Source organism: Mastigoproctus giganteus, chromosome 11, assembly GCF_048544385.1.
Source record: "Mastigoproctus giganteus isolate SK-2022 chromosome 11, ASM4854438v1, whole genome shotgun sequence".
In the NCBI taxonomy this organism is placed as follows: Eukaryota; Metazoa; Arthropoda; class Arachnida; order Uropygi; family Thelyphonidae; genus Mastigoproctus; species Mastigoproctus giganteus.
Window position 1 is genome coordinate 1,290,499 of NC_143585.1, and position 144,179 is coordinate 1,434,677.

Genomic DNA, 144,179 nt, shown 5'->3' on the forward strand with positions numbered 1-144,179 from the left:
GTGACAAAGAGGCCAGAAACAACTAAACAACACAACAACACACACACTGCACGAACATAACATTACACACATTTCTGGCCTTTTACAGAGTTCTGTATTCAACACAGAGCACAAAGGCAGAGTTCAACTGACATTCAGGAGCCGTCCTACATCACATACCATTCCTTTAAAGTTTCACAATTTGTTGGTAACATCATCAACTGTTTGCTCCTGGCAAACGCACTTTGTTTCTGGTCCAGGTTTTTTTTTTTTTTTTTTGCAAAACGTTACACGTTTCCCTGACAGTACATTGTCCCAAGAAAATGTCCTTCGACCAGAGCGGTAAGGACTTCACTTTTCTGTTCCGATACTTCCGTATTTAGGACGAGCACTCTACAAACAAATTTCAGAACAAATTTTTAAATATCTCTTCGGCAGTAGAGATATTTCAAAGTATTTTCAGTAGAAAAAAAGAAATTATATTTGCAAAAACGTAGAAATGAAGTATCCACAACAGAAAAACCTAGAAATGAATATTCTCGGCTAAGCCCACATATATAGTGGTTACAATGAAAAATAAACCCCTAAATATAGATTTGGAAATCATACGAAGGGAAACAACTGGAAAGGGTGAATGAAACAAGTTTCTTGGAATCTGGCTTGATGATAAGCTGAGTTGGGATAAACAGATGATCACCTTACGAAAAAAAGACTTCGTCACCAGCTGGAATTCTCATCCGAGCCCCTGCCTGATCTTTCCCTTCTCACACTAGTATTCCTTTCCTTAACTGAGCCTCCGTTACCTATGGAATCATCTCATGGGGCACCACCTCCCATGAAAACCTTGCGAGAATCAACTCCATTCTCAATCGATGCGTTCGTTCAATTTTAGGCCTACCCTGGAATGCATCGGTCAGTTAGAGATATAAAGAAGCGAGTATCTTAAGGATCTACCGACTGCTACAGAAAGCTGAGGTGGTCTTTGTCTACAATGCTCTGAAAACACCAAACTTTCCCCCTCTTCAAATCCTTCGTCGTAACAATAGACGAACAACAACAGCAAAGCCACAGGACAGAAAAATATAAAATACAGAGGCGCAGAAACCTGGAATAATCTTCATTAAAATAAGAAAAATGCCACTTCACTAAACTGGTTCAAGAAACTACTAACTGAATACATCACCCACCAGGGATGTCTGGTTCGAATCACCTTCCGTTCAACTGTTGAACTTTTAAAACATAGAGGAAATACATTACCAATTTGGAAATTATGTAAATAAATTAAAGGAATTGTTATTATTATTATTATTATTATTATTATTATTATTATTAGTCATATGGTATAAGGAAGCCTAAGGCTTTTGCTGCCCCAGCCAAAAAAAAAAAAAAAAAAAAAATTCTGAATTATCCTGAGAGAGGTAGAAGGGAATCACCAAGAAAGAGAAGAATGACGATATCCAGCTGAGGATCCTGGGTGTGCCAAGCCCATACTCACCAGATGTGAGCCCCTGGTTGTCAAAAGAGCTTGTAATACTCTAACGCAATCATTGCGTAATTTTTGATGTTGTAATTGTAAAAGTGTTCGCAATGTAATCATAAGTACTATTGTTACCACTTGACGCATCTGGTTGGTTTTCGAACGTCTTCATAATGTAATTACAACCACGTCCGATATATTTATCTATAAAATAATACCTGTACAATTTTATCTTTTTATTATTATTCATATCTATTTGAGAGGGAACACCCCCCCCCCTAAAAAGCCTTTGGCTTATGTGTTCTCCTTCCCTCTTTGCTGTCATCTCCCAACAAGTGTAACATAAAATAGGGATAAATAAATTATCTCTCTATATATTAAAAAAATTTTCCTCCTCGTGATATTCATTCCAGCCAATGGGAGAAGAGAGCGAGGCAATTACGTCACTACAAATGCAATTAATTATTGGCAACTGCCTCCATAACGTTCACCAACCTCGTGCACGTGTTTCACTATCTAACGTTTGATGTTAAATAGTGAATAACGTTTTTTGTATATTAATGAATATTGTATATTTGTGAATACAGTAATTTATATTTTATAAATATTTTAAATATTTGTGTAGTTTGTAAATATTTCAGTTAAATATTTTAGTCCTGCTATTTGAGATGCATTATTCCTCATGCATTATGGGAACCCGAAGCAAAAGACCTTTACCTAAGTGACCTATGTAAACGCAGTTAAATAATTATTGGTGATTGAAAACCGAGCACTAGAAATGCACAGATAAATAATTACACAGATTATTTCCTGATTAGATATCGATCATAGTGTTTTTTGTCTGGCGGCACCGGGGAGCCTCCCCCAAATCTGCGTTTTTACTCTGGGTAGAATACAATACTCTTCATAAATCCATGGTGTGTGTTAGTGTGTGTTTTGTGAAGTATTAGTGTGGGTTGTGTTGTTTCTCTTAGCCTGGGGGCCTGTGGAGAGCCACTAACACCCGCAGTTTTCATCTCCGCCCTGGGGAAGTGGGCCAGAACACATTAGGAGAGAAGAAAGCTCTGGCATGGTGAACCCTGGTGCAGCCTACGCATCTAAGGAGAGCCAAAAAAAAATTATTTTTATTGAAAAGGAGATAATGGGGAGATAGGAAGAGGGTGGGATGAAAGGGGCAGAGAAAGAGGGGGACAGTAGTTGAGACACTCCCCTGATTTCAAAGGGGAGACAGTAAGGGGTCCCCCTGGTACAGGATATGCCATTCTTGTCCAGAGGGTGGGAGTTGAAAATGGGTGGTGGGGAGCCACCACATAAAAGGGGGTAGGAGACACCCAGGGTGGTAGGAATAAAAGAACATAGGGAAAGAGATTCCTATGGTGGAGTGTGCTTTTTGCAGCTCTGTCCCACACTGGCCTGGGGGTTACCCTAATGGCCAGTGTCAGCTCGTTATTTGGTTTTTAGGAGCATTAGCAACTAAGGCCATATTGCTCCGGGATATGCGGTGGTCATTCCTTGACCTTTCCGCATACTCCGTATTTGGTGGTGACGGGCTCGAACCCCGGTCTAATCAAGAAGCATGTGCTACGCACTGCTGCTCCTTCCCACCTGGCTACGGAGGCGCCCCGGCCAGTGTCAGCATCCCACACCATACAGCTAGGAAAAGCTACAGCATGGTGTCAGCTTGGATAACCATGAGTTCCCTGAGGGCCTGCATAGACATCAGTCTGTCCGGTGAAGAGGCTAAGATAGAACATTCAATCAATAATAACTTTCATTCACTCAACATTTATGCAATTTTACTTTTTATAGTTTTTTCTTACACTTTCTGTTTTCTTTTATATATTAGATTAGATATCGATCAGTGCGTTTCGAGAGGTGTGTCTTTTACGTAGAAAAGATTTGACTTACTCCGTCATACCTCTACATATTACATAGAAAAGCATGCGCGGGGGGTTGGCGATCAAAGCGAGCAGGGGACGCAGTCTCCTAGTCATTATAAATTATGTTTTTACGAAATAAATGTCGTATGACTATGTTTTTATTTTTTCCAAATTTAATTTCATAAAAACGTATTGTGCATACATGTACTTAAAATTATTAATGTAAAAGAACAAATGGCTTATGTTATGTCTGTTATGGCAACTAAGGCCATATTGCTCCGGGGATATGCGGTGGTCATTCCCTGACCTTTCCGCGTCCTCCGTATTTGGTGGTCAAGGGCTCGAACCCCGGTTTAATCAAGAAGAGTGTGCTGCTCCTGCTCACCTGGTGCCACTTATGTTATGAAGTAATGAATTGAAACAAATGAAATGAAAAGATCGTCGTTGTTTAAAATATTCGCGAATAAACATCGGACTGTATTTCCCGTAGTCAGTCCGCTACTTGAGAAAAAAACAATTTCTTTTCGTAAAAGAAACCCCGATACGAGATGTATTGTGAAAGTGGGTCGTTCACGCATTATCCATTAATCATTTTAAATAATCAATTCGACCCAAACCGAGTGTTTCTCCGATTGCCTGTTTGCGAAATATTGGTCACAATTAGCGGTGTGGTAGTTACGAAATCTGTCGCGTTTAATTAAATATTTCTCCATTTTATTTTAATCCGCATTTTTCTAATTTATCAACGCGGACGTGCAAATAGAAAAGAGGAAGAAGCTTCAGATTGGAAAGCAAAGTTTGTTTTTTGTATTTTTGCCAAAAGTTTTAATACTTTCCCGAATGCCTGTTTAGAAATAAACGGCGAAAATAAGACGAGAAGGAACAATCTTCGAGAGCCATATTTGGTCGATGATCGATAACTCGTGGTACTCGACAAACTGGGCCATTCTTACGAGGGTCTTTGTAAGACAGCACTTTGCACTTGTCCATTGTCTTCGTACATTATTCAACTTTTCCCGAAGATTGTAGAAAGGTAACAGTAATCGAGTTGCGGGATTTATTGAGTTCATTTAATAAGAATTTTACACCTTTCGCTGTCGGGATATTTGGCAGCTCTTTTGCATCGAACAGAAGAGCCCCCAACGGCAATCCCTGGGAACTCTTAATTAAGAAAAGAAAAATGTACATCCACTTTAAATTATCCGATGTGAGAGCGATGATTGAAGTAGCCGCGCAACCAATCCAACGGTGGCCTACAAATGCCATTTGTGTTTTCATAAAATGAGCCAGAAAGTTTTTTCGTTTTAACAAATAATGAATAAATAAATAATCTTTATCACTACTAAATGTCCATATTATTGGTTACAATGCAGTACTTGTAGATGCTCGTCATAGCAGCAGGGCTTTATATTTTGATTGTAGCCGGTTCCGTTTTGCTATTATTTGGGAACTTGATCTCAGAGACTGCATAGGGACCTACCACTCACATATTTCCCAAATATTTGAGACATTTATCTGACCCGTTAGCATTTTTATCACCATCTTCGTACGCTTCGTTGTGATGAGCTTTTGCAACCTCTGGGCGTTCAACTTTTGTTCCATATCCGTGGTCCTAGTCTAAGGTGACCCAGATTTGTGCGGTATACGTACAGAATTGCGGGATATAATGAGGTCTGCATGTATCTGCTGACGAGACAATCTTGATGCCAAGACTGTCTCGAATGCTTTAGACAGATCCGTATAAATCACATAAACACATAATCACATAAACCTTGCTGCCATGATCAATTTAGATGGTGGCAAATTGTCAAAACGCAACCCAGTTAAACGTAGTAGTAGTAGTAGTAGTAGTAGTAGTAGTAGTAGTGGCACATGATGCAAGAAAGCAAGTGTAGGAGCTTATGCAGCATCAGCCAAAAAAAAAAAAAAAAAAAATCACACCATTCCCTCCAAATGCCTGTCCAGTTCCTCCTTAAATTTATTTAACCTATCAACTTCTACAACGACAGATGGAAGTTTGTTCCAGCAATTAACCACCCGCTGGCTAAAGGCAAATTTCCGCACATCTATTCTACATCTGTCCTTTCTTAATTTGAACTTATGTCCCCGTAGGTTGGTAATCTGAACAAGTGGAAGGATCCCATCAGAATTCAGCGTGCTCAACCCATTCAAGGCCTTATAGACCTCAATCAGATCACCGCGCAGGTGCCTAGTCTCCAGCCACTGCAATTTGCAGAACTTAAGCCTCTCTTGGTAAGAGAATCCCTTCATTCCCCTCACCAATCGTGTTGCTCTTCTCTGTACACGCTCAAGCAAATCTACATCCTTCCTAAAATGAGGCCTCCAGACCTGTACGCAGTACTCAAGGCGTGGCCTGACCATTGCCTTATACAGAGGGACAATCACCTCCTTTTCCCTGCTAGCAAAATTCCTATATATCATTGACAAAACCCCATGACCCGCCCTAGCAGCCTGTCTGCACTGCTCAGAAAACTTCATATCTGACTGCACAATTACTCCCAGGTCTTTTTCATTTTCTACCACCTTAAGTGTAGTACCACACAGTTGGTACGTTTCTCTGGGGTTATTTCTACCCATATGCAGTACTTTGCATTTGTCAAGGTTGAACTTCAGTTGCCACTTCTTAGCCCATCTGCCCAAATTATCTAGATCCTGTTGCAGTAGCACACTGCCATTACTGTCATTAACAACCCTGCCAACCTTTGTGTCATCTGCAAACTTCGACATTAAGCCTGATATACCTTCATCAATATCATTGATAAATACACAAAACAACAGTGGACCCAACACCGAACCCTGTGGGACTCCACTAATAACATTAGTCCACGAAGAGCAGCACCCATTGATTACCACCCTCTGTCTTCTCCCACTTAACCATCCTTTTATCCATTGTAGCAACTTACCCTTAATACCATTCTGCTCCAATTTGTACAGTAGTCTTCCATGCGCAACAGTGTCAAAAGCTTTCCTGAAATCCAAGTATATGATATCAAAATTATTTTTTGCATCCAGTTCCTTTGTGACCACATCATAATAACCAATCAAATTTGTCAGACAAGACTTTCCCTTAACAAACCCATGCTGTGTTTGAGTTATCGCTGCAGTCTTGTCTAGATGATCCTGCAATGCATCTTTAACCAGCGACTCCATTATTTTACCCGGAACAGAAGTTAAACTAACTGGTCTGTAATTACTCGTGTCACCCTTCGATCCACCTTTGTGAATTGGGGACACATTTGCACATCTCCAGTCCGTGGGAACCTCCCCTGAGTCCAAGGATGCTCTCATAATTATGGCTAAGGGTTTGCTTAGTTGCTTTGCCGCCTCCTTTAAAATAACTGGATAGATCCCATCCACCCCGGGTGCCTTTCTTATGTTTAACTTCAACAATTTCTCCTCCACTTTGCTCTCAGTTATTACAAAATCATTAAGCACACTGCTACAATTTGATAACCTTCTTCCATTTTCAAATTGTAATAATTCCTCACGTGTGAATGTAGATGCAAAATACTCATTCAGTTTGTTTGCTATCTGAGCAGGATCATCAACAGTCGAACCATCGATGTCAAGTGGTCCAATCATATTCATCCCCTTCCTGAACAGTGTCATTGAGGTCACATGAACAGTGACCTCAATGGGACTCGTGTCCACGTTCCACGTGTAAACCACACGGAGAGAGAGGGGGGGAGGAAATATAAGGACCCCTTTAGATATTAGAATATAACGTAAAAGTAACTTATTGCTCGGTGTCATCTTTTTAATCCACTTGTTCTTCTGCTTTGGAAATTTGCTCGCATCCAGCAAATCCCTACAAAAGGGTAACAATTCGTCCTGTCCAATTATCGTTCCGATGCACTTCCATTCTTTTAAAGTAATGAGGAAATCCATTAACCGCCAACTCCTAAACTATCTACAAATCTTCCATCTGTTCAGTGATGGCCAATATGGATTCGGTGATTGTTAGTCCATTAGTGATATTTTGACTTATGTTACCAATCCGTGAACAAATTAATGGAGAAGTTTGGTGAAATTGAAGCAGTTGTTCTTTACATTTCTGACGTTTTTAATGCCGAATGTCTAAGATTTTTTCTACACAATTAATGCACATTACTGCTCAATGATTACTGGCTACAAATTTAGAGCCTGTTTCGTGTACTACTGTTACGTAAGCTTATTTATTTATTTATGATTATTATTATTTTGAAATAGCTGGGTTAAACACCTCCTTTAAGGAATTTGTTAAAGATGCGCAGTAATGGAGGTTATAGATTGTTGTAACACAGTGTCAACTTAAAGTGATGTACTCGGAAGAAAGAAACTTTCCATTGACAGATTCTGCGCTGATGCAAGTTTACCATTTTGTTTATGCAACTGCCTTTACTTTAATAATAACAATAATAAATGCACTTCGCAAAAAATTCCTCTAACATCATCAATGTGAATAATGAATAAATAATTATGTAAATATTTAAGTGCAGTTCCAGGTCAGCTTGCGCACATGAACAGTGACCTCAATGGGGCTCGTGTCCACGTTCCACGTGTAAACCACACGGAGAGAGAGGGGGGGAGGAAATATAAGGACCCCTTTAGATATTAGAATATAACCCCAGTGCAGCCTTGGTGCCAAGTGTCGGATAGTGTGCGCGAGTTGCCTATGCGTGTCAGCATGCGATCGAGCACTAATCGACTGTTGCCCCTTGCAGGTACCTGTACACCGACAGCTTGCACCTGACCTCCCTGGACGAAGCCGTGGACACGTTTCATGCGGCCAAGAAGTACCGGATCCCGTACCTGGAGAAATACTGCGAGGGTTACATCAAGGGCAACACCGACGTCCTGCCGGAAACCGCTTGCAAACTGTACGAATTCGCCATCTCCCGCGACTTGAACGAGGCCATCTACAGATGTCTTCGAACGTTCGACGAACACACGGAAGCAGTGCTCGCCTCGGAATGCTTTCTTACGGCCCAGTTGCGGACAGTGCAAGTGATCGCGAAGAGAGAGACCCTGAACATCAGTTCCGAGTGCCGCCTGTTCGACGCAGTGTTGCAGTGGGCCAAGTGCGCGTGCGAAAAGAAGGGCGTCCAGCCGAGCAGGGACGGAGTCATGGAGGTGATGGCCAGCATACTGCCGCACGTCCGCTTCTACACCATGATCCCATGGGAGTTCGTGTCGGTGATGGAGAGCGGAATATTCACGATGGACGAGGCCGGACCGGTCTTGTGCAAGCTCATCAAGCACGACACTGCGGTGACAGCTACCTTGCTCCAGTTCTCGCCGGAAACGGAGAAGCGACACTTCGTCCCGTACCACACCCTTGACCTGCCCATCTGTCCCTTCACCGACTCGCAGCGGGAGAAGAGGCGAAACACCCTCGCTACCCTGGCCTTCTCGAGCTGCGACTTCCACTTTTTGGTGGAAGTGGAGGTGGGCTCCATCTATTTCGTAGGGGTCAAACTGACGGCTTCCAGTGATGGCGGCCGCTGTCCGAGCGACACCAGGGCGAAGCTGAAAGCGTTGAATATCGACACGAAGTACAAAAGCGAAGGGTACAGCGTGAGGGAGGAGAACAAGGAGTGCGAGATCCTTCTTAACGTGCCCGTGTTCGTGAGCGAAGGGCAGAAAGCGAGAGTGAGCGTGGAGATCCCTACCGCCAAGGAGCCCTTTCCCTGGTTCTTCCAAGACGGGGACCCTGAAGAGAGCTTCTCGAAGGAATTTTTATCGTTCCGAGTGAAGGCCGAGTTACCTGCCGGAACCGACCGCGAGTTCGTTATTAAGTCGGTCTTGTTCTTCTACTGACGGCGCTCATCTGAGCTACGACAATCAAAAGTTTGTCGCCAAAATTTTGTCCGCGATGTGCAGTCGGACGACGGATCGATGCTTTTTGTATTGGCAATAAAATTCTCTCCTTCGGGTGTGTTTGTGTTGAATCTGTTCTGCTCCCCCTTCTAACAAAGACACAATAGCCCTCAATGGCAAGCAGTCATCTGGATGACCTTTGCCTCCTAGTCGTTGAGAGTAGCTTGGAATGAAACAAAATATCCTTTTTTTTTTTATTGACAGAATTATATTTTTATTAGACACTGGACAGTGGGAGGCAGTACATTTGATGATGCTTCCTCTGAAGATGCCCCAGCACATTTTCACTTGATAACTGCAAACACTGAACACCAGACTGTCCACAGTAGACAGTCTGCCCGGTAGCACAATGGTATCGTCACCATCCTCCCCACACCGGGTGGAAAAGGCCCGTCGATGACGCGAGGAACTTTAATGGGCTTTTTTCACTCCGTGGCTGAGTTAGTCGGTTTCAGGCAAGGTGTTTTCCGCAGAACTGGAGTTTTTTCGTCCAGCAAACAGGCAAATCGACCAGAGAACGCACGCAATTTATGGTCATAATACATATACGGTATACGTAAGAGATTATGGATGACCCTAATATAATAATAAATCTTTATCGTGAAGTAAAGTTACAGCACAATATCCCTTCATCGCGACGAGCGTCAGGGGTTCACATGTAGCAGTTACAGAAAAGCAGAATAAGTACAGCGTGCAAATACAAAAGGCTACAAAATACAGCGAACGCATACAAAAGGCTACAAAATACAGATTACAAATGCAAAAAAGAAATAAAAATGCAGCATAAAAACACAGAGCTAACCACAAATACAGAAAACAAATACAACTTGGCAATATCGGGGTTCAAGGGCTTTGATAAAGTTGTGTCTGTCCTCGTTACTTATTATGTTACTTAGGACTTTACTGCGCGTGCGCGTACCGGCGGTGAACGTGTGCTGGAAGGTGCTCCCGAAATTGATCAGTTCTGTAAAGGTAATCAATGGTGATTTTTCGTCTCCCAGGGACTAAACTCACAGAGGATCTTTAGATCTGGACACGCTGCATCAGGTTCACAGAATCAAGGTATTTTTTTATAATTTTTATCGTTGTTTCCACCTCTGACAAAGAAAGTCATTCTCGCCAGTTTCAGTTGCGGACAAGGTCAGCGCAACCCCACGTCGATTGTCTCTTACTCCTACTTAATGCTAGCCGCCCCAGGGCACACTTTCCAAGTGACCTTCCCATAGTTCACTCGGTTTAACGTAAAAACGCGGAAGATATTTTAATCTTTCACCGACATTGTTAAGCTCGCTTTGACATTACATTTCAGTTTATTCAGCATGGGCGAAAATTTGGTGTGTACCGGATGTCTCAAGCAAGCAGATTTTCTACTTGTATGTTCTTCCTGTAAGCAGGTATGTCTCTGCGAACCTTGTAGCTCATATTCGGATGTAAAAAAGCTTGCAAAGAAAATTAAACTTGCGTGGAAATGTGATGTCTGCAAAATGATCAATAATGACAGCGATAAAGTTGACACAGCGCATCCCACCTTTGACAGAAAACATTCGGAACAGACTGATCCCATTGGCTGTGATGAGCTGAGAGTCCTTGTGAACTCGATTCAAGTCGCCATTACGGAATTGGTATCCGGACTAGATCAGTTAAAAGATTCTCACATGCGTCAGACAGAGAATGTAGTTCCAAAACTCGAACATCGGCATAAAATGACAACGGAAGGTAATTCCACCGTCATGGAAGCTTTCGTCAGCAGTTCCGAAATTGTGATGTCAAGAGTCAACTTCATGGAAAACGAGCTAAGGAACCTCCAGGAGACCTCATCCGACGTCATTTCGAAAATGGAATTCGGCTTCAGTATGATGAAAGCGAACCTCGCGGAACTTCATGATAACGTCACATTTCTGCACCGATGTAACAAGGACATCAACCTCATTCTTCTAGACATCTACAATAAAATCGAACTGAATAAGTCCGAGGATTCTAGAGAGCTTGTCAACCTTCTCAACGCGCAGGACCTTATTAAGATTTATAAAAATTATGAAAAGACCAATATCGTGTTAATTTGTCCTGAGTGTAAAACGAAATCTAGTCACGTTCCTTCCGCTACAAATCCTAGAAGAAGCGACTCCGCTGAGGCCTCGATCAATATCCCTTATCAGGCCGAATCCACTGGTCTCCAACAGCCCCCTTCAGAAGGCAAGAACAAATAGTGTTCTTCCCAAGGAAAATATCATTTTCGATCACAGGAAAAGACAACTGATGAATATCATCCCCCACTCAGGATCAATACCAAGCCATTCAAAGAACAAACATTAGGAGCGAATAAGAGTTTTCAACGCAGTGAACGATTTCCCCCTCCTGGAGGACCAGCGTCTGAACTCCAAACCTCCTCTAACCTCTCCTCACATAAATAACAGAAGGACAGCACCACCCATTTTCTCCCGTCTGGGGTACAAAACTATTCCGTCCAAGATTCAGAAGTACACCGATGTGCTACATTTGCAGATGTCCTTAAATCTAATCATTCAACCGTCCAGACACCTTGGAACAATGCCCCCAGCTTACAGGTCAGGCCGCACGCACCGGAGGAAGAGGAGCAACCAGTTCCCGGCGTGTAAAGTCTACAATCTGAGGCACCGGAGCCTCTCTATCAACCAAATCGCACCCGGAAATTTCTGCACAACAGCAAATCATCCCGAAGTTATTCATCCCGCTGCCACATCGAAGGAAAAAACCAAACCAAGACACCCAAAATTTCCTAAGAAGATTAAAAAGTGCAAAGGGAAGCAGAAATACACAAAAAACCAAGTAACTGCACCAGAAAAGCCAAACTACAACATGAAGCTAACAGGGGTCTGCTAACTCAACGAAAACACATGCAGTTGCGCTAAAAATCTCTTCACATGAAAAATCAATTTTTGTCTCCAGGCTTTCTCCACAGACAACTGTTGGACAGATGCGGTCTTATTTGAATGAAGACTTAGGTATAGACACAGAATTTACCAGGCTCACGACCAAATAACCATACAAAAAAAAACTATGCATCATTCAAAATCACTACAGCAGAATCAAACTACAAACAACTCAGCCTTGCATTATCTTGGCCTGCAGGGGCACTAGTGAAACACTTCTACCGCATCCAGGTAGAGGTACAAAGCGTACCTCTACATGGATGCGGTATCCCCAACGGATCGAAACCACAAATAATGAAAGGAAAACCTGACTCAGACCCGCCATTAAGTCTAAGTTTGGGGAGGAACATTCCGGTTGTACTCAACAGGACCTTCTTAAAGGTTCAAACACTCTCCAGCAGCTTGCCAGCGACATGATCACCCCACCACAAACGCCTGAGGGGAGACATGAAGATTGAGGTGAGAACTACCTCCAGAACGAACCATAGACGATTGATGAAGGCCATCAGACCTCCAACAAGGACATATATTTAAACTTTTTTAATGTGCACAATTTTCTATCAAAATACTAGAAGTCTGAGAAATAAACTTCAGACAATGGAAATTCTTCTCTTGTCAAGGTTGTATGACATCATTTGTATCACAGAGACATGGCTGTCCCCCAATGAAGAAGAATTCACATTCTCTCAACATGCTTGCTTCTCGGGCATTTTTGCCTCCAGGGAACGGACGACTGGTGGTGGCGTAAGCATTCTCTTCAACACACAAAAGTTCTCACTGACTAGCTCAGCCACTCTAAAAACAGAACTATTTGAAGCTGCAAGAGCCTCACTCAGCATTCAAGGCCACAGACTTGACGTGTGCACAGTCTACATCCCCCTCCCATAGTAAAGAACACTTTACAAGAGATCTCCAACTGGATCATTAATCAATGTCACCCCAAACCAACCTTACTTGTGTGTGGAGACTTTAATATTAGCTCAGACCAACACAGTCTTCGCAGATTGTTATCTTCTAATCTGGCTGCAGTAGGTCTGACCCTCCAGAATTTTTCTCCTACCAGAGCCGCTAACCTGTTAAACCTAATATTTGCAACAGGCACCCTCACAGTTGACAGCCAACCTGAAACAGCCTTCATGTCAGACCATCTACCAGTAGCCCTCATTCTTCCAATCACTTCCAGGATATCCTGGCAACATCAGGCCACAGTTAAGAAGACAGTGATTAGCCGTTCACTCCTCAATCCAGAGAGATGCTGCTTCGCAGCATCCATTTTTCCTTGGGAAGCCCTAAACCAATGTCATCCACAGCTCGAACTGCCCTTTCTTACCTGCTGGCTGCAGTCTATTGCTGAAACTGCAGCGTCAAAAACGCTGCAGTTTTTGACGCTGCAGCGTTTTTGACGCTGTCGAAGCAAAGCATGGTGGACCCAAGATCGCAGCCTTAAATTTCAGAATAAACAAACATTACATGCAAAATCAGACCGACTAGACAGGATTGCGTACTCAAGAGCCAGTGCCCAGTTCAATAGAAGCAAACGTGAAGCCATTAAAGCCTACATACACCAAACAATCATGATCGGGAAGGCACCGTTTAAGGCAAGGCATAATGAATTCCCTCAACAACTTAATCCAATCGAATGGCTAGACTACATCACAAGATTTAAGCCAAAGTCAGCATCAGACCTTAAGAACATTCACAACAGTTGTCAGCGAGATATCCTCGCTTCCATCATCATCCCAAAAGATAGCTTATCCAGGCCATCAATGATATTTCACCAACGTTTTGCACTGGATATGATGGGGGTCCCACAATTCATTCTTAAGAGCGTTAGTGTTTTCATCATTGATGCACTCCTAGGAATCTTTAATGGAATCTTCACAATGCAAAGTTTCCCAACAGTCTGGAATCAATATATTGTCCGACCAATCCCCAAAACACAAGGAGCGACTTTAATTTCACAATTCAGGCCAATAACGAAAGCCTCCTGTCTCCTCAAAGTCATGGAGAAGTGCCTTCTTCCCATCCTTACCAGCTCAGGTTCTGCCATGTGAATCACCATACATTCACTATGCCTTGAAATGCAGGTCCACCATTACCAACCTACTGCAAACCACCAACACCATTCTGGGGGCTCTACAAGATAGGGCTGAGATGGCAATTGTTTATCTGGATATCCAGTCTGCATTCGACAGCATAGACATCCAGCCCCTCCTGCAACTTTTGTGAGGATGGATATCAGATAAAAGGCAATATACTGGAAAGTCGCTACTTACGACCAGGGTCCTTCACCTGATTGTGAATAAAAATCTTTCACAAGGAAAGTTTGTGTAGGTGTTCCCCAGGGCGAAGGTCTTTTCAGGGCTGCCCTTTATGTCTGCCATCCACCCATTCCTGTGCCAGCAATCAGAATTTATCAGTTATGCAGACGATTGAAGCTTCTCTATCGGATCAACGGGACCGCCCGACCTAATTCTGTTTCTGAAACCATTATCAACAGCCTTAAGAATCTGATTACACAGTTCTCTCTTAAGATCAATCCAAACAAATCTGCCCAAATGGTATTTTCACTCAAATAAAACTGAACGCAATTAAACCTGGAAATCCACGGAACCCCCATCACTCCAGTTACCAAGCACAAAGATCTCGGCGTTATATTCCACCCTAAATTCAGTTTCAAACACCATGTTGCAGACATTCACAACAAGGTCTGCAGAGCAAGATGGCTTGCCAAACAACACCTCCTTCATGTCACAGAGCCTGAGTACACGCTCCAATACATATACCTGTTTCTGTAGCCAGTCCTCACGTACGGGTGTCACGTACGGAAATCTGGGCGTCGGCAACGAAAACCACGCTAAAAACCATTGCATCTGATGAGTCCTGGCTTCTTCGGTGGGTCCACTTCAAGCATAAACTTCCACCACTCATACATACTTCAGATATCACCCAACTTCTAAATTACAGAAAAGTCTCCAAACGGATATTCGCCCTCCACTTGCTTGTGTCAATTAAAATGAAAGCGGGTGAAGTCAATACGCCAAATTTTTGGCAGATGTGCAATTGGAGGATAACCTCGAAACCCTTAAGAGCCCTCCCCGCTCTGCAGTCTGTGGCGTGGAGGCTCAGGACAGGGGATAGATTCCTGCCCACGGAGTTGCTCTACAACGTCCAGGAGATGGATATGGACTACAAAAATTTATAGAGAACAAATCGTACAGAAGACGCATCAACAGGGACCAGCTTTCGTCTTCAACCGAGTGACTGCCATCGTCTTTTCATCGCTTTTCATGTATCTTCATTTCCCACGTTAATATCAATTTTAAATGTAAAATATGTCATTATACGTTTTAAGTAATTTTTCCTGTATAAGTTATTTAATGTTAAACCCCTAGCATTGTCGCTGTTGTGGTGTTATTGCATCAGACAATCATGTAACCAATCACTGCCTGTAATAAAGATATTAACAAATTTTTCTGTCAATGTCGGCGTCCACACGGTTGAGGTCAGCGAGTATCTGCTTGGGAAGAAATCTCTCAGTCAGTACAAGCCTGTTGTGGTGAGCCGCAATTGCTGGTACCGACCTTTGTCTTGGCTGTGGGATCCTCCAGGAGCAAGCGTTATAAATATTTGGAGATAATATCTGGCCTGTGAAGAGTTTGGCTGTGAAGACCAGCCTCTTTTCCAATATTATTATTATTATTATTATCTTTATTTTCTCCTAAGAGACACCCGCTTACAGCTATTAACCAGGGGGTGCACATTCATATATGCAAATATAATTTATATACATAAATAATCTTCTATATTAATTTTATTTGAAACTATCGCTTAGTACAATACTGTATATAGAAGTTGCTCAAAGCCTATCTAACCCCGTTTCTGAATGCTAGAAGAACAAGGTCAAAGGTGTGCCTAATACGCTAATTCCCAAGAGTAACCTGCTAAAGGGTAGTAAAGTTAATCATTGCCGAAAACTTTACAAAACATTCCCTTGGTTGAACATTTTTGATCACGCAGTTTGTGGAAACTGAACTTAAAGCTGTGGAAAGAGAATACTCAACGAAAAAATGCCAAATAATCAATTCAACTGCGCTATCTGTAAGGTGGTGAAATCAGCTGTATTTCTGAGCTGTCTTTCGTGCAAGAGGGCATTTTGTAAGCCGTGCACTCCCACAGTGTTATGGAAACTGAATAAAGAACGGCGAAAGGTGTGGACATGTGATATTTGTAACAGAACGAGCGAAATCAACAGAGAGAATGAAACCGTAAACCCACGGAAAGCAGACAGCAGCATCCTAGACACTGACCTCGACAATTTCACATCACTGACATCATTACCGCCTGCCGAACCTTCTGACTGTCTTGTTACTAACGAAAACGGAACAGAGATTGTTTGTAATGGTTCCAACACAAAAACTATTATGCCTGAAAGCCCGATGGCCAATACTGACCAAGTAATCACCAACGATTTCATTAGTAGAAGCCTTACAGAAATCATCACTGAACACACGAGAACTATCACAGCCCTACAAACAGATAATGCAAGGATTACGTTAGACAAGATGGAAAGAATTTTTGAATGCGTCGCTGATCTCTTCACTGAAAACCAGTTTCTGCGGGCTCAAAACTTAGAAATCCTGCAGGAAGTATCTCATCTGAAGAGCCAACTTGAAGAACTTAAGAGCATGACTATGAATAGTTTCACTTCGAAGCCTGGCCAAGGTGCAGGATTCCCATTCACCTCTTCTATACTCACCAATGGGATGACACATAACGAGAATGATGCAACAGCATACAATCAGACTTCCGCACTGAAAAAGAACCCAATGCGGAATCAAAAAGAAACCTATGAGGTATCAACTTATGAAAGTAACGCTGCATGTGTAGATCCCCTAGCTCTCTTTATAGCAGGCCGAACGTGCACACCTCACCAGCTTGACGCACCGAATCAAATTTTGGATAGATCCATGATTACAAATACCATTCATCCCAATTCTGTTAGTAGACACTGTCAGGAAACTCCTACAGAAACTCACCTTGGCCCCCACTCGTGGGGTGAGGTTGTCGCCGGGCCGTCCCCTCATGTATCCAAAGGAAACACAACGAAGGAAAAGCGCCAAACGGCAAGGATGGTACCTGAGACACGAAGAAACAAGAGATCGAGAAGATCATGTATAACTGGGACAGCCCCAACTACTTGGCTCAAGACTAGTGGCAACGTAGCACACATCGACCAACAACCCACTCGCAAAAGCCTATTCATCTCACGATTGGCTCCACACACAACCTCTGAACAAGTTAAAAATGGCATAAGTGATAATTTGAATATATCCGTTGATGTATACCAACTACCCACAAAATGGCCTTCTTATTCATCTTTCAGATTAGACTGCAACAGTACCCAATATAAAATCCTGTGTCAGCCATCCACTTGGCCTCAAGGGCTCCTCATCAGGCCCTACTTTCAATCTTCGCCCCCCACCAGACTTCAGAGGCACAGCCAGTCAAGACACGATCACATTCAGGGTCCAGTAAACCCCACTAGCTGACTCACTACCGAAATCATGAATGGAAGCCAATTCACAATAATTCCTGTTAGGATATCTGAAAGAAACACCTTAAAAAAAGAGAGAAAAAGACCGCAGAGGGTACTAAGGAATATCCCCAGACAAAATAGCATCTCTATATTCTATCGGAATGCCCGTAGCATCCGTAACAAGCTTGAAACTGTAGAAGAACTTCTACTTTCGCACAAGTTTGATGTGCTTTGCTTAACAGAAACCTGGCTTGGCCGAAATGAGGAGCATTTTCCATATGCAGTGTCGGCTGGATATAATGTGATTCTCTGTTCCCGACAAGACAAAAGGGGAGGTGGAGTGGGACTCTTCTACAAAACACCGCACATACTTGTTACTAAGAATTATAAAAGTCAGTCCACTAAGTTCGAAGGGCTAATTGCGTCATGCGAATTTAAATCTGCTCGCATTGATTTTGCAGTTATATACACCCCTCCAGGACCCGATGCTGAAACCGTCGACGAGATAACTAATTGGCTCATTCATGGGCTCCATCACTCAGCAAGGCATGTTATCTGTGGAGACTTTAACTTTTCCCCTCAACTTGTTCATCTTCAGTCCAGATTGCTAAATAACCTTCACCCATTAGGAATCCATCTGATTAATAATCTCCCGACCAGAGGTGATCACCATCTTGATCTTGTGCTATCATCGAGCAATTGTGAACTTGATTCTACAACAGAAATAGCTTTTCAATCTGATCACATGCCAATTTTAATTAACTTATATTTTCCGACTCCAAATTACAACGTCTCGACTCAGGTCCACACCAAGATAATAACGAGCCCAAAATTACTCAACATTACTAAATGTCTAGAAGCAGCCACTGCAATTCCTTGGAATGCACTTGAGCAATGTGATAATCAACTTGCCTTAGACCTTTTAACTCGCTGGCTCATCACAATTTCTAATTATGCAGCCTCAAAGAAAATAAGGATCTCTGAACGTACGAGAGGATGGTGGACTCCTGAGCTGAGTAACAGTTTTAAGCTTAAACAGGAACTGTACAAACAGTGGAAAATGACAGGACTAGCTCCGGATCGAATTGCGTACTCCAAAGGACGAGCAAGCTTCAACCGCCTTAAGTCTCAAGCCATAAAACATCACATTGAAACCACACTTCATAAGGGCTGTCCGTCATTCCGACAGAAATACTGTGAACTCCCTCCACAGTTTGATCCTGAAAGGTGGATGGACTTTATTGCACGAGTTCAGCAAAACCAACTTGAGCCCAGTGATATTCCCATGTTTGATGATGATGTGCCCAGAGATGCACTTGAAACCATTCAATTAACAAGACAAGCCCTTTTATCTGCGATTAATAAGTTGCCTGCAACTGGTACAGCGGGAATCGACAAAGTACCACAATTTATCATTAAATGTTTGAGCCCATTTCTAAGTGATCCGCTCCTAATAATTTTCAATAGCATATTAAAAGGAGAATTTTTCCCTCCAATATGGAATTTATATTCTGTTAGGCCACTCCCAAAAGTTTCCCAGCCAACTGAAGCCAGGCACTTTAGACCCATCTCTCGTTCCTCGTGTCTATTGAAATTACTTGAAAAAACAGTACTGAAAACACTTACCACGCACATTCTCCCGCACAGGCCCCAGCAAATTCATTATTCGTTGCAAAACAGATCAACAGTTAGTAACCTGATTATGACTACTAATGCAATCCTTGGATCATTTGAGGAGAAAGAAGAAATGGCAATCACATATCTTGATTTACAAGCTGCGTTCGATAGTGTTCACATCCCAGCCTTGCTCAAACTCCTTCGAAATTACTATCACATCACAGGCCCAGTATTGAAGTTTCTGACATCCTTTCTTCAGAATAGAATCATCCAAATGTACACAGGAAAACAAAGGTATACTAGACAAATACATGCAGGCGTTCCACAAGGAGGAGTCCTGTCCGGAATTCTTTTCACTGCTATCATCTACCCACTAATACACAATAGAACAGATATGATATCATATGCAGATGATTTAAAGATCTTCACAAAAATAAATTTGACCGATGAAGCCAAAAACGCCACAGTAACCATCAACAAGACCTTATCAGAAGTACAGCAGTACCTCAAGAATTTTGACCTGCAAGTGAACCCTGAGAAATCTGCCATCATGGTATTCTCTCTTAAACCCATACCAACCATAATTCAGCCTGCGATTGACGGAGTCCCGATCCCCTGCGTTGAAAAGCAAAGAGATCTGGGTGTAATCTTCGACAGAAAATTACGATTCCATCACCATATAGAAGAACTCTGTGCTAAATTCAACAAGAAACGGTGGGTTGCCAAGCAGCACTTGCTACACATTCACAACAGCAACCTGATAAAAATGTACATCAGGATGATGATTTTTGGAAGTGTACTGTATGGAGTAGAGTTGTGGGGCTCAGCTGCAGACACCACAATTAAACCATTAAAAGCCGCTGAATACTGGCTCCTGAAGTGGGCAACCTGGAAGTGTCATCTCCCACCACAGCAGCGCACAACACCGATGGCCAACGCGCTGAATTTAACCAGGTTTTCAGCATTAATGCACGAGAGAAGACTCATCTTCACCGTAAAAATGATTGCCGGGAGAGTCTCAGCACCCAACGTTTGGGACACCGTGTGCTGGCGGATTCCCCAACCAGGTCTCCGCTCCACTCCCAAGCTTCTTGCTCTTCCTTCGAGACTACATTTGAAAGATCGGTTCCTGCCTTATCAGAAGCTCCACCTGGTTCAATCCCTGGATGCTGACTTATTTAAAATCATAGATGATAAAAAGTAAAGACGGATCATCCTAGATCTGCACGTGGTCTCCAGAACTACCAACTGATCTCAGATCGTTATGGCGGGGCAAGAGACTCTCAGAAAACTGGACTTGAGGAAAAGCTTTTGTTATCACAATTTGTTATTTTTGTTATTTTGTATTAGTTTTCCTTTCAAGTCAATGTTATCTGCTATGAGTACTTTTTTTTTTTTTTTATTATATAATTTGCTTAATCTTTACAATTCCTTTATTATCTCTGCTGTTTGTTAACCCCTGGCATGGTGCCGTGAAGGGTATTGTATGGTCGTGGTACCTGCGTGTACCGGTGAACTGTACAATAAAGATCTTATTTATAATTATCTATTTATAATTTATACAAATCAGTCTTTATAAATTATACAAATTATACAATGTCTAAATTATACATTTTCTAAATCATACATTGTCTAATTAATTATATTATACACATCATTGCCTTATTTTACATGACAGGCAGATAGAAAGAGAGCACAAGCATAATTTACAATTTTACAAGGAATTAGAGAATGTTCACATCTACACCACTATTGACAGCGAGTTCACAGAAAGACAAGACGACCAATATAAACATAACAGGAGTAAAAACAGTCCCGACCAGTTCGTTCTTCATTTCCTGCATTCTCTTTTGTTTCCCTCTGTCGGCATCACTCAACATTTATAGGTGGAGTAATGCCTTTTGAAACACTTCGGTCCTGTATCTCTTCTCTGCGCAAAGCCTTTCTGGGTCTGCTTGAAGATCGTTGAACATCTTAATGGTGTTCAAAGGAAAAAATCGCCGAAGGCTTTCCAGCTGTGTGAGCGCGCTACTGATTGGAAGGGATGTTGTTCTATTCTCCAACCTTTGCGTCATGCGGGGCCGAGTCAGCAGGTGGTCAGTTTTCGGCGAGTCGACTCTCCCGGTCAGTAGTTTTGCAAGCGTGAGGATGTTCTTGGTGACAATAATGTGAGACCAAGGCGTGACATCCAAGTTGGCATATAAAATGGTTCTTGAGATTGTAAATGGCTGCGTAGTGATCCTGTTTAACCATCTCAGCATCCAGTACTCTAAACCCAGGAAAGCCTTGATGGTAGCATCTGGGGCAGAAGACCAAATCTGAGATGCGTAGAGAGGGATAGGGATGACGCATCTTAAAATATATTGTTTAACAAGGTCAAGGTTCCTGATACCTACTAGTTCTTGTCTGGAGGTCCATAGCGCTGCGTAAGTTTTCTTCTTTACATGTCCGAAATGGGGTGTGAAGTTTAGGTTTTCATCCCATTTCAGACCAAGATCAATATGTGTCCTGACTTTTTTGACCACACTGCCATTTACGCGTATTGATATGTGATTTTTAAATACCTTGTTGGTGAAAACCATTTGTGCTGTCTTGTGTTCATTTAGTCGACGCCCCATGCAATTAAGGTATTCTTGCAACTCGGCGATTTTGGAGTTTGCTTCGTTGTTGCATTGTAAAGATGTATTTTGGTCATTCGAGGTGACGAAATATTTCAAGTCGTCTGCATATACGACAAATTGCTTTTGATTTTGGGTCAGGAAGGGATGCAGTGCTGTTGCGAAGAGAGTAGCAGAGAGGACACCACCTTGTGGGACTCCCCTGTTGACTTGGAAGGTCTCTTTGGAAGTTCCATTTATGGCAGTGATGTGTGTCTCCCTCAAAGAACTCGTTATTATAGCTAATACGTGCCCAGTTATATGGAAATATTCCTCCAAGATGATAGTAATAGCCGAGATGGATATACTGTCGAAAGCGGATGCAACGTCTAAGAAGACAATGTCTAATTGCTGTCTGAAGTTAAGGGCGTGTTGGATTCGAAATAGAGTCTCCATGAGATTGGTGGTAGTAGATCTTTGTGGAATCACTGAATGAAGGTACTCCGGTCTATGCCCGAAGCAGTGATGGTTGATGGTATTTAAAATGGATTTCTCAAATATTTTTTGAAACGAACTTCCAATTGCAATAGGCCTGTAGTCTTTGGCGGATTTGGGATTGTTATTTTTGGGAACAGGTTTAACGAAATATGTATTCCATATCTTCGGAAAGTGGTTTTCACTTAAAATTTTGTGGAAAATGTGAAAGAGCAGATCTATGATGTATACACTGCTGATCTTAATCATGAAGAGCGGGAATTTATCAGGCCCAATTGTGGCTTTATTCCTGAGGCTATTCACAGCGGCTTTAATGTCATCTCTAGAGACACTGATTTGAGACAGTTCAGGATAGACCTCTGTCTTCAGTTTGCTGATTGCTTCACGGATTTTCTCTGTGTTGACTTCACTTTGAACTTGATTTTCTGCCAGAGGAGTTCCAAAGGTGGCTTGGGTCCATTCTGAGAAGATGTGCTCGGGCATTATATCCGTACGCCTTTTCTTATTGTATATCCTGCTTCCTTTCTTTAAATGTGATCGCACCATGTCATAGTGAGCTTGACATTTCAATCGAATGAACCGCGCTCTAGCTTCTTTATATCGAATATAATCAGGTGGGTGTTCAGTTTTTTTCCATTTTCCGAAGAGTTTTTGCTTCTTTTTAAAAGCATATTTTACTTGTGGACTAAACCAGGAATTTGCTCGATGGGAAATTTTTATGCGTTTTGATGCACCCTCAAGAGCAATAAAGTGAAAGGTATCAGAAAGTGCTTCTAAGGCATCGTCTACGGGGAGTTGGAAGAGATTTTGCCAGTTGAAATTCACGAGCCGTTTCAAGATTACATCTGGTTTTATATACTTGGTTGAGAAGATAACATCAGCGTTGTTTTCCCTCTTCCAGTTCTCTTTTTGTCTACAAGCTTGACTTCTCAGGTTGACTTGGATTGAGAGAGGGATGTGATCCGAAGCGAAGCGAGTCGTACTGTCAGTTAATGTGATGTCTAGAGCATTATAGTATACCAGGTCAAGGCGCTGTGTGCCTCTTGTGAGGGGCGTTTCAAGTTGTTTCATCGAGAGGGTTTCCATAGTATCATCCAATTCGCTCTTTGCATCTTTGTACTTAGGAAGAGGCATGTTCAAATCTGCCATCACAATAGGTTCTACATTTGGGTTCAAGTTTGCGACGAGCCAAGTAAGGAGTTCATTTCTGGCTTCGCTATCATGGTTGGGTGGAAGGTATATAATATAAATTTGTACATTCTTTGTACCTTCTCTGAAGGTTGCTGAGACGGCTTCAAAATTTTCGGAGTGTGACTCTTGGTTTTTAGTTACAGAGAAATTATTCTTATAGAGTATCATTACTCCTCCCTCTCTTTTGTTTTCTCTTCCTCTTGTAACGCATTTATAGCCAAAATTCTCAGCCAGAGCATCTAGCTGTCTATTATTTTGAAGCCAGGTTTCTGTCAGGCAGATGAATTCATATTCGGAGCTTAATAGAAGGTTCTGCAAAGTGTGAAGTTTATTGGCTATGCTGCGCACATTTTGAAGGTAAAGAGAAACTCGCATATTTTCTTTCGAGTCTGATGAGGAATTCCTTAATTGCTACTGAGCAACCCTGGTTGAGGGCCTCGAAGCACGTTCCCTGAAGCGTTTAACCAGGGTGCCAGTGGGCCAAATGGTTTTGTCTAGTAATCGTGCTTCACAATTAATAGGGCATGAGATAGTGAAGGAGGAATATGCTGGATGTCTTGTTCGTACTTGTCGTACTTCCACGTCAATACCCATCCCCTCTACGCACATTTCTTTAATGACGCTCGGTGTGATACTGGGTTCAATCCGCGAGACAAATAGCTTTCCTCTTGTTTGAACTGAGGTGATGCTGTATCTTTCTGCAAGACAAGGGTGATAATCAGATGGCTGGAGTGTTGGAGGATGATCAGTAGGATCGCCATTTGTCCGTATGGCATGTTGTTGCTGATGGGCATTTAGGTGAGGGGGGTCCTTTTTAGTGGAATTTTGAGGGGCCGATTTTGTCGGCAGAGAAACAACCTGAGCAAAAGTAGGTTTCTGATTCATGTTTGGCTCCGATGGAGGGGTTGATTTCTTTTTATTGCGATCTTGGTTTGCAGAAGAAGTAGAGCTGGGGATAGCGGTCGCTGGACCGTTTTCCGACCTGTGCATTTGTGCATACCTTTTATTGGAGGATTGGTTTTTTGAATTATCAAAATTTTGAGGAGGTGGCTGCCCTTTGCAGGGATCAGCATCTTGCAACTCTGCCCTACATTTGAGGGTAGTCGTCCGTTGTGATTTAATGTGCGGGTTCTCCATCTGTTTCCCTCTTGCAACTTTCGAGGTGCCAGCTGGGCAAGCCTGTGGGTTTTCGAGTATCGGGATATTTCGTCCGATTGTTCCATTAATTGCACGTAGTTGAGTTAGGACTGTGTCTAATTTATCATCAATTAGTTTCTGTTTAGCTATTAAAGTTCTATTCTGTTCATGCAGTTCATGGTTTTCTTCTTTGATTCCTTGCAGAGTTTTGTGGAATGGAAGAAGGAGTTCCTCGATTAACTCTTTTAGCATTTGAGACTCATACTTAAAGTAATCCTGACCTGTTTTTCTTTCTTGATCATTCCGAGCCCCACTACAGCCTATTTCTTTAATGTAGTCAAGAGTATCATTTCCATCTTCATATGTTTTCTTGTGCACGCAGTCGTCTGGGCATGCGTCACAACCTAAGATATCAATTAATGAGCCACTGAGGTTCCCGTTCAGCTCCGTTGCCGTGAGGTTGTCGGAAACATGTGAGGGAGGTTCCTCAGTTTCTGAGTCGCCGCTGTCCATGACGCAAGATTCTGCTGCATTTATTTCTTCCCGTTGTTCTGCGCTATTGTTCTCGTTGTGTGACCTGCATTTTGAGCAAAGGAACTTCTTTCGTCTGCTTTGATTTAAGCGCACGATGTCAACTTGGGAACAGCAGCTCCCAATGACGCTGCCACATCGCGAGCATTTAATGGCGTATTTATTTACAACGTTACAAATGCCGCATACTTGCTCTATCATATCAGATGGTTTCTTTTCCATATTTGTAACGTAGAAGCGTTACTTATATGTTTTACTTAAATCTGGAGCGTTGGCCAGATATTTCACTTATTTCTCGATGAAAGGTGCGGTAGTGGGGAGAGCTATACACCCCACTCCACACCCAGTTACGGTTTAATTGGAGCCTTTAATGTAAGGAGCGACCTTGAGAGAGGATTAGTGGTGGGGAAAGCTGAGTAGTTGAACTTTCCGCAGACAAGAAAACTTATCTATAGCTGTACCACATATAGCATGCATGAGACCAAAAAACAATAATCATAATTTACCTGACTGTGCATTTCTTCCTTAGTTGGTATATTTAGATAGAGGCACTTCTGAACTTTCGATTAATACTAAATATAGCTAGTCCATGACTCATAATTAAACTGAAAATATCAAAAAATACGGAGCACGATAATCACACTGTTGTCTTCTCCGCCACCTAGCGGTTTCTATTCCATATCAGGAACTTCATCCTCGGGATGTCATGCTTGTGCCACATGGTGGTTGTGGTAGCGGGAGGTAGACGAAGCTTGTTATTGCCCAATTCAGTAACCAGTATTCAGCGGTGTTCACCCGCTTGAGGTTTGTATGTGCAGCAGAGGCCTGGATTTTTGCAGGTAGATCGTGGAGGTGATGAACTTTTTAACAGTGAGAGGATGTTGGACGTGTAGCAGCTGCTGCTTTGAGATCTACTGTAGATGAGAAAATTTGGCATTTATTTTGTCGATCCGGTTGAGAAAGAACATCTTTTGGTCAAACAGAACGCCAAGGTCTGTGTGCGAGGGGTGCATTTGGTATTCCTACCCTGTGAGTGACACGTTGAGTACTGTTGGCATGGATTTAAGGGAAGATATAACCTGAGCAGACTTCAGTGGGTTGATTTTTTGATTAAAGTTTGCCAGGCACAATTCAACATCCTTAAGTTGAGAATTGATCCTGTTGCTGAGCTGAACGGGGTTGTCGCCAGGGTTAATTCGAGTCAGCAGTTTGAGGTCATCGGCATAGCATAGGAGACCATTCTTTCAGGCAATAATGGGCACGATGATAGCTGTGAACAGGAGACCAGATAGGACCCCCTCCCGCTGCGGTACTCCAGCAGTAATGTCGCAGGATAGGGTGTGCCGATGGAGAATAAGTATTCTGTGACAGAGAAGAGATTCCAAAAAGCATATTACCTCGAATGTGAAATTTTTCCTTAAGTACGAGGAGCAAGGCCTGGATCGACATGTCATCAAAGGCTGCGCTTATGTCGAGATATGTGGTTGCTAGCTCGGCTCTTTGTTCGAATGCTGAGAGGATGCGTTTTGTGGTGGCTGCCAAGTTAGTGATTGATGATTTTCCTGCGATGGCATAGTGGATTTCAGTTGGTTTCATCTGGCGGATTTGGAGTGTAATTGTGGGTAGCAAAGCCTTTTCGAGAGTGTTGAACAGACAAGAGGCAACTGATATGGGTCTGAATTGGCTGTCGTTTGTGGTAAATTGTTTATTAGGGATGGGGTACACTCTGTACCTGTTCCATTGGGGTGAGAAATAATGCTCAGCGAGGCATCTGTTGTAGATCGAGAGAAGAGGGTCTACGATGAATGTGCTCAAGCATTTAATCATAAATTTCGGAATTTCATCCTCCCCAACAGTGGCTGTTGTAGGAAGGGAATTGTTGGCACGTATGAGCTCCTGTTTCTTGATCTGGATAGTCCCTAGGACATCTGAAGGGTTTTCATAGTCAGGCTGGACAACTGTAGATGGGACTGTTGTTTTATTTGAAAACCTGGCGAGGTGTTTGAGCCATTCTTGAGGATCAAGCATATGATTGAATCCACCATGTGGGGCATAGTGACATAGTGACATAGTGTTTTTTGACAAGCGGCACCGGTGCTTTCGCACAACTCCGCATTTGAATCTCTTGTGAAGTAAGACAGTACAGTACTGTCAAGGCCAGATATCATATGTTAGTGTATGTTCATGTTTGCTTAGTGCGGGTTATGTTGTTCATCTGGCCGCTTAGCCTAGGGTCTGTGGAACACCACAGACTGCTAGTTACCGTCACTGGCACTGGGAGCCGGACCAGGTATGTGGAAAGAGAACTCTGGCTGGCCGACCCTGGGGTTAGCCTGAGCTTCCCAGGGAGGGCCGAAAAAAAAAAAATTAAATAAATAAATAAATAAAAAAAAAAAAATAAATAAATAAATAAAAAAAAAAATAATAAATAAATAAATAAAAAAAAATAATAATAATAAAAAAAAAATAAAAAATAAAAAAATAATAATAATAAAATAAAATAAAAAAATAAATAAATAAAAATAAATAATAAATAATATAAAATAAATAAAAAAATAATAATAATAATAAAAATAAAAATAATTAATAAAAAAATTAATAATAAAAAAATAAATAAATAAATAAAAAAATAAAAAAATAATAAAATAAAATAAATAAATAAAAAATAAATAAATAAAAATAAAAAATTAATAAATAAAAAAATATATATTTTTTTTTTTATTGAGGGATTGAGAGATTGAGGAATTGAGGAGAAGAAAGAAGGTAAGCAGAAGAGAGAGGGTGAGGTAGGGTGGGCTCCCCCAGGGGGGAGCCCACCCTACCTCAGGAAGAAGAGAAAAGGTTGTGAGGTCAAGTGACCCACAAAGTCAGATTGCCTAATAGCATGATCCTGCATTTGATAAGTCAAATGCCAGTCCCACTCCCAGAGGAGTATTTATATGAGTTCCTGCACAAGTAAGAAAATCAGATATCATCATACACCTTGAAGAGAAGAGGTGCCAGCAAGTGAGTGGGTCCCACAATGGGCACGGGGCCCAGTGTCAAGCAATTTAATCTTCTTCATCCAAGGGTGACTTGTAGGCAATGAGCAGTGTCCCACACTGGGACTTGGATAATCTTCTCTTAGGGGATGAGAGGAGGCACATGGATTCATGAAGCTCAAGGATTGCTTGGAGTTCTTGTGGCTATTGTAGAAAAGTCCTTTTTGGGTTCGTGGGTTTGTCAGATAGCTACCTTTGTGAACGTCGAGAGATTCCTGTTAGGTCATGACAAAGATCAATATTCTATTTGTGTTTTCTTTGATTCCATTCAGGATATGTTCTGTGAATTGAGTTTTGGGTTCATTATAAGATGGGGGTGCGTTGAACAGTTTGCTGTAGGTGAATTTGACGCATTTCAAATACAGTCTGGGCAAAAGTAGTGAAGGCTTTGTAGTTGGTTTCGTCAATTATGTAGAGGTGTTCCTGCCCACTGGGTATATTTCCAGTTTTGGTGATTAGGAGACTTCTGGGTAAATCATAAAGAGGGCAATTATACATGAGGTGAACCATGTGGGGCAGCATAGAATGGCATTCCTTTCCTCAGAGTGCGTTAAGATTTACTTGGATTTCAGCAGCTTTCTTCCGATTAAAGTGGGCCCTGTCGCAGGAAAAGGCGATTCTGTCTTGACTGCCATTTGTAAGCTTTCATTTTTTTTATGTAGGACTTGTTTCATTTTGAAGCTGTTGTTGAGGTCGGCAGTCCACCACGATCTGGAACTGGGAGTCACTGTTACTCGTTTGGAGGCAGCATAACCGGTGACGGATTTAATCCAGTTGGACAAGAGTGTCACTGCGACCTGAGGTCGCAGTCAATGAGGACATCCCAAGGAATGCAGGATGCTGCTTCTGCACAGAGTTGAGGATTAAGGTATTTAGGTGCTGAAACGTATTTGGCTATTTTGTTGTCAGGGATGTTGAAGTTTGGTACCTCCAATGACCATGCCAAAACTATAGGCTGGTGATTGGACAGGAAGAATGCGATGAGATCATACTCAGATGTGCATGGTGTTGAAGCAAAAGCGAGATCCAGTAGGTTCAATCCCCTGGTGGGGTTCTGATTGACCCGTGTCATGTCGATGGATTTGAATAACTCACAGAGCCTGATAAAGAGGTGATGGCGGTTTTGAGGCAGGTTAAAATCGCCGCAAACAAGGTGTTGTGCAGATAGACGAAGATGGTTTAAGAGCCAGTTCCCTAGATCTTCAATAATTTCAATTGTAGGCCCTGGGAGAATATACACGGATGGAGATATCAATGTGGCTGGAGTGGAAGCATAGAGAGACTATAATGGCTACTCCACCGGCTTTTGATTTCTCCCTGGAGGCAGACAGCATGTGGTAACCAGCAATAGCTGAGTAGAAGAGTGTGTCTTGATTACGTTGAAGCCACGTTTCTGCGAGGCAGACCACGTCAGCGACCTGGGAGAGGAAGATCTGTTCTGCTGAATCTAGTTTGTTCCTAATGGACCTGATATTTTGGAAGTACACCCTGATGACAGGTGTTTGACGAACTTCCGTCCTGATTGGAGGTGTCCTGAGTTGGTATGTTCGCGAGCGAACGGCACGACTTTCTAACGAAAGATGAACCGGTATTTTAGGTGGACCATCACATAGGGGACTCAGGATGCTCTTATCATGGTTGGGTAATGGCTTCGGATTGGCACATCGACTCCAAACTGCAGCCTTCCCACACATCTCCCAGACGGCAGAAGTCCAGATCCTCTAGTGGACTTTCCATATCTCATTTAGCCCCAAATACCATGGGCTTGACAGAGCAGTGGTATGAAAGGAGAACTGCTAAGATCGTTGGAAGTTGTCTGGGAATGAGTCGAGTCAGCTGTGGGTGGTGATGTTGCAGACTTAGTTTTGGTGTAGTGGTGGAGGTCGGGGAAGGTGACTGGTTCTCCTATAATAGAAGGGTCGAATAATGGTGCCAATAGGCCAGATAAATCCAGTTCAACCCTGACCGATGCGCAGCGGGGGTTTCTGGTGTGAAGTTGCTGCACCTTTAATCGAAGGTTTACTTGATCACGTAGAACCTCAGCCACATGATTTGTCATGGTATTTGGGGCTAAATGAGATATCAAAAGTCAACTAGAGGATCTGGACTTCTGCCGTCTGGGAGGTGTGTGGGAAGGCTGCAGTTTGGAGTTGGTGTCGATGTGCCAATCCAAAGCCATTCACGTGAAGCTGTACTTGTTTGTTGGCTCACTCTGAAGGTCATACGTGTACTTTCTTCTGATTGCATGGGATAGGATGGATTTGCAGTGGCATGAACTGGGAGTGGAAATTGTAGTGTGGAAGAATCCGCTGTTTCTAATATTGAATTCGCTCCGACACTGAGTCCCAGGCCTTGTGAAGGTGAGAAGTGTGAGTGAGGTATGACAGGACAAGCACTGCGAGAAATGTGAGAAGTTGGGTGTGATGGTGGAAATAATGACATTTGCGTCATTGGATATAGGTAGAGAATTCGTTATTGCAAATAACAGAGTTTCTACATGCGGAGGCATTGACCATTGGTGGAGCCTGCTTCTGTAATTGTGGAAACCTCTCTTTCATTGAGTGGTGATTAAAATCAGTTGCCCTTTTCAGGTTCTTCTTGAGCGTGTGTGAATGATGGGCTTTTTCTGGTGGATTTTGCCCTTTCCTGTCCGTTTTTAGAAGCTGGCTAGAGCGAGGAGATGACGTTCAACGATATCCAGTGTTTGGCCGTTTTTCAGGTTCGTTCCTACATGGAGCTTCTGACAGAGGACACTGGGGCTTGAGTTTTTGGTACATTCGGGGCAGACTAACACCGTAATGGCCTTTCGGTAATTTTTTATAATCTACAAAGATCGTCTGAGTTCAGAAGATTAGTGAGTTTACTCAGATCTGCTAGCTTACTCTTACTGTCAATCTTATTGTAGATATCTAGGAGTATAAATTTCAACTCCTTGTTTTCTTTTTTTTTTATGTAAATCCCAAATACGAGAGTTATTAGAACCAACAGTATTTGTACCGAGCTTGGGTTGGAGGTTGAGAAGAAGAAAGCAGATATTTGTTGACATTGGACTTGAACTTCTATAGACTGTAATTTTCAGGAAATACGTATGAAGGAAGGTTGTTCAAGAAAACGGCAGTTGAATGAATAAATGAGGAAGATAATATGAAAAGTTGGTTCTGTGGGGTTGAAGTTGGACAGTAAATGGATGTTGGCTTCGGACTGTTTTGAAAGAGAGAGCGTGAATTATAGAAGCAAATTCAGAAGAACAGTGCCCATGGAAGTATCTGTAGAAGAGGCATGCAGCAGAAACAGTGCGTCTATGAGAAAGCGATTAGAGAGACTCTGTTAGAGATGAATCATTAACCTAACTGCCCTCTTCTGAATGGAATCAAGAAGCCTAAGCGAGGTATTGGGGGCCCAAACCCAGATGTGGAAACAATATTCCATGGCAGGGAGGATTTGGGATTTATACAGAGTGAGAGAACAGCTGTTTGGAAGAAAAGCAACGACTAGAGCGAAAGAGAAAACCAAGTTTTTTAGATGCAGAGGAAGCAATATTTGTAATGTGCTTGTGCCAAGAGAGATTAGAAGTCAGGGTAATCCCCAAAAGAGATATATCATTTTGCCTAGAAATCGGAGTGTCATTACAGATAAGCATAGGAGCAGAAGAATCCTTTTTGAGAAGAATCCTTTTTTGCATCAGGTCCTGATGATTGAGCAGGGCAAGGTTTCTCAAAATGGAAGGTGGAAGAAGCTATCATTGGCTAAACTATGGATTTCCAGTCAGTGGAATAAAGTGATTCATATACAAGAGGAAAAGAACTGAACCTTGGGGGATACCGGCATTAGTGGAGAAGTTAGAAGACAGGGAGCCGTCTACCATCACCCTCAGTGATCGATCAGAGAAAACACTGTATAACCAATTACTAAAAACAGTTGGCAAACCATAAGATGGAAGCTTGTTTAGAAGACCTTTATGCCAAACACAATCAAAAGCCTTTGAGATGTCAAGAGCAACTACTTGTGTTTCACCGAACCTTTCCTTTGAATTAGTCCATAAATGGGTAAAATAAGCCAGTGGATCGACACTGACGGAATACATACTGGCGATCGTTGAACAGACGGAAGGTTTCTAGGTAGTTTAAGAGTTGGCGGTTAATTGATTTCTCCATTACTTTAGAAAGAGTAGAAGTAATTGGAATGGGACAATAATTGGATGGGAGGGATTTGGCTGGATATGAGCAAATTTCGAAGCTGAAGGAAATACACTTTTGGGATAAGAAAGTGAAAAAGGCGGTAAAGAACAGGAGTAAGTTCAGGAGCACGGGTTTTGAGAACAAGTGGAGAAATACCATCAGGATCTGAAACTTTCTTAACATTCAGATTCGTCAAAATCCTTCTGACATCCTTTTGATGGAAGACAACAGGAGGCATTGAATGGAGCGTGTTGGGAATGGTGGGAGGTGTTTTACCAAGATCATTAATACATGAAAGAAAAATGGGGTTTCTAGCAGGTCAGCTTTATCTTTGGCTGAAGTGAAAACATAACCACCTGGTTTTCACAGAGGTGAGAGCAGAGATGGGCAAAAGTTGGGTCCAATAGCTTTGGCAAGAGACCAGATTAATCGGCCACCATTAGGGAAAGAAGCAAGTTTTCGACTCTTAGCCTGTTCAAACTCTAATTTGGACTGATTAATAACAGTTTTATGATTGTTGCGAGCTTTGGTCTAGGTAGAAAATGAAACTGAAGAACTGGAAACAAGCCAATTACGATATGCAATGTTCTTCTCTGGAACGGCCTTAGCACATTTATTGGAAAACCAAGATTTAGATAAAGGACGAGATTTTAAAGTGAAGTGTGGGATAAAGGATTCCATTTCTGCAAGAATAATTTCACTGACACGATCTGAGCAAACGTTGACACTAGAACGCTTGAAACAGTAATCCGACCAAGGAAAAGGTGCAAAGAAATTTCGCAGTTTATCCCATTTTGCATTCTTATAATGCCAAACAACACGAGGTTGGGAATAGCCATGAGATAAAGGCTCCATTGGAGAAGAGACAACCACCAAGTTGTGATCTGAGGGGCCTAAAGAACCATTCACTTCGACCGGGTACTTAGAAGGGTTGTTTGTGAGAAAAAGCTCAAGCGTGTTGGCTGTATGGTTAGGATTGTCCGGTATTCTTGTAGGTAAATGAACAATCTGTGCAAGGTCATTAGTAATTGCAAAAGCCTCAGCATCTCGACCAGCTTGGTCGGTGTGACTAGAAAACGGAAGCCAACTGGAGTTGTGAACATTAAAATCACCAAGGAAAATTACCTCACTGTTAGGAAAGTTGGACTGGAGAAAGTCAAGTTGCAAAGAGAGGAAGTCAAAGAGCTCGAAGTGATTATTGGAGTTGGAAGAATGGTAAAGACAACAGATGAATTTGTCACAATGAGGTAGAGAGATTTTAAACCAGAGAAGATCAAAGAGAGGAGATTCCAAATTGCCACGTCTCTGACAGGGAATATCAGAACGGACATTTTGTACAAGTACCACCTTTGAGGCGAAAGGAATCATACAGCGAATAATTTGGGCATCAGAGATGCAGTTGTTGAATCAACCGATAATTGAGATTCTTTCAGAAAAAGTACATGGGGTTTGGAAGACTGCAAGTGGAAATGGACATCGTTGAGATTAGAATTGAGACCATGTATATTTGTGAAATGAATTAGGAAGTGCTTGAGAGGTTTAGATCTTTTCGCAGATAAGCTTGCTCTATTAGTTTGACAATTCATGGTGTATTGAATAGTAAGAAAAAGTGAGTGGAACATGCTGTACGAAGTAATTAAATTTTTGGATATGGCGTACACATGGTAAGAATATATCCAGATGCTTGACATAACGTGGCCTCGAGAATGCTCCCCGGATACACACTACTCGGATCCCTCCAGTCACTATCTGGCAGAGTAGAGGTAGCAAGATTATACACTAGCTGATCCGGAAGCCTCCTAGAGGGTTACCAATAGGTTCGGTGCGGTGTACTAACTAGCAGCTGGCCTGCGAACACCGTTTTGAGCTGTATCCTCGAAATGTTTCGAAGATTGGATCTCGCCACGATGTTCATCATATCCTCAAAAGTCCTCAATCATACTGCATGATGCAAGAGATGGGGAAGGGTTGACCGGAACTTACATGGGTTCCAAGACTTCAAGCCTCCAATAAGCAAAGTGGTGGTATTGCACCGGTTGATGAGAGTCATCTACCACCTAATACTGCCTGGTAACATAGAGGGGCGGCATTCCTCCGTGTGGTGTGGGCGCCACACCTTGACCCCTGCTTACGTTGGTTCTCACCTGGGTGGTAACCCACCATGTGCTTGGGCATGGAGGTTATACCCAGGATTACTAACAGTTCCACCATCGTGAAGGTGCAAGCAGAGGATTTGGCTGTCACAAACCATCCGGACTTCGCCGAAATTGGGTCCACTTGACTTGAGTGTCACCCGAATATCAGTTCCATCGGCGTTTTAGACTGCCAGGTAGCAAGTACAGCTTATCTAGCATATCTGAGGGAATGTCTGTGACAACCTCAAGGACCTCAAGGACATTGTGTAGCACTGTGATGTCGTCTTGTAGCTATGCCAGTTGTGCTTTGGAGATTTCATTTCCATGATCTATTTTCGCTATTGCTTCTGATGAGGGTGTCCTGAACTTTAATAATTCATTTTCAAGCTGATTAATTCTGGATATCAACCGCTGGGTACTCTCAACAAGTGCGTCCGTGGTTCCTGAATTTGACACACCAGGTTCAGGTATCCTCTGTTCTAGAAGTTCATCAGGTTTGTCACCTGTGATGATAGTTCTCTGTTGCTCTGAGTCCTTTAACTGTGTAAACTCAGTAGAAAGTTGAGAGATTGCGGTCTGAATTTTGTTTACAGAATCACTTAGCTGAATAAAATCACGGCGGGATACGCACTCCGGATCAGTTTGTGAATTAGGTGGAGTGTCATCAACACACCTCGAGTCATTTTCTGCTTGTTTGCAAAGTTGACATTTCCAAGAATTTTTAATTTTCTTTGCGAGTCTTTTCAGGTTAGCGTATGGTCTACATGGCCTCAGAGGCGAACGGCTTGCACACGAGGATATAGTTAACTTGATAAGAACACCCTTTGCAAGAAGTAGGTTCGCTCATGTATAAATCGTAGGTATTTGCGATTTAAAGGATTAGCAGCGTCCTTGAAGACAGCGAAAAACTGAACGGCGAATACAGAATACGTGGAAAGTCGCTGAAGGCACCGTCAGTGAGTGAGGAGTGAGTGGGTCAATGGTCCCTTTGGCGTAAATTCCAGAAATATTACGGACAAGCTTAGTGTCGGCAGCTCGTGCAGGCAGGGAGTTCTAGATGTCGTCATACAGTACGGAAAAGCAATGGACAGATTGCCTTTATCACTGAGAACAAAGTAATATTCAAAAATATTCAAAATTAACCCGACTCGAATTAAGAGCTGCTTGTAGTTATAGGTATAAGTGCACTTTACTGTCACAGAAAGTTAGGGCTCTCTTTCAGCGCGGGTTTAGCACTGATGGGGGCACCCTCCATAGTCAACTCCACAGTGGACAGTTTGGTGATAAACTGTTCCACTGTGGACTTTGGTGTCAAACACAAACAGATAAAAATAGTTTATATTTTAAATTATTTTTATGTACATTTTTATTATTTTTTTTTTTTTTGAGCTATTTTATTTTTATTTTTATTTGTATTTCGAGCTATTTATATCAACGCTATTTTACACGTTTCAGTTTTTATTTATATTAGCAATTGCTCAGTTGGAAGTTTAAAGTTTTATTAGTGTTAGTATTAGTAATGGCCGCATGGTGCAAAAAAGCCTATGACTTATGCTGCACCGGCCAAAAAAAAATAAATAAATAAAAATAAATAAATAAATCCGAACAAAACAATGATAAAAACAAAAAAATATATAAATAAAATAATAATAATTAATTAACAAAAAGTAAATTAAACCTATCCTCCTATGCGCTTCCCTTACCCGAAGGTACTATCCAGATGACCTTTGAATTTCCCCAAGCTGTCAGCCTATACCACCTCAGTAATTTATAACTCGCTGGCTAAAATAAAATTTCCTGCAGTCCAATCTAAACATTTCCCCCCCGTAACTTGAATTTATGCCCCCTACTTCTAGCATCATTTATAATCTTGAAAATTTCGTCCTCATTCATTTTACTGATGCCTCTCAGAGCCTTAAACACCTCAATCAAATCTCCTCTAAGGTGTCTAGTTTCCAAACTCTGCAACCCACATATTCCAAGTCTTTCTTCATAAGGACGCCCTTTTGCCAATCTCACCAGGCGAGTTACCCTTCTTTGCACCCTTTCAAGAAGCTCGATGTCTTTCTTCAGGTGCGGTCTCCATACTTGAACACAGTATTCCAAGTGTGGTCTAACATAAGCCTTATATAATGGAATTATCACGTCCCTATCTCTACTTGCAAAAGTTCGATAGATCATCGATAGGACACCATGGGCCTTCCTTGCAACCTGTTTACAATGCTCAGAAAATTTCATGTCTGACTGTATCGTAACACCCAAGTCCCTTTCCTCCAGTACTGGGTTTAGTTGAACTCCACCAAGTGAATAAGTTATTTTGGGATTACTGTTTCCCAGGTGTAATACCTTACACTTTGTTGGATTAAAGCATAGCTGCCATTTTCTGACCATTCCTCAAGTCTCTCTAGGTCTCTCTGAACAAGCCCAGCTTAACAGTGATCATTAACTACTCTACCAATTTTAATATCATCTGCAAATTTAGACATCACGCCCTCTATCCCTTCATCAATGTCGTTTATGAAAATTAAAAACAACAGTGGTCCTAATACTGATCCTTGGGGAACCCCACTTCTTACATCAACCCAATCTGAGGAATAGACATTTATCACAACCCTCTGCCTCCTGCCCTGAAGCCATCCTTCTATCCATCTAAGGATTTTCCCAGTGATTCCAACCTGTTCCAGCTTGTAAAGCAACCGCTCATGTGGGACTGGGTCAAAAGCTTTGCTGAAATCTAAATAAATAATGTCGAAATTATTCCCTAAATCCAGTTCGCGAGTGACCCTTTCGAAATAGCGAACCAGATTTGTTAAACATGATTTTCCCTTTACAAAATCATGCTGAGTATCCTTGAGAATTTCAATTCGATCCAAATAATCCTGAATTCCACCCTTGATCATTGCCTGCATGATTTTCCCTACTACTGAAGTCAGACTGACAGGTCGATAATTTCCAACTTCACTTTTAGAGCCACCCTTATGTATGGGAGATACATTTGCACTTTTCCAATCCAAGGGAATCTCCCCACAGTCTAGTGATGCTCGCATAATTAGCCTCAATGGTTCAATGCACTCGCTTGCCGCCTCTTAAGATTATAGGGTATATTCCATCAACTCCAGGAGCCTTACTGGTCTGTAGGCTCGAAAGTTTTTTTCATTAAATAATCTTGCGAAATTTCAATATCATTAATTACATATTTTTTAACTTCGCTCCCACAATCTCCCATTGCCACAAAAGGCTTTTCATTTGTAAATATCGATGCAAAATAACTGTTGAGTTCATCTGCAACGGCAGCTGGTGTATTTATTACTATCCCATTTCCCTTACGTAAAGGTCCGATCTGGTTTGTCCTGCTCTTCTTGGCATTTATATATGTGAAGAATTCTTTATCCCCCCTCTTTGCTGTTTGCTAGTGATTTCTCATTAACTGCCTTTGCCTGTCGAATCTTTTCTGTGGCTCTATTACACATCACCTTGTAGCTGTTATAGGCTTCAGTATTTTTTATTTCTCTGTAACCTTTCCATGCCACCTTTTTCTTCTCAAGTAATGTGGCAACTTCACTATTCATCCAACTTGGAACCCTCATCGTGGAGTATTTTTTAATGGTATATACGCATTCAAGGCATCTGTGATTAATGTTTTAAAAGATTAATATTTTAATGTTTTATGTCAGTTCAGTTTGTAAGGAAGGATTTTTGCGATGCAACGAATGTTTTAATTTATTTGTTCCTGGACGGTGGCGACCCCCCTTTTTGTACTTCGAAGAAGTGTATTTAAATTCACTCAATTGAACCATGATTCATTCACCTCATCCAAAAGGCACTCCATAACTATTCTAACCCACTATTTATGCTTCTCATTTTCGTTCTATTAGAATTTTTAATTAAGAATTATTAATTCTTTACGTCGGTTAATTAACGCAAAGTAATTGAATTAACGATTCGTTTCTTGCCGACACTCACTGGACAGGAAACTTAGCCGAAACATTTAAAACATTCAAATAAAATCACCCGTACGGGAAAAGAATAACGGGGAAACTCCGACAACGGGTCGTTTTGTTTCTGGTTTCGGGCCCTTTCCAGAGGGGAAGTGACCGGAAGAAGATTTTCAATTGAAAACTGCGGATCTCAAGGAAGACAAGATGTCACCTTCACAGGAAAAAGCTGTCCCAAATCGAAATAAAATTTTATTTCGATGGTTTTGTCGAAACATCGACGCAAAGATTCGATGATCAAAGAGTGCAATGATTCTTATTGTCCTACTCGCTGTGTCATGCGTACATAACTTTCTCTATTCTTTCCACATTCTTTTCTGCGTACTTTACTATTGTAAAGCAGTTATTAATCAGTCCAAACTAGAGTTTGAACAGGCTAAGAGTAGAAAACGTGCTTCTTGCCCTAATGGTAGCCGAACATTCTAGTCTCTTGCCAAAGCTATTGGCCGCAACTTTTGCCCATCTCTGCTCCCTCCTCTGTCCAAACCAGATGGTTCTTGGATGGTTGGACACTTGGATCTTCTCTGCATCATGGAAACGTGGTTGAAACGCGGCCAGGAATGTATTGCAATCACTGTCTCAGGAGGATATGTTTCCTCCTTTACATCAAGAGATAACGGGAGAGTAGGAGGTACCGCCACCTTTTATAAACGAACCCTGTTTACACCGATCTCTAGAATTTCAAGTGAATCGCAAGATTTTGAAGCCATCACTGTCAAATTCAAGAATTAACTACCATACTCCAAGTAGTTATAGTTTGTGTCCCCCATCACTATCTCTAGACTTCATCCTTGAAGTAGCTAATTGGATCTTGGACCTGCTTCAACTATCAATGTCAACATCATATGCGGCAACTTTAATCTGCCTCTTCAACTTAACCATCTAAAGCAGCAGGTCCTTTCTACCGCAGACCACTGCTTTGTCAGCGAACTCCTAACTCGTAGGTCATTCAAGGTCCTTATGCACCTGCGCGCATGACCACTCAGCTACGTCTGAGTCCAACCAACATGACCTAATCCTAGTTTCCACACCCTGCACCATATGCCACCGACCGATTGCCATCTTCTCAATAGCTCAACCAAAACCATGTCTCATGTCAGCCCAAAGTTCCTCGACATACCGAGATGCATCGAGCCAGCCTCGCTTATCCCACGGTCGATCCTCGATTCATGCGATGTCGAGCTAGCTGTCACCCTGCTTACCAAATTAATTGTCTCTGTGACAAGAAAGGTCACAATTTCCCCACTCTCTAAAGCATGCTGGCCCATGACTTGAAGAAGCACTTCGACCTTAAGCAACACTTGTACAAATTGTGGAAGCAGAGAATTTTGTACAAATCGTGCCTGCTCGAGAGCTCGAGCCAAGTTTAACTGCCAGAAGTCCAAAGTGATCAAATCGTACCTTGACAGGACCATACGCACCGAGAGAGTTCCATATGAGGATACGCATTCAGGTTTCCCCACAACTTGATCCCAAAACTGGCTTGATCACATCACCAGGTTTACCACCATTGTCAACCAAGATGATCAGCTCCAGCTTCCAACATCTGACACTAACTTTGATCCACTGACCTCCATATTAATATCGAGACAAGAGCTGATTACTGCCATAACCTCAATCCAGAAACTTTTATTACTGGACCTAATGGGATCCTGCAATTTATGCTTAAGAGCTCAAGTCCTTACATCCTACAAGTGCTCTCAGAACACTTCTTTCCATACAAATGAAAGGAATACCTAGTAAAGCCAAGGCCAAAAATCCGAAATCCATCACAGGTGAAACACTACAGGCCGATCTCAAACTCATCCTGCATGTTGAAGCTGCTAGAAAAAGTACTGCTGCCGACCCTCAGCAAGAAGATCCTACCAAATAACCCCACACAATTCACTATGCACTTCCACAAAGATCAACTGTGAGCAACCTTGTAGCAACAACTAACAATCCTCACAGCCTTTGAGAACAGAGAAGAACTGTCAGCCAACTATTTAGACATCGAATCTGCATTTGACGCCGTGCACATCCCACCTCTCCGAAAGCTACTAGAGAACTACTATGAGATAGGAAGTGGCATCTTAGCTTTCTTCATATCTCTGCTGTATAACCGCATAGTGAAACTGTCTGTAGATAACTCCCAATATTGCAAAGTAATCTCAGTGTTGGAGTCCCGCAAGGAACAGTACTATCTGGCCTCCTCTTCACCGCCCCTTCACCATAACTTGTAGTTATGGAGCTGAATACTCACGCCAATTAAGGCAAACCAAGACCCTCACCGAATCTCAGAAGAACTAACATCCACTCTTTCAGCAATATCTACCTACCTCAAGAAATTTGATCTACACATGAATCCTGAGAAATCAGAAACCATGGTTTTCTCGCTAAAACGAAACCAAAGAAAATTCTATCCAGCTCTTAATGGAGTTTCCATCCTGATTGTTCAAAATCACACTGACCTAGGGATCAGATTCGACCCAAAGCTTCTATTCAGCCAACGTGTAGACACACTTCTCACAGAGGCCGCTAGACTAAGATGGTTATGCAAGCAACATCTGCAACAGGTAACAAACAAATCCACCAATCAGATACATTTCAAAAATTGTTTATCCCCCACTTCTCTATGCTGCAGAGATCTGGGCATCCGCGTCTCCCTCTACTACCAACCCAGTGTTTCCGAGTACTGGCTCCGCACAGCTCCACTACTGCTTTGGCCAACATACTCGACATTCGAAGGCTGACGGGGATCATTGATGAAAGGAGACTCGTCATTACGGTCAAAGTCATGACTGGTCTCATCTCCTCCCCCCTCCTTCTGGGATAACTGTTCGTGGAGGATCCCGGTGGCCCATCTGCGAGCAAATCCACAGCCATGCCCTCTTCAAAAGCGCTTTCACCTGTCGGACCGGTTCCTTCCTCAACAGATGCTATCACACGTCCAAGATCTAGATGTCGACTTCAACAAGTTTAGTCAGGGTCGACAGTAGAGAAAATTCTCAGGATATAATTGTGGTGGCCTTGGCCACAACTATTATAACCTGAGTCCCAATCAATGTATTCTCTTACTCAATTCAATTCGATGTACAGTATAGTCTTATGTCATGTATTTTGTGACCAATGTTCTGTACACTCACGTAATGTTTAGTGCATGTACAGAACTTCACTCACCAAGTTCAATCAATTCTGAACTTCAACTGCCACAACGCATCTGAGACGGATTTTTGCGGGCGAATTTTGGCTATTGAAGTTGGCCATATGGAAATTTCGGCTTCTCCCTGCACCAAGGACCACCCAGATGGTGGCAGCTCTAAACATCAGATGTCTTCTTGCCATTATTCATGAGAGAAGGCTCGTATTTACTGTAAAAATGATGATTGACATTATTTCGGCCCAGACTTTTGGGCTAATTGCGGTTGTAGGATCCCGGTCCCAAGCCTTCTGGCCAATCCAGTCCTTCAGGCCACCCCAAACCGGTTAAAGTTATCCGATCGGTTCTTACCCGTATAAATGCTGCAGTACGTATACTCCTTGGATGGCGACCTCTACAAGTTTCACATTGGATAAAAAATACCGGCAGAACTTACTCCATCGACTTCCTTCTTAGGGTCAAAGGACATCAGAACCTGCTCCCGAGGTCTGTCCATCACTGCCATGGATCCCTCACTACATTGTTCCAACTTTCTGCGCCTACTCAGATGATTCAAGCACTGTAAAAGGACTGCCCCCTGGAGAAGAATTTAACATGATAACACGCTGTTATCATGAAAAATTTACATATGTTCATATGTAAATTCTTCATTTGTTTTCCAATGTTTAATCCTACACTTGTATAATTAGTAATAATATTGGTTTGTTTTTCCTGTCTTATTCCTCGATTGTATTAGCCTTTACTATCTATCATGTATTAGCCTATACTACAAGCCTTCTCTGGCTTGTAGCCGTGAAGGGTATTGTGTACGGGTGTGCCTTTTGTACGCAATAAACAGTTCTTCTAATTGATTCGTCGAATACTTTATTTAACTTTTCATTGTTATTTTATTTTATTTTTTTGGGTTTTTTCGGGCAACTTTGCGTTTACGTGACTTGGTAACCTCTGGCCACTGTGCCGTGACGGCAATTGCAACTGCACCACGATGTGCATCGCTATCCCTGTGTCGCAATAAAGATCTTAAAATATTCATCGGTGAACCCTCTTTAAAAACGTCTCCCTCGAAAATTAAACTGGTGCACGACTTTACAAACGTGCGCGCATTCATTTACTTCTCATCGCGCATTACAGCTTGACCCTCTCCCGACGTGTGACATTCGATACGAACATTAATACGTAAATACGCGCGCGAATACAAATATCGAAACCGAAATACAAATACACAAACACAAATTCACAAACAGAAACATAAATACACAAACACAAAACGCAAACCCAAATGATTTTAAAAGATATATTCACCGAGCAAGGAACTGGAATTTACGGCAAAAATATTTAAAAACATTCGTAACGGTCGCGAATATTTAATAAAATTATTAATTAACGAAAAATGATTAATTAATGAAAAATAACGAAGTGAGTGACGTCATGGGACTAATGAATATCAGCGAAGCGAATAAATGAAATAAAAAGATGGCAAAATATCGAATGTATAAAGATGAGACTGCGTTTCCCGTGGTCGGTCCGATTCGTGACAAAACTCGATTTCTTTTTGGAATTGAAAACACGAGTCCGATACGAGATGCGTCGCAAAAGTTGCGAAATAAAAATCATTTATTTTGAAATTTCAGCCGAAGTTGCTTCTTCCTCCACCGCAGCTCTTTTTAACTGACATTTTATTAAATATTGGTCACAATTAGATATCTCCCATTTTAATGCGCATTTTTTTTTTTTTTTTTTGACTTATTGGGTCAACTTTGGACCCATAATCGCCAAAGAACACTCGCAAATTCCAGTAGAGGAAGTACCGGGGTGACGAATAAAACTGTTCTTGCTTTCGAGAATAATACGTTGCTTCGTGTGAAGTTCGAGTGCGGTTTCAATTTTCGAATGTGTTTTTGTATTTCGCATTTGGTCGTCAAGGGAGGAGATCGATATCAGAACGCCACTACTGAGCCCTGTGGGAAACAAGTTCTCGTCTTACACAGGGCGTGTGTGTGTGTGTGTGTGTGTGTGTGTGTGTGTGTGTGTGTGTGTGTGTGTGTGTGTGTGTGTGTGTGTGTGTGCACTTTCGTTCCAAAAAGTGGTCGCATGGACTGACCTTTTGTCTTTTAAAGGGCAGGTAAACAGCGCGGATGTCCGATCGGGTGAAGGTCATTTCTCCGGACGTAATCAGCTGTTTGCGAGTGGAGGGTATTCCAGCAGAGCAGACAGAAGGGGATGATAATAATATAACGTCCCTCGGTTTTATCTGCCGGCTTAGGTCAGAGTTTCTCGGTGTTGTTTCAAAGCGAATTCACTTCGTCTTCGAAAGAGGAGCGAAATAATTGAGCTTAAGTGTTTCCCTCGGGGTTGAACAGCTTTCGCAACTGAAGGTCCGTCTGTTCCGTACAGTGATGATGACGTCGACCGCCACGGGTAAGAGAATACAGATTCCTCCAATGGCCAGTAATCCTCGCAATGAACCCGCAACTGCGCTCAGCGATTGAAATGGCGCGTTAATCGACCCCCCACCAAAACGATTGATTTCTGTCCGGTGGAGGAGTTCTTTGTACAAAAGTGTTTCCGCGCGATATAAAAGAGTAACTCGGAGGTATCGAATTCGGAATGCACGCGGTGGGTGCCAGGTACGTGGATCAATTTCACGCCACTTTAAGCGGAGAAACTTCCATTCCGTTTATTTACACACAATTTTATGTACGTTCTCGAGATTTATTTATATACAGTTTTATACACATTGTCGTAATGTATATAGCCGTTCTGATATAACAGCGATCAAGGTACTGTGCGTGGTGTGTATGTGTGTGTGTGTGTGTTCTCCTACCGGGTTGGCCCCTAGACGTTAGCCCATCTCCACCTTTCTGCTCTATTATGGTGCCGAAACTGCAAATTCGCCTGAAAAAGTGTAAGTGTGTTGTATTGTTTGTGTCAGGCCACTTTGCCACCAGGGTTCAGCCAACGCATGGGCAGCTGCTGCCTGGTGTCCACCCCAGCACCACCCGGTTAACTGTCACCCTGGGTCTGGGTCAACTGTCATCCTGCACCGGTGTAATTACCACCGAAAATCTCGCACCCGCCAGAGGTAGTGCAATACCGGCGGATGCCTGCAATCCCGCTCCCAGGTTGCCCTTACCTGGGAGCCAGCAAAAAAAAAAAAAAACCTAGTGGTTATATACATTTTTTTAAATTAAATAAATCTTTATTGTGGTTGAGTTTCTTGAGCAAACACTCCTGTTCTTAGAAGATATGTAATTTTAGTCCCTAGTGACCAGGACCAACCACTCCAAGGCTAGGAGGATGTTCTGGCAAAACAATTGTAACAATTATATTAACACGATTTCCTAAGGTCTTTGTCTTTTTTACCACAGTCGAAATGTTCTCAGTACATTTTCTTATTTTCAAATGAAGTTACAAGTGAAACTGTCCAGTTTTATTTAATTCAAGAAAGAAGTCAGTTCCAGTTGTCATCTCCGTTCTGTGCTGGAGATGACAACTGGAGATGACAACAAATCTACATGCCAATTAAGACCACACAGGGTCACTAGGTATAACTGTATAAGTTTCAGAAGCAGTTATGCTTTTAAACTATGTTTCCATTCAGTTCCTTAGCTTTTAGTTTCAAGTATCAAACCCCAGAACCAATCACCATTCTTCAGCGGATCTTGTTAACACCCGAGGGTCCCTGTAAGCGGTATAGTTGTACATTACATCACTGTTTACCCAATTTATAAGAATTGCAGTCCTCATCCTGGGACAGCTCCAAGCACCAAAACACATTAACTTGTATGTAGCGTACTTATAAAGGGAAATTTCCGAAATTTTAGTAGAGTATGAAATGTATAAATAACCACGTTATTTGGCACAACTAGTTGAATAATCTGTTGAATGATCATTGAATAATGATCACGTCAGAAGTTCTTAAAATTACATTTACAGCACTCAATAAATCATTTATAAACATTTATAGTCCTTTCGCAATTTGTGGACTACTCATCCAGTCTCCAGCAAATTGAAAGCATTTTAAAATTTTCTAAAAGAGTTCTATGGTTCCTAAAAAATAGCCAGGTAGCGTTAAATTTCTGAAATAAGTATTTGTATTTTAAAGAGCTCAACAGGATCTATAGCAGCCAAGATACAGCCTCCTGAAATGTAGTCAGAAAATAGACCAGCATACAGCCAAATAGGGTGCTAAGAATCTCTGGGTACGACCAGGCTGCCATGCACGGAAATTGAACTTGGCCTGTTATAACGTACGATCACTCATCGGTAAAGACAGGATATTAGAGCTGGAAAAGGAATTAGAAAATGTGAATTGGAATATCATCGGTTTGGCTGAAACAAGAAGAAGAAATGATTCACTTATAAGTTTATCAAGTGCAAATCTGCTGTACACCAATGGAAACAGTGAAAGGAGTGAAGGTGGAGTTGGGGTTCTGGTCCATAAAGATTTTAAAAACAACATTTTGGAATTCAAAAGTACATCACCAAGGGTGTCAAGACTAATACTCAAGATTTCTAAGAGGTACAAGCTAAAGATTATAATGATTTATGCACCAACATCGAGCCATGATGATGAAGAGGTTGAAGAAATGTACACTGAAATTGAGAGTCTTCTAGATGAGCAGAAAACCCACTACACTATTATTATGGGGGACTTCAATGCTAAGGTTGGAAAAAGGCAAAACAGCGCAGAAAGAGGAACTATAGGAAATTTTGGAATTGGTGAAAGAAATAAAAGAGGTGAAAGACTTGTGGAATTTGCAGAATCTCAAGGAATGTCAGTAATGAACACTTTTTTCAAGAAAAGGGTGAACAGAAAGTGGACATGGAAGAGTCCAAATGGATTAACAACTAATGAAATCGACTTCATCCTCACTAACAGAAGATATATTGTGAATGATGTTACCGTCCTGAATAAGGTAAACGTTGGAAGTGATCACAGAATGGTAAGATGTACACTTGATATAGATGTAGGAAAGGAAAGGAAAAAACTAACTCGAGTAAATAATACAAAGGTCTTTGAGATAACAGAAGAGGAGAAAAAGCAGTATGTACCGGAACTTAAGAACAAGTTTGAGCTTCTGAAGACTGCTCAGGACCAAGATATCGACGAGGAATATTACAACTTTCTGAAAGTGATAAAGCCCAAGAAACCTATAGGGAAACAGAAATCCAAAGAAGAAAAAATTAGTCAAGAAACACTTGTCATGATGAACCAAAGACGACAAATGAAGAGCAAGAAAAACACTGACAGAGAGAAAATTGAGTATACTGAGTTATGCAAAGCCATTAGAAAGAGACTCAGAGAGGACATAAGAAGATTTAAAACAAGAAAAGTAGAACATGCATTAAGGGAAAACAAAGGATTTAAATCAGCAGCCATGAGCAGTAATACAGAAAGACAAATGATACTGAAACTGAAGAATAGCGATGGTGTACTTATAAACAGCAGAGAAGGCATAATTCAAATAGCAGAAGACTACTATAGAGAATTATACAAGGAGCGAGGGAATGATGTCAGCAGTGGGGAAGATGGATTGCAAAGTAGCAACACATACGACATACCCGATATTCTTCCTGATGAGATAGAACATGCATTGAAGAAAATGAAGAATGGGAAAGCCCCGGGGGAAGATGAAGTTACTGTAGAGTTGTTAAAATTGGGAGGAAGAGACATAACACAAAAGCTGGCAAGGCTCTTCACAAAGTGCATTAGAAAAGGTGTGACGCGTAAGCAGTGGAATAATGCAATCATAGTTTTGCTGCATAAGAAAGGAGATAAATCAGAAATTGGAAATTATAGACCAATTAGCTTGTTATCCCACATCTACAAGTTGTTCACAAGGGTCATTACTAACAGATTAGAAAGAATACTTGATGAGAATCAGCCGAAAGAGCTAGCCGGCTTTAGGACAGGATTCTCAACTATGGATGACCTTCATGTAATATCACAGCTAATAGAGAAAGTAAATGAATATAAAACACCATTATGCCTGGCATTTGTGGATTATGAAAAGGCATTTGACTCCATACAGCATAAGGCAATGTTTCGGGCACTGGAAAGACAAGGCATAGATACTCCATATATTATGATTTTGAAGAAAATATATGAGAGTGCTACATCCTTTATTAGACTAGACAAAGACAGTAGCAAATTTAAAATCGAGAAAGGAGTTCTAAAAGGAGACACAATATCTCCGAAGCTGTTTACTGCTGCTCCCTTGAGGAAGCTTTCAGAAGATTAGACTGGTCGCAGAAAGGAGTCAATGTGAACGGAGAGTACCTAAACCATTTACGATTTGCAGATGACATTGTGGTCATAAGCCACGATCCCAAAGAATTAGAGGAAAATCTTAATCAGTTATGCACAATTAGTAAGGATTTTGGACTCAAGATGAATATGGCTAAAACAAAAGTAATGATGAACAAGTATGCCACGGAAAGGGAAATAATGATTGAAGGAGCAGTAATTGAAAAGGTGGAGTCATATACTTATCTGGGACAAGTTATTAGCTGTAATAATGATAAATGGCTGGAAGTCAAGAGAAGAATAAATTTTGGATGGATAGCATTCAGGAAATATAGTCACATACTGAAGAGCAATATCCCAGTTTGTCTGAAACGTAAAATAATGAATCAATGTATACTCCCCACCATGAATTATGGAAGTGAAACTTGGGCACTCACCAAAAGAATGGAAGAGAAGCTAAGAACTACACAGCGAAGAATGGAACGAATTATATTGGGAATCAGACTGTTAGATAAGAAGAGAAACACATGGATTAGGCAGCAAACTCAAGTAAAGGACATTCTTGCCAAAACTAAAGAACTAAAATGGTCTTGGGCAGGACACATAGCTCGAAGACATGATGACAGATGGACTAAGAAAATAACAGAATGGTACCCAAGAGGAGCTAGAAGAAAACCTGGAAGACAAAGGCGGAGATGGATAGATGAAATTCATGAGTTTTTGAGTAGTAAATGGATGGCCAGTGCTCAAAACAGAAGGAACTGGAAAGTTGCTGGAGAGGCCTTCATCCTGCAGTGGATTGAAAATGGCTGATGATGATGATGATGATGACAGCCAAATTTTCAATTATTTTTTCTCTCTTCCATTTTTACCAAACTTTATAAGAAATATTAATTAGCGCATTAATAGCCCAAAATATACCCCTTAATTTGCTATGTTAATGCTTTAAAAATGTATGCATCCCTTACACTTACATGCCTGTATATCCTTCCATTTCAGTTCTATCCAAGCATCCGATCTGCGACTTCCAACCAGTTGAGAAACATATTTTTAGTATAATAATTCATCCGTACATCTAATTTCCTCGAGGGTGAAGGGATCTTATTTCTAGTCTTCTTTTAAAAACAGTCTGTTATGAAAATGTCTGTAAAGCGTTAAAATTCCTACTGCTTTCGACCAAGGGACACGTTAACCACGTCAGATCTGGTACACAACTCGGGTCTTTTAGTAAAACAGGCGAATTGACCAGAGAATAAGCGCAGTTTTCAGAAAATTGAACGTAGACAATTTTTATAAAAGAAATTCATATAGTGACTATAACCGCCGGACAACCGGCCAGCTCAGTTCAGCCTGGCCGGTTACCCGGCGATTATGATCCTCCCTACACCGAGTACAAAATTCTTGGGTTTGAATCCCCCCTTTGATCATTCAAGGAATTTGTGCGGCCTTTTTTTTCTTTCACAGCGTGACTGAAATTGTCGGAGGAGTGATGTTTGATCTGGGAAACTCGGGTTTTTTAGTAAAACAGGCGAATCGACAAGAGAATACGCGCAGTTTGCAGAAAATATGACGCCTCAAAGCCTTTGTTGCTTTGGCGCTGACTCGTCCATTTACTAACCGGCCTCCGTAGCCGAGTGGTCAGGAGCGGGAGTGCAGTAGACCGGAGTTCAAGCCCCTGACTGCTGAATACGGTCTATCTGCCAACCCGCACTGGACCAGCGTGGCAGATTATGTTCCAGCATGAATTGTTGAGGACGGTTCCATCCTGCAGTGGGTTGATAAGGGCTGCAGTTTTTTTACCATCCATTTACTCATTTCTCACATCCTTTTCCGTTTATGCACTTCCTGTCCTTAATACGGCGATTAAATCTGTTTCACGCTTCAGTTTGTTCAAAGTTCAGCTCCACTCGTGTGTCCATATGAAATTATTGTCGAAAATCAAACTGGAATTTTAAAAAGTCGTGAAATAGAATATGCCCTACCGTTTTTTTTTTTTTTTTTTTTTGATGCAGTAGGTAGTATTCTGTACCTCTATTTATGCGTCATTTGATTTAATTGAACGAGCTGATACAAGCTCCTTCCTTTCCAATTAGCTTTTGCGAGTTCTTGGGTGTTGAAACTCCTTTCTTCTTTTCACCACTTTCTTTGCACTTGAGAGAGGGGCACCCAAAGAGAACCCGAAACGTTTTCGGGGCAACATGGGTCGGAAAACTGCTAGCTTGGGGGGAGACAAAGACCAATAGATTGACAGTAGCCACTGGCAGAGGTGAAAGAGATTCTTGCACTGCTTCTATTAGAATGAGCAGAAGCCAGAAAAACAAGATGCATGGTATTTCAGAGACTGCTGGGAGCCATTGCGGTACAAGTAAACACATGGGTTGTGTTAGGGTAGCTAAGAATAGAAACAGGTGCAGGTATACTTGCATGTACACCAATGCTAGGAGTTTAGTAAATAAATTTGATGAATTTGAGGTATTGCTCAAAACATCAAAGGCAGATATTGTTGGGATATCAGAGACGTGGTGTCACACAGATATAAGGGATGCAGAACTGCAATTTGGGGAGTACAACGTCTACAGAAAGGATAGATAGGGTAGGAAGGGGGGAGGGGTTATGCTATTAGTTAAGAAACACATAAAAACCAAGGAAGTGAAACCAGTCGACATCGCTGGACAGTGCAGTGTCGAGTCAGTTTGGTGTGACATAAACATTGGGAGATCAAAATTGAGAGTAGGAGTGTGCTATAGGCCTAATGACTCTGATGAGTATAATAAGGAACTGTACAGGGAAATAGAGTGGGCCAGTAAATCAGAGAGTCTTATAATGGGAGATTTTAATTTCCCAGATATTGACTGGAATTTGGGGGCTGGTTACTCACACACTAGCAGGGCTTTTGTGGATTTATTGGATGATTGTTTTCTACATCAGCATGTTCGGGAGGCAACTAGAGGGAGTAATACTCTTGATTTGATTATCAGCAGTGATTCTTCATGCATTAAGAATCTGCAGATAAATGAACCACTAGGTGGCAGTGATCACAGTGTGCTGAAGTGGGATTTACTCAAAGAGGTAACTACCATTAGGGGTAAAGGGAAGGGTTATTGCTTCCGTAAAGGCGACTACGATGGACTGAGACAGTATTTAAATTCTATACAGTGGGACCAACTGATGATGTTACCAACAGCAAATTCAAAATGGGAAGCATTCAAAGAACTTATCTTGGAAGCTACTAGGCTTTACATACCAACTAAGAAATATTGTTCAAGGTTTAGGCCAAAATGGATGTCAGATGAACTAATGAGGCATATGGCAGAGAAGAAAAATGCATGGGATACTTACAAATTAACACATGACAAAGAAGCCTATGAGAGATACAAGTTGATATGCAACCAAGTTACAAAGGAGGTTAGGCAGGCGAAGGCAGATTACGAGAAATCCTTGGCAAGGGATGCAAAGAAAAACAGCAAAGAGTTCTTTACTTATGTAAACTCTAGAAGGAAGGGGATGAATCAGATTGGTCCACTTGATATTGATGGGTCAAGTGTTGATGATCCTGCTCAGGTAGCTAACAAACTAAATGAATATTTTGCATCGACATTCACACGTCAGGAGTTATTCAGCGAGGGGAATGCCAGAGGTGTATTCAACTGTAGCAGTAAGCTACAGAATCTTGAAATAACTGGGAGTAAAGTGGAGGAGAAACTGTTGAAGATAAACACAAGAAAGGCACCCGGGGTGGATGGGATCTATCCAGTTATATTAAAGGAGGCAGCAAAGGAAGTAAGCAAACCCTTAGCCATAATTATGAGAGCTTCCTTGGACTCAGGGGAGGTACCCATAGACTGGAAATGTGCAAATGTGACCCCAATTCACAAAGGAGGATCAAAGGCTGACACAAGTAATTATAGACCTGTGAGCTTAACTTCTGTTCCAGGAAAATTAATGGAGGCACTGGTTAAAGAAGCACTACAGGATCATTTAGACAAGACTTCAGTTATAGCTCAGACACAGCATGGTTTTGTTAAGGGGAAGTCTTGCCTGACCAACTTGACTGGATACTATGATGCAGTCACAAAAGAACTGGATGCAGGGAATAACTTTGATATTATATACTTGGATCTTAGAAAGGCTTTTGATACTGTTGCACAAGGAAGACTGCTACACATATTGGAGCAGTGTGACATTGGAGGCAAATTGCTGCTATGGATAAAGGGGTGGTTGAGGGGGAGAAGACAGAGAGTGGTAATCAATGGACACTGCTCATCGTGGACTGATGTTATTAGTGGAGTCCCTCAGGGCTCAGTTGGGTCCATTATTGTTTTCTGTATTTATAAATGATATTGATGATGGTATATCGGGCTTAATGTCCAAGTTTGCAGACGATACAAAGGTTGGCAGGGTTGTCAAGGACACTACTGACACTATGCTGCTGCAACAGGATCTGGAAAGGTTGAGCAGATGGGCTGAGAGGTGGCAAATGAAGTTTAACATTGACAAATGTAAAGTACTACACATGGGAAACAGCAACCCCAGAGCAACGTATCAACTCTGTGGTACTACATTGACAGTGGTAGAGAATGAAAGGGACTGGGGGTGGTTGTGCAGGCAGATATGAAGTTCTCTGAGCAGTGCAGACGGGCTGCAAGAGTAGCTCATTGAGTATTGTCAATGATATACAGGATTTTTTCCAGCAGGGATAAGTAGGTGATTATTCCATTGTATAAGGCGATGGTCAGGCCGCATCTAGAGTACTGTATACAGGTGTGGAGGCCTCATTTCAAGAAGGATGTAGATCTGCTGGAAGTACAGAGTACAGAGAAGGGCAACAAGATTAGTGAATGGGACAAAGGGTTGCTCTTACAAAGAAAGGCTTAAGTTTTGCAAATTACAGTGTCTGGAGACTAGGCACCAGCGAGGTGATCTGGTAGAGGTGTATAAAGCCTTGAATGGTTTAAGCATGCTCAATGCTGATGGGATTCTTCCTCTAGCTCAGAATAATCACCTGAGAGGGCATAAATTCAAATTGAGGAAAGACAGATGTAGGCTAGATGTGCGGAAATTTGCCTTTAGCCAGCGGGTGGTTGGTTGGTGGAACAGACTGCCATCCCTTGTGGTGGAGGTTGATAGCCTAAATAAGTTTAAGGCTCAGCTGGACAGGTATTTCGAACGAACCGAGGGGTGAAGTGGGAGTGGTGTGTTTTTTTTTTTTTTTTTTGGCTGATGCTGCATAAGCTTGCTTTCTTGCATCAAATGCCTTACTAATGCTAATGCTTATGCTAACATTACACGATCATTTGGAAGGGATTTAGCCCCGAACGTGGTGTAGCGAGGAAGCAGAAACTGTCGTTTCGTAGGAAACAGCGTGTATCGGGGTTTTCATTTCAATTTAATCTGCGTTGCCGGCTCCAAGATGTTGTGCGTGGAGTCCTCGGGACACGGCTGCGACAAACAATTTGTTTATTGTGTGCAAGCGTTCTTCTTCACCGGAGCCGATTAAAAAGTAAAACTATTTCGACGTGTCGTTTATTTAGTTTGCTGCCAATCGGGGATTTACTTCCTTCCCGGAAGTGCATTCTTTTCGCTCGTGGTTTTCGTTTCGAGGAGTCGGCTGTGCTGCCGTTTCTTCTGTCAACTGATTGCGGAGCTTCTGAAAATGCCTTTGCGAAACCGTCAGCGACATTTCGTGTTGCGTAGCGTAAGAAGGAACTGCTTTCGCGTCTTCAAACAGGTGAGACCACGTTTCAATTCTGTTTCTCGTTACGTGCGGAAGACCCTGTGTTCACCATCTGCTCACTTCTTTTCTTAGCTCTTCGATATCCATATATTTCTAGTGTTTTGTGCCATCCCCTGGATACAAACATACGTACATGTTTTGGGAATGGTAGGTGGGTCAGTTGGTACTGTTTTGTGTCAGTGTGTGAAAGGTTGCTTCGTTTGAAGTGCAGTAGCGTAGCCACGATTTTTCTTGAGCGGGTACATTCACAAAAAAAGGCGCCAATTGCCTAATGCTAAAAAGCGCCACAATACTAGATTTCGGCGTCAGGGAGTACCTGCTGACCCTATCCTGGCTACGCCACTGTTGAACCCAGGTGAACGGGGTTGAGTTTCACCCCCCTGTGGAATAAAATTACCTCTGCCGGTAAAAAATAGTAATTTTTATTTTATAAAACACGAATTAAATAACTTTATGTCAAATGAACAGAACGCGAAAAATCACATCAACTAAGTGTGGTACTCATTAGGTGCTACACGGTAAAAATAAATCACTAAAATTCAAAAGACGCGAAACTTTCAAAATAATTAAATGGCCAATATTTCTGGCTGCAAAAATTGTAACTAAAACCCACTATTTCAAGTGTCCGCGTTTTTTTATGGTTTCAGATTTCCTTTTATTTTAAGCCTCCATAGCCCAGTGGTCAAGAGTGGGAGTGCAGTAGCACACGCGCTTTGAGTAGACCAGGATTCAAGCCCCTGACTGTTAAATACCGTCGAACTGCCAACGCGCACTGGACGAGCGTGGCAGATTATGGTCCATTTCCCTCAGCATAAATTGTTGACGAGGCTTCCATCCTGCAGTGGGTTGATAATGGCCGAAGTATTTTATTTCCACACAAACCATCTCTTGATAAGGTTTCACACAAATGGTCTACTTGCGACTAATTCTTTGTTTGTGTATCGCAAACAAGATTGACAACCAAGTCAGTAGAGTTTACAATAAATCGTCAATACAAATATTTATCGTATTTATTAGTCACGGGTTTGAACCCCGGTGCACTCAAGGAACGTGTGCTATGCACTCTCGCTCCTGACCACTGGGCTACGTCAGGCCTATTGTAATTGTAATTATATTCTCCCGCGGCTTTCAGGGGAGGCTAAATGTGTGGGCAGAGAGGAAAGTCTACTGCAGCTAATAATTCAATCGTCGGCAGTTTCGCTTTATGGTTTTCACATTCTCTTTCATTTTATTTTATTTATTTCATTTTTTTTTTTTTTTGACAGAAAGAGTCCACTTGTGGTTAATTTTTCCTTTGTATACCGCAAACGAGACGGTTTCGTCGCAGTCTATAAACAATACATTTTATAACCTTTTCATTATATATGCATCTGTACTGTAATATTGCAAGATTGCGTGAAGATAAGCTTAGGCAGTCCGAATGCATTTATCGAAAAAAATAATAAATAAGGTATTAGCATTTAGCATTAGCATTAGTACAGGCGTACGATGCAAGAAAGCAAGCTTATGCAGCATCAGCCAAAAAAAAAAAAAAACTCTCCCATTTCATCCCTCCATTCGCCTGTCCAGCTTGAGCCTTAAATTTATTTAGGCTCTCAACTTCCACAACAAAAGATGGAAGTCTGTTTCACCAATCTGTTATCAAGTACTGAACCTGTGACGATTGCCTACACCTAGACTTTTGCCTGTTGCATTTTTTTTATTTATTTTTTTAATATATTTTTATGTATTTTTTAATTATTTTATATTTTTTAAATTCTGATGTCTATTGCTATAAACTTTGTTTTATTTGAAGCGTATGTAAGTTCAATTATATAAATATCTCGGGTCGAGAACGCATGTACTCTTGTACTGTTGTTATTTGGTTTTTAGGAGCATTGGCAACTAAGGCCATATTGCTCCGGGGATATGCGGTGGTCATTCCCTGACCTTTCCGTATCCTCCGTATTTGGTGGTCACGGGCTCGAACCCCGGTCCAATCAAGAAGCGTGTGCTACGCACTGCTGCTCCTGCCCAACTGGCTACGGAGGCGCCTTACTCTTGTAGATTGTACATGTGGTTTCTCGCACCTCAGTATGTAAATCTCTTACCCTCCTGGCACACTGACTTCCCAGGGTGACCCACGGTTTCTTGTGGTTAATAAACGGATAATAATAATAACTACCCGCTGGCTAAAGGCAACATTCGGTACATCTATTCTATAACTGTCTTTCCTTAATTTCAGTTTATGCCCCCTCAGGTTCTTAATCTGAGTAAGAGGAAGATTCGCTTCAGAATTCAGCGTGCTCACCCATTCAAGGCCTTATACACCTCAATCAGATCACCTCGCAGGTGCCTACTCTCCAGGCGCTGCAATTTGCAGAACTTAAGCCTTTCTTGGTATGTCACCCCTTTGTTCCCCTCACCAATCTTATTGCCCTTCTCTGTACACTCTCAAGCAAATCAACATCCTTCCTAAAACGAGGCCTCCAGGCCTGTATACAGTACTCTAAGTGTGGTCTGACCATTGCCTTATACAAGGGGATAATCACCCCCTTCACCCTGCTAGCAAAATTCCTATATATCATTGACAAGACTCCATGACCTGCCCTTGGCAGCTTGTATGCACTGGTCAGCGAACTTCATATTTGACTGCACAGTTACCCCCAGGTCTTTTTCCATTTCCACTTCCCTGAGTGTAGTACCACACAGTTGGTAGGTTTCTCTTCGGTTATTGCTACCCATACGCAACACTTTGCATTTGTCAAAGTTAAACTTCAGTTGCCACTTCTCAGCTCATTTGCCCAAATTATCTAAATCTAGTTGGAGTAGCACACTGTCTTTACTGTCGTTAACAACTCTGCCAACCTTTCTATCATCTGCAAACTGTGACTGATACATATGCAAAAAAGAGTAAGATCATTACGATGCAGTACTTGCATGTTTGATTATAATTTGTATATATATATTTTTTTTTTCGCGAATTTTAATCGGTGATATTGTGATTTTTGTGAACTGACGTATAGAATTTAAATGTTAATAAATATTTCCTTTTGTTTCCTATTTTGTTTTCTCATATTCTCTTATTATAACATGCGTAAATACGCATAAATATAAATATGTATAAGCTTTATATATATTTATATTTGTGCACATACAGGGTGTCTCAAAAATATTTGACATAATATTAACAATGGAGTACGAGATGGATGCATTTCATGATGTTACAACAGATGCTCCAAGGTTCCACCATGAGACAGACGAGGTGCATGCGTCACACCGACGCAGCATGGATTGGCGGACACGGTCGAACACACCTGGAGTTTCTTTGACAGATGCAGCAGCGCGGACGAGTCTCGCCACGAGATCCATTTCCGTCTCCACAGACGATTCATACACGATAGATTTCTCATGAGTGCCATTACTTTGTAACTGAACCAGAAAGATCAAAGTACCACAATATCGGACGGGACTTTGCTCCCACGAACGTTACTATGAAACACGGACACCCTGTTAACTGGACCGACAGCGCATGTAATTTACCCAACGAACTACCCTAGAATGTGACAATCACCATATGCAGCAGTGACAACACTGCATCGGCGCCCAGACAACAGAAAAAACAGTGAAAGTGACCCCATACCAAGAATGACCACCCAAAATGGAAATAGAAGGACTATGACCACGACCAAACTGGACGAGACCTATACTGGATGATCCCATGACCAACGCCGGCATTCAACCGATCTGTGAACAAGTCGGTAGAGACCGTGGTCCTGGATGTACCTCCTTGTGGGGCCAGTGTCGTGATGCTGTTCTGAACCTGCTGCCCTAGCCACTCTGCACACACGCCATATTGGCGACGTGTGCCGGCTCCCTTTTCCGGCCCTTTCTACCCCATCCCGGCAGGAGGCGAGGAGACGGTCATACTGTTTCCTCCCCTCCATGCCATCCCCATTCTTCCTTCTGGCAGGGCATGGGCATGCCCTACTGACACCAAATTGAGGCCTCCTACTCTATTGGTCTTATCCTTCCTCCTTTAAGCCCCCAATGAATCCAAATTAACTGACGCCCATATTTCGGTCTTTCTTTATTCAAGCGCAATCGAGAGATATCACACATATATGTGTAAATATATATTTTTTAAGGTCCTAGCCACTAAAATCTCAGGAAATTAGGTGGTAGGACCTGCCAGAGTGAACTAAAGACTATCGGGTACCTGGTCTGCCTCCACGGGGCGTACGTGGGGCAACGTTGGGCCTCAGAAGAGGTCCAGCGGCTAAATGGCCAGAGGAACAACGGTACGAAACACCACACTTCCATAATCCACACACTTTTAAATCTCTGGCCTTCGCAGTGAACTGGTACACCCACAATAAAAGCAACGCGGAGATAGGAGAAACCCCTGGTGCCGTTAGACACTGAAAACACTTACACTTACACGATAGATTTGAGGGCCCCCACAGAGACAAATGAAGGCTCGATAAATCAGGTAAGCGTGGGGGCCAGGAAACGGGTCCATCACGGCCAATCCATCGACGCCCAAAACACCTGTTCAAATGGTCACAAACACACCTTCCACAATGGGCAGGCGTCCCGTCATGGTTGAAACCAAAAGTTGTGTCTCACATTTGCTGGAACATCGTCAAGTAACCCTGGTAGAACTTGCTCAAGAAAGATCCGATATTTAGCGGAGTTCATGCGGAATGGTAACAGGTATGGGCTGATTAAGCAGTCACCGATCATACCTGCCCACACATTTATTGCGAAGCGATGTTGTGCCGCATGGGAGTGCACACAGTGTGGGTTGTCGTGAGCCCACACATGAGCATTGTGCAGATTGAATAAGCCTTCCCGAGTGAAATAAGCCTCATCCGTGAACAAAACATGGGATGGAAAATTCAAATCTTGGACACTTTCTTGGAGAAACCAAAACCAAAAAAACCACACGTGCAGGATGATCTTAGGGGAGCAGTAACTGAACCCTTTGGAGATGAATGGGGTGTAAGGAATCGACGTACTAGACACGCTGTACACTGCAACGAGACATTCCTAAGGCAGAGGCAACGGCACGTATGCTGGTAGTAGGATTATTCTGGACAGGATTCAACACACTTTCTTCCATGGCGGGAGTCCGCGTCGAACGTGGTCTGCCCGCACTACTCCTGTTACCTCTGAATGTCCCATAATCGCACAAATTTTTGATGCACACGCGTGGTCCGGTACATGTCTGTCTGGGAAGCGTTCTCCAAAAATTCGTTGAGCGGCTCGTCCATTGCCCTCTGCTATTTTTATTATTATTATTATTATTATCATCAGTTTATTTCTCTTAGGAGAACACTCGGTTACAGCCACTGGCTAGGGGGTGATCATACATATACAACGATGTTACAAAATGTCATACAATTATAAAATACACGAAATACACGATATCTGATTTATCTTATTTGGAATATAGAATATTTGAGTTATTAATTACTCTCAAAGGCTTTTACTACTGTAAACTGGTAAGAACATAATACCGTGACAATTGAAGCATACCTTTTGCTTAAACCGACACAAGTGGGATTTTCACCACAAATATTTACAGCCAAACAACGTACAGCATGTGAACATGTCCCCATGTTGTACAGCAACGTACAACATGGGGACAACAGGAGTGACCGCGATATAGTAAAATGAAATTTGAAAGTCAATTTTCCAGCAGTCGTCTTCTTCTGTGGGGATTAGAGTGGGTAGACTACTGCTTGAATGAGTAAACCAGAAATGTTCCCTTTCTCGTACTGATGAACAGCGCCGTCTACCGACTTACGGTGACGTTTCCGGTTATTGGTTCCTATGCGATTCACATTCCTTTAGATGTTACCTACCTCCCCTAAATGTTTGTACCAATATTTTTGAGACACCCTGTATATATGCGTATATTTAAATTTATATTTATGCATAAATATAAATATACAGATTTGTTGGTAACATATACATGTTGTAAATATTAAAAAACATGCGCGTATACTATTTGTACCTCCTCGAAGTTTACATTCTTCCTCCCGGTGCATATACTCCCGAAATTGACCTTCCGCCCCGGTGCAAACGCCCTCGATTCAACACCGGTTCAAGTGATTACTGAAACCCTGAACAAGTATTGAATGTTGTTTGTTACTTGTATTTCATCATTGCTGCCTCTAGTAGTCTAGAGGCAGCAATGATGAAATATTTACTAAAGTTGAGTTAAATTGCTACGAATATTAATGATTATGAAATATTGTAAGGGTGTACAGGGGTAATAAAAAGAGAGAAAGAGTAAATTTTTGTAAAAAAATGTGTCTTTAATGTTCTGCTAACGCATCGCTTTACACACCCTATGATCTTGAATTTTCTGATAATATTATAATAGTGTTCGTGTTATTGTTTTCTGTCAATCATTTGTTTTAAGGGGTTGGTACTACTTATCAGTTGATATTTTGGAACTACCGTATTAGGGAACCTCAAATGGTGTGGGGACGATTGTCAGACCCGTTTCTTGATGGCTTACTTTTATTTTTAAATTTTTTGCAATAAGCTTTTGGCTTGGCAGAACGCACGCGATTTGCATTGTACACAAAACGATATTAATTAAGAAAAGAAAATATTTGCTTCGTGACGCTCTCTATTTTTTTAAGAACATTTTTGAGTTCACCGAAACATATTAGACACACCCTGAAAATAACAGAAAATTGGCTCCTTTGAAAATCTTATTCTAACGTTTATTCTTCCATTAACTCGGCCACGTTTAGTTGTTGTGAATCCGAAGTCTCCACAGCAGCGATTTTAAACCTCTTTCAACTCCCAAGGTGCTAAAATTGTCAAGGCACACCATCAGTTTTTTAAGATTTATCATTAAAAAAAACCGCGTATTAAGATTGTAAAGTTCAATATTAAAATTCAAATCGTCGCGTTATTTTTTTAAAATAATATTAGCATTAGTAGAGGCATTTGATGCAAGAAAGCAAGCTTATGCAGCATCAGCCAAAAAAAAAAAAAAAAAAAAAAAAGTAACATAAATAAATAAAAATAACCACTTCCACTTCACCCCTCTGTTCGTTCGAAATACCTGTCCAGCTGAGCCTTAAACTTATTTAGGCTATCAACCTCCACCACAAGGGATGGAAGTCTGTTCCACCAACCAACCACCCGCTGGCTAAAGGCAAATTTCCGCACATCTATCCTACATCTGTCTTTCCTCAATTTGAATTTATGCCCTCTCAGGTGATTTTTCTCAGCTAGAGGAAGAATCCCATCAGCATTGAGCATGCTCAAACCATTCAAGGCTTTGTACACCTCTATCAGATCACCCCGCTGGTGCCTAGTTTCCAGACACTGTAATTTGCAAAACTTAAGCCTTTCTTCGTAAGAGAACCCCTTTGTCCCATTCACCAATCTAGTTGCCCTTCTCTGTACTCGTTCCAGCAGCTCTACATCCTTCCTGAAATGAGGCCTCCAGGCCTGTATACAGTACTCTAGGTGTGGCCTGACCATTGCCTTATACAAGGGAATAATCACCTCCTTATCCCTGCTAGAAAAATTCCTATATATCATTGACAATACACCATGAGCTACTCTTGCAGCTCGTCTGCACTGCTCAGAGAACTTCATATCTGCCTGCACCACCACCCCCAGGTCCCTTTCATTCTCTACCACTGTCAGTGTAGTACCACAGAGTTGATACGTTGCTCTGGGGTTGCTGTTTCCCATATGTAGTACTTTACATTTGTCAATGTTAAACTTCATTTGCCACCTCGAAGCCCATCTGCTCAACCTTTCCAAATCCTGTTGCAGCAGCATAGTGTCAGTAGTGTCCTTGACAACCCTGCCAACCTTCGTATCGTCTGCAAACTTGGACATTAAGCCTGATATACCATCATCAATATCATTTATAAATACAGAAAACAATAAAGGCCCCAATACTGAACCCTGAGGGACTCCACTAATAACATTAGTCCACGATGAGCAGTGTCCATTGATTACCACTCTCTGTCTTCTCCCCCTCAACCACCCCTTTATCCATAGCAGCAACTTGCCTCCAATGCCACACTGCTCCAATTTGTGCAGCAGTCTTCCATGTGCAACAGTATCAAAAGCCTTTCTAAGATCCAAGTATATAATATCAAAGTTATTCCCTGCATCCAGTTCTTTTGTGACTGCATCATAGTATCCAATCAAATTGGTCAGGCAAGACTTCCCCTTAACAAAACCATGCTGTGTCCTAGCTATAACTGAAGTCTTGTCTAGATGATCCTGCAGTGCTTCTTTCACCAGTGCCTCCATTAATTTTCCGGGAACAGACGTTAAACTCACAGGTCTATAATTACTTGTGTCAGCCTTTGATCCCCCTTTGTGAATTGGGGTCACATTTGCACATCTCCAGTCAATGGGTACCTCCCCTGAGTCCAAGGAAGCTCTCATAATTATGGCTAAGGGTTTGCTTACCTCCTTTGCTGCCTCCTTTAATATAACTGGATAGATCCCATCCACCCCAGGTGCCTTTCTTGTGTTTATCTTCAACAATTTCTCCTCCACTTTGCTCTCAGTTATTACAAGATTCTCTAGCTTACTGCTAGAGTTGAATACACCTCTGGCATTCCCCTCGCTGAATAACTCCTCATGTGTGAATGTCGATGCAAAATATTCATTTAGTTTGTTAGCTACCCGAGCAGGGTCATCAACAGTTGACCCATCGATCTCAAGTGGACCAATCTGATTCATCCCCTTCCTTCTAGAGTTTACATAAGTAAAGAACTCTTTGCTGTTTTTCTTCGCATCCCTTGCCAAGGATCTCTCGTAATATGCCTTCGCCTGCCTAACCTCCTTTGTAACTTGGTTACAGATCAACTTGTATCTATCATAGGCGTCCGTGTCACGTGTTAATTTGTATGTATCCCATGCATTTTTCTTCTCTGCCATATGCCTCATTAGTTCATCTGACATCCATTTTGGCCTAAACCTTGAACAATATTTCTTAATTGGTATGTAAAGCCTAGTAGCTTCCAAGATAACTTCTTTGAATGCTTCCCATTTTGAATTTGCTGTTGGTAACATCATCAGTTGGTCCCACTGTATAGAATTTAAATACTGTCTCAGTCCATTGTAGTCGCCTTTACGAAAGCAATACCCCTTCCCTTTACCCCTAATGGTAGTTACCTCTTTGAGTAACTCCCACTTCAGCACACTGTGATCACTGCCACCAAGTGGTTCATTTATCTGCAGATTCTTAATGCATGAAGAATCACTACTGATAATCAAATCAAGAGTATTACTCCCTCTAGTTGCCTCCCGAACATGCTGATGTAGAAAACAATCATCCATTAAATCCACAAAAGCCTTGCTACTGTGTGAGTGACCAGCCCCCAAATTCCAGTCAATATCTGGGAAATTAAAATCCCCCATTATAATACTCTCTGATTTACTGGCCCACTCTATTTCTCCGAACAGTTTCTTATTATACTCATCAGAGTCATTAGGCCTATAGCACACTCCTACTCTCAATTTTGATCTCCCAATGCTTATGTCACACCAAACTGACTCGACACTGCACTGTCCAGCGATGTCGACTGGCTTCACTTCCTTGGATTTTATGTGTTTTTTAACTAATAGCATAACCCCTCCTCCCTTCCTATCCTGTCTATCCTTTCTGTAGACATTGTACTCCCCAAATTCCAGTTCTGCATTCGTTATATCTGTGTGACACCACGTCTCTGAAATCCCCACAATATCTGCCTTTGGTGTTTTGAGCAATACCTCAAATTCATCAAATTTATTTACTAAACTCCTAGCATTGGTGTACACACAAGTATACATGCACCTGTTCTTTTTCTTAGCTACCCTAACACAACCCATGTGTTTACTTGTACCCCAATGATTCCCAGCAGTCTCTGAAATATCCTGCATCTTATTTTCCAGGCTGCGGCTCATTCCAATAGAAGCAGTGCAAGAATCACTTTCACCTCTGCCAGTGGCTACTGTTAATCTATTAGTCCTTGTATCCCCCCAATCTAGCAGTTTTCCGACCCACCTAACATTGCCTCGATAGCATCAGCAAACATTCTTGCACCCTTTCTATTTAAGTGTATCCCATCCCTGTAGAAGCAGTCTCTCCTGTTAACAAGTACAGACCAGGCTGAAAAAAATTCTACCCCTTGAGCCCTGCACAATCTTTCCAGGGCCGAATTGATTGACAGGGCTCTCATCATATACTCCCTCCTATCGTGTCTGGGCAGAATTGCAGACACTTTCAATTTCAACCCTAATTCACGGCTTTTTTTCATCAGTTTCATCAGTTTCATCATATTGATCTGGATTTCAAAAGATTTATTTTTAAAATTTACGTTCATATTTGTTATTATTCCAATTATTGAAATAAAATATCATTGAAAAAATATGCTATTTATAAAAAAAATATCATTTATATAAAAATAACAATAAAAATAACAGTGCGAACCTGTGCTTGGCGATGTATCTTGTCCGAAGTCGGGTAGTTGATAAGCGTACCCTCAAGTCCTCCTCCAATGTTTGAAGCCGCGACCTGTTCTTGCTCTTCATCGTGTTCATAGCAGAAAAGTCAGCCTCACACAGATACCATGAGGAGAAAGGAAGGAGTGCTTCAATCGCCTTCGTTGTGATAATGGGGTACTCCTGTCAGAAAAACGACCAGAATGAGGGCAAATCTGTTGATGAGTGCTCTACTTTCAGTCCTTCTTATTTCCGTCAGATCATCTTCTGCAACAGTTAATTCTGCTGATTCCAACGCACTTAACACAAGGATCTCTTACTCAGTCCAAGGAAGACACAAAAAGTGACGGTGTGTGTGAGGGGGGGGGGAACGTTATTATTATTTGGCTTGTGTTTGTTTAGTTTTGACTTCCACCCTATTGAAGTCACCCCACAAAACGCAAATCTAACTGTAATTCACTGAAAATTCTGTGAATTAAAGACACATTTTTTTACAAAAATTTGCTCTTTCCCTACTTCTCTCTTTTTATTACCCCCCTCTACCACCCTTACAATATTTCATAATCATTAACATTCATAACAATTTATCTCAACCTTAGTAACTTGCCTATTTCAAATTGAATTTTCTTTAGAAAGAACTATCAATCAATTTCTTACAGAGTTTAGATTATGAGTCCATGAGTTTGGGGTTCAATAAAAAAAAAAAAAAAAAAAATTAGGAACAGACTTACGTTCCGAAATGGCCGCTACTTCCAATTCCCTTACGCTCAAGCTTCCTTCGTAGCAGACAGGCTTAAGTTCCTTTCTTGGCTCACATATCTGCAGAATTGGCCATTTCTCAACGGGCCAGACCCTAGACACAAGTGTAGGCTCTTACATGACAAAAATTAAGTTGCAAATGGTACATTCTCTACTACATCTGCCGCAACACGCCTTCCGAATAAAAGGAAACCCGATGAAGTTCCCGCGGTCCCTTCTAACTTGTCGTTCCATTTACTTCCATACAGACAGTCTGATCCTCCAACGACTAATCCATACAGGAGTTCTGCAGGGTGGCGTCTTATCCGGAGTCCTCTTTACAGCAATGACGATCCTGTTCTGTGAGAGCAGGGACGATGATATTAAGAACTTAACGACCATCCAACCGTCCTTGTCTAATAGTGCAGTGTGTGACCAGATCACTCATATGCTTATGGAGCTATTTGTATACTGAGGTAAATTTGGCCTGGCCCTAAATCCGCAAAAGACTGTAATGATGGTGTATTCTGTCAAAAAATCACCAACGCTCATATATCCAAAAATCAATGGAATGCCCATCCCTATTGTCACCACACATACAGACAGATCTGGGGATAATTTTTGACACCAAACTTACATTCACGTCACATATTGATTTACTTGTAAAGAGGATGAACTATCTACGTTGGACATCCAAACAGCACCTTTTGCACGTAAGACAACTGCGACAGCCACATGATACATAAAAACAGCAGTGTATTCAGCCATATTTTACGGTGCTGAATTGTGGGCGTCTACCACCCTCACCCACATTAGGAGAATATATGCTACTGAATTCTGGCTGCTGAAGTGGGTCAACAATAAGCATCATAATTTAAGGACCACGCAGCTTGCGGAACAACTCAAACTACAGCGTTAACTAGACATCATTGCCTTGAAACGACTAATAACTTCAATTAAGATGACGATGGGCGTGATATCCTCACCGTGCTTCTGGCAGATTTGTGAGTGGCACATCCCACCATCGGCCTTAAGAGGCACAAAATCCTTAAAGGACGAAAGCAAACAGACTGAAGATGGCTCAAACGTTCGTACTAGCCTGGGCGTTGGAATCAAGCTGCTGCTTATCTGAAATTGGAATTGAACACGAAAGGCTGATGGAAGATCCGAAGTACAGAAAAACAACCGCGATGTGGTTCGCTACTGTCGCCTAAGAATTGTGCGCGTTTTTGAAGTGTGTGTACTTCTTTCAACAAGTGTCTACAGTGTGTTCAGTATTTGTTGTTATACTGAGCAACTTGCACTTGACCTGTCAGGACAGAAATGCAGTGCAAATTTAATAAATCTATATTTTCTATTTGTTTATATTGTTTTTTATGTAAATCCTCTGGCATTTTGTCCTTGAGGTTGTCACAGACTTTCTCTCAGATATGCCAGACAAGCTGTACTTGCTTCCTGGGAGTCTAAAACGCTGATGGAACTGATATTCGGGTGACACTCAAGTCAAGTGGACCCAATTTCGGCAAAGTCCGGATGGTCTGTGACAGCCAAATCCTCTGCTTGCACCTTCACGATGGTGGGACAGTTAGTAATCCTGGGTATAACCTCCATGCACAAGTACATGGTGGATGACCACAAGTACATGGTGGATGACCACAACGTAAGCAGGGGTCGAGGTGTGGCGTCCATACCACATGCAGGAAAGCCGCCCCTCTGTGTGACCAGGCAGTACTAGGTCGTAGATGACTCTCATCAACCGGTGAAATACCACCACTTTGCTTATTGGAGGCTTGAAGTGGTGGAACCCAAGTTTAGTCTCTAGAGCTAAGTTCCGGTCAACCCTTCCTATCCTTCCATCATGCAGTATGATTGATGACTTTTGAGGTTATGATGAACATCGTGGCGAAATCCAATATTCCTTACATTTCGAGGGTACAGCTCTAAAACGGTGTTCGCAGGCCGGCCGGTAGTTAGTACACCGGACCGAACCTATTGGTAACTCTCTAGGAGGCTCTCGGATCAGCAAGTGTATAATCTTGCTACCTCTACTCTGCCAGGTAGTGACTGGAGGGTATGCGGGGGGGGCCATTGTCGAGGCCACGTTATGTCAAGGATCTGGGTATATTCTTACCACATGTACGCCATATCCAAAAATTTCCTTATTTCATACAGCATGTCCCACCCAATTTTTCTTATTATTGAATACACCATGAATTGTCAAACTAATAGATCAAGCTTATCTGCGAAAAGATCTAAACCTCCCAAGGACTTCCTAATTAATTTCACAAATATACGTGGTCTCAATTCTAAGCTCAACGATGTCCATTTCCACTTGCAGTCTGCCAAACCCCATGTACTTTTTCTGACAGAATCTCAGTTATCGGTTGATTCAACTACTGCTCATCTCAGATGCCCAAATTATTCGCTGCATGATTCCTTTCGCCTCGAAGGTGGTAATTGTGCATATGTCCGTTCTGATATTCCCTGTCAGAGACTTGGAAATTTGGAATCTCCTCTCTTTGATCTTCTCTGGCTTAAAATCTCTCTACCTCATTGTGTCAAATTCATCTGTTGTCATTACCGTTCTCCCAACTCCACTAATCACTTGGAGCTCTTTGACTTCCTCTCTTTGCAACTTGACTTTCTCAAGTCTAACTTTCCTAACAGTAAGGTAATTTTCCTTGGTGATTTTAACATTCACAACTCCAGCTGGCTTCCGTTTTCTAGTCACACCGACCCAGCAGGTCGAGATGCTGAGGCTTTTGCAATTACTAATGACCTAGCACAGATTGTTCATTTACCTACAAGAATTCCGGATAATCCTAATCATACAGCCAATACGCTTGATCTTTTTCTCACAAACAACCCTTCTAAGTACACGGTCGATGTGAGAGGTCCTTTAGACACTTCAGATCACAATTTGGTAATTGTCTTTTCTCCAATGGAACCTTTATCTCGTGGCTATTCCCAACTTCGTGTTGTTTGGCATTACAAGAATGCAAATGGGATGACCTGGGAGACTTCTTTTCTTCTTTTCCTTGGTCGGATTACTGTTTCAAAATTTCTGATGTCAACGTTTGCTCAGATCGTGTCAGTGAAATTATTCTTGCAGGAATGGAATCGTTTATCCCACACTCCACTTTAAAATCTCGTCCTTTATCTAAACCTTGGTTTTCCAATAAATGTGCTAAGGCTGTTCAAGAGAAGAATGTCGCATATCGTAATTGTCTTGTTTCTAATTCTTCAGTTTCATTTTCTGCCTACACCAAAGCTCGCAACAATTGTAAAGCAGTTGTATTAATCAGTCCAAACTAGAGTTTGAACAGGCTAAGAGTAGAAAACTTACTTCTTGCCCTAATGGTAGCCGAGCATTCTGGTCTCTTGCCACAGCTATTGGCCGCAACTTTTGCCCATCTCTGCTCCCACCTCTGTCCAAACCAGATGGTTCTGTTGTGACTTCAGCCAAGGATAAAGCTGACCTGCTAGCATTCCATTTTTCTTTGAGCTCATGTATTAATGATCTTGGTAAAACACCTCCCACCATTCCCAACACGCTCCATTCAATGCCTCCTGTGATCTTCCGTCAAAAGGATATCAGAAGAATTTTGATGAATCTTGATGCTAAGAAAGCTCCAGGTCCCGATGGTATTTCTCCACTTGTTCTCAAAACCTGTGCTGCTTAACTGACCCCTATTCTTTGCCGCCTTTTTTCACTGGAAATTTGCTCATATCCATCCAGTTCCTAAAAAGTGTGACAAATCCCTCCCATCCAATTATCGTCCCATTGCCATTACTTCTACTCTTTCTAAAGTAATGGAGAAATCAATTAACCGCCAACTCTTAAACTACCTAGAAACCTTCCGTCTAATCAACGATCACCAGTATGGATTCCGTCAGTGTCGATCCACTGGAGATATCCTGGCTTATATTACCCATTTATGGACTAATTCAATGGAAAGGTTCGGTGAAACACAAGTAGTTGCTCTTGATATCTTAAAGGCTTTCGATCGTGTTTGCCATAAAGGTCTTCTAAACAAGCTTCCATCTTATGGTTTGCCAACTGTTTTTAGTAATTGGTTATCCAGTTTTCTCTGTGATCGCTCACTGAGGGTGATGGTAGATGGCTCTCTGTCTTCTAACTTCTCCACTAATGCTTCAGTTAACACAAGATTCAGTTCCCCCACTCTTTTCCTCTTGTATATTAATGACCTTCTTCCATTGACTGGAAATCCTATACATAGTTTTGCTGATGATAGCACATTGCATTGCACTTTCCAGTTCGAGAAACCTGGCCCTGTTCAATCAGCTGCAACTTATCGAAAATCTGCTACCAATTCCTTAAATGTCGATCTTCAGGTAATTCTCCAGTGGGGCAAAGACAACTTAGTTGATTTCAACCCTTCTAAAACTCAGTCTTGTCTTATATCTCACAAAAAGGATTCTTCTGCTCCTATGCTTATCTTTAGTTACACTCCGATTTCTAGGTAAAATGATATATCTCTTTTCGGGATTACCCTGACTTCTAATCTCTCTTGGCACAAGCACATTACAAATATTGCTTCCTCTGCATCTAAAAAACTTGGTTTTCTCTTTCGCTCTCGGCTGTACTTTTCCTCCAAACAGCTGCTCACTCTGCATAAATCGCAAATCCGCCCCTGCCATGGAATATTGTTCCCACATCTGGGGTGGTGCCCCCAAAACCTCTCTCAGGCTTCTTGATTCCATTCAGAAGAGGGCAGTTAGGTTAATTAATGATTCATCCCTAACAGAGTCTCTCTACTCGCTGTCTCATAAACGTACTGTTTCTGCTGCATGCCTCATCTATAGATATTTCCATGGGCACTGTTCTTCTGAATTGGCTTCTATAATTCCCGCTCTCTCTTTCAAAACAGTCCCAAGTCAACATCGAACTTCAAACTCACAGAACCAACTTTTCGTCTTCCTCGTTTATTCATTCAACTGCCGTTTCCTGGAACAACCTTCCTTCATATGTATTTCCTGAAAATTAAAATCTTCAGAAGTTCAAGTGCAATGTCAACAAATATCTTCTTTCGTATTCTCAACCTCCAACCCAAGCACGATACTAAGTATTATGGGTTCTAATACTCCTGGCGTTTGGGATTCACATAAAAAAAAAAAAAAAAAATTACTGCCTGAAGGAAATTTGTTACTCACCATTCTAACACCTTATTTAGTACGGTAGGACATATAAAGATTATTTATTTAAAACTTCGGAAGTACCATTTGCGATTACATTGCCAGGAACGCCGATCAACCTATGCCAGACAAGGCTTTCTTTCTCTTCTTGTGCACTCTGCTTTTCTTAGTGGCGGACAGGCTTTCTTTCTTGCACATTTACCATAACCTTTCGACGCACATGTTTCCCACTCTTCCGTACTTCAAAAAAACATTATTACTTTCAGTCCGCAGTTACTTGCATCCTCTACGCCCCACTATCTCTTTCTCTCACCCATTTTTTCTTCTTTTTCTTTTTCATCGTGCTACCACGAGATGTGAACTCCGACCACCAAAAATTCTACTTCCACTTCAACCCGCAAATTCACGACCTTTTTTCCTCGGTCACAGACAAGTAAAATACAGTGGACACTTGCTCAATTACTCCCCCGAACTTTTCTTTTTCCCTCAAGTTTGGAACACTTCCCCCAAGGACTCCGAACCAAACTCCATACTCTGTTTAATTTTTTCATTCCTTCCTATTTGCTAAAACATCAGACCACAGCCATCTCCCTAGCGCACAAACCAACCCTTCTCTATAAATTTCTTATTTTTTTCATACGGCAGTACGGCCCTTTCATGTTTGCTGGTCACCTCCGAAGCACTCAGTTTCGTGTTCACATCTTCTCTGCTAAATATATCGAACTTACCCAAATATCGGTCACCCTGACGCCGTTTTCTTTTTATGCAAATGGCACCCCCCCCTCCCTGTTCCTGGCTGCTGTCCCTGTTAGCTCTCTTATATTATTCGAAATTACAAGTTTCCATTTAGCAGCTATTTAAACATATACGTCTATAACTCTCCCATCCCGAAATCCAGTGTTTCTTAAAACTTTAAACTTATTTACATAAAAATTAAATATGCAATCTTAATAATTACTGTCCTTAAACTCAATACTCCCTTTCCATCGTCCTTCCTGGATTGATTTTAGCAAAACAAATATTTCTATTTTATTTGTAAGATTTAGGTCTTACAAATCCCCAACTTGAGTTTTCAATATTATCATCACTGACATAAGCGCCACTGATTATATCTCCAAATAAAAATCGGAAGCAGCCTTTGTATTTTGTAGGTAATGAACTATAAATTTTTTGTTATCTGTTACTTTTACAAGCGTTGAATGTTCAAAATCAGTCAGAACAGAACACGTTGTATTGAGTTAGGGTTATTGTAATGTATACGTACAGAATTAGATGGATCGCTTCAGGCAAGGTGGTAAGAAGCAGATTAGGTATTGTCCTGTGTTGTTAGGCGGATGATGTCGTAGATAAATATTATTCATACTGCATCGAGTGTGGCGCAAGATAAAGTCACACGCGTTCAGGCCTTAGGCAGAGGGGTCGTTTGACACCTGTGGTCAAATGGAGGACTGGATCCATGTTTTACTGTTTTGTCCGCAATATACAGACTATCGAGTATTGCTGCTTAATCAGGTTCCAGGTCTAGCTGAGGACAACGTGAAAATACTAGTTGAGAACAAAACAAACTTTGAGACTTTCCAGACCTTTGCAGAATCGGTCTTTAAGAAAAGACTTCAACTGAGAACTGAAATCCAAAATCGAGTAGAAATCTGACAGCTGAGCAGTTAATATAAATGTTGGTATCCCATTAAATATAAATAGGATGACTTGTCAGATATGTAAATTGAATTGTATTACTAGGATTTAGAGTCAAAATTTTATTATCTTTTGTACATATGTAAATATTTACTTCGTTTTTTTTTTTTTTTTTTTTGCTGGTTTCCAGGTTTGGGCAACCTGGGGACGGGATTGCTGGCACCCACCGGTATTGCACTATCTCCGGTGGGTGTGGGATTTGTGCCCATGGCACTAAAGGTAATAGTAGACCCAGGCAGGCTGCTTGTGCCTGGGGGCAGGCAGCGGCTGCCTGGGTGTTGGCTGCTCCCTGGTGGCAAGGTGGACATACACAAGCGATAAAAAGCTTGCTGAGTTTCTGCACCACCACAGACGTGCAAGGTGGAGATGGGCTAAGGTAAAACACACACACACACGTGTTCATATATAATATAGTATATATATATAGGTATAATGAGAATGATAATGCTAATGTATATAAAATTGTATATATATATTCTCTGTAAGTTCTTGTATATAAAATGTAAAGAATTGTGTGTACAAATAAATGGAAAATGGAAAATGGGTCGGTTGAAAAGTTGGAGACAGTCTCCCGAGCAAGACAGCGGAGCAAGTGGCGTTGTCCCCCATAAGGCTACCACAACAGAAGGGCAAGACGACCCAGCCCCACCAACTGGAAGCGTTTCCTGCGCAACTGCGCCAGTGGCGACCCAGGAAGGAAGAAAATGCCAACGCATGAAGTGGAGCATTGAAATGAATACATGCATCATGCGAGCATACTATGAAATAACCAAGCTAGAGACCAGTATGACAATGTACAGATCGCGACTACATACCAAGTGGTTGGAACGATACCCAGATATTCAAATAACCGAACAGCGATTAGCAGACCAAAGAAGGACCATCGTCACGAAGAACCTAATAGCTCCTGCCATCGTGGAAAAAATCAAGTAGGATGTCAGCAATCTGCTACAAAGCACAAAGAATATGGTCAATATGGAACCAGAGGAGGAACAGCAAGGAGAAATACAACCCACAGTAGCTGAAATGGAAAGAGATGACGTCATGCTATCCAGAATAGAAGACGAGTGAAGAAGGCCCTAACAGAATTCGAAGGAATGGACCCCACAAGAACGCACGTAATACCTAAGCAGTGGCCAAATAAAATCCTGTAGAGAGTAACAGACCACCTCAATCAGCAAATAATGCCACATTATCTTGACAACAATCAACTCTGGAGGCTATCCACACAGCTGTATACTGTGCTGCCATAGCAGCCACTAGGATTAATGGAAAAGAAACGAGAGACCAGCAGCAGAAGAACCGAAAATTGAAGGCAGCTTGGGAAAGACTTCAGCAGAAGATAGAAGAATTAAGAGTCAAGATAGGTCTGTTGACCCAGTACAAACAGGGTAATAGAAGTAAGAAATTGATTGGAAAGGTGAAGAGCATCCTCAAGAGAGAAAGCATCCACAGCAAACATGAGACCAGAGATCAGAGAATAGGAAAATATTTGGACACAGTGAAACAGAACCTCCTCGCACTCAGCAAGAGACTACACCGATAGAAAGAGAGCTCCCAGAGGAAAATAAACAACCGAATCTTCGATAAGGACCAAAGAGCCTTCTACAGGAAACTGGGTGAAGATGAGAAAGCAGGAAACAGACCACCCGAGAAGAAGACGATCGAAGTGTTCTGGGGAAATAGCTGGAGCAGTGAAGTAAGACATAACACAGAGCACCCTGGATAGAAGTAGAACGGAAGAAAACCAATCACATACAAGAGATGAGAGAGTGGGAGATTCGAGAAGAAGACGTAAAACAGTCGATCAGGAACACCCACAACTGGCAAACCCCGGGAATTGATAATATCCACAACTACTGGTACAAGAACCTCACCTGCACACACACACACAAGCACCTAGTAGAGCAGTTAACTAGAATTCAAAACGTACCCGGAGACAATCCCGAAGTTTAATAGTTAAGGAGTCATATATCTGAAGCATAAAGATGAAGATACAAGAAACCCGGCGAAATACAGGCCAATCACATGCCTCCCAACGATGTACAAGCTGCATGATTAAGAAGCTATCAGACCACTTAGAGAGTAAGAACCTAATGGCCGAACAGCATGTGGACATGTGTTTTTGTAATGGGCGGCACCTAGAACGTCAGTTCATCTCCGCCTCGTATCTCTGGGAAGAACAGTACCACTGTAGAAGGGCCAGAAATAAGTAGTGTATGTTTGTGTGTATTATGTGTGTGTTCTGTTGTTGTGTCTGACCGCTTGGCTACCCAGAATCATCAGTCACCTGGACAGATGATTCTGGGTACTCGTCCACACCACGGGAAGGTGGGCCAGTCTCAATGGAGCTCACACTGTCTCAATTCGAGACTCTGACCCACCTGATGTTGGCAAAAGATGGGCCAGATTCCTCTGGGGGCCCATTCCAGAGGAGAGAGAAAAAAAAAAAAAGGATTTCCCGTGGTGTTAAAAAAAATAAAATAAATAAAATAAATAAATAATAATAAAGGAATAAATAAAAAGTAAATAAATAAATAAAATAAAATTAAAAAATAAAATAAAATTAAATTAAAATAAAAAATAAATAAAAAAAAATTTGGGAATGTTGCTCCCTATTGAGTAGCTCCACCAGACAAAGGAGTAGAATTATTCGTAGACGTATAACTAATTCTTCTTCTTGTGAAAACATCAGATGCAAACTGCTGAAGAGCAACATAAGAATTCTTGTCTCCCACCAGCAAAGTTTCATGCCCATGAGAGAGTGTAGAAACTGACGAACGAAGAACATCTCTAAAGTCATTATACAGCGGACATTCAAATAAAATGTGGCTCCAATTTTCATTTTCCCCGCATTGACAAGCTTCCGTCCTAGAAAGACCAAAACGACATAGTTTTTCGTTAAGAGATCCATGTCCCGTTAAGAGGAAGGATGTATATAAGTCCAAAGAGAACCAGACAGGTTTCTGCTTTACACAAAAGGTCACCTCAGGGAAAAAAGTCCTAGTAACAGATCCGACAGATGACGTATCCCTGCGTGTCTGCCATAGATTTATCATTTCATTCCACAAACGATTACGTTCTTGCTTAATATCTGAATTAATATTCAGAACCAAACCCATAAATTCAGTTGATAGTTGGTTTTTTAACCTATAACAAAGACCTCTGTAAGCTACGTGAAGGTCCAATGGCAATACACCTGCAAGAACCTGCAGTGCAGAAGTTGAAACAGTACGACAAGCTCTTAACATACATAATAATATTGTGCGTTGCATGGTAGCCAACTTCAATCGGAATTTAACAGTTCTAAGCCTGTGAAACGATACACCTGCAGCATAAGTAACCATAGGAAGGAATACGGCGTTATAATACATTCTCATGGTACGTCTAGAAGTCCCCAGTCTGAAAGAGAAATTTTTACAATAGCACCAGTGAATCTTCTGATCTTTGTTGTTACATTATTTAAATGAGAGACAAAATTAAGCTTTGAGTCGATTGTAATCCCAAGTAATTTAGTTTCAGAGACAAGTGGAATCCTGTTATTATTAATCTTCACTAAAGGCGGTCGTTGAGTGTTTAAATGTGATCCAAAGATCATCATTTTAGTCTTAGACGAACTTATTGTCAATTTATTATCCACTGTCCATTGAAATAAATTTTGTAAGACATCATTGGCATTACTTTCGATAGCAGATCTAGATGAACCATGAATTAAGATAGTGAGATCGTCGACATAAGCGATGATTTTAGTGCTACTGAAAAAACGGGAAATCCAATCCTGTAATACCATATTCCATATAAGAGGCCCTAAGATAGATCCCTGGGGACATCCTCGTGAGACTTCTCTAGACACCTCCTGAAATTTAGATTTCACTAAAATGTGACGATTACTGAAATAGCTTGCGAACAGATGGTACAGTTGCTGAGAGCATCCAGCTGATCGTAACCGTTCGAGAGCACTCTGCCACCATAGAGAATCAAATGCGCCCTCGAAATCAACAAAGGTAACTAACGTGTACTTTGATGTTGAATTCTCAATGCTGCGAGCAAATTGAACAAGTGCATCTTCACAAGACTTCCCTACACAGAACCCGTATTGATTAGAGGACACCATATTTTTCGACTGAAGAAGATCAGTAACACACAGAGTCATTAGACGCTCTAGCAACTTCCCAAGATTTTGCAAAAGTGCAATAGGCCTATAAGATCTAGGATTTAATGCAGGTTTATCTGGTTTTTTAATCAGTTTTAAAAGCGCAATTTTCCACATATCAGGAAAGAGACCTTCTTGGCCGAACAGCAGAAAGAATCCAAGCGGAGGAGCAAAGGATGCAAGGAGTAGTCAACTTAGATGCCGCAGTTATGGAGCAAGCCTTCAGGAAGCACCGCAACCTATACACAGCCTACATGATTACCGCAAGATCTTCGCCTCCGTACCTCGTAGCTGGCTAATAGAGGCCCTGAAGATCTACAAGGTCAATCCGATAGTGACAAACTTCCTAGGAACAACAATGGCGAAATGGAGTACCACCATTAAGGGAAATCCGCATTAGAAGAGGAATCTTTCAGGGAGATGCTCTGAGCCCACTATGGTTCTGTCCAGCACTCAACCCGCTATCCACCATGCTCAACGGCAGCAAGTATGGATATAACCTCAAAGAAGGAAGAAAGAACCTGTACACCCTCACCCAACTGATGTACATGGATGACATCAAGCTCTACGCGAGAACCGAGAAGCAACTCCAGCAACTACTCCGGATCACCGAAGAATTCAGCAAAGGACATCAGGATGGAATTTGGTCTAGAAAAATGCAAGACCCACACACTGCACCAGGGAAAATAGTTGACCGAAACTACCAGCTGTTGACTGGTAAAGAGATCGAAGCTATGACAGAAGGAGAAATCTACAAATACCTAGGGATGAATCAGGCTGAGCAGTCGGTACACAAGGAAATCAAGAAAAATATCATCAGAGACTCAGAAACCTGCTGAAAGCAAAATTTAACGGAGGGAACACAGTTAAAGCCATAAACTCCTATGTAGCCCCAGTACTAACATTCGGGATCATAGATTGGATTAACACCGAGCTAGAAGATATCATGCGAAAGACAAGGACAATAATAATGACCAAGAGTCGCCAACACCACCCGAATTCAGCAGTGGAGAGAATAACAGTACCTCGGAAGATGGAGGAAGGGGCCCGATAGACCTGACAGAACCACAGAAAACAGTGATAGTTAAACTGAAGGATTACTTCGAGAACAACACAGCACCACTCCACCAGGCAATAAGGAAGGTAGATAAGTGATACACCCCACTCAACCTAAGCGTGGAAACCTTTACCGCCCAAACGGGACAAGAGACGAAGATAGAAAGATGGGAAAAGAAGACACTCCATGGCAGACACTAAAACGACCTCCATCAAGCTCACATTGATAACATTGCTTCCAATGCATGGTTCACAAGCGGGACGCTCTACCCCGAGACTGAAGGATTCACTGGCCATCCAAGACAGGTAATCAACACCAGAAACTATAAAAAATACATCGCAAAGGAGCCCGGAATGTCAGATGACACATGTCGCCGATGCCACTTGGCCTCAGAAACGATCCAATACATCACCGCTGGGTGCAAGGTGATCACTCAGACTGAGTACAATCATAGACACGACCATGTAGCCAGGATAACACATTATAAGCTAGCGAGGGAATACCAGTTTACCAAAGAAAATGTACCATACTACTAGTACCATATGTACCATTTGTACCATATGTACCATATGTACATACCAATGTACCATACTACCCAGGCAGTATTAGAGAACGACCCACAAGCTGTACTGGGACCGCGCCATAATAACAGATAAGACCATCACGCACAACAGACCGGACATAACCCTTGTGGACAAGATGGAAAAGGCTACCTACCTGATTGACATAGCGATGCCGAACACTAACAATGTTCAGAAAACTCATGAGGAATAAATTCAGAAGTACACGAACCTGAGACATGAGGTCAAGGAGATGTGGCATATGCAAGAAGTATCAACCATCCCGATCATCGTGTCAACTACCGGTATGGTACCAAAGACTCTACATAGCAACCTAGCAGCAATAGGTCTCCCAGAGAACACCTACAAGCAACTCCAGAAAGTCGTAATCCTGAACACCTGTAGGATAGTCAGAGATTTCCTCGACCAACAGTAATACCCGACATTACAACCACCCTGTGTACTTGGTAGCAATACCCCTCACGGAGTGGAGTCCACCGATCAGGGAAAAATAATATAAAGAGCAACAAGAATGATAATAATATTGTTATTATTATCTTCGTCAGTAGTTATATCTTCGTCATACCTAGATAAAGCAATATTATTCTGTCTAGATCGTGAAAGATTAAAGTCGGTGAATACCTTCAGATTCATTTACATTTTTTGACAAGAGAGGAGGAAAATCCTCAAAGTCCATGTCTTCCTGTTCACAATAAAAGAATGTGCATCATTCATCCAGGTGAAAAATAATAGTATTAAATGTTATTCACTAGTATGATGTCAGTATTCTATACACAAAAAGAAAGTGCGCACAAAAATTAACGTATATGCTCCGCTTGCTCTATAAAGAAAAATGTGTTTTATTTGATAAAGATATTGTTCTTGAAAATTTTTCATCTTCCACAAAAGAAACTCCTGCAGCTGCAGTAATATTACTCAACAATATCTAAGGGTTTGCTTACCTCCTATGCTGCTTCCCTTAATATAATTGGATAGATTACATCAGCTCCAGGAGCCTTTTTAAATCCATCCGGAACTATTTCTCCTCCACTTGCCTTTCAGTTATCACAGTCATTTAGCTCCTCCTTAAAATTTGAGAAACTTCTCGCATCCCGCTTCCTAAAGAATTCCTAATGTGTAGGTGCAAAATACTCATTCAGTTTGTCAGCAATCTGAGCAGGATTATCAACATTCAAACCATCGATATCGAGTGAACCCATTTGATTCATCGCCCTTGCTTCTAGTGTTCACATAAATAAATGTCTTTGCTGTTTTATTTTGCATCCTTTGCCAAAGATTTCTCATACTGCCTTCTCTTGCGTGACCTCTTTTGTGCCTTGATTACAGAACAGTTTATATCTACCTTCTGTGTTTCTCAATAATTTATATGCTTCCCACGCATGTTTCTTCTCTTCCACGTGTCTCAACAGTCATCGGACATCCATTTAGGTCTTAGCCTTGAACCATATTTCTTGGTTTGCATGAAAAGCCTAGCAGCGTTTTTATTACTTCTCATTTAGAATTTGCTGTTGGTAACGTCATCAATTGGTACCACTACACACAATTTAAAAATTGTGTAAGATCTCTGCAGCACCCTCACGAAAGCAGAAGCCTTTCCCTTTACCATTGAGTTAGGTGTTTAATTAAATTCCACATTATTACGCTGTGATCGCTGCCACCCAGTGAGCGTTTTACCCGAAGATTCTTTATGCATGAAGAATCACTGCTGACAACTACATCAAGGGAATTGCTTCCTGCTGTTGCCTCTCTAACAGGCTACTGTAGAAAGCAGTTAACCAAGAAATCCACGAATGCGTTGCTAGTGTGTGAGTGATCAACCCACAAATTCCAGTTAACATCTGGAAAGTTAAAATCGCCCATCATGAATATCATACAGTTGGTACGTTACTCTGGGGTTACTGCTACCCGTATGCAGTACTTTGAAATTATGTTAAACTTCATTTGCCATTTGTCAGCCCATCTGCCTGACTCTTCTAGATCCTGTTGCAGTAGCATCTGTCATTATTATCATTAAACATCCTGCCAAACTTTGTATCATCCACTAACTTGGACATTAATTGTTATATGCCTTCATTAATATCATTGATAAATATAGACAACAACAATGGATCTAACACCAAACCCTTGGGAGTGCCACTAATAATATTAGTTCGTGGAGAGCAATGTCCATTAAGTTTTTACCATAATAAAATAAAAAATAAAAATATTTTTATTTTTTATTTTATTATGATAAACAAGTAATATGCTTTTTATTATATTACTTCCTTATCGTTAGCCATATTATTATTATTATTATTATTATTATTATTAGCCATATGGTGCAAGGAAGCCTGAGGCTTATGCTGCACCAGCCAAAAAAAAATTTGAATACCCTGAGAGAGAGAGAGAGAGAGAGAGAGAGAGAGAGAGAGAGAGAGAGAGAGAGAATCACCAAAAAAGAGAAGAATGATGACATCCAGCTCAGGACCCTGGGTATGCCAAGCGCATACTCACCAGATGTGAGCCGCCCAATGATGAGCAAAAGTGGGGGGTCCAGAAAAAAATGACAGGAGGGGCATCATTTGTAGTAGGGGGAGCGCCATTTTGTGACTTGTTTTGTGCACAAACAAGGCACATAATAATGCACAGAACAAAACAAATATTACCAGGCTGCCAGGGCAGGTCATGGGTTTTGTCAATGATATATAGGAATTTTGCTAGCAGGGAGAAGGAGGTGATTGTCCCTCTGTATAAGGCAATGGTCAGGCCACGCCTTGAGTACTGCGTACCGGTCTGGAGGCCTCATTTTAGGAAGGATGTAGATTTACTTGAGCGTGTACAGAGAAGGGCAACGAGATTGGTGAGGGGAATGAAGGGATCCTCTTACCAAGAGAGGCTTAAGTTCTGCAAATTGCAGTGGCTGGAGATTAGACAACTGCGCGGTGATCTGATTGAAGTGTATAAGGCCTTGAATGGGTTGAGCACGCTGAATTCTAATGGGATCCTTCCACTTGTTCAGATTACGAACCTAAGGGGGCATAAATTCAAATTAAGAAAAGACAGATGTAGAATAGATGTGCGGAAATTTGCCTTTAGCCAGCGGGTGTTTAATTGCTGGAACAAACTTCCATCTGTCGTTGTGGAAGTTGATAGGTTGAATAAATTTAAGGAGGAACTGGACAGGCATTTGGAGGGAATGGTGTGATTTTTTTTTTTTTTTTTTTTTGGCTGATGCTGCATAAGCTCATACACTTGCTTTCTTGCATCACATGCCACTACTACTACTACTAATACTATTACACTCAAACATAATGTGATTTGCGGACATCGGCAGTGTCTGCCTCTCTGAATTACGAGCGAACTGCGTGACGCCTCGAACTAGAATGGCCATCACATCAGCATCAGCGTTGCCAACTGTAGTCAGTTGAAAATAGATGAGCCACAGTTCAAAAATAGATAAAATCCAGTGTTAACCATTGTTAAAAAAAAAAAAATGGTAGCTAAAGGGAATTGATGTGTATATTCTCCGAAAACTACAGGGGGCACCTGCCCCTGTGCCTCTACTCTGAATCCACCACTAATAAGCAAGGAAGCCTGAGACTTTTGCTGCACCAGCCAAAAAATGTTTTTCAGTTACCCTGGGAGAGAGAGAGAGAGAACAAGAGTCAGAAGTAGAAGGAAATCACCAAGAAAGAGAGGAGAAAGGCAGTGATTGACATGCCTAGCCCAGTATAATTAGGGTGTTTATCTCCCTTTCAGCTGTTTTAAAATCAGGAACTCGTTTTCCAATTTTAAAAACAGCAGGAAGGAGGTGAATAAACACCATAAGACTGAGGTAGTTTGGTTGGCTAGGGATGAAAAGCGGAATAATTTATCGGCCCCTTACTGCCTTGTCGTTTATCGTGTGGCTGTTATTTTCAGCTTGTGTTCCCGGCTACATAGAGAAGTAAGATAATTTGTGCTCGACTATATTTATTTTGTCGTTCGTTCTGTACATGTAAGTGGGGTGGTCGTGGTCAAAGTTACGTGTCAATTATACGCAGCTTTGCCCGTGGTTGTCGTCATACGTTGTGAGATAATTTTTTGTTTTGTTTCTACAACTTGAATGGTTTCGTTAATTCCGTAAGTTTGACGTTATGTAAACTGTTCACTCTTGACATTTAGAGAATTTGTATGAATGTCTTCATCTGTTAATAATAGTAGTCATTATAATACAGCCACTGTCACAGGTAATGTGTGAATGTCTTCATCTGTAGTAGTAATACAGTAGTAGTGATTATAATGCTGTCACTGTCAGAGCTAAAACTTTGGCGAATTGTAAAAGTAAAGCCAAACTGAAAGACAAACTGTTGATACTCATTTAAAAGCTTTCTATGAGTTGAGAATGCATTAATAGTTTGCTTTATTACTTACTAGTAGTAGCTGAGAGTTTTTCCACTCAGTACAGTGCTAGCATTTTCAGTTGAATGCGTTATATCGTATGAAAAGGTTCGACAGATTTCTTATATGAACCTGTCACAGGAACACGTAAATCCCACCACAAGTGTGTAGTCTAATTCAGATTGAGGAAGAATTGGCTTCAGTTCATATGTGCATAAATTTACCTTCAGCCAAGAGGGTGGTTAATATTTGGATCAAAGTCCCATTTTTGTTGTAGAGCTGGATAGTTTGAATAAATTCATGAAAGAACTAAGACTGACTTAGTAAGGATGAACAGGCTAAAATGGGTAGTATTGGCTTTTTTTTTTTTTTTTTTTTTTTGAGTAATGCTGTATAAGCTTGCTTTTATTTGTGCTACTAATACTAATATTTTACAAAATAGTGTTTAATGTGTAATTACATGCTCTATTAGGCTATTGTAGTGTCATGTAAAAGTTAGCATTCGGTTAATAAAGGCATATGATGCAACAAAGCAAGTTTATATAGTATCAGCCAAAAAAAAAAAAAAAGAGAGAAAAAAGAAAAGAAAAACCCTTCTCATTTCACCCATCCACTTGCTCCAAATGTTTGTCATGTTCTGCCTTGAATTTATTTAAGCTATCAACTTCTACAACAACAGATGGAAGTTTGTTCCAGCAATCAAGCACCTGCTGGCTAAAGGCAAACTTCTGCACATCTATCCTACAACTGTCTTTCCTCAATTTGAATCTTTGCCCCCTCAGGTTTGTAATTTGAGCAAGAGGAAGAATCCCATCAGCATTGAGCATGCTCAAACCATTCAAGGCTTTATACACCTCTATCAGATCAGATCACCTCGCTGGTGCCTAGTCTCCAGACACTGTAATCTGCAAAACTTAAGCCTTTCTTCGTAAGAGCAACCCTTTGTTCCATTCACTAATCTTGTTGCCCTTCTCTGAACTCGTTCCAACAGCACTACATCCTTCTTAAAATGAGGCCTCCAGACCTGTATACAGTACTAAGGTGTAGACTATCCATAGCAGGCTTTTTCTGCACCAATCAAAGAAAAAGTAGATAAGAAAATATAAATAATATGCTTCCCTTCTCACATAGGTAAGTTGACACTATCCAGTTGACCTTTGAATTTCTTCAAACTCTCTCAGCCTCAACTACCTGCAAAGGCATTTTAGCATTAGCATTAGCATTAGTAGAGGCATTTGATGCAAGAAAGCAAGCTTATGCAGCATCAGCCAAAAAAAAAAAAAAAAAAAAAAAAAAAAAAGTAACATAAATAAATAAAAATAACCACTTCCACTTCACCCCTCTGTTCGTTCGAAATACCTGTCCAGCTGAGCCTTAAACTTATTTAGGCTATCAACTTCCACGACAAGGGATGGAAGTCTGTTCCACCCACCAACCACCCGCTGGCTAAAGGCAAATTTCCGCATATCTATCCTACATCTGTCTTTCCTCAATTTGAATTTATGCCCTCTCAGGTGATTTTTCTGAGCTAGAGGAAGAATCCCATCAGCATTGAGCATGCTCAAACCATTCAAGGCTTTGTACACCTCTATCAGATCACCCCGCTGGTGCCTAGTTTCCAGACACTGTTATTTGCAAAACTTAAGCCTTTCTTCGTAAGAGAACCCCTTTGTCCCATTCACCAATCTAGTTGCCCTTCTCTGTACTCGTTAAAGCAGCTCTACATCCTTCCTGAAATGAGGCCTGCCTGTATACAGTACTCTAGGTGTGGCCTGACCATTGCCTTATACAAGGGAATAATCACCTCCTTATCCCTGCTAGAAAAATTCCTATATATCATTGACAATACACCATGAGCTACTCTTGCAGCTCGTCTGCACTGCTCAGAGAACTTCATATCTGCCTGCACCACCACCCCCAGGTCCCTTTCATTCTCTACCACTGTCAGTGTAGTACCACAGAGTTGATACGTTGCTCTGGGGTTGCTGTTTCCCATATGTAGTACTTTACATTTGTCAATGTTAAACTTCATTTGCCACCTCGAAGCCCATCTGCTCAACCTTTCCAAATCCTGTTGCAGCAGCATAGTGTCAGTAGTGTCCTTGACAACCCTGCCAACCTTCGTATCGTCTGCAAACTTGGACATTAAGCCTGATATACCATCATCAATATCATTTATAAATACAGAAAACAATAAAGGCCCCAATACTGAACCCTGAGGGACTCCACTAATAACATTAGTCCACGATGAGCAGTGTCCATTGATTACCACTCTCTGTCTTCTCCCCCTCAACCACCCCTTTATCCATAGCAGCAACTTGCCTCCAATGCCACACTGCTCCAATTTGTGCAGCAGTCTTCCATGTGCAACAGTATCAAAAGCCTTTCTAAGATCCAAGTATATAATATCAAAGTTATTCCCTGCATCCAGTTCTTTTGTGACTGCATCATAGTATCCAATCAAATTGGTCAGGCAAGACTTCCCCTTAACAAAACCATGCTGTGTCCTAGCTATAACTGAAGTCTTGTCTAGATGATCCTGCAGTGCTTCTTTCACCAGTGCCTCCATTAATTTTCCGGGAACAGAAGTTAAACTCACAGGTCTATAATTACTTGTGTCAGCCTTTGATCCCCCTTTGTGAATTGGGGTCACATTTGCACATCTCCAGTCAATGGGTACCTCCCCTGAGTCCAAGGAAGCTCTCATAATTATGGCTAAGGGTTTGCTTACCTCCTTTGCTGCCTCCTTTAATATAACTGGATAGATCCCATCCACCCCAGGTGCCTTTCTTGTGTTTATCTTCAACAATTTCTCCTCCACTTTGCTCTCAGTTATTACAAGATTCTCTAGCTTACTGCTAGAGTTGAATACACCTCTGGCATTCCCCTCGCTGAATAACTCCTCATGTGTGAATGTCGATGCAAAATATTCATTTAGTTTGTTAGCTACCCGAGCAGGGTCATTAACAGTTGACCCATCGATCTCAAGTGGACCAATCTGATTCATCCCCTTCCTTCTAGAGTTTACATAAGTAAAGAACTCTTTGCTGTTTTTCATCGCATCCCTTGCCAAGGATCTCTCGTAATCTGCCTTCGCCTGCCTAACCTCCTTTGTAACTTGGTTACAGATCAACTTGTATCTATCATAGGCGTCCGTGTCACGTGTTAATTTGTATGTATCCCATGCATTTTTCTTCTCTGCCATATGCCTCATTAGTTCATCTGACAACCATTTAGGCCTAAACCTTGAACAATATTTCTTAGTTGGTATGTAAAGCCTAGTAGCTTCCACGATAAGTTCTTTGAATGCTTCCCATTTTGAATTTGCTGTTGGCAATATCATCAGTTGATGCCACTGTATAGAATTTAAATACTGTCTCAGTCCATTGTAGTCGCCTTTACGAAAGCAATACCCCTTCCCTTTACCCCTAATGGTAGTTACCTCTTTGAGTAACTCCCACTTCAGCACACTGTGATCACTGCCACCAAGTGGTTCCAGTAATCAACAACTTGCCAACTAAAAGAAAACTTCCTACAATCTAGTCTAAACCTCTTCCTCTGTAATTTGAGTTTATGACCCCTAGTTTTGTAATTCTTTATAAAAGTGAAAATTTCTCTGTCATTCATTTTACTAATCCCTCTCAGAGCCTTATAAACTTCCATTAGGTTCCTTCTAAGTTGTCATTTTTCAGTCAGCTCTTTTGCTGATCCCACCGTGCGCGTGGCACTTCTTTGGGCTATCGCAAGAAACTCAGTGTCGTTTTTTTAGATGGTCTCTGTACTTGAACACAGTATTCCAAATGTGGTCTTACAATTGTCTTATACAGTGGGATTATGACCTCCTTATCTGCACAGAATAATGTTCGATAAATCATCAGTAGGACACCGTGGGCTTTCCTGGCCACCTTTTTACACTGCTCAGAAAACTTCATACCTGCTTGTATTGTAACTCCCAGATCTCTCTCTTCTATTATATACCAAGTGTGTAATTTATTTTGGGATTGATATTTCCCAAGTATAAGACCTATCATTTTTTTGCAATAAAACATAGCCGCCACTTTTCTGACCATTCTTCAAGCCTGTTTAGTTCATCCTGAGGGAGCGCTGCTTGGCACTAGTGATTAACAACTTTCCCAGTCTTTACATCATCGGCAAATTTTGACGTCATTCTTTGATGTTGTTCATGAAAATCAGAAACAACAGTGGTCCAAGAACTGATTCTTGGGAGACCTCACTTCTGATATTACACAAATTTAAAGAATATCCATTAATCACAACCCTCCTCCTGCCCTTCAGCCACCTTGCATGAGGGACTCAAATGCCTTTAGTAAAATCCAAATTAAACTCTGTCAAAATTGTTCCCTACATCTAGCTCATTAGTGACTATCAAAATAGCTTACCAGGTTAGGTAAACATGATTTTTCCTTAATAAAATCATGTTTATCTTTCAGAATGCCATTTCTATCTAAATGTTCCTGGATATCTGCTTTAATCATTGGCTCTAAAAATTTTTTCCCCTACCATTGAAATTAGATTAATTGTTTTGTAGTTAAACCTACTTCACTCTTAGAACTGCCTTTATGTATTGGCAATATGTTGGCACTTCTGCAATCCAAAGGAATTTCCCCCGAGTCCAGAGAAGCCTTCACAATTAACTTCAACAGTTCAATACACTCTCTGGTTGCCTCCCTCAAAATTATTGGGTATAAGCCATCGACTCCAGGAGCTTTACCTTCCAAAACTGGATGCAGGGAATAACTTTGATATTATATACTTTGATCTTAGAAAGGCTTTTGATACCGTTGTACATGGAAGACTGCTGCACAAATTGGAGCAGTGTGGCATTGGAGGCAAATTGCTGCTATGAATAAAAGGGTGGTTGAGGGGGAGAAGACAGAGTGGTAATCAGACTAATGTTATTAGTGGAGTCCCTCGGGGTTCAGTGTTGGGTCCATTATTGTTTTCTGTATTTATAAATAATATTGATGATGGTATATCAAGCTTAATGTCCAAGTTTGCAGACGATACAAAGGTTGGCAGGGTTGTTAAGGACACTACTGACGCTATGCTGCTGCAACAGGTTCTGAAAAGGTCGAGCAGATGGGCTGAGACGTGGCAAATGAAGTTTAACATTGACAAATGTAAAGTACTACATATGGGAAACAGCAACCCCAGAGCAACGTATCAACTCTGTGGTACAACACTGACAGTGCTAGAGAATGAAAAGGAATTGGGGTTAATTGTGAATGGCATATATGAAGTTCTCTGAGCAGTGCAGACGGACTACAAGAGTAGCTCATGGTGTCTTGTCAATGATATACAGGAATTTTTCTAGCAGGGATAAGGAGGTGATTATTCCCTTGTATAAGGCAATGGTCAGGCCACACCTTCAGTACTGTATACAGGTCTTGAGGCCTCATTTCAAGATGGATGTAGAGCTGCTGAAAAGAGTACAGAGAAGGGCAAAAAGATTAGTGAATGGAACAAAGGGTTTCTCTTACGAAGAAAGGCTTAAGTTTTGCAAATTACAGTGTCTGTGGAGACTAAGCACCGGCGAGGTGATCTGATAGAGGTATATAAAGCCTTGAAATGTTTGAGCATGCTCAATCCTGATGGGATTCTTCCTCAGAATAATCACCTGAGAGGGCATAAATTCAAATTGAAGAAACAGATGTAGGATAGATGTGCGGAAATTTGCCTTTAGCCAGCGGGTAGTTGGTTGGTGGAACAGACTTCCATCCCTTGTTGTGGAAGTTGATAGCCTAAATAAATTTAAGGCTCAGCTGGACAGGTATTTTGAACGAACGGAGGGGTGAAGTGGAAGTGTTTTTTTTTTTTTTTTTTTGGCTGATGCTGCATAAGCTTGCTTTCTAATTTTTTTTTTTTTTTTTTTTATGTAAACTCCAAACACGAGAGGTATTAGAACCAATAGTACTTAGTACGGTGCTTGGGTTGGAGATTGAGAAGACGAAAGAAGATATTTGTTGACATTGGACTTGAACTTCTGTAGACTGTAATTTTCAGGAAATACGTATGAAGGAAGGTTGGTCCAGGAAATGGCAGTTGACTGAATAAACAAGAAAGATGAAAAGTTGGTTCTGTGAGTTTGAAGTTGGACAATAAATGGATGTTTTCTGGTGGCGGCACGTGTCAGAAGAACAGTGCCCATGGAAGTATCTGTAGAAGAGGCATGCAGCAGAAACAGTATGTCTGTGAGACAGCGAGTGGAGAGAGACTGTTAGAGATGAATCATTAATTAACCTAACTGCCCTCTTCTGAATGGAATCAAGCAGCCTGAGAGAGGTTTTGGGGGCACCATCCCAGATGTGGGAACGATATTCCATGGCAGGGTGGATTTGCGATTTATACAGAGTGAGCAGCTGTTTGGAAGAAAAGTAACTGGAATTGGTAGCAGATTTTCGAGAAGTTGAAGCTGATTAAGCAGGGCAAGGTTTCTCAAAATGGAAAGTGGAATGCAATGTGCTATCAGCAAAACTATGGATAGGATTTCCAGTCAATGGAAGAAGGTCATTAATATACAAGAGGAAAAGAGTGGGAGAAAGAACTGAAACTTGGGCAACACCGGCATTAGTGGAGAAGTTAGAAGACAGAGAGCCATCTACCATCACCCTCAGGGAGCGATCAGAGAGAAAACTTGAACAAATTGTCTCTGCAGGTTGTCAAGACTAACAGTTTGAAGAAATTGAAAGATCAACATTGAAAGATAATTGCCTTCATGAGGAGGGAAGTGCATAATTTGTTTCCTGTCTTTTTTTTTTTTTTTTTTTTTTTGATCAGTGCATCAAAACCTGACTTCCTTGTACTTTTTGGTTAATACTAATACACTCTCAAAGCCACTCAGCTTTCATGATATGAGAAACAATTTAAACGGATTAGAAAAGAAGCATATTAGCATTATCAGAGGCATATGATTCAAGAAAGTAACCTTATACAGCAACAGCCAAAAAAAAAAAAAAAAAAAAAAAACTTCGTTTCATCCATCCATTCGCTCCAAAAGCAAATATATAAATAAATTTAAGCTATCAACTTCTACGACAACAGATGGAAGTTGTTCCAGCAATCAACTACCAGTTGGCTAAAGGCAAATTTCTGCACATATATTCGACAACTGTCTTTTCTCAATTTGAATTTATGCCCCCTCAGGTTTGTAATCTGAGCAAAAGGAAGAATCCCATCAGAATTGAGCCTGCTCAATCCATTCAAGGCCTTATGCACCTCAATCAGATCACCTTGCAGATGCCTGATCTTCAGACACTGCAATTTGCAGAACTTAAGCCTTTCTCTATAAGAGCAACACTATTTTCCCCTCACCAATCTTTGCTGTTCTCTGTATTTATTCCAGCAGTTCTACATCCTTCCTAAAATGAGGCCTCCAGACCTGTACATAGTACTCAGGTGTGGCTTGAACATTGCCATACACAAGGGAATAATCACCTTCTTCTCCCTGCTAGAAAAATTCCTGTATATCATTGAGAAGAACTAATGACCTACACTGGTCAGAAAACTTCATATCTGACTGCACAGTAACCCCCAAGTCTTCATTCTCCATTACCCTGAGTATAGTACTACACAGTTGGTACATTTCTCTGGGGTTACTGCTACCAATATGCAGTACTTTGCATTTGTCAATGTTGCCACTACTCAGCCTATCTACCCAACATTTCTAGATCCTGTTGCAGTTAAAGTTAGTTTTTTTTTTTTTTTTTTGCTGATGCTATATAAGCTTGCTTTCTTGCATCATGTGCCTATGCTAATGCCAAACAGTAGCATCTGTCATTAAAAACCCTGCCAACATTTGTACCATCTGCAAACTTGGAGATTAAGCCTGATATACCTTCACCAATATCATTGATAAATATACAAAACAACAATGAGCCCAGCACTGAACCCCGGGAGACTCCTCTGATAACATTAGTCCACGAAAAGCAATGTCCATTTATTATCATTCTCTGTCTTCTCCCACTTCACCATCCTTTTATTCATTGTAGCAACTTGCCCTTAATGCCATACCGCTCCAATTTGTACAGCAGTCTTCCATGTGCAACAGTATCAAAACTTGACCGAAATCTAAGCATATGATATCAAAATTATTTTTTACATCCAGTTCCTTGTGACCACATCATAGTATCCATTCAAATTGGTGACACATGACTTCCCCTTAACAAACCTGTGTCGTGTATAAATTATTACTGCAGTCTTGTATAGAAACATACAAGACTTTCTCTGCTTAAAATCTCTCAACCCTGATTTTGTCAAATTCATCTGTTGCCTCTATCATTCCCAAAAAAACTCCACTCATCATCAGTCATTTTCAATCCACTGCAGGATGAAGACCCCTCCAGCAACTTTCCAGTTCCTTCTCTTTGGAGCACTGGCCATCCATTTACTACCCACAAATTCATGAATTCCATCTATCCATCTCCACCTTTGTCTTCCAGGTTTTCTTCTAGCTCCTCTTGGGTACCATTCTGTTATTTTCTTAGTACATCTGTCATGTCTTCGAGCTATGTGTCCTGCCCAAGACCATTTTAGTTCTTAGTTTTGATAAGAATGTCCTTTACTTGAGTTTGCTGCCTAATCCATGTGTTTCTCTTCTTATCTAACAGTGATTCCCAATATAATTCGTTCCATTCTTCGCTGTGTAGTTCTCAGCTTCTCTTCCATTCTTTTGGTGAGTGCCCAAGTTTCACTTCCATAAGTCGTGGTGGGGAGTATACGTTGGTTCATTATTTTACGTTTCAGACAAACTGGGATATTGCTCTTCAGTATGTGACTATATTTCCTGAATGCATTCCATCCAAAATTTATTCTTCTCTTGACTTCCAGCCATTTATCATTATTACAGCTAATAACTTTTCCCAAATAAGTATATGAATCCACCTTTTCAATTACTGCTCCTTCAATCATTAGCATTAGTAGAGGCATATGATGCAAGAAAGCAAGCTTATTCAGCATCAGCCAAAAAAAAAAAAAAAAAAAAAACACACACCACTCCCATTTCACCCCTCCGTTCGCTCTAAATACCTGTCCAGTTGAGCCTTAAATTTGTTTAGGCTATCAACTTCAACAACAAGTGATGGAAGTCGGTTCCACCAACCAACCACCCGCTGGCCAAAGGCAAATTTCCGCACATCTATCCGACATCCGTCCTTCCTCAATTTGAATTTATGCCCTCTGAGCTGATTATTCTGAGCAAGATGAAGAATCCCATTGGCATTGAGCATGCTCAAACCATTCAAAGCCTTATACACCTCTATCAGATCACCTCGCCGGTGCCTAGTCTCCAGACTCTGTAATTTGCAAAACTTAAGCCTTTCTTCGTAAGAGCAACCCTTTGTTCCATTCACTAATCTTGTTGCCCTTCTCTGTACCCGTTCCAGCAGCTCTACATCCTTCTTGAAATGAGGCCTCCAGACCTGTATACAGTACTCAAGATATGGCCTAACCATTGCCTTATACAAGGGAATAATCACCGCCTTATCCCTGCTAGAAAAATTCCTGTATATCATTGACAAGACACCATGAGCTACTCTTGCAGCTCGTCTGCACTGCTCAAAGAACTTCATATCTGCCTGCACAATTACCCCCAGGTCCTTTTCATTCTCCACCACTGTCAGTGTAGTACCGCATAGTTGATACGTTGCTCTGGGGTTACTGTTTCCCATATGTAGTACTTTACATTTGTCAATGTTAAACTTCATTTGCCACCTCTCAGCCCATCTGTTCAACCTTTCCAGATCCTGTTGCAGCAGCATAGCGTTAGTGGTGTCCTTAACAACCCTGCCAACCTTTGTATCATCTGCAAACTTGGACATTAAACTTGATATCCCATCATCAATATCATTCATAAACACCGAAAACAACAACGGACCCAACACTGAACCCTGAGGAACTCCACTAATAACATTAGTCCACGTTGAGCAGTGTCCATTGATTACCACTCTGTCTTCTGCCACTCAACCATCCCCTTATCCATAGCAGCAATTTGCCTCCAATGCCACACTGCTCCAATTTGTGCAGCAGTCTTCCATGTGCAACAGTATCAAAAGCCTTTCTAAGATCCAAATATATAATATCAAAGTTATTCCCTGCATCCAGTTCTTTTGTGACTACATCATAGTATCCAATCAGATTGGTCAGGCAAGACCTGCCCTTAACAAAACCATGCTGCGTCTGAGCTATAACTGAATTCTTGTTTAGATGATCCTGCAGTGCTTCTTTAACCAGTGCCTCCATTAATTTACCTGGAACAGAAGTTAAACTAACAGGTCTATAATTACTTGTGTCAGCCTTTGATCCTCCTTTGTGAATTGGGGTTACATTTGCACATCTCCAGTCTATGGGTACCTCCCCTGAGTCAAAAGAAGCTCTTATAATTATGGCTAGGGGTTTGCTTACTTCCTTTGCTGCTTCCTTTAATATAACTGGATAGATCCCATCCACCCCAGGTGCCTTTTTTATGTTTATCCTCAACAATCTCTCCTCCACTTTCCTCTCAGTTATTACAAAATCATCCAGCTCGCTGCCAATGTTTACTTTACCTACATCATTCTCCTTCCTGAATAACTCCTCATGCGTGAATGTAGATGCAAAATACTTGTTTAGATTGTTAGCCACCTGAGCAGGATCCTCAACTGTTAAACCATCAATATCCAGTGGACCAATCTGATTCATCCCTTTCCTTCTTGAGTTTAAATAGGTAAAGAACTCTTCTCTGTTTTTCTTTGCATCCTTTGCCAAGGATTTTTCATAGTCTGCCTTTGCCTGCCTAATCTCCTTTGTGACTTGGTTACAGACCAACTTATATCTATCATAGGCTTCCATGTCACCCATTAATTTGTATGTATCCCATGCATTTTTCTTCTCTTCCCCATGTCTCATTAGTTCATCTGACAACGATTTAGGCCTAAACCTTGAACAATATTTCTTAGTTGGTATGTAAAGCCTGGTAGTCTCCAAGATTAGTTCCTTGAATGCTTCCCATTTTGAGTTTGTTGTTGGTAACATCATCAGTTGGTCCCACTGTATAGAATTTAAATACTGTCTCAGACCATCATAGTCGCCTTTACGAAAACAAAAATCCTTCCCTTTACCTCTGATGGTAGTTACCTCCTTGAGTAAATCCCACTTCAACACACTGTGATCACTGCCACCTAGTGGTTCATTTATCTCATTTATATCCCTTTCTGTGGCATACTTGTTCATCATTACTTTTGTTTTAGCCATAATCATCTTTAGCCCAAAATCCTTACTAACTGTGCATAACTGATTAAGATTTTCCTCTAATTCTTTGGGATCGTGGCTTATGACCACAATGTCATCAGCAAATCGTAAATGGTTAGGTACTCTCTGTTCACATTGACTCCTTTCTGCGACCAGTCTAATCTTCTGAAAGCTTCCTCTAGGGCAGCAGTAAACAACTTCGGAGATATTGTGTCTCCTTGTCGAACTCCTTTCTCGATTTTAAATTTCCTACTGTCTTTGTCTAGTCCAATAAAGGAGGTAGCATTCTCATATATTTTCTTTAAATCATAATATGTGGGTTACCTATGCCTTGTCTTTCCAGTGCCCGAAACATTGCCTTATGCTGTATGGCGTCAAATGGTTTTTCATAATCCAGAAATGCAAAGTATAAATGGCTTGCGAACCGATCTGGGAGTGCTGGGCCTGTGTGTCCCCCCCCCCCGGTGCCCAGTGAGCAAGTGCGGCATGCTCAACCTCCTCGTGGTGCGAGGTACGGTGTGTCACCACTCGAGAGATCCAGCAGGGAGGGGAGGCCTAATTGTGGGTTGTCTGTCGGGAATGTCTGAGGGACCCAGACACATGGGGGTCCCAAAGACACGGCTGGGCTACCGATAAGCTTATTGGTGTAAGTCGCCCAGCCGTCCCTATGACCTAGTCCCTAAACTGCTAGATAGTCCACGAACAAACCTATTGGTAACTCTAGGAGGCATCTGGATCAGCTAGTGTATAATCTTTCTGCCTCTACTCTGCCAGATAATGATGGAAGGGAGTCAGTGTATTGTATATGTCAAGGAGCTGGATGTATTCTTACCATGTGTACACCATATCTCATTACTTCATAAAACATGAAATATTCAGTAGTAAGAAAAGGTGGGGAGGGACATAAAACTTGTCTCTCCCACCTACTGAATACATCATGAATACGTCAAACAAATATAAGAAACTTATCTTTAAAAAGATCTAGACCTCCCAACCTCTTCCTCGATCATTTAACAAATATACGTGGTCTCAGTTACAATCTCAGTGATGTCCATTTCCTCTTGTAGTCTGCCAAATCCCACTAATTTTTTCAGACAGAATCAGAATTATCAGCTGATTAGACCACTGATGATCTCAGTTGTTCTAATTATTTTTTGTACAATTTCTTTTCCTTCAAAGGTGGTACCTGTGCATATGTCTGTTCTGATATTCCCTGTAAGAGACTTAGTAATATGGAATCTCCACTTTTTGATCTTCTCTGCTTAAAATTTCTCAACCCCCATTTTTTCAAATTCATCTATTGCCTCTATCATTCTCCAAACTCTACTAATCACTTGGAACTCTGACTTCCTTTCTTTGAAACTTGACTTTCTTCAGTACAACTATTGTAGTACTCAGGTAAACATCCTTGGTGATTTTAATGTTCACAACTCCAGTTTGCTTCCGCTTTCGAGCTGCACAGACCCAGCTGGTCAAGATGTTAAAGCTTTTGCAATTACTAATGACCTCACACAGATTATTCATTTATCTACCAGAATACCAAACAATTCAAACCACACAGTCAACACTGCTGATTTTTTTTTCTCACAAACAACCATTACATGGTTGAGGTGAGTGATCCTCTAGGCACCTCAGAGCACACTTTGGTGATGGTGGCTTTCCAGTGGAGCCTTTCTCTTGTAACCATTATCAACCTCATTTGGTTTGTCATTACAAGATTGCAAAAATGGATGGTCTGCGAGATTTCTATTCTTTCTTTTCCTCGATTGGATTACTGTTTTAAATCTTCTGCTGTAAATATTTTCTCAGATTATGTTATTGAACTTATTCTTGTAGGGATGAAATCCTTTATTCCTCTAATCTTCACCTTAAGATCTGAACTTTTATCTAATTGTTTTTCCAATAAATGTGCTAAGGTTGTTCAAGATAAAAAGTGGCATATTACAATTGGCTTGCATCCAAACCTCCAGCTTCATTTTCTACCTACACAAAAGCTTGCAACAATTGTAAAGCAGTTATTAATAAATGAAAAGTAGATTTTTAGCAGAATAAGAGTAGAAAACCTGCTTCTTGTCCAAATGGTAGTCAAGTGGTAGCCAAACTTTTCCCCACCTCTGTCAAAACCAGATGGTTCTATTGCCACTTCAGCCAACTGTAAAACTGACCAGCTAGCATCCCACTTTTCTATTAACTCCTGTATTGATGATCTTGGTCAACTGCCTTCTACCATTCCCAGTGCACTCTATTATTCAATGTTTCCTGTGGTTTTCTGTCAAAAGGATGCCAGAAGATTTTGAACAGTCTTGTTGCCAAGAAAACATACGGTCGTGATAGTATTTTTTCTTTTTTTTTTTTTTTTTTTTTTATGAGAACCCCAAACACGAGAGGTATTATAACCTATAGTACTTAGTACCGTGCTTGGGTTGGAGGTTGAGAAGACGAAAGAAGATATTTGTTGATATTGGACTTGAACTTCTGTAGATTGTAATTTTCAGGAAATACGTATGAAGGAAGGTTGTTCCAGAAAACGGCAGTTGAATGAATAAATGAGGAAGATGAAAAGTTGGTTCTGTGGGTTTGAAGTTGGACAGTAAATGGATGTTGGCTGGTGGCGGCACATGTTCGGACTGTTTTGAAAGAGAAAGCGGCAATTATAGAAGCCAATTCAGAAGAACAGTGCCCATGGAAGTATCTGTAGAAGAGGCATGCAGCAGAAACAGTGCGTCTATGAGAAAGCGAGTGGAGAGACTCTGTTAGAGATGAATCATTAATTAACCTAACTGCCCTCTTCTGAATGGAATCAAGAAGCCTGAGAGAGGTTTTGGGGGCACCACCCCAGATGTGGGAACAATATTCCATGGCAGGGCGGATTTGCGATTTATACAGAATAAGCAGCTGTTTGGGAGAAAAGTAACGCCGAGAGCGAAAGAGAAAACCAAGTTTTTTAGATGCAGAGGAAGCAATATTTGTAATGTGCTTGTGCCAAGAGAGATTAAAAGTCAGGGTAATCCCCAAAAGAGATATATCATTTTGCCTAGAAATCGGAGTATCACTAAAGATAAGCATAGGAGCAGAATAATCCTTTTTGCGAGATATAAGATAAGACTGAGTTTTAGAAGGGTTGAAATCAACTAAGTTGTCTTTGCCCCACTGGAGAATTACCTGAAGATCGGCATTTAAGGAATTGGCAGCAGATTTTCGAGAACTTGAAGCTGATTGAGCTGGACAAGGATTCTCAAAATGGAAAGTTGAATGCAATGTGCTATCATCGGCAAAACTATGGATAGGATTTCCAGTCAATGGAAGAAGGTCATTGATATACAAGAGGAAAAGAGTGGGGGAAAGAACTGAACCTTGGGGGACACCGGCATTAGTGGAGAAGTTAGAAGACAGAGAGCCATCTACCATCACCCTCAGTGAGCGATCAGAGAGAAAACTGGATAACCAATTACTAAAAACAGTTGGCAAACCATAAGATGGAAGCTTGTTTAGAAGACCTTTATGCCAAACACGATCAAAAGCCTTTGAGATGTCAAGAGCAACTACTTGTGTTTCACCGAACCTTTCCATTGAATTAGTCCATAAATGGGTAACATAAGCCAGAATATCACCAGTGGATCGACACTGACGGAATCCATACTGGCGATCGTTGATCAGACGGAAGGTTTCTAGGTAGTTTAAGAGTTGGCGGTTAATTGATTTCTCCATTACTTTAGAAAGAGTAGAAGTAATTGCAATGGGACGATAATTGGATGGGAGGGATTTGTCACCCTTTTTAGGAACTGGCTGGATATGAGCAAATTTCCAAGCAGAAGGAAAAACACCTTTGGAATAAGAAAGTGAAAAAAGCCGGCAAAGAATAGGAGTAAGTTCAGGAGCACAGGTTTTGAGAACAAGTGGAGAAATACCATCAGGACCTGGAGCTTTCTTAGCATCAAGATTCATCAAAATCCTTCTGATATCCTTTTGACGGAAGACCACAGGAGGCATTGAATGGAGCGTGTTAGGAATGGTGGGAGGTGTTTTACCAAGATCATTAATACATGAGCTCAAAGAAAAATGGAATGCTAGCAGGTCAGCTTTATCCTTGGCTGAAGTCACAACAGAACCATCTGGTTTGGACAGAGGTGGGAGCAGAGATGGGCAAAAGTTGCGGCCAATAGCTGTGGCAAGAGACCAGAATGCTCGGCTACCATTAGGGCAAGAAGTAAGTTTTCTACTCTTAGCCTGTTCAAACTCTAGTTTGGACTGATTAATACAACTGCTTTACAATTGTTGCGAGCTTTGGTGTAGGCAGAAAATGAAACTGAAGAATTAGAAACAAGACAATTACCATATGCAACGTTCTTCTCTTGAACAGCCTTAGCACATTTATTGGAAAACCAAGGTTTAGATAAAGGACGAGATTTTAAAGTGGAGTGTGGGATAAAGGATTCCATTCCTGCAAGAATAATTTCACTGACACGATCTGAGCAGACGTTGACATCAGAAGTTTTGAAACAGTAATCAGACCAAGGAAAAAAAGAAAAGAAGTCTCGCAGGTCATCCCATTTTGCATTCTTGTAATGCCAAACAATACGAGGTTGGGAATAGCCATGAGATAAAGGTTCCATTGGAGAAGAGACAATCACCAAGTTGTGATCTGAAGTGCCTAAAGGACCTCTCACTTCAACCTTGTACTTAGAAGGGTTGTTTGTGAGAAAAAGATAAAGCGTATTGGCTGTATGATTAGGATTGTCCGGTATTCTTGTAGGTAAATGAAGAATCTGTGCTAGGTCATTAGTAATTGCAAAAGCCTCAGCATCTCGACCTGCTGGGTCGGTGTGACTAGAAAACGGAAGCCAGCTGGAGTTGTGAATGTTAAAATCACCAAGGAAAATTACCTCACTGTTAGGAAAGTTGGACTGGAGAAAGTCAAATTGCAAAGAGAGGAAGTCAAAGAGCTCCAAGTGATTAGTGGAGTTGGGAGAACGGTAGAGACAACAGATGAATTTTACACAATGAGGTAGAGAGATTTTAAGCCAGAGAAGATCAAAGAGAGGAGATTCCAAATTGCCAAGTCTCTGACAGGGAATATCAGAACGGACATATGCACAAGTACCACCTTTGAGGCGAAAGGAATCATACAGCAAATAATTTGGACATCTGAGATGAGAAGTAGTTGAATCAACTGATAACTGAGATTCAGTCAGAAAAAGTACATGGGGTTTGGAAAACTGCAAGTGGAAATGGACATCGTTGAGATTAGAATTGAGACCACTTATATTTGTGAAATGAATTAGGAAGTCCTTGGGAGGTTTAGATCTTTTCGCAGATAAGCTTGCTCTATTATTTTGACAATTCATGGTGTATTCAATAGTAAGAAAAAGTGGGTGGGACATGCTGTATGAAGTAATGAAATTTTTGGATATGGCGTACATGTGGTAAGAATATACCCAGATCCTTGACATAACGTGGCCTCGACAATGCTCCCCGCATGCACACTACTCGGACTCCCTCCAGTCACTATCTGGCAGAGTAGAGGTAGCAAGATTATACACTAGCTGATCCGGAAGCTTCCTAGAGAGTTACCAATAGGTTCAGTCCGGTGTACTAACTAGCGGCTGGCCTGCGAACACCGTTTTAGAGCTGTACCCTTGAAATGTAAGGAATATTGGATCTCGCCACGACATTCATCATAACCTCAAAAATCATCAATCGTACTGCATGATGGAAGAGATAGGGAAGGGTTGGCCGGAACTTAGCTCTAGAGACTAAACATGGGTTCCACCACTTCAAGCCTCCAATAAGCAAAGTGGTGGTATTTCACTGGTTGATGAGAGTCATCTACCACCTAGTACTGCCTGGTAACATAGAGGGGCGGCGTTCCTCCATGTGGTGTGGGCGCCACACCTCGACCCCTGCTTACGTTGGTTCACACCTGGGTGGTCACCCACCATGTACTTGTGCATGAAGGTTATACCCAGGATTACTAACAGTCCCACCATCGTGAAGGTGCCAGCAGAGGATTTGGCTGTCATAGACCGTCCGGACTTCGCCGAAATTGGGTCCACTTTGACTTGAGTGTCACCCGAATATCAGTTCCATCAGCGTTTTAGACTCCCAGGTAGCAAGAACAGCTTGTCTGGCATATCTGAGAGAATGTCTGTGACAACCTCAAGGACCGTGACTCAACTTGTTCTCAAAACCTGTGCTCTTGAACATACTATTTTTGCCTTTTTACAATTTCTTATTCCGCTGTTGTTTTTCCTTCTGCTTAGAAATTTTCTCATATCCAGCCAGTTCCTAAAATGGGCGACAAATCCGTCTATTCCAATTATCATCCCATTGCACTGACTTCTACTCTTTCTAAAGTAATGGAGAAATTACTGCCAACTCGTATGCTAAAGAGAAACTTTCCATCTTATGAGCGATCGCTAGTGTGGATTCCATGAATGTCAATCCACTAGTTATCCATATGTGGATAAATGCAGTGGAAAAGTTTGTTGAAATTCAAGCAGTTACCCTTGACATTTGGTTGTGTTTGGCATAAAGCTCTTCTGAATAAGCTTCATCTGATGGTTTGCCAACTGCTTTTTTGTAATTGGGTATCCAGTTTTCTCTCTGACCACTCACTTTGAGTCACCGTCGACAGCTCTCTCTCTCTCTCTCTCTCTCTCTCTCTCTCTCTCTCTCTCTCTCTCTCTCTCTCTCTCTCTCTCTCTCTCTCCCTCCCTCCCTCCCCCCCCCCTAATTTCTCCACTAATGCTAGTGTTCCCCAAGCTTCAGTTCTTTCTCCCACTGTTTCCCTCATGTATATTGATAACCTTCCATTGACTGGAAATTTTATCCATAGTTTTGCTGATAAAGCACATTGCAATCACCTTCCAGTTTGAGAAACCTTGTCCTGCACAAACAGCCTTCAAATATCTACTACCGGTTCTTTAAATTCTGATCTGCAGGTAATTCTCCATTGGGGCAAAGATATAGTTATTCAATCATTCTGAAACCCAGTCTTGTCATGTATCTAGCAAAAAAGAATTCTTTTGCTTCTATGCTTATCTTTCACTCAGATTTCTAGACAAGATCATATATTTCTATTAGGGATTACCCTAGCCTATAATATCTTTTGCCTTAAGCACATCACCAATATTGCTTCCTCTGTATCAAAAAAACTTTTCTCTTTTGTTCTTAGCATTACTTCTCTTCTAAACAGCTACTCACTCTATACAAATTTCAAATCTGCCCCATCATGGAATATTTTTTTCCAGATATGGAGCATTAATCCCATAACCTCTCTCAAAAGAGGGCATTTTGGTTAATGATCCAAAGTGTCTCTTAAAGTATCTCCAGCCTTTGTTTCATGGACATTGTTGCTGCATGTCTTTTGTATGGAATACTTCCATGGGCATTGTTCTTTTGAATTGGCTTCTGTAATTCCATGTTTCTTCAAAACCAGTCCAGACATATACTGCCACTGGTTGGCATCCTTTTGCTGTCCATCTTCAATTCACAGAACTAACTTTTCTTCATTTTTCCTTCAATTTCTGTTTAATGTTTGGGGTTTACACACACACAGTAGGAAGCATTGCTGAAGGTTTTTATTTTATTTATTTGGTTTTTTTTGCCCACCTGGCTACGGAGGCGTCTTTGCTGAAGGATTGGCAACCTTGTCCACAATGTGAGCTGCTTTACATTTAACACATCTCAATTTAACAATTAGATTTAACACATTCCTTACATTTAATGTATTCTCAAGATCAACCTATTGCAGTTTTTTTTAAAGATGTATCTTTTATCTTAAATAAAATATAATATCGGTGTTTAGAATCACCATAGATAACTCTTAATAAACTACAAAGTAGTTGTTGTAGGCATCATTTGCTCTTTCTCATATTGTGCTCTGCCTTCACAACGAGTTGCCATGATATTGCACTACTTCGAATAAGTAACTCTTCACTAAAGAGAAGACAATTGTTACTTATTCTCAGTTGAGTACCACCACCCAGACAGCACTGTTTCACGGCTATTGGCCGATCATCAGTGGGTGGGCAGGTACCCTGGTATTGCAGACATGACGACCCAGTTGTGAAGTTAATCACACAATATGAGAGATGCCAAGAGGTGTAGATGTCAATATTTAAAATAAATAAATGCACAAGGCTGTGAACAGTGCTGTCTGGGTGGTGGTACTCAACTGAGAATAAGTAACAATAGTCTTCTCTTTTAGTGAAGAGTTACTTATTCGAAGTAGTGCAATATCATGGCAACTCGTCGTGAAGGCAGAGCACAATATGAGAAAGAGCAAATGATGCCTACAACAACTACTTTGTAGTTTATTAAGAGTTATCTATGGTGATTCTAAACACCGATATTATATAGATACCAAACTCTTAAAGTATTATGCCTTGTGCATTTATTTATTTTAAAAAAAAACTTAAATAAAATATACTGGTTGTAGGAGTATAATTTTTTTTTTCAGGACAAAAAAAAAAATAAGCAATAAAAATTTGAAATAACCTAAAAGACAATCAGAGAAATAATCAATGAAATTTTTGGCGTTGCTGTTTTCCATAAAATTGTATTTTTATTTCTATGTACTACGGTCAACCGTTTGGCAGACCCTTTTGTAACTTATTTAGGACAGCATTTATTTTATTTTATTGGTAGTGCTGGTTCTAATACAGAATGAAATAACATGTAATCTGTGCAAATTATATCTTCATAGGATACAATGACTGATTGGCAAAGTGAAATGAAATCAGTAGTTGCTCGTTTCACATTTCTAATGGAGAGCAATACTTTTTGTGATGTTTTGTTCCTGGTTGGGAAAGAAGGAAATCAGAAAAGATTTTCCTCTCATCGACTAATCCTAGCAGCAGGCAGTCCTGTGTTTGCTGCTATGTTTTATGGACAGTTAGCTGAAAACAGTGCTGAAATTGCTGTACCAGATATCACCCCAAGAGGATTTGATGTCATGCTAAGGTAATAGAAATATTTTATCTTTCTCTTTGCCATTTAAAAAATGCTAGATAACTGAAAGATTTTCATAAATATTCTAAGTTTTAAATTTATTCAGTAAAGAAATATGTCGAACAGCAAAGAGCCTTACTGCTGTATATGTATCATTACAGATATAATATAGACATTGGTTCAAATATTATCTTTGAAAATACTACATGAATGTCAAATGATAAAAATTAATTATACATTATAATAATAATATAACATTACATTCATATCATTTATTAATCACACGAAATGAGTTGAAACAGCTTACCCATGTTAAAACTGAAAATGTAACCAGTTAAAACTGGTAACTTTTTCTTTAAATATAAAATGGTAATATAATATATTTTAACATGATGTTAAATCTCCATATTTTGATCTCCATCTAAAAGTCTCTGTCCCATTCTGTCACTCTCCAAATGCACTAATCACTTGGAGATCTTTGAATTTCTTCCTTTGAAACTTGATTTCTCTAGTCTAACTTCCATGCTTAGAATTTTCTTTAAAAAAAAAAAAAATTCCATGCAACACAAAACTTAAGCCAGCAGCTGCAGTTGGCTTCGGTTTTGTGTTGCATGTGCCCAACAGTTCAAGATGTCAAGACTAACTACTTTGCACAGCTAAAAAAAAAAATAAATAAATATATAAAAAACCTTACCAGAATAACAGACAATCCTAAACACACATCCTAACACTCTTGATCTTTTTCTCTTCAACAACTCCTCCAAATACACAGTCAATGTTAGTAAATCTGACTTGCCAAGAGACAATTAGTCAATGTCTCTTGGCAATACAGATCATAACTTAGTGATCTGAAATGGAGTCTCTTTTTCAGTGGAGCCTCTCTCTTAGCATTAGTAGCATTAGTAGAGGCATTTGATGCAAGAAAGCAAGCTTATGCAGCATCAGCCAAAAAAAAAAAAAAAAAAACCCACTTCCACTTCACCCCTCTGTTCGTTCAAAATACCTGTCCAGCTGAGCCTTAAACTTATTTAGGCTATCAACCTCCACCACAAGGGATGGAAGTCTGTTCCACCAACCAACCACCCGCTGGCTAAAGGCAAATTTCCACACGTCTATCCTACATCTGTCTTTCCTCAATTTCAATTTATGCCCTCTCAGGTGATTTTTCTGAGCTAGAGGAAGAATCCCATCAGCATTGAGCATGCTTAAACCATTCAAGGCTTTATACACCTCTATCAGATCACCTCGCTGGTGCCTAGTCTCCAGACACTGTAATTTGCAAAACTTAAGCCTTTCTTCGTAAGAGCACCCCTTTGTTCCATTCACTAATCTTGTTGCCCTTCTCTGTACTCGTTCCAGCAGCTCTACATCCTTCTTGAAATGAGGCCTCCAGACCTGTATACAGTACTCTAGGTGTGGCCTGACCACCTTATACAATGGAATAATCACCTCCTTATCCCTGCTGGAAAAATTCCTGTATATCATTGACAATACTCCATGAGCTACTCTTGCAGCCCGTCTGCACTGCTCAGAGAACTTCATATCTGCCTGCACAACCACCCCCAAGTCCCTTTCATTCTCTACCACTGTCAGTGTAGTACCACAGAGTTGATACGTTGCTCTGGGGTTGCTGTTTCCCATGTGTAGTACTTTACATTTGTCAATGTTAAACTTCATTTGCCACCTCTCAGCCCATCTGCTCAACCTTTCCAGATCCTGTTGCAGCAGCATAGTGTCAGTAGTGTCCTTGACAACCCTGCCAACCTTTGTATCGTATGCAAACTTGGACATTAAGCCCGATATACCATCATCAATATCATTTATAAATACAGAAAACAATAATGGACCCAACACTGAGCCCTGAGGGACTCCACTAATAACATCAGTCCGCGATGAGCAGTGTCCATTGATTACCACTCTCTGTCTTCTCCCCCTCAACCACCCCTTTATCCATAGCAGCAATTTGCCTCCAATGTCACACTGCTCCAATTTGTGTAGCAGTCTTCCATGTGCAACAGTATCAAAAGCCTTTCTAAGATCCAAGTATATAATATCAAAGTTATTCCCTGCATCCAGTTCTTTTGTGACTGCACCATAGTATCCAATCAAGTTGGTCAGGCAAGACCTCCCCTTAACCATGCTGTGTCTGAGCTATTGTGTCTCTTGCAGCCATTGACAACCTCATATTGTTTGGCATTACAAAAATGCAAAATCTGTATTATTTCTATTCTCTCCTTGACTAGATTATTGTTTTAAAGCTTGTGATGCCAATATCTGCTCAGATTGTGTCAGTGCAGATATTCTTTTAGGGATGAAATTGTTCATTCTGTATTCCACCCTAAAATCCCATCCGTTATATAAACCTTGATTTTTCCAATAAATATGCTAATGCTGTTCAGGATAAGAATGTATTGTATTGCAATTAGCTTGTATCTAAATCTCCATCTTCAGTTACTGCATACACTAAAAGCTCACATTAATTGTAAAGTAGTTATTAATCAGTCCAAACTCAATTTTGGGCATGCTAAGGCTACCATTTGAAAAAAGATTGTTCTCTCTCTCTCTCTCTCTCTCTCTCTCTCTCTCTCTCTCTCTCTCTCTCTCTCTCTATATATATATTTATATATATATATATATATATATGAAAACCCCAAACAGGAGAGGTATTAGAATCTATAGTACTTAGTACCGGTGCATGGGCTGGAGGTTGAGAAGATGAAAGAAGATACTTGTTGGCATTCGATTTGAATTTCTGTAGATTTTATGAAGGAAGATTATACATTATTATACAGGAAATATGTATGAAGGAAGATTGTTGCAGAAAATGGAAGTTGAATGAATGAATGAATGAAGAAGAAAAGTTGATTCTGTGAGTTTGAAGTTGGACAGTAAAAGGATGTTGACTGGTTGTGGCACATGTTCAGACTGGTTTGGAAGAGAGTGAAAATTATAGAAGCCAAATGAGATCAATGGTGCCCATGAAGGTTTCTTTAGAAAAGGCATGCAGCAGAAACAGAATGTCTATGGGACAGAGAGTGCAGAGACTCTGTTAGAGGTGAGTCATTAATATATCAAACTTCCCTCTTTTGAATGGAATCTGCAAGCCTGAGAGAGGTTTTGCAGGCACTGCCTCGGATGTGGTAACAATATTATTCCATGTTTGGGGCAGATTAGCATTAGCATTAATAGAGGCATATGATGCAAGAAAGCAAGCTTATTCAGCATCGGCCAAAAAAAAAAAAAAAAACACACCACTCCCGTTTCGCCCCTCCGTTCGCTCAAAATACCTGTCCAGTTGAGCCTTAAATTTGTTTAGGCTATCAACTTCAACAACAAGTGATGGAAGTCGGTTCCACCAACCAACCACCCGCTGGCCAAAGGCAAATTTCCGCACATCTATCCGACATCCGTCCTTCCTCAATTTGATTTTATGCCCTCTGAGCTGATTATTCTGAGCAAGATGAAGAATCCCATTGGAATTGAGCATGCTCAAACCATTCAAAGCCTTATACACCTCTATCAGATCACCTCGCCGGTGCCTAGTCTCCAGACTCTGTAATTTGCAAAACTTAAGCCTTTCTTCGTAAGAGCAACCCTTTGTTCCATTCACTAATCTTGTTGCCCTTCTCTGTACCCTTTCCAGCAGCTCTACATCCTTCTTGAAATGAGGCCTCCAGACCTGTATACAGTACTCAAGATGTGGCTTAACCATTGCCTTATACAAGGAAATAATCACCTCCATATCCCTGTTAGAAAAATTCCTGTATATCATTGACAAGACACCATGAGCTACTCTTACAGCTCGTCTGCACTGCTCAGAGAACTTCATATCTGCCTGCACAATTACCCCCAGGTCCTTTTCATTCTCCACCACTGTCAGTGTAGTACCGTTACGTTGCTCTGGGGGTTACTGTTTCCCATATGTAGTACTTTACATTTGTCAATGTTAAACTTCATTTGCCACCTCTCAGCCCATCTGTTCAACCTTTCCAGATCCTGTTGCAGCAGCATAGCATCAGTGGTGTCCTTAACAACCCTGCCAACCTTTGTATCATCTGCAAACTTGGACATTAAACTTGATATCCCATCATCAATATCATTCATAAACACCGAAAACAACAACGGACCCAACACTGAACCCTGAGAAACTCCACTAATAACATTAGTCCACTTTGAGCAGTGTCCATTGATTACCACTCTCTGTCTTCTGCCACTCAACCATCCCCTTATCCATAGCAGCAATTTGCCTCCAATGCCACACTGCTCCAATTTGTGCAGCAGTCTTCCATGTGCAACAGTATCAAAAGCCTTTCTAAGATCTAAATATATAATATCAAAGGTATTCCCTGCATCCAGTTCTTTTGTGACTACATCATAGTATCCAATCAAATTGGTCAGGCAAGACCTGCCCTTAACAAAACCATGCTGCGTCTGAGCTATAACTGAATTCTTGTCTAGATGATCCTGCAGTGCCTCTTTAACCAGTGCCTCCATTAATTTACCTGGAACAGAAGTTAAACTAACAGGTCTATAATTACTTGTCAGCCTTTGATCCTCCTTTGTGAATTGGAGTTACATTTGCACATCTCCTGTCTATGGGTACCTCCCCTGAGTCCAAAGAAACTCTCATAATTATGGCTAGGGGTTTGCTTACTTCCTTTGCTGCCTCCTTTAATACAACTGGATAGATCCCATCCACCCCAGGTGCCTTTTTTATGTTTATCCTCAACAATCTCTCCTCCACTTTCCTCTCAGTTATTACAAAATCATCAAGCTCACTGCCAATGTTTACTTTACCTACATCATTATTCTTCCTGAATAACTCCTCATGCGTGAATGTACATGCAGAATACTCGTTTAGATTGTTAGCCACCTGAGCAGGATCCTCAACTGTTGAACCATCAATATCCAGTGGACCAGTCTGATTCATCCCTTTCCTTCTTGAGTTTAAATAGGTAAAGAACTCTTTTCTGTTTTTCTTTGCATCCTTTGCCAAGGATTTTTCATAGTCTGCCTTTGCCTGCCTAATCTCCTTTGTGACTTGGTTACAGAACAACTTATATCTATCATAGGCTTCCATGTCACCCATTAATTTGTATGTATCCCATGCATTTTTCTTCTCTGCCACATGTCTCATTAGTTCATCTGACAACCATTTAGGCCTAAATCTTGAACTATATTTCTTAGTTGGTATGTAAAGCCTGGTAGCCTCCAATAATCCTTGAATGTTTCCATTTTGAGTTTGCTGTTGGTAACATCATCAGTTGGTCCCACTGTATAGAATTTAAATACTGTCTCAGACCATCATAGTCGCCTTTACGAAAACAAAAACCCTTCCCTTTACCTCTGATGGTAGTTACCTCCTTGAGTAAATCCCACTTCAACACACTGTGATCACTGCCACCTAGTGGTTCATTTATCTGCAGATTATTAATGCATGAAGAATCACTACTGATAATCAGATCAAGAGGATTGCTCCCTCTTGTTCCCTCACGAACATGCTGATGTAGAAAACAATCATCCAATAAATCCACAAAAGCCTTGCTAGTGTGCGAGTGACCAACCCACAAATTCCAGTCAATATCTGGGAAATTAAAATCCCCCATTATAAGACTCTCTGATTTACTGGCCCACTCTATTTCCCTGTACAATATCTTATTATACTCATCAGAGTCATTAGGCCTATAGCACACTCCTACTCTCAATTTTGATTTCCCTATGCTTATGTCACACCAAACTGACTCGACACTGCCGTGTCCATCGATGTCGACTGGCTTCACTTCCTTGGACTTTGTGTTTCTTAACCAAACAGCTGTACAAATCACAGATTTGTGATTTGTACAGCTGTTTGGAAGAAAAGTAACACTGAGAGCAAAAGAGAAAACCGATATTTTTAGATGCAGAGAAAGCAGTATTTGTAATGCGCTTATATCGAGAGAGAGATCAGAAGTCAGAATAATAACCCCAAATAGAGATATAAGATCTGTATTGGGGGTTATTGAAAACTATGGATAGGATTTCTGGCCAATGGAAGAAGGTCATTAATATACAAGAGGAAAAGAGTGGGAGAAAGAACTGAACCTTGAGGGACACCAACATTAGTGGAGAAGTTATAAGAGAGAGAGAGAAAGAGCTTGTGCGAGTGAGTCATCTTCCATCACCTGCAGTGAGCAGTCAAAGAGTAAACTGGATACCCAATTACAAAAAACAGTTGACAAACCATAAGATGGAAACTTATTTATAAGACCTTTATGCCAAACACTATCAAAAGGCTTTGAAATGTCAAGAACAATGCTTAAGTTTCACCAAACGTTTACATTGAACCTGTCTATAAACAGCTAACATAAGCTAGAATATCACCAGTGAATCAACACTGACTGAATCCATACTGGCAATCGTTGATCAGATGGAAGGTTTTTAGATAGTTTAACAGTTGGCAGTTAATGGAGTTCTTCATTACTACAGAGAGAGTAGAAGTAAGTGCAATGGGACGATAATTGGATGGGAAGGATTTTTCACCCTTTTTAGGAAGTGGCTGGATATGAGCAAATTTTCAAGCAGAAGGGAAACCTTTTGAATAAGAAAGTGAAAAAAGGTGACACAGAACAGGAGTAAGTTCAGGAGCACAGGTTTTAAGAACAAGTGGAGAAATACCATTGAGACCTGGAGCTTTCTTAGCATCTAGATTGTTAAAAATCGTGACATCCTTTTGACAAAAGACCACAGTAGTACATTGAATAGAATGTACTTTGGATTGGTGGGAGGTGGTTTACCAAGATCATTAATGCACGAGTTGGAAGGAAAATAGGATGCTAGCAGGTCAGCTTTATCTTTAACTGAAGTGGTAATAGAACCATCTTGTTTTGACAGAGGTGGAACACAGATGGGCAAAAGTTGCAGCTAATGGCTTTGACAATGATCAACTACCATTTGAACAAGAAATGAGGTTTCTACTCTTAGCCTGTTCAAAATCTAGTTTGTACTGATTAATAATTGCTCTACAATTGCTATGAGCTTTGGTGTAGGCAGAAAATGAACCTTGATATTTGGATACAAACCAATTGCAATAGCAGCATCCTTATCTTGAACAGCCTTAGCACATTTATTGGAAAAACCAAGGTTTAGATAAAGGATAAGGTTTTAAGGTGGAGTGTTGTAATAGAGGATTTCATTCCTACAAGAGTAATTTCACACCACCACCAGTCTGAGCAAATGTTGACATCAGAAGATTTGAAACAGTAATCTGACCAAGGAAAAGAGGAAAATTAGTCTTGCAGATCATCCCATTGGATGCCAAACAAGACGAGGTTAAGAAAATTTATGAGAGAAAGGCTCCATTGGAGAAGAGACCATCACCGTGTGAACTGAGGTTCACACGGTGATGGTCTCTTCTCCAATGGAACCTTTCTCACCTCGACCGTGTACTTAGAAAGGGTTGTTTGAGAAAAAGATCAAGTGATCTTGATCAAAAAAGATCAAGACAGTGCTAACCATGCTGGCTGCATGGTTAGCACTGACTGGTATTCTGGTAGGTAAATGAACAAGCTGTGGGAGGTGATTATTAATTGTAAAAGCCTCAGCATCTCGAATATGAGATTATAAGTGCCAGAATGCAGAACTTTAAGCTCATGGGAACGATAAGTTTTTTTGGAAATTTTTACCATTCTTTTGATTAGCAAACATTAAATTGTTTTACAAATATTTTAAATAGTCATGTTCATTAGCTTATTTTTAAATTAAGCTAGTGATTATTTAAGTTAGGACTAACTACTTGTACTGTTACTGTATCGATGTTTTGGCATCAATATCATAGCATGTAACGGGTAGTGGAGTGGAATAGTAGGGTCTTAATTGTGAAAAAATAGTAGCTCGGAGGTTCTAATCATTTGTTGGTCATATATTTCTTTGTGTTTATCTAAGGAATTTTTAAATTTTACTAAGGATATAATTAATAAAAATTAATTTTATTAATTTTCATTTTTAATCAATTAAATTGTATTTAATTGATTTAAATGGAAATCATGCTCCACACTAGCAAATCAATGGATACAAAGTACTGGGAGTGCTGTGGCTTGAGGGAGAAGCAACGGGGGGTGATTCTCCAGCATATCACAGTCCAAAAAATGTGCAACTTGTGAAATATTTGCAGCTCTTTCGGGAACAGGACATGATCCATCCATGGGAAATTTCTGTGTGTGTGTGTGTGTGTGCATGCGGTGAGCAGAGAGCGAAGAAATTAGGTGCTAACTCAGCATTCTGATGGACATTTATGAGAGTTTAAAGAGTAGGATAGAAGCCCTTGAAGGAATTAAAATGGTGGGCCCAGCTGAATGCATAGCTCACACTTGTGCTTCGGCAACACAGCTGCAATCTCCAACACAGAAAGCACTTGTCCCACAGGGGATGGTTGTTGTCAGCCACTTTATTGTCACAGAAATGGAAGATATGTTGTGCAAGAAGGGTAGGTGGATTAGGACCAGGGTATGCGTGCCAGGGGCAAAAGTAGATGACGTCATGGAACAGATATTAGCATTAGTAGAGGCATACAATGCAAGATACCAAGATTGTGCAGAATAATCAGCCAAAAAAAAAACACAAAACCCTCCCATTTCACCCCTCCATTCATTCCAAATGCCTGTCCAGCTCAGCCTTCAATTTATTTAGGCTATCAACTTCCACAACAAAAGATAGAAGTCTGTTCCACCAATCAACTACCTGCTGGCTAAAGACAAATTTCTGCACAACTATTATTCCACAGCTGTCTTTTCCTCAATTACTCCCTGCTTCCCATATGCAGTATTTTACATTTATCAATGTTAAAACTTCAATTGCCACCTCTGAGCCCACTTGCTCAACTTTTCTAGAATCTGTTGCAACAGTGTACTGTCATTAGTGTCATTAACAACCCTGCTGACCTTCATATCGTCTGAAAACTTGGACATTAAGCCTGATATACTATATCAATATCATTAATAAATACAGAAAACAACAATAAACCCAACACTGAACCCTGGGGGACTCCATTAATAAAATTAGTCCATGAAGAGCAGTGTCCATTGATTACCACTCTCTATCTTCTCCCACTCAACCATCCCATTATCCATAGCCGATATTTGCCTCCAATGCCACACTACTCCAGTTTGTGCAGCAGTCTTCCATGTGCAGCAGTATCAAAAGCCTTTCTAAGATCCAAATATGATATCAAAATTATTCTTTGCATCCAGTTCCTTTGTGACCACATCATAGTATCCAATCAAATTGGTCTGACAAGACTTCCCCTTAAGAAATCCATGCTGTGTCCGAGCTATAACTGAAGTCTTGTCTAGATGATCCTGCAGTGCTTCTTTAACCAGTGCCTCCATTGATTGCCCTGGAACAGAAGTTAAACTAACAGGTCTGTAATTATCTGTCTCCCCCTTTGATCCTCCTTTGTGGATTGGGGTCACATTTGCAAATCTCCAGACCATGGGTACCTCCCTGAGTCCAAGGAAGCTCTCATAATTATGGCTAAGGGTTTGCTTACTTCCTTTGCTGCCTCCTTGAATATAACTGGATAGATTTCATCCACCCAGGTGCCTTTCTTATGTTTATCTTCAACAATTTCTCCTCCACTTTACTCTCATTTATTACAAGATTATCTAGCTTACTGCCAGAGTTTAGTACACCTCTGGCATTCCCCTCTCTGAATAACTCCTCATGTGTGAATGTAAATGAAAAATATTCATTTAGTTTATTAGCTACCTGAGCAGTATCATGAACAGTTGAACCATCAATATCAAGTGGACCAATCTGATTCATCCCCTTCCTTCTAGAGTTTACATAAGTTAAGAACTCTTTGCTGTTTTTGTTTGCATCCTTTGCCAAAGATTTCTCATAATTTGCATTTGCCTGCCTAACCTCCTTTGTGACTTGGTTACAGACCAGCTTATATTTATCATAGGCTTCCGTGTCACCTGTCTAATTAATTCATCTGACATCCATTTAGGCTTAAATCTTGAACAATATTTCATAGTTAGTATGAAAAGCCTAGTAGCTTCCAAGATTAATTATTTGAATGCTTCACATTATGAATTTGCTGTTGGTAACATCGTCAGTTGGTCCCACTGTATAGAATTTAAATACTGTTTCAGACCACCATAGTTACCTTTACGAAAACAAAAACTCTTCCCTTTACCCCTGATGGTAGTTGCCTTTTTGAGTAAATCCCACTTCACACTGTGATCACTGCTACCCATTTCTTGTCTCAACTAATGATAATGTACCAACTATGTGGTATTGGATTTGAGGTAGTGGAAACAAAAAGGACCTGGTGTAATTGTTACAGTCAGATATGATTTTCTATGAGTAGTGCATACAGGCTGTTGTGACAGCTCATCAGACTTTGTCAATGAAAACAGGAAGTTTGTTAGCAGTGATAAGGAGGTTATTATTCCATTATATAAAGGCAGTGGTTAGGCCACATATTGAGTACTGCATATAGCTCTAAAGACCTTGTTTTAAGATGTGGATCAGCTGAAATGAGTGCAGAGTAGGGAAATAAGATTGAGCAAAACAGAAGACTGATTTTACCACAAAATGCTTCAATCCTGTAAATTGCAGCATCTGGAGACTAGCCACCTGCAAGTGGTGTGACCGAAGAGTTTAGGGCTTTGGATTGAATAAATTCACTGCTGATGGCATTCTTCCTTTTGCTCAGACTACACACTTGAGGGAAGCATAAATTCAAAATGTTGAAGGGTACAGGATAGATCTGTCTGTGAGAGTTTGCCTTCAGGCAGTGTGTGGTTTATAGTTGGAAGATACTTTCAGGTTGTTTGAATAAATTCAAGGAAAAACAAACTATTGATGTGATGGATAGGTTATGTGAAAAGTGTTTTTTTATTTTTTTTTTGTCTTATGTATATATGCTTGCTTTCTTGCATCATTTGCCACTACTAATGCACATTCTACCTTAACTTGTGGCATTTTTTTTTAGCATGATTTTATATTCACCCAACAAACTGTCAGCATCCTGCTCATTTAATATCACTAGTCCTCACAAATAATTATGCTCACTTTACTACCCTTAAAATCTGATATCTCTTGGTGACATAAATTGTTCCAAAATGTTACTCTTTTTTCCCCACAATGAAATCTTCCAATAGAACTAAATCCTTTTGAACCTGAGCAGTTATTACTTGATTATTCTGTTCTGGGTTGTGAATCAGGGTTCATCACTTTGCAGATTATTAGAATATTGAGTCCATGACAAACTCCCAGTTTACATTTGTCTTTAGAGTAAGCACCCATTCCTTCAGTTGCTCAAATTCTTCTCGTTTCTTCTTTTTTCTATTTCCACCAAGTTTTAATTGAGATCTGTATACTGTATACATTGGAAACAAAGAAACAAATATTCAGTTGGGCAGTGATCGTAACTAGGTCGACTTTTGATTACATCTCCTTTTATTTTTTTATATCTTTTATTTCTTTTATTATCATTGATTATTGTTTTTTATTTAATTATTTATTATTTTTGTTTCTATTTTTAATTTTTATTTATTTTTTTATTTATTTATTTATTATTTATTTATTTTTTTGGTTGGTGCAGAAAAAGCCTGTTCCTTCCCTCTGTATGGCAAATACTAATTCATGCAAGAAGTGAAATTATGATTCAAATTTGGAATTGCTTACAGCCATTTCCATCTAGTTCATGACATCATCAATTAAAGTATTCAATGTGAATCTGGTAACAACCATTGTTAAATTTACAAAATATCACAGAAACTAACTTTTATCAAAATTTATAAAATATTAAAGAAATTAAGCAAAAGCAGAATTTAGTCTACTGAATCCAAATAACTAGTCCATTAGCCTATAATCTGTCCCCACCATTAGCATTAGTAGAGGCATATGATGCAAGAAAGCAAGCTTATGCAGCATCAGCCAAAAAAAAAAAAAAAACACTCACTAGTTTTTGCTTCTTGCAGACATACTGTGGTCTTATTTCAGTGGTGCCTCCGTAGCCAGGTGGGCAGGAGCAGCAGTGCATAGCACACGCTTCTTGATTAGACCGGGATTCGAGCCCATGACCACCAAATACGGAGGATGTGGAAAGGTCAGGGATTGACTACCGCATATCCCCAGAGCAATATGGCCTTAGTTGCTAATGCTCCTAAAAACCAAATAACAAACCTAACATAATATATTTTCCATTTCCCTGACAATAGAACCATCCATAGTTTTTTTCCTGTGCAACCAGCACCTTCTGCCTTTGGTGATCCTGTTATTCTGCCTGATGCATGTAGATTATCATTAGGTTTGGATAGCTTGAGTGGTTATGGGTCCACTGTTTTAATTTCTTTGAGTGCATCAACCCTTTTCTTCAAACACTCAGTTGCCTTTCAAAATGGCAATCAACAGTTTAATGGGTGACTTTGATTCTCTGAGCTCTATGCTTTGCTTTACCCTGCTGAACCTGTGAAGTTCCTCTTGATAGTAATGATCCTGTGTTAATTGTTGGTTTAAGATTAAAATCTGAAAATTTTCTACCATTCTAACTGTAGACAAATTGTTACTTGGAGTAGTCTTTAAAGTAATTTTTTGAGAATTTTTGCCAAATAATTGCCCCCCAAAAACCTGTATGGTGCCACACTACACCACTTTTGCTACCTTTTTCTTGAAGGGCAGCTTAGGACTTGAGGTACAAACAATATGAAGCTTGGAAAGAATTGTTTGTTTCTAGTTCAAGATAACTTGCTTTTACTCTCCCACAAGTTTTATAAATATCTGCCATGCTTTTCTAAGGTATTTAATTGATTTTGCATAATAAAAACATGTTTATTCTGCAAAAACAAAAATAAAATTTTGAAAATGGAAGTGAATGGTAGTATCAGGTGTGCGTGTGTGCGTGTGTGTGTGTGTGTGTGTGTGCGTGCGTGCGTGCGCGTGTTATAAATATCTATTGCATGCACACATCTAAAATTATACATACTTCACTTTTTTATTCAGGAAAATGGAAGAGACATAGTTTCATGTTTATATTTTATATCTATATTGATTTTCTGTTTTAATTTTGAACAGAATTTTTTTTTTTTTCCTTTTGGAAAATAAAAGGCATGACAAGCAGCATTTATTAAATATTTAATTTTTTTTTTATTATAAATAAAAATACGTTAAGCAAAGATGATATATTGGTATACTCCAAGCAAAATGCACAAAAACAAAACTTTTCGAGACAAAAAAGAAAGTTGGGCACTTTTGAAGTGTACCACTTTTTTTTTTTTTACAATTTGGGGTGAAATCATGGTCAGTTTAATCTTGAATCTCTTCATACTCTTTGCATCATGACATGCATATTAGACATGAAGTTGGGCAGTGCAGACAACTCACGGGAGGCTACTAGAACAACTCATGGGACTTTGTTAATGATATACTGGAATTTTGCTAGCAGAGATAAGGAGCTGATTATTCCACTGTATAAGGCAATGATAAGGCCGCATTTTGAATACTGCATACATGTCTGGAAGCTTCATTTGCTGTTCTTGGAATATGCAGGAGTAAGAAGAAACACACTAACAGAAGATATATTGTGAATGATGTTACCGTCCTGAATAAGGTAAATGTTGGAAGTGATCACAGAATGGTAAGATGTACACTTGATATAGATGTAGGAAAGGAAAGGAAAAAACTGACTCGAGTAAATAATACAAAGGTCTTTGAAATAACAGAGGAGGAGAAAAAGCAGTATGTACTGGAACTTAAGAACAAGTTTGAGCTTCTGCAGACTGCTCAGGACCAAGATATCGACGAGGAATATTACAACTTTCTGAAAGTGATAAAGCCCAAGAAACCTATAGGGAAACAGAAATCCAAAGAAGAAAAAATTAGTCAAGAAACACTTGTCATGATGAACCAAAGACGACAAATGAAGAGCAAGAAAAACACTGACAGGGAGAAAATTGAGTATACTGAGTTATGCAAAGCCATTAGAAAGAGACTCAGAGAGGACATAAGAAGATTTAACACAAGAAAAGTAGAACAAGCATTAAGGGAAAACAAAGGATTTAAATCAGCAGCCATGAGCAGTAATACAGAAAGACAAATGATACTGAAACTGAAGAATAGCGATGGTGTACTTATAGATAGCAGAGAAGGCATAATTCAAATAGCAGAAGACTACTATAGAGAATTATACAAGGAGCGAGGGAATGATACCAGCAGTGGGGAAGATGGATTGCAAAGTAGCAACACATACGACATACCCGATATTCTTCCTGATGAGGTAGAACATGCATTGAAGAAAATGAAGAATCGGAAAGCCCCGGGGGAAGATGAAGTTACTGTAGAGTTGTTAAAATTGGGAGGAAGAGACATAACACAAAAACTGGCAAGGCTCTTCACAAAGTGCATTAGAAAAGGTGTGATGCCTAAGCAGTGGAATAATGCAATCATAGTTTTGCTGCATAAGAAAGGAGATAAATCAGAAATTGGAAATTATAGACCAATTAGCTTGTTATCCCATATCTACAAGTTGTTCACAAGGGTCATTACTAACAGATTAGAAAGAATACTTGATGAGAATCAACCGAAAGAGCAAGCTGGCTTTAGGACAGGATTCTCAACTATGGATCACCTTCACGTAATATCACAGCTAATGGAGAAAGCAAATGAATATAAAACACCATTATGCCTGGCATTTGTGGATTATGAAAAGGCATTTGACTCTATACAGCATAAGGCAATGTTTCAGGCACTGGAAAGACAAGGCATAGATACTCCATATATTATGATTTTGAAGAAAATATATGAGAGTGCTACATCCTTTATTAGACTAGACAAAGACAGTAGCAAATTTAAAATCGAGAAAGGAGTTCGACAAGGAGACACAATATCTCCGAAGCTGTTTACTGCTGCCCTTGAGGAAGCTTTCAGAAGATTAGACTGGTCGCAGAAAGGAGTCAATGTGAACGGAGAGTACCTAAACCATTTACGATTTGCAGATGACATTGTGGTCATAAGCCACGATCCCAAAGAATTAGAGGAAAATCTTAATCAGTTATGCACAGTTAGTAAGGATTTTGGACTAAAGATGAATATGGCTAAAACAAAAGTAATGATGAACAAGTATGCCACGGAAAGGGAAATAATGATTGAAGGAGCAGTAATTGAAAAGGTGGAGTCATATACTTATCTGGGACAAGTTATTAGCTGGAATAATGATAAATGGCTGGAAGTCAAGAGAAGAATAAATTTTGGATGGATAGCATTCAGGAAATACTGAAGAGCAATATCCCAGTTTGTCTGAAACGTAAAATAATGAATCAATGTATACTGCCCACCATGACTTATGGAAGTGAAACTTGGGCACTCACCAAAAGAATGGAAGAGAAGCTAAGAACTACACAGCGAAGAATGGAACGAATTATATTGGGAATCAGACTGTTAGATAAGAAGAGAAACACATGGATTAGGCAGCAAACTCAAGTAAAGGACATTCTTATCAAAACTAAAGAACTAAAATGGTCTTGGGCAGGACACATAGCTCGAAGACATGATGACAGATGGACTAAGAAAATAACAGAATGGTACCCAAGAGGAGCTAGAAGAAAACCTGGAAGACAAAGGCGGAGATGGATAGATGAAATTCATGAGTTTTTGAGTAGTAAATGGATGGCCAGTGCTCAAAACAGAAAGAACTGGAAAGTTGCTGGAGAGGCCTTCATCCTGCAGTGGATTGAAAATGGCTGATGATGATGATGAAGAAGAAACAAAAGGGTTCTGCAAAAACAGTTCTGCAAATTGCAGTGTCTGCAAGCTAATGCTCCTGCAAGACTGCTAACGTCACTTTTGCCCATACAGCACACATACAGAGATGTAGATTTATGTTGAAGGATGGTTACAGGATAGATGTGTGCAAATTTGCTTTCAGCCAGAGGGTTAGTTGATTGTTGGACAAACTTCCATCTGGTGTTGTGGAAGTGGATAATTTTGAATAAATTGAAGTAAGAATTAGACAGATTATTAGAGGGGATGGACAGATGATGTGGGAAGGTTTTTATTTGTTTTGCTGATGCTATTTAAGCTGGCATCACTTGCTAATACTAAAAACACAAAGGCATCTCCTGTGGCGCTATTGTGTTCTGCTACAGTTGCCTCTATATTTCAAAAAGCAGTACAAATAACATCTTAATTTCTAGAACTGATCCTTTGGGGAAATACTGAGGGGCATTTGTACTCATATTTTATTTAAGAAATAGAGGTTGAAAAGTAACTCATACCAATTTCATTGCTTGCCTATTATGTTGAAATGTAAAGCATAATTTCATGCAAAATGTTTCTAAAATTTTATTAATATTTTCAGGTATCTCTATACAGATAAAGTTGCTGTTGATTCAATGGAAGTTGCCATGGATGCTTATTACTGTGCCACAAAGTATATGATTCCTATTTTAAAAGAACATTGTGAAGTATATATAACAAATCACACAGAAAAGTGTGTGAATGACTGTTGTAAAATCTTTGAATTTGCCAGAACAATGGATCTGAAAAATGTCATCTGTAAGTGTTTAGTAATATTTGATCAGCACACTGAGAAACTGTTGAGTTCAAATGATTTCAAGAGGGCACAGTGTGACACCGTTAAATTTTTGGCAATGCGGGAGACTCTTGATCTAAGTTCAGAATATCAACTCTTTGATGCTGTTATAAAATGGGGACAGCAAGAATGTCAGCGAAAGGATTTACAAGTAACAAAAGAAAATATAAGAGAAGTTTTGAAGCCTATTCTTCCATATATTCGATTTTTTACCATGAAAACTGAAGAATTTGTTTCGGTATTGGAAACAGGCATATTTACTATGGAAGAAGGCGGCCCAATTTTGTGCAAGATAGCAAAGCCTAAAACGACACTTTTCCTTCATGCTGAACATATATGCCCAAGTTCGGTGAAACGAAGATATCGTCAGTATGAGGAATTCAGAATGGTTACCCATGCTGGCTTGCCAGAAAGTCGCACTTTTGTTCCAGTGACAATTCGTGGGCTTGAAAATTGCTATGAGGTGGATTGGGAAACCAAAGGTGTGTTTTGTTTTTCATTGAAAATGATTAAAGGTGCAATGTTTATATCAAAAATTCAGGTAAATTTTATACAGCCACATACTTACATATGTGGTGTTGCATTTAGAGTAGAAAATAAAGATACTAATATAGTTCGCGATGTACTTTCACAGGGTACTGAATTTGGATTTTCTAGTAATGTTTCTTCAATATATGCTGAAAAAGGACACAGGGTAGAAATAACTTTAAATTGGACTTGTAGTAAGAAGTTTTCTCCATTTGGCTGTCTTAAACCACAGACTTATAACAGTGAAAATATTGAGTTCATTGCAGCTCCTAAAGAAAAGGTCACCAATGATAACGTGCAGTTTACTTCCATTACTGTGTATTTTAAATCATATTAATGCTTATATATTTCTCCCACAGAGTTCTTTTAATGTGGACCAACTATTTAGTGTTATTCCTTTTTTATATATATATATATATATATGTTGTTGAAATATGTTCTCTGTCTTTTACAAACAGCCTATCAAGTTTTTATACAAATTAATTTCCATAAAATTCAGTATATGATAAAAAATCAAACTACTGGTTTTCTGTTAATCAAAAAGAAAGGCCAAACACCAGGTGCATGATGCATATGATGAACTTGAAGGTAAAAAGGAACTGACTAATATAACCATGGCAAGTGTAATCATAGCAAAATATATTCCCAATAAAATAAATCTTTAAAAGATGTTCAAATATGCACAGGTTAAAATCACTGTGAAAATATACAAAAATAGAAGTGAACAAACTGTATGCTACAGTAAGAGATATATAGACTGGAGCTTTTCAGAGATTCCTTCTCTCTCTCTCTCTCTCTCTCTCTCTCTTTTCCCCCCCCCCAATACTAACTTTTTCACACTAGTGTATCAAGTGTGCCATAGTAGTGGCATATATTGATGAATCAACCAGAGATGCCTGAGATCATCTAGTTCATCTGATATGAAGTTAGCAATTGTTATGCTGAATTTTTTTGCTTTCACTTTTAAACACTGTGTAAGAGTGACTCTCCAAGTCAAAACATATGCATCTTTTGTCCATTTTGTTAACATTTGATTGTATCGATATCTCAAATTCTACATGAAAGTAATATGATAAAAATTACTGTAACACCACTTTACTTAACTAGTATTGGATCCATTTTTATATCACTGGCCATGTGGCCTGTACAGAAATCTTGTAGGATTACTGTCTCTTTGTGGCTCAAGATGTTTACAACCTTGAGACACCATAATTGAACATCTTTTAAGCCTAAAATATTATGCTTGGTAGCATTCTTTCATTTTAATATCACATACACCTTCTGGCATCTCTCATATTGTGTGATTAACTTCACAAGTCGGTTATCATGTTTGCAATACCAGGATACCTGCCCACCCACTGATGAAAGGCCAGCAAGCCTTGAAATGGTGCCATCTGGGTGTGGTGCCCACCTAGAATAAATAACAACAGTCGTCTCTATTAGTGAAGCGTTACTTATTACAGGTAGTGCAATACATGGTAACTTGTGAAGGATGAGCACAATATGAAATACAGATGAAAATGCCCTTTACACTACTATCGTAGCTTTTTCTTTAAGTGTTATCTATGGTGTATCTACACCGATATTATATAGATTAATTAGGAGAAAATAATTATAATTTATATTGTATTAAAATTATTACTTTACATAAATATTAATATATATGTACCATTAATGTGTAAAATTTCACAATATTTAAAACGTTTTATAAAAAAAAAGTTTTTAAAACAAGAAACTGAACTTCACTGTAACTTATGTACATAACACAATCAAATAATTTTGACATCTCTCTGATCATAGCTCGCTAAAGTCCAGCAAATCTTGGGGAATTTTAAACGAGTTTAACACCACCTTCTAATGTGTTTTAGCATAAGATTCAACTTATCAGTTAATAATGCTTGTTTTTTGGAAACATATATATGCAGATTTAGTATTAGATTATATGATTAGATAATATATAGATGGGTTGAATAAATTCAAGGGAGAAGTAGACAAATTCTTGGAGGATATTGTTGGGTGAACTGTTTTTTTTTTTTTTTTTTTGGCTGGTGCTATGTGTGCTTGTTTTCTTGCATCATTTGCCATTACTATTACTACTACTTAATATTTTGTAAACTCAATTTTAAATTAAATCCTTATCATTGGATATTATCTCAGGTGGGAATGGCTATGAATTTCTCCTGTGAGTCATGAATGAGTTTGTTACTTCTATAACTGGTAGCTTGTATTCATAGATCGATTTAGTAATAAATCCAGTTCAAGTGATTGCCTTCTGTGTGCCAAATCAAGCAATGTACTGAAAGGGATGATCTAAAAGCTAGTTCCTTTTTAGATGAAATCGAATTGCTAATGAAATGACCGGAAACTCATCAGGGATTCCAGTATCTAGTAACATGACAGGTGATGCACTCCCAATTCAGGTTTCAAGAAATTAATCATGGACAGTTTTATTTTTTATTAGAGAAATGTGTAATATATATTTTTATTATACGAATAGATAGACAACAGCAGTATATGTCTGCCAGAGCTAAAATTGATTTTAATAATATTGTCCTTTTTAAGGGGGGGGAGTAAAGAGAGCATTCTTTACTGTTCATGTGAAACAGACAACAAATTTGTAGGTAAATGTAGAACAATGCTGATTTTGTCATGAGTTAGGCCTGTGCATTTCTTAATAATATCAAAAATATAATACTAACTCCCTGGGGTTAGTATTATATTTCTGGTGATGGTAGACTTGGGAACGTGTACTTGGGATCTCTGTCTGCAATAGACAGCAAAGTATCTGGACCAGTACACCCTAAGTTATTGCTGGTATTAAAATCTGCCATGTTGCAAGAGTCCATGCCTTCGAGGACAGGCATATGAGGATTATCAGATTTTTCATTATAAGTACTTGTCGTAGAAGCAGAATGCCCTTTGCGATTATTTTTTTACAGTCAGTTTGACTCTTGTAGTGACATCTGTCATCAATATTGATGTCCTGTCCTTACCAAAGACCGATTGATTTAATCGGGAGGGGGTGGCTACCATTGTTGTTGCTCTCAGTTTCCATCAGTGTGATCCCTTGTTTCCAGATCAAGTAAACTGCTAAAATACACTATTCGGGTCAGCATAGAACATGCGACAACTGCAAATCTTAGATTTTTGATTATCTGGCAATTGAAAAGAGTTCACTCATGTGGTGAACAAGATATTCTTGAAAGTTTGATAAGTATTTAGATGAATGAGGTCAGGGGGTACTTTTTTTTGTAAAGAATCAGTAGTGTTAAATGGCAGCTATGTAATGACTGCCATTGAAATGGCATTGGGATATTGCCATCGATTTCATCGGTATTGTCATGAGTGATTGAAGATGTGAACATTTATTACATTGACAACATCTAAAACCTGTTGACATCTTCAAGTATCTCGGCTGTATTATAACTAAGGCAGGTTTGGGGAAAGAGGAAGTTAACACAGGAATTCATCAACGTAGGAAGATTCTTTGTGCCTTAAATTCTGTCTTATAGGACAACAGTATCTCCCTTAGAACAAGAAAAAAAACATCGGCCAGTTGTTAGTGGAATTGGTACTTTGCTACGAATGTGAGGTGTGGACACTGAAAGAGGGTGACAAAAACAAGCTTAGGGCCCTAGAGATGGACTACCTTTGCCAAAGGCGCCTCCGTAGCCAGGTGGGAAGGAGCAGCAGTGCGTAGCACACGCTTCTTGATTAGACCGGGGTTCGAGCCCGTCACCACCAAATACGGAAGATACGGAAAGGTCAGGGAATGACCACCGCATTTCCTGGAGCAATATGGCCTTAGTTGCTAATGCTCCTAAAAACCAAACAAAACAAACAAAACCTTTTGTCAAAGTGCTAGTTTCCAAGCTTGAGAGGGTTACGAAAGAGGATATTATAAAGCACGCAGATGAAGATATTATAGAGCAAATTGAAAATAGGAGGCTCAGACGGTTTTGGACATCTACGCATGAATGAAGAGAGATGGTTATATGAGTGGATATCACAAGGGAAGGGAAGAGAAGATGAGGACGCTGTAGAAAATCATGGAAGGAGAGTACAATATCAGCTATGAGACAGAGAAATTTGAAAGGTAAAGATACCCAAGTCTAGTGACTTTGGAAAATGGGAACAACAAGGCAACGATTTGTCATATAAAGTCGAACGTAGATAGACTTATTATTTAGTTAATAGTAGCTTAGTTTCCTGTTGTCAGATTGATATTCCAACTACAGATTGATTGTATTGTAAATTCATTATTTTAAGTTTTATTTTTAGAAATAATTTGATCCTTTCTTATTGTCTTTCTGGGTTATTCTTCAGTACAAGGTTCTTACCCGTGACTCTTTACGACAATGAGTGATAGGCAGGCCTAGCTCCTCCCCCTACTCAGTGATTGGCAGATCTAGTCCTGAGAGGAAAATCACTTCCCGATTTTAAACTTGTGCCAAAAGGGGATAATCGGGAAAATTTCCCCCTTTTGCTACTGGTTTTAAATAGAGAAAAGAAATTTTGCACAGGAATAGCTAGCAATATGGTATTTACTCTTGTTCTACCTGTTAGTTGTGGTGATTAGCAGCTAATCACTTTGAAGCGATGGGAGGAGCTGGACCTGCCTGCCTTTCACAAATATCCATGGGTAAGAACATTGTTCTGAACACTAACCTCTTTCTGTAGTTTTCAGCAATTTTTTTGTATTTCCCTCGAATTGTATTGCATTCCCCTCCATCCATTTTTTTTTTTTTTTTTTTTTTTGGACAGACAGCCTGGTGACATTTAAATTCGTCTATTGTTTTTATATAACTTATTTTAGTCATACTTTATTAATAATGGCAGTGAGAATAAAACAGTTATTTTAGTTCCTTTCCAGAAATGACATAGGTAGAAGCTTCTGAGGTAGCTATTACCTTGGTAATTTTAAGGATCAGAAGAAGAGATTGATCAGATTAACAAAGATGTTTTTTCAGTAACAGGTGAAATGGCTTTGAAATCAGCAACATTTCTATTTATTAATACACACAGTTTACATAGATTCGTATATATACAAAACTTACATAGATTTATATATATACATTTCCATCATCTGGGGTGTGTGTGTTATGATGGCTCCAAGGCAGTCTCCACCTTTGTTCTCTGTGTTGGTGTAGAAACTCTAGGCCACTTCGCCACCAGGGAGCAGCGATCACCTGGGCAAGCCTGGGACAGGCACTAGGCAGCTGCCGCCCGGTGCCTGTCCTATTAAGATGAGACAATCCTGGGTTTGCTGTCCTATGTATGCTTATGTGCACAAAAGTTAATCCTGCACCCACTGGAGGTAGTGCAATACCGATGGGTGCCAGCAATCCCACTCCCGGATTGCCCAGACCTGGAAGCCAGCAAAAAAATAAAAGAAAATAGTGGCATAGTTACCCATAGTAGTAGTAGTACCACTACATATTTTTAGGTAAACATGGCACTCAATGCTTAAATTATAGCAATTTAACATTTATCACTACTTAATTAAGTGTGCTCATAATAATACTGAGTCCAAACAAGGCCTGGAGTAGCACCAAAACAAGTATGGCTTTTAACATTACATTATGTACACTATTTACAATATAAACATTTAATTGTTGCCAAGGCTTAACTCAGATAAACACAACAAGATAGCAACCGACATAGTATCCTACGTATTAAGTCTCCCAAACTGAGGCGCCTCCGAAGTCAGGTGGGAAGGAGCAGCAGTGCGTAGCACACGCTTCTTGATTAGACCGGGGTTCGAGCCCGTCACCACCAAATACGGAGGATGCGGAAAGGTCAGGCAATGACCACCGCATATCCCGGAGCAATATGGCCTTAGTTGCTAATGCTCCTAAAAACCAAATAAATAAATAACTCCCAAACTGAAGGATTCTTTACAAGTCCTCACCTCAGATCCATGTACTTAGACAAGTCATAGCTGTAATTTAATTGTAATTAGTACATGCTTCAGTTTTCAAAAGCGGATCAGATGTGTCCAATAGATAATATCCAACACAGAAAAAGAAAGTTCGTTTGTCTCCAGTTCTGTCCAAAACAGCAATGTTGATAGTATACAGATTTCCATCTATTACTTTAGATTTTCAAGATCTATTAAGTGAATTGCCTATCAGTTTGAGCTCTGAGCCCAATTCTCTTCTTGAAAGCCAGGGTGGAGAATATGTAATGCCTTGAAATTAGTTTTATTTTCCACAGATATGTTTACATTAGCCTCCGTGAGATCTGGAACTGCGGTTTGTAGGTTCTAACTGACCTGTGAGTATAATAGGCAATGGAAAAGTAGATGGTCCCACTTCTCCAAGCCTCCACAGGTGCAATAAGGATCAGGTTCCAGTCATCTTTCAAAGAGCATAGAACGGAGAGAACCATGACCTGTAAGTAAATAAGATGTGGTCATAGAGGGTGTAAACCACAGGAAAACTCGAATCTGATACAAAATCAGCTTTATGAACAAATTTCCTAGTAACCAATCCATGCTCACTTTCATCCCAGCGGATTTGCCACACCTTTACAAGGTCCTCCCAAATTTTGGTCTTTTCTATCTAAGTTGTTTGCTGGATCTGAGGATATCCCCAATATTTCCGTAGCAAGGCCCTTCCTCAAATGATGAGTCATTGCTCTGTACATAATAAACAGATCAAGGGGAATCCTACCACCTGTAAAGCATTATTAGATACTGTTCTAGGAGCACAATCAATAGCCAAAAGAAAAGCGTTTTAAGGATACCAGTTTAGGGATACATATCTTCACTGTGATAACATTTCTGCACCATACATGGGCGGCATAAGACAGTCAGTAAGAATATTGTCTTATAGTAAGTTTATAGGGTTATCTTATAAGGAAACACTATAAACTTATAGGGCTTTCTTTGTCAATCCCCATTATTTTTTAGATTCTAACCACGGAGTAATAATATTATTATCTACATGGTGCAAGGAAGCCTGAGGCTTATGCTGCACCAGCCAAAAAAAAAAATTCCCCGAGTTACCCTGAGAGAGAGAGTCAAAAGTAGAAGGGAATCGACAAGAAAGAGAATGATGATATCCAGCTTAGGACCCTAGGTGCACCAAGCCCATACTCACCAGATGTGAGCCCCTGGAGTAAGTGATTTTTTCTAACAGTTTTGATGCATGCAGCAAGAATGATAATCTGTCATCCAGTGTTGCACCTAAATATTTGTTGCTTGAGACATGGGGAATTTGAGAGTTGTTTATTTTGGAGGTCTATTGTATGCCAAATGAGTTCGAAATATCATAAAATTTGTCTTGGTGGTAGAGATTTTTAGTTTATTCACTTGTGCCCAAGCCAATAGATTGCCCAGTATGGGTTGGATTCGCTCTTCAAATACCCTCATTGACCATCCTTCCACTCCAAAAAGCAGATCGTTGGCATAAGCTATTTTGAGAGTGTCCTCGTGATCTTTGACCAACCACTGAGCCAGCACTGCATTCCATAGGAGAGGCCCCAAGATCGATCTCTGGGAGCATCCTCTGGAAACAGTTGAGGAATAGTTTAAGTGCCCTGCACACGTTAATTAATCTATCACTAAATCACTTGATAAATGTAGTTATCACAGTTGGCTTCACACAGTGACCTGAGGATGCTTTTCCACCATGGTGAGTTGAAAGCGCCCTCGAAGTCAATGAACAGCTATTACGTATTTTAAAGTTGAATGTTTGAACATAATCTGTTAGGGAGATAATGGCATCTTCGGTTGAACATCCTTTTTTGAAGCCAAATTGACAATTAGATGAGCTGTTTTCCCTCTAGAAGATTCTGAATTCTCTTTGCGAGAAGCTTCTCGAACAATTTACCCATATTTGCTAACAGAGATATTGGCATGTATGCCTATGGATCAGATTTAGATTTCCCTGGTTGATGAAGAATTTTTAATAAAGCCACCTTCCATTGTCTGGGAAAAACCCCTTCTAATAAACACTTGTTCATAAGATTTGAGGAAAAAGTTCGAAAAACTTGACCAAGACTATTTTCTAACAAGTCGAAGCGTTTAATTTTGCAATAACCAATCCTAGATCAACAAGTTGAAAGGCCTATATCCGACCACATAGCGCATAAAGCATTATCATGGCAGATTTGTTCTTGCTCAAAGGAGTCACTTTCAGGAGAATTCCAGGGGAAAAGTTTAGAAATCATCGACAGTCTTAACCGTCTACATCCAAACCTGTGTTTCTTGTTCACTAACTATCACGGTGCTGTATATATATATATCTCCAAAAAACATTTTATTCTAGATATCCTGTAAGCAAGACCCCACAAATCAGAATTAGCGGTATCACAAACAAAACTTTTCCAACAGGAATTCGTTGCTTTCACAATTTCTTTGTGGAATCGTTTCCACAAATCCCGGTATACATTTTTATAGATAGTGACATCAGCCTCAGATAAGTGTTTGTGCTGCTGAAACTGTTTTCTAGCCTGTTCGACCAAACAAAATGAATTATGATATTAGGATCACCTGTAAATGACTACATCCACCCATATACACTGGTGTGCAAAACGTAAGGATCAACACTAAAGGTTACAACCACAAAATCTTGATGTACTCTACTGATGAGAGTAGAATAAGGAACTGTACAGGGAAATAGAGTGGGCCAGTAAATCAGAGAGTCTTATAATGGGAGATTTTAATTTCCCAGATATTGACTGGAATTTGGGGGCTGGTTACTCACACACTAGCAGGGCTTTTGTGGATTTATTGGATGATTGTGGAAAAACACGTGGAAACCTTTACCGATACTTTTATGCAATTACAAGGCCGAGTAAAGAATAATTACACCAAGTTAATCAAAAAATCACAAAATAATGTTATACTACTAAATTTAAATCAAAAGTTTTAGAAAAACAATAATTTCAAATCAATAAATAAGAAAAATCCACTTAACGGCTTGGAACACGACCGTCTCTAGTAGCCTCGTCAGAAGACTCGGAAAGTAGGAGTGTGCTATAGGCCTAATGACTCTGATGAGTATAATAAGGAACTGTACAGGGAAATAGAGTGGGCCAGTAAATCAGAGAGTCTTATAATGGGAGATTTTAATTTCCCAGATATTGACTGGAATTTGGGGGCTGGTTACTCACACACTAGCAGGGCTTTTGTGGATTCATTGGATGATTGTTTTCTACATCAGCATGTTCGGGAGGCAACTAGAGGGAGTAATACTCTTGATTTGATTATCAGCAGTGATTCTTCATGCATTAAGAATCTGCAGATAAATGAACCACTAGGTGGCAGTGATCACAGTGTGCTGAAGTGGGATTTACTGAAAGAGGTAACTACCATTAGGGGTAAAGGGAAGGGTTATTGCTTCCGTAAAGGCGACTACGATGGACTGAGACAGTATTTAAATTCTATACAGTGGGACCAACTGATGATGTTACCAACAGCAAATTCAAAATGGGAAGCATTCAAAGAACTTATTTTGGAAGCTACTAGGCTTTACATACCAACTAAGAAATATTGTTCAAGGTTTAGGCCAAAATGGATGTCAGATGAACTAATGAGGCATATGGCAGAGAAGAAAAATGCATGGGATACTTACAAATTAACACATGACACAGAAGCCTATGATAGATACAAGTTGATATGCAACCAAGTTACAAAGGAGGTTAGGCAGGCGAAGGCAGATTACGAGAAATCCTTGGCAAGGGATGCAAAGAAAAACAGCAAAGAGTTCTTATGTAAACTGTACAAGGAAGGGGATGAATCAGATTGCTCCACTTGATATTGAGGGGTCAACTGTTGATGATCCTGCTCAGGTAGCTAACAAACTAAATGAATATTTTGCATCGACATTCACACATGAGGAGTTATTCAGCAAGGGGAATGCCAGAGGTGTATTCAACTCTAGCAGTAAGCTACAGAATCTTGAAATAACTGGGAGTAAAGTGGAGGAGAAACTGTTGAAGATAAACACAAGAAAGGCACCCGGGGTGGATGGTATCTATCCAGTTATATTAAAGGAGGCAGCAAAGGAAGTAAGCAAACCCTTAGCCATAATTATGAGAGCTTCCTTGGACTCGGGAGGTACCCATAGACTGGAAATGTGCAAATGTGACCCCAATTCACAAAGGAGGATCAAAGGCTGACACAAGTAATTATAGACCTGTGAGCTTAACTTCTGTTCCAGGAAAATTAATGGAGGCACTGGTTAAAGAAGCACTGCAGGATCATTTAGACAAGACTTCAGTTATAGCTCAGACACAGCATGGTTTTGTTAAGGGGAAGTCTTGCCTGACCAACTTGATTGGATACTATGATGCAGTCACAAAAGAACTGGATGCAGGGAATAACTTTGATATTATATACTTGGATCTTAGAAAGGCTTTTGATACTGTTGCACATGGAAGACTGCTACACAAATTGGAGCAGTGTGACATTGGAGGCAAATTGCTGCTATGGATAAAGGGGTGGTTGAGGGGGAGAAGACAGAGAGTGGTAATCAATGGACACTGCTCATCGTGGACTAATGTTATTAGTGGAGTACCTCAGGGCTCAGTGTTGGGTCCATTATTGTTTTCTGTATTTATAAATGATATTGATGATGGTATATCAAGCTTAATGTCCAAGTTTGCAGATGATACAAAGGTTGGCAGGGTTGTCAAGGACACTACTGACACTATGCTGCTGCAACAGGATCTGGAAAGGTTGAGCAGATGGGCTGAGAGGTGGCAAATGAAGTTTAACATTGACAAATGTAAAGTAGTACACATGGGAAAAAGCAACCCCAGAGCAACGTATCAACTCTGTGGTACTACACTGACAGTGGTAGAGAATGAAAGGGACTTGGGGCTGATTGTGCAGGCAGATATGAAGTTCTCTGAGCAGTGCAGACGGGCTGCAAGAGTAGCTCATGGAGTATTGTCAATGATATACAGGAATTTTTCCAGCAGGGATAAGGAGGTGATTATTCCATTGTATAAGGCAATGGTCAGGCCACACCTAGAGTACTGTATACAGGTCTGGAGGCCTCATTTCAAGAAGGATGTAGAGCTGCTGGAACGAGTACAGAGAAGGGCAACAAGATTAGTGAATGGAACATAGGGGTGCTCTTACGAAGAAAGGCTTAAGTTTTGCAAATTACAGTGTCTGGAGACTAGGCACCAGCGAGGTGATCTGATAGAGGTGTATAAAGCCTTGAATGGTTTAAGCATGCTCAATGCTGATGGGATTCTTCCTCTAGCTCAGAAAAATCACCTGAGAGAGCATAAATTCAAATTGAGGAAAGACAGATGTAGGATAGACGTGCGGAAATTTGCCTTTAGCCAGCGGGTGGTTGGTTGGTGGAACAGACTGCCATCCCTTGTGGTGGAGGTTGATAGCCTAAATAAGTTTAAGGCTCAGCTGGACAGGTATTTTGAACGAACAGAGGGGTGAAGTGGAAGTGGTTTTTTTTTTTTTTTTTTTGGCTGATGCTGCATAAGCTTGCTTTCTTGCATCTAATGCTAATGATTCAATCTCAGCATGATTCTGGACATCAGTCTGCAAACATCCCCGAAATGGATCGATGTGGCAGTCGAAATTGGAAATTATAGACCAATTAGCTTGTTATCCCACATCTACAAGTTGTTCACAAGGGTCATTACTAACAGATTAGAAAGAATACTTGTTGAGAATCAACCGAAAGAGCAAGCTGGGTTTAGGACAGGATTCTCAACTATGGATCACCTCCATGTAATATCACAGCAAATGAAGAAAGCAAATGAATATAAAACACAGTTATGCCTGTCATTTGTGGATTATGAAAAGGCAATGTTTTGGGCACTGGAAAGACAAGGCATAGATACCCCACATGATTTTGAAGAAGATATTTTAGAGGTCTACCTCCTTTATTAGATTAGACAAAGACAGTAGGAAATTTAAAATCGAGAAAGGAGTTCGACAAGGAGACATATCTCCGAAGCTGTTTACTGCTGCCCTTGAGGAAGCTTTCAGAAGATTAGACTGGTCGCAGAAAGGAGTCAATGTGAACGGAGAGTACCTAAACCATTTACGATTTGCAGAAGACATTGTGGTCATAAGCCACGATCCCAAAGAATTAGAGGAAAATCTTAATCAGTTATGCACAGTTAGTAAGGATTTTGGACTAAAGATGAATATGGCTAAAACAAAAGTAATGATGAACAAGTATGCCACAGAAAAGGAAATAATGATTGAAGGAGCAGTAATTGAAAAGGTGGAGTCGTATACTTATGTGGGACAAGTTATTAGCTGTAATAATGAGAAATGGCTGGAAGTCAAGAGAAGAATAAATTTTGGATGCATATCATTCAGGAAATATAGTCACATACTGAAGAGCAATATCCCAGTTTGTCTGAAACGTAAAATAATGAACCAATGTATACTCCCCACCATGACTTACGGAAGTGAAACTTGGGCACTCACCAAAAGAATGGAAGAGAAGCTGAGAACTACACAGCGAAGAATGGAACGAATTATATTGGAAATCAGACTGTTAGATAAGAAGAGATTAGGCAGCAAACTCAAGTAAAGGACATTCTTATCAAAACTAAAGAACTAAAATGGTGTTGGGCAGAACACATAGCTCGAAGACATGATGACAGATGGACTAAGAAAATAACAGAATGGTACCCAAGAGGAGCTAGAAGAAAACTTGGAAGACAACAAAGGAGATGGATAGATGAAATTCATGAGTTTGTGGGTTGTAAATGGATGGCCAGCGCTCAAAACAGAAGGAACTGGAAAGTTGCTGGAGAGGCCTTCATCCTGCAGTGGATTGAAAATGGCTGATGATGATGATGGCAGTCGAGCTGTTCTCGTTTGGGGTGGTGTTATCTTGGATGGACATACACAACTCCAAATATTGGAAGGCAGTACTCAACTAGTGCATGCTACTGTACTGAAGTAATCCTCTGTGTGCATCTGTTTCGAGGTGTCATTGGCCCTGAGTTCATGTTTATGGATGATGATGCTATGCCCCATCGCACTGCAGCTGTTGATATGCTTTTGGAAAGTGACATTGTTAGTATGGATTGGCCTGCCCATTCCACCAATCTAAATCCCATCGAACACATGGGACGCTCTGGGAAGATGCCTAGTGGCACGTGTACACCCACCAGAAAATGTTCACCAGCCGAAGATGGCGATGACAGAGGAATGGAGAATGTTACTGCAAGAACTTATCAACATTGTTCTAGGTATGGGCAGGTGGTACAAAGCCTGCATCGACATAACGGGTGGCCATATCTCCTACCGAGGACCACCTTTCCCTTTGTTCCATCTTTGGCAGTGATGCATCTGTATCATGGCAGCCAGTGCTATGTTGCCATTTTGGAATAAAGTTCCACTGTACCGTTTTGTTTTCATTGTGTTGGTGTTGTTTCTTCATTTCTGTACCTCACCAGGTTCGTTTGGTATGCTTTTCCCATATCCAGGCCACTCCTATGAGAAGTTACAGGTGAAACCTGACTGGTCCTTAAATTTTGCACACCAGTGTATTTATTTTGTCTGTAAATTGCATGCGTTCTCTGGTCAATTTCTCTGATTGCTGCACAAAAAACCCCCAATTTCTGTGGACCTGAGATCTAAGATTAGAAAGGCTTGCATTCCATCAGGGAACTGCTGTGCATTTGGTCTGCTTCCTCTTTGCAGAATATTCCATTGCCGGAAACGAGCAAATTTGAACAAAGTTTACATATTTTGGTGCCGAAAAGAAAGCAGCAAAAAGAACTTATTTTTATGCCACCCGAATAATTCATCTTCTGTGCTGTGTGTCTAATGTCTATTAATTGTGTGTGTGTGTGTGTTCTCTGGTCGATTTGTATGTTTAGCTGGACAAAAAACCTTGCTGTTTACACAAGAGACCAACTCAGCCACGGAGTGAAAAAAGCCCATTAAAGTTCCTCATGTCATCAACAGGATTCAAACCCCGGGGCTTTTCCACCCAGTGTGGGGAAATCACCAGCAGGCGAGAAGAGCCAGATTCAGACAACCTGTCGGACCGTATAGGTCCAATAGGTTATGGCAAGGTAAGCATCACGTCATTTATGAGCGGCAGTTCAAGAGGCCGCCGAATTTTTTTTATATTGTTTTCTGATTGGTTAACGCTTATCAGTACTCCACATTTGCACATTTTCACGGGCCACTTTCCTCCCCCACCACCCCCAACTTCACCTTCTGGTGCGGCATGGGCATGCTGCACTGACAACTGTGGTCGCCTTACCTATTGATCCCCGTACCTGTATCTTTCCCCCTTACTCTCCCTATGCAACACAGTGTATGCCCCACTCAACAAAATCTAAATAAACTTACAAATTCGTAAGAATTTGTAAGTTTATTTAGATTGATGCACGATTTGGCTGTAAAGCCAAATCGTGCATCAATTTTGGCATTTAACATTATCGAACTACCCCTCGAAATTGTCATAGTGTGTGTATATATACACTCACCAGCAAGTCATTATGCAAATTGGTAGCAACTGCGGGTGTACTATGGTGTGGGTCGGGACACGGTATAAAAAACAACATACTGAGCTCCGTTAATCAGTGTTACTTTTGTTCTTCAGATGGGAAAGGCAGTGGACTTAAGCGAGTTTGACAAAGGCCAAATTGTAATGACCAGAAGAGTGGGTCAGAGCATATCCGACCCGGCATGCCTGGTGGGATGCTCATGGTTGGCCGTGGTTAGTACCTACCAAAAATGGTCCGTGGAGTGGAAACTCATGAACCACTGGCAAGGTATTGAACGAAAACCTCTGGCTAGACATGGTAACTGTCACTGAATAAATAGAACATACATGGAGATGGGAGAAATCCCTGGAGCCGTCTGACCCTCAACATACCTGCACCTAAACATCATTGCTGGCCAGGTACACCCTTTCATGGCGACAGTCACCCTGTGGTGGTGCTGTCTTTCAGCAGATAATGGGCCATGCCACCCCCTAGATTGTTCCAGACTGGTTTGCGGAACATGAAGACTTCCAGGTATTCCCCTGCCCTCCAAACTCATCCGACATCAATCCCATTGAGCCTTTGTGGTTTGTGTTGGAACAGCAACTCCGATCTGAGGCATCTTAACCACATACCTTACAGGAGTTGAAGGATCTGCTGGCTATGCATTGGTACCAGATACCACAAGACACATTTAAAAATCTTGTAGCATAGCGCCGGTCATTGTGATCACGTTTGTGAATTGAACTTTAATTCTATTAAAGAGCGATTCTAATTAGCGAAAATAAGAGGAATATTATCCACAGACTATAAAAGCAAAGATATATTAAGCATAAATTTACTCTTTATTACCTTACCAATTAAAAAATTAAATGATACGTGGAAAATCGGAATAATTAATACGTACTGTAATATGTACATACTAACTAGTTGATATTTGGGTTCACTGACATTTGTGGGTGGGGGTTAAAATTTAAAACAGTAAAAAGATAAGCAAACAATAACAAAGAACACGGCACACACAAATTGCAAGTAACACAACACGCGCAAGTGAGAACGGAGTAACAAATTACGAAGCTTTAAAAATAGGAATGAAGAGAAGAGCCTGAAAATTATTTTTTTTATATGATTGAAGACTCCATTGCAGTGTAAACACATTGTACCATAACCTACAGAATTCCAGCTGTCGGTATTATCGCAAATTCAGTAAGATCGAGTTTACTGTCCATTTATGATAGATTGCACTAATAGAAAAGCCCAATAAACAGCTGACTGCTAATTGTTTTTATTGTTTTATGGTTGTGACCTCCAGAATTTCGACCGAAACACGTGGTTCCGTCCGATACAATTGTTGAAGTTAGTATTAGTATTAGTAGAGGCATTTGATGCAAGAAAGCAAGCATATGCAGCATCAGCCAAAAAAAAAAAAAAAAAACCCACTTCACCCCTCCGTTCAAAATACCTGTCCAGCTGAGCCTTAAACTTATTTAGGCTATCAACCTCCACCACAAGGGATGGAAGTCTGTTCCACCAACCAACCACCCGCTGGCTAAAGGCAAATTTCCGCACGTCTATCCTACATCTGTCTTTCCTCAATTTGAATTTATGCCCTCTCAGGTGATTCATCTGAGCTAGAGGAAGAATCCCATCAGCATTGAGCATGCTCAAACCATTCAAGGCTTTATACACCTCTATCAGATCACCTCGCTGGTGCCTAGTCTCCAGACACTGTAATTTGCAAAACTTAAGCCTTTCTTCGTAAGAGCATCCCTTTGTTCCATTCACTAATCTTGTTGCCCTTCTCTGTACTCGTTCCAGAAGCTCTACATCCTTCTTGAAATGAGGCCTCCAGACCTGTATACAGTACTCTAAGTGTGGCCTGACCATTGCCTTATACAAGGGAATAATCAGCTCCTTATCCCTGCTGGAAAAATTCCTGTATATCATTGACAATACTCCATGAGCTACTCTTGCAGCCCGTCTGCATTGCTCAGAGAACTTCATATCTGCCTGCACAACCACCCCCAAGTCCCTTTCATTCTCTACCACTGTCAGTGTAGTACCACAGAGTTGATACGTTGCTCTGGGGTTGCTGTTTCCCATGTGTAGTACTTTACATTTGTCAATGTTAAACTTCATTTGCCACCTCTCAGCCCATCTGCTCAACCTTTCCAGATCCTGTTGCAGTAGCATAGTGTCAGTAGTGTCCTTGACAACCCTGCGAACCTTCGTATCGTCTGAAAACTTGGACATTAAGCTAGATATACCATCATCAATATCATTTATAAATACAGAAAACAATAATGGACCCAACACTGAGCCCTGAGGGACTCCACTAATAACATTAGTCCACGATGAGCAGTGTCCATTGATTACCACTCTCTGTCTTCTCCCCTTCAACCACCCCTTTATCCATAGCAGCAATTTGCCTCCAATGCCACACTGCTCCAATTTGTGCAGTAGTCTTCCATGTGCAACAGTATCAAAAGCCTTTCTAAGATCCAAGTATATAATATCAAAGTTATTCCCTGCATCCAGTTCTTTTGTGACTACATCATAGTATCCAATCAAGTTGGTCAGGCAAGACTTCCCCTTAACAAAACCATGCTGTGTCTGAGCTATAACTGAAGTCTTGTCTAAATGATCCTGCAGTGCTTCTTTAACCAGTGCCTCCATTAATTTTCCTGGAACAGAAGTTAAGCTCACAGGTCTATAATTACTTGTGTTAGCCTTTGATCCTCCTTTGTGAATTGGGGTCACATTTGCACATTTCCAGTCTATGGGTACCTCTCCTGAGTCCAAGGAAGCTCTCATAATTATGGCTAAGGGTTTGCTTACTTCCTTTGCTGCCTCCTTTAATATAACTGGATAGATGCCATCCACCCCGGGTGCCTTTCTTGTGTTTATCTTCAATAATTTCTCCTCCACTTTACAATCACTTATTACAAGATTCTTTAGCTTACTGCTAGAGTTGAATACACCTCTGGCATTCCCCTCGCTGAATAACTCCTCATGTGTGAATGTCGATGCAAAATATTCATTTAGTTTGTTAGCTACCTGAGCAGGTAGCTAACAAACTAAATGTAGGACAATCGTAGGGTAATCTCGAGTGCTACGGTCTCCTGCCCCGATTAAACGGCGTGCTGTTTCCAATTAAGCGATGTAAACCCTGGCTATTTTCTCGATTGGTTTCTGTTTTTTAAGATTTGCTCTAATAAACGGCTGCCCCGATTAACCGGTGGCCCAAATAACCGGAATCCACTGTACACATTTTTTTTTTTAAGGCCGTAGCCACTGAAACCTCAGGATATTAGGTGGCAAGGCCTACCAGAGCACAACAATCTACTGGATACCTGGTGTGCCTCTACGGGGCATAAGTCAGACAACGTTGGACCTCAACAGGGGTTCAGTGGCTACATGACCAGAACAATGATACACAACACAGGTAGTTCTCGACTTTACGAGTTAATTTGTTTCTAGCGCACACTCGTAAAGTGGGAATTCATTTCCCGCTTTACGTTAGGTTAAAAATAGATGTTTACGTTCTCAACAATTAAATTAGTTAATTAGTTTATGTTTAAACAATGATTGATTGATCGAAAGAAATGAAAACGTAGCCTGTAAAATCAAAAATTATAATAGAGAAATTATTTATGACTTACAAATGTTAAAGAATGTTTATTCTTCATCGACTAAATGCACACTCGTTGATCACTCATTATTGGCTCAGCACTTGCGCACCATCGCAAGGAGTCGTCTTCTTCAAAAATGTTTCAAAAGGCTTTTTTTTTTCCAAGATAATCTCTTTTAATTATTCACGACTGATGCATAAATTTCACGATTGCATGCATAAGCATTTTTTAACGGAATACACAAATTGTAACTAACACGATTCGCGTGGAGTAACAAGTTTACTAAGCTTAAAAAAAAGGATGAAGAGAAGATTCTGGGATTTTATTTCAGTAAAGGGGAAACATATTTTACCATAACGTAAAAAACGACACAAATCCAGCTATCGGTATTTTCGCAAATGCAAAAAGATCGAGTTTATTACACATTTATAATTGTTTGCAGTAACAGAAAAGCCCAATAAATGATTAATGATTTGAATTGGTAACTAACACAATTTACAAACCACATCGCGACTTTTATATGGCCTTAAGGTCCTGCTCGTGACCTTAAAAATGACATTTTAGAGAGATAAATAGCTTAGTTATACAGCAAGAATTTCTACTTCCGAGATCTTGAAACGAATTACCAAAAAACAATGTTTTATTGGGTTCACATTACGTTGTTTTAACGATACGATGGTGTCTCTGAACTGATTAATGTCGTAAAGCGGGGTACACTGTATTGTATAGCTACGCAGGTGTTTTGGAATGCGGTATTTATGAATGTCTAACATTCATTTTTTGCAATTAATGTTCATATTTTCGATTTTGTTGAGGATATAATCATCCTCACTATATCATAGTGAGGATGATTATATAAATATTATGCAATTAAATGCACAAACGAATAGGTCAGTAATGTATGATGCAAGGGTTATGGCCTATGAGATGAATTTAGATATTGTGTGCTTCCAAGAGCCATATATTGGTTGCTTTGGAGGGGTATACCACAAGGTGACTGGTCTTCCTATTACAGCAAGGGCAGTGTATACAGATAATGATAAACCTAAACCAGCAATTGTTGTTTTTAATAAGAGCATTAATGTCGCTGTTATTTCTGATATGTGCACACAAAAAATTTTATCTGTGTGCACATATCAGTTCCAGTGATATCATTCTATCTAGCTTCAATTTACTGTCCCCCCTCTCATTATATTGAGAATACATTGCAGTTATCATCATCAGCCATTTTCAATCCACTGCAGGATGAAGGCCTCTCCAGAAACTTTCCAGTTCCTTCTGTTTTGAGCACTGGCCATCCATTTACTACCCACAAACTCATGAATTTCATCTATCCATCTCCGTTGTTGTCTTCCAGGTTTTCTTCTAGCTCCTCTTGGGTACCATTCTGTTATTTTCTTAGTCCATCTGTCATCATGTCTTCGAGCTATGTGTCCTGCCCAAGACCATTTTAGTTCTTTAGTTTTGATAAGAATGTTCTTTACTTGAGTTTGCTGCCTAATCCACGTGTTTCTCTTCTCATCTAACAGTCTGATTCCCAATATAATTCGTTCCATTCTTCGCTGTGTAGTTCTTAGCTTCTCTTCCATTCTTTTGGTGAGTGCCCAAGTTTCACTTCCATAAGTCATGGTGGGGAGTATACATTGATTCATTATTTTACGTTTCAGACAAACTGGGATATTGCTCTTCAGTATGTGACTATATTTCCTGAATGCTATCCATCCACAATTTATTCTTCTCTTGATTTCCAGCCATTTATCATTATTACAGCTAATAACTTGTCCCAGATAAGTATATGACTCCACCTTTTCAATTACTGCTCCTTCAATCATTATTTCCCTTTCCGTGGCATACTTGTTCATCATTACTTTTGTTTTAGCCATATTCATCTTTAGTCCAAAATCCTTACTAACTCTGCATAACTGATTCTGATTAAGATTTTCCTCTAATTCTTTGGAATCGTGGCTTATGACCACAATGTCATCTGCAAAACGTAAATGGTTTAGGTACTTTCCATTCACATTGACTCCTTTCTGCAACCAGATCAATCTTCTGAAAGCTTCCTCAAGGGCATCAGTAAACAGCTTCGGAGATTTTGTGTCTCCTTGTCGAACTCCTTTCTCGATTTTAAATTTGTTACTGTCTTTGTCTAGTCTAATAAAGGATGTAGCACTCTCATATATTTTCTTCAAAATCATAATATATGGAGTATCTATGCCTTGTCTTTACAGTGCCCGAAACATTGCCTTATGCTGTATGGCGTCAAATGCCTTTTCATAATCCACAAATGCCGGGCATAATGGTGTTTTATATTCATTTACGTGAAGGTGATCCATAGTTGAGAATCCTGTCCTAAAGCCAGCTTGCTCTTTCGGTTGATTCTCATCAAGTATTCTTTCTAATCTGTTAGTAATGACCCTTGTGAACAACTTGTAGATGTGGGATAACAAGCTAATTGGTCTATAATTTCCAATTTCTGATTTATCTCCTTTCTTATGCAGCAAAATTATGATTGCATTATTCCCCTGCTTAGGCGTCACAACTTTTTCAATGCACTTTGTGAAGAGCCTTGCCAGCTTTTCTATTATGTGTCTTCCTCCCAATTTTAACAACTCTAAAAATTTGTACAGTACCTTCATCTTCTTCCCCCGTGGCTTTCTGATTCTTCATTTTCTTCAATGCATGTTCTACCTCATCAGGAAGAATATCAGGTATGTCGTATGTGTTGCTAATTTGCAATCCATCTTCCCCACTGCTGGCATCATTCCCTCGCTCCTTGTACAATACTCTATAGCAGTCTTCTGCTATTCTCTACTCTTCTGCAATATAGTCTTCTGCTATATTGCAGTGTCTGGAATCAATTATGGAATTTGGGGGTAGTGGAAACCTTTTGGGTGCTGTTGATGCAAATGCCAAGTCAAAACTGTGACACAGTTCTATGGTTGACCACAGAGGTCGGATACTGAAAGAATTTATTCTGAACCATAATTTAAGTGTTCTTTATGTGGAGGGGAAAACCTCCACGTTTGATAACATACATGGAAGTTCCAATATTCATGTCACCATTGCAAATCAGCAACTTAGCAGGAGAGTTTGTCGTCGGGATGTGGTGCTTGGTGGAATCAACAGTGACCACAGGGCCATGTTGTTTCATGTATGGCTGACTGATCTCCATTTAATTAAAGTTAATAATTTTATACCCAAATCTTGGGTATAAAAGGATGAACTGGAATAAATATTCTTTATTCAAGTATATTTTATTCCTGAATATTTAAATTAAGTATTTCTAAAGAATACTTAATTTAGTATTAGCATTAGTAGAGGCATATGATGCAAGAAAGCAAGATTATGAGCAGTGCCGGATTAAGGATAGTTGGGGCCCCTATGCGAATTATATTTGGGGCCCCGCAAAAAACAATAATAAAAAATAAATAAAAGTTAAGTGGCAAATAAATTAAATTTTGTACATTTGAATTTTTTGCTTAAATATTCGCTTAAATTAATCAAGATTTTTATGATGTTTACTGAAAACATTCATCTATTTTAGAACACTATAGCAAAATCCCTTAGCTTGGGGCCCCTAGGCACGTGCCTCATTGCCTTAATGGGTAAACCGCCACTGATTATGAGCATCAGCCAAAAGGAAAAAAAAAAAAAAAAACACTCCCATTTCAACCTTCCGTTCGTTCGAAATACCTGTCCAGCTGAGCCTTAAATTTATTTAGTCTATCCACTTCCACAACAAGGGATGGAAATCTGTTCCACCACCCAACTAACCGCTGGCTAAAGGCAAATTTCCGCACATCTATCCTACATCTGTCTTTCCTCAATTTGAATTCATGCCCTCTCAGGTGATTATTCTGAGCAAGAGGAAGAGTCCCATCAGCATTGAGCATGCTCAAACCATTCAAGGCTTTATACACACCTCTATCAGATCACCTCGCCGGTGCCTAGTCTCCAGACACTGTAATTTGCAAAACTTAAGCCTTTCTTCGTAAGAGCAACCATTTGTTCCATTCACTAATCTTGTTGCCCTTCTCTGTACTCGTTCCAGGAGTTCTACATCCTTCTTGAAATGAGGCCTCCAGACCTGTATACAGTACTCAAGGTGTGGCCTGACCATTGCCTTATACAAGGGAATAATCACCTCCTTATCCCTGCTAGAAAAATTCCTGCATATCATTGACAAGACACCATGAGCTACTCTTGCAGCCCGTCTACACTGCCTGCACAACCACCCCCAAGTCCCTTTCATTCTCTAGCACTGTCAGTGTAGTACCACAGAGTTGATACGTTGCTCTGAGCTTGCTGTTTCCCATATGTAGTACTTTATATTTGCCACATCTCAGCCCATCTGCAAAACCTTTCCAGATCCTGTTGCAGCAGCATACTGTCAGTAGTGCCCTTAACAACCCTGCCAACTTTTGTATGGTCTACAAACTTGGACATTAAGCTTAATATTCCATCATCAATATCATTAATAAATTCAAAAAACAATAATGGACCCAACACTGAACCCTGAGGGACTCCACTAATAACATTAGTTCACGATGAGCAATGTCCATTGATTACCACTCTCTCTCTCTTCTCCCCCTCAACGATCCCTTTATTCATAGCAGCAATTAGCCTCCAATGCCACACTGCTCAAATTTGTGCAGCAGTCTTCCATGTGCAACAGTATCAAAAGCCTTTCTAAGATCCAAATAAATAATATCAAAATTATCCCCTGCATCCAGTTCTTTTGAGACTGCATCATAGTATCCAATCAAATTGGTCAGGCAAGCCTTTCCCTTAAACCCATGCTGTGTTTGAGCTATGAGTGAAGTCTTTTCTACATGATCCTGCAGTGCTTCTTTAACCAGTGCCTTCATTAATTTTCCTGGAACAGAAGCTAAACTCACAGGTCTCTAATTACTTGTGTCAGCCTTTGATCCTCTGCGAATTGAGGTCACATTTGCACATCTGCAGTCTATGGGTACCTCCCCTGAGCCCAAGGAAGCTCTCATAATTATGGATAACGGTTTGCTTACTTCCTTTGCAGCCTGATATAATATAACTGGATAGATCCCATCCATCACGGGTGCCTTTTTTATGTTTATCTTCAACAATTTCTCCTCCACTTTCCTCTCAGCTATTACAAAATCATCTAGCTCACTGCCAGAGTTCACGTGATTTCTGGCATTCCCCTTCCTGAATAACTCCTCGTGTAGATGCAAAATGCTCATTTAGTTAGTTAACCACCAGAGCAGGATCCTCAACTGTTGAACCATCAATATCCAGTGGACCAATCTGATTCATACCTTTCCTTCTAGAGTTTACATAAGTAAAGAACTCTTTTCTGTTTTTCTTTGCATCCTTTGCCAAAGATTTATCATAATCTACCTTTGCCAGCGTAATCTCCTTTGTGACTTGGTTACAGATCAGCTTATATCTATCATAGGCTACTGTGTTACGTGTTAATTTGTATGTATCCCAAGCATTTTTCTTCTCTGCCATATGCCTCATTAGTTTATCTGACATCCATTTGGGCCTAAACCTTGAACAATATTTCTTAGTGGGTATGTAAAGCTTAGTAGTTTCTAAGATAAGTTCTTTCAATGCTTCCCGTTTTGAATTTGCTGTTGGTAACATCATCAGTTGGTCCCACTGTATAGAATTTAAATACTGTCTGAGACCACCGTAGTCGCCTCTTTGAGCAAATCCCGCTTCAGCACACTCTGATCACTGCCACCTAGTGGTTCCTCTATCTGCAGATTGTTAATGGATGAAGAATCACTACTTGGAAAATCAGATCAAGAGTGTTACTTCCTCTAGTTGCCTCCCGAACATGCTGATGTAGAAAACAATCATCCAATAAATCCACAAAAGCCTTGCTACTGTGTGAGTGACCAACCCACAAATTCCAGTCAATACCTGGGAAATTAAAATCCCCCATTATAAGACTCTCTGGTATACTGGCCCACTCTATTTCCCGTAAAGTTCCTTATTATACTCATCAGAGTCATTAGGCCTATAGCACACTCCTACTCTCAATTTTGATCTCCCAATGCTTATGTCACACCAAACTGACTCGACACTGCACTGTCCAGCGATGTCGACTGGCTTCACTTCCTTGGTTTTTATGTGTTTCTTAACTAATAGCATAACCCCTCCTCCCTTCCTATCCTGTCTGTCCTTTCTGTACACGTTGTACTCCCCAAATTCCAGTTCTGCATTCCTTATATCTGTGTGACACCACGTCTCTGAAATCCCAACAATATCTGCCTTTGATGTTTTGAGCAATACCTCAAATTCATCAAATTCATTTACCAAACTCCTAGCATTGGTGTACACGCAAGTATACATGCACCTGCTCTTCCACTTAGCCACCCTAACACAACCCATGTGTTCACTTGTACCGCAATGGCTCTCAGCAGTCTCTGAACTATCCTGCATCTTATTTTCCAGGCTGGTGCTCATTCCAATAGAAGCAGTGCAAGAATCACTTTCACCTCTGCCAGTGGCTACTGTTAATCTATTAGTCGTTGTATCCCCCCCCCAAGCTATCAGTTTTCGACCCACGTAACACTGCCTCGATAGCATCAGCAAATATTCTTGCACCCTTTCTATTTAAGTGTATCCCATCCCTGTAGAAACAGTCTCTCCTGTTAACAAGTACAGACCAGGCTGAAAAAATTCTACCCGTTGAGCCTTGCACAATCTTTCCATGCACCTGTTTTTATTCTTAGCTACCCTAACACAACCTATGTGTTTACTTGTACCCCCATGATTCCCAGCAGTCTCTGAAATATCCTGCATCTTATTTTCCAGGCTTCTGCTCATTCCAATAGAAGCAGTGCAAGAATCACTTCCACCTCTGCCAGTGGCTATTGTTAATCTATTAGTCCTTGTATC

General features: G+C 40.5%; 1 protein-coding gene across 1 annotated transcript; it reads left to right on the top strand.

Moving 5' to 3' along the window:
• The first annotated feature begins 16,195 nt into the window (after positions 1-16,195).
• LOC150077638 (uncharacterized) lies at positions 16,196-119,542 on the top strand. Its single transcript, XM_090385181.1, has 3 exons — positions 16,196-17,260; positions 101,860-102,116; positions 118,444-119,542. The coding sequence occupies exons 1-3, from the start codon at positions 16,196-16,198 to the stop codon at positions 119,540-119,542; spliced, it is 2,421 nt and encodes an 806-aa protein (XP_090241307.1).
• Positions 119,543-144,179: the final 24,637 nt, after the last annotated feature.

Bases quoted from the DNA above. Each gene is read 5' to 3' on its own strand.
- LOC150077638 (XM_090385181.1), top strand. From the start codon at position 16,196: ATGCCAAATAATCAATTCAACTGCGCTATCTGTAAGGTGGTGAAATCA. The intron at 17,261-101,859 runs GTACCTGAGACA...ATATCTTCATAG, and splicing joins AGCGCCAAACGGCAAGGATG to GATACAATGACTGATTGGCA. The intron at 102,117-118,443 runs GTAATAGAAATA...TAATATTTTCAG, and splicing joins GGATTTGATGTCATGCTAAG to GTATCTCTATACAGATAAAG.